Raw genomic sequence first — 144,179 nt, forward strand, 5'->3', positions numbered from 1 at the left:
TTTGCTTTTTTTTTAAAAACCTCTGTTTTGCAGTTTGGCTCTCTTTTTTTCATTTAATGGACTCATGCTTGGATTTTCTTGTCTCTTTTGCTGTTGTTGGAGTGCTGGAGTTTGGCAAGGTGACCCGGGGCTGTAGATGGTGCTTTATTACATATGAAAAGAATAAAATTACATAAAATTTGTACATGAAATGGAAAAACCCTGTTTTCACCTCAAAACAGAGTTATGAGGTAAAAACCCTTTATGGAGCAAATCATCAGTAGAATTTGTGATTTTATGAATTTAGTAAACATCCTCATGGTGCCTTCTGACCGTTTATTGAGCTTTTGAAGACCATGGTGGCAAACCCTAGACCTAATGAGACCTTAAAACCCTAAAATGACTTCTGCAAGTGTAATGAAATAAAAATGACAGCAGAAGACCTAAATTTGTGAAAATAGGCCAGCAGGTAAAAATCATGAGGGAAATTTGATAATGAACCACTACCATCAGATGATCCATGACCTAATGGAATGCAGCTGATTGGATCAAACACCTAAAATGCATGCAAAAAGAGAAATTTGATCACTGATGGAGGGATGAAGATAACGACACTAACAGGGGTACTGAGAGCAGTGAGGGTAGTTGTTGCCTCCCTCTCAGTAGCCTCTGGAGACATTGTAGGTGACTCCTCTTTATTTTCTTCCCTTTTTGTTTCAATGCCTTCTTCCTCTCTATTTTTCTTATCTTCTTCCTCTTGTTGTTCTTCCTCATCTCCATCAATTTCTTCCGTAGTTTCCTCCTCTATTCTATCATCATCCTCCTTCTCTTCTCTCTCTTCTTCTTCTGCTTCATCATGTTCCTCTGTATTAGTTTCTTCTTCATCCATCTCATCCTTATCTAGCTTTGTGTCTTCTTCTTCTTGTTTTGCCTCCTCCTCACTGATAAAGGGACTAACATCATAAGTGAGGGTTTTGATGTCATCCTCTACTGGCAAGTCTCTGAAGACTGACCACGTCATAGGGATTCTGAGGTTTTGGAGGGAATTCTCAATGAGGATCTTGATCAACCCATGGTGAGCCAATTGTTGGGAATTCCCTTCCTTTACTTTGTTGTTGGAGTCTATGAGTGATTGCATCAAGAAATAGGGTATGCTGAGTCTTTGGTGAACTGTTGGTTCTACCCCAAATCTTAATTCTTCAAGGATCCTAAAATGATAGCCATAAACAACACTATATCTACCCTCACATGAGATATATTTGATGAGTTGGTAGCCTACCTCACTCCATGGGTATGGTAGACTATCCCTCCTTACTCCATTTTTTTCCTCTGTGGGTTCTTCACCTTCTAAAAAGAATTTCCTTTTTGCCACCTGATTGTCTCCTTTGTCTTCTTTTCTCCATGGAATTCCTAGGAGAAGTGTGGTGACCCTACTGATGGGATATGGGGTGAGATCTATAGTCAGGACTCTAACTAAAACAGTGGCATGGATTCTGCTGTGTGGAGTGAGGGAATGAGCCAATTATTAAGCCACCTCATCATCATACCCTGTGAATTTTTTGAAAATCCCCATCTAGTTGTGTCAAAATTCAAATCTCATTGGGAGTTCATTTGCCCTGTCAAAAGTCAAATCTCCCAAGACTGGTCAAAATGTGTAAAATGAGGCTGCCTAAAGGTAGAGTGCTATTGCAGTCAACCTTTGGAGGTCTTCCTCAACTCTAAATTGAGCTCATGATAGCTCATTGGAAAGCTATTTGTGTCTAGTTATCATTTGACTCATCAAGCAAGTCATTTGGCCAACCACGCTAGGAGAAATCTTGATTTTCCCAAGGTCACTTCAGAGGTGCATCAATTCTCCTGAGGCAACTGTATTTTTGACATTTCTCTAAAACCATGACACATGTGTAAAAAGTGAACAAGGTATTTCTTCCTTGGCCTATTATGGACAAAACCTCTCTAACTATTTCCAAATTCATTTTTTCTTTCTTAGAAACATCATTTGAGTAAAACCTATCCCGATGTGTGGAACAGGGGATCTGTCGAAATGAAGTGAAATGAAAGGGATAAGGGGCTTGTAAATTCTTGAGAACATTTTTGGAAGTAGGGAGGGATGTTAGGAAGTAGGGGAAAGTGGAATTTCAAATATTGAGTGAGGGGAAGGGGTCCAAAAGGGCAAAACATAGGCCTAGCCTAGAAAATTGCCAAATTGTAGCAAGAAAATAGGGTTTGTGCGAAAATGAGGAATTTGAGGGATATCAATGATGGGAAGTGTTTAATAAGGTACATTAAGGATAGGAGAAGGTGTATTAACATTAGGATACAAGTTGTGTTGATGATTTGACCGTCCAAGAGAAAATACCTTCAAAACCCTAAGAGAGGGAAATGAATCTTACCTAGGCACAACTGAAGCATGAACAAGGTGTAAAATGACCCATTGGAACCTGACATGATGATGAAAACCCTCTGAATGATGGTACACTCAGCTAAATGGTGACATGAACCTCTTGGGAAGAATCACTGACAGTTTCATCATCCCTCTCATATGTTGAATCTGTTTCCATGCTTGCAAATGTGGAGTGTGGAATGATGAGTATGAAGATATTTTCTCAAGAATAGGTGACTGCTATTTTCTTCTTGAGGATTTGATGGTTTGACTGATAGTATAAGTGGAAAGGAGGGTTTTGATGCTGGCTGTAGGGTTATTAGGGAATGATAGGGTTTGGGAAATGAAGATTAGGGTTTGGGGAATAGTGGGAATTAGGTGTAGGGTTTTAGGGTTTGGGAATAGGGGGTAGGATAAGTGTCAATGAGAGAGGGAAAGGGGAAGAAAATTAAGGAGATTTAGTGAAGAGGGATGGGATATGGGAAAATTATGCAAAGGAGTAAAAAACAACAAGAATGACAAAAACTGCAAAACCCTAGACAGTTTTGCAATACAACTGTGAAGCAATTTAGGGTTTGATTTTTTACCATGAAAAACACCATCAAGGATGATAAAATGTCTTGCTATGGCAAATAGGAGGTTTTTCTTACTTGGAAGAATGGTATTTGCAAATTTTGGAGCCTTAGAGAATCGATGGGATGAGTGTTTTGCATGGCAGACTACTGCCATGCGCCAACGCCCAGGGGCGTAGCGCATGGCAGGTGTGCCACACCCATTCAAAACTTTGTGTAAATCCTTCACGAGGTGCATCGTGACAAGAAAAAACTTGAATTTTGCTTCGATTTTATCCTTTCTCTCCTCAAACACGATTTTCTTCTCTCTCTTTCTTTCCTTTGCACAAAATGATTTCTTCTACACAAATGATCTCTTTATATACAAGTGACTTTAATTTTTCATTTAGGAAAGACCCACTTTCTAAAGTTTCCTTTTCACTTTGCTTTTTTTTTTTAAAATCTGTTTTGTAGTTTGGCTCTCTTTTCGTCATTTGATGGACTCATGCTTGGATTTTCTTGTCTCTTTTGTAGTTGTTGGAGTGCTAGAGTTTGGCAAGGTGACCCAAGGTTGCAGACAGTGCTCTATTACATATGAAAACAATAAAATTACATTAAATTTGTACATGAAATGGAAAAACCCTATTTTCACCTCAAAACAGAGTTTTGAGGTAAAAACCCTTTATGGAGCAAATCATCAGTGGAATTTGTGATTTTATGAATTCATCATCCATAACTACACCATTGCAACTTATGCATCTGTGAAGGTATAAAGACAACAACATAAATGTTATGAGTGACACTTATCAAATAATGAGGTTGTATACTCAAGATCTGTTTATCTCCTTGAAATCATGTAAGCAACATAACATATGTGCCATATTCATCATCAAAATAATCTTCCATCATCATAAATATTATCAGTAGCATCATAAAAAATATGTGGCTCAAGTAATATATAAGTAGCATCCATGGTTTCATCATAGGCAACCCATGACCGCTGCATAACATGATGCATCAAAAAAACTTTAACAACATGAGCATCATTATGTAAGAAGATATTCTCAAGCAGTCATAATGTCAACAATGCACTATTAGAAGCATAGAAAATGCTCCTCTGAAACTTGTGCCAACTTTTCTCTATCATGTATGATCACATCAACTCATCCATCAGTAAAGTCATCAAGACAACTTCATCAATCAATAAATCCATGCCATATTACAACAACTCATAAACCATTATCAACCAATACCACTTCTAAGTAGCATCCCTAAATTGTAACGATCAACACTGGAACAAGAAAGCCAAATAATAACTGTCTGAAGCATATCATAGAATTTCCCTGAGCCTTTCCTACTAATTATTCACCATAGGAAAATATGCGCGACTTTTTGTATCATAACTCACATATATATGTGACTGTCCTTCATAATATTTGCATACAGAAAGTAAAATACTGAAATTTCATAACCACAGCTCCCCCTGAGCCTATACTATCTGTACCTATTCATTGTTACTACATCAGATGCACTGTCAATAATGTAAGCAATATGAATATCAAAACAACCATGGGAGTCATCATCAAGACAACATATGTATTACTCCCCCTGAGATTACACATCACTGATCCTGAGGACCTGATAATCATCTTCTGTTCTCATGAGGTCATGTACCTCACATCAAGTTTGCAGTCACAGTTAAAAGTATTCTTTTAAGAATAATGTACGGCAATGGGTATCATATTCTTTTACTCTAAGTCTGAATCCTCCTCATATCTATAAGAATTTAGTTCTTTAAGCACATATAATTTTTTTGGGTTTCTATATCCTCTTTCTATGACCTTTCCAGATTCTTCATCTATAACTTTGCATTTGGTTGATGTAAACACAATTACATTTCCCTTATCTGCCATTTGACCTACACTTAGAATATTATGTTCAATCCCTTGAAATAATAAAATATCAACTGCTTCTCTATGTTTATTAATTCTGGCTCTACCCTTTCCCAAAACTTTTGATGGAGCGTTATTTCCAAAAATAACCTTACCATATTGGTTTTTCTTGATAGACTCCATCTTACTCTTATCTCCAGTCATGTGATGAGAGCATCTACTATCTATGTACCATTCATATTCTTCTTCAAATGAGTAGAGAGAAAGTTACATGTTCTTATTCTTTCTGCTTATTATGAGAAATGTTGGTGGACCCGTCTTTTTTAGGTCTTCTGGCATCAATATTCTTATCTGATTGCTTTCCATGTTGTTTAATGCGATCCATAGATTTTTTCCTGCATTTTTTTTCTACATTCCCAAACTTGTTACAAGAATAACATATTATATGAGCAGAGGAATCATAATATTTCTATTTCATATTCCTTCTATTGCAATCAATAGCTTTCTGACCAAATATATTGCAAGAAAGCAATATCCCTTAAATAAGCCTGAGTACCTGGAAGTTGATGATCTTTCTGTGAAGTGGTTATTTTCTTGTGATTAAAATAGTCTACTTCTACAATTAGTTGCAACATGTCCATAATTATGACATATAAACATTCAACATTATCACTTAAAGAATAGAATCAATTAACATTTCTATATTTAGGTGTAAACGATTTTCTTTGAATATTCACTTTCCTTGGTTGTTGATTAGGTTGACTTCTTACCTCTTTGTTGAACATCTCAGGTTTTGCATTGTTACCCTTTAAATTCCTTGCATCAGCTTGTGAACTAGATTCTCCTTCAACAATTTCATGAAAACCAAGACCAGATTTGATGGTTGGAGACCTTTGACTACTAAGAATATTATCCAAAATCTTAGTAGTATCTTGAAATCTCAAATGTTTATTCTTTCTTCTAATTTACCTTTTATAATGTTTACCTCAACCTCAATTATTTGAAATTTCTTTTCCTTTTCTACATAATGCTTCTTCATATCTTCTTCAACCCTTCTTCCTTCTTCCACTTGCTCCTTTAATTTGAGAATCTCTTTCTTCAACCCATTTTCTTGTTCTTCAAATTCCTGAAGTAGTCCTCCATTCCACTTTTCTGATTTTTCAAGCTCTGCTCTTAGAGAGCCGATCTCAACTTCAAGACCTTCACAATATTGTTTAGATTACATAGAAGAATTTATTGATTTAATATGATAATTGTTATCATATGACTGCAACTTATCTTTAAGATTAACAATATTTTTCAAAGCAAGATCAAGTTTTGTTCTAAGATCAAAAATTTCTTCTAACCTATCTTCTTCTGAATCAACAACTCCATTTGACATAACAAAGGTTGTTTTGTTATCATTTTCATTTTTTGATACATTGTTAGGGATAAGATTACTTGGTAGTTCCCTTGATAAGCAACCTTCCTTTGGGTTTTCTTCATGGATTTCTTGTAGTTTATCCCATACTTTCTTTGCAGTTTCATAATGCATTACCATATTTAATGTTGAATCAGGTATGTTATTAATGATGTCACTTAATACCTTACTGTTCTTTTGCATTTCCTCGTATGATGGATGAATTTTGGTGTAGCCATTGCATACTAAATACCAAACACCATGGTTCATTATATTAGAATTCATCTTTTCTTTCTGTTAGTGATAATTATCATTGCTTAGCATAGATACCCCTTCATTGTCCATTGTTTATGACTTTCCTTATTCTTCTTATTTTAGGACAACCATTTTTGAATTTGTTGTCTCTTTAAAATGATTACTTTCACTTTTACCCATGAATGCAAATTAAAATGTTTCATTGTCATCATCAATATCATTATTACATAGACAAGGAAATGGACCAAAGTTAGAACAAAATCCCATACCTGATAATTCTTTGTCTTCCTCATTCTTGATCAATAGAAAGTGAGGTGCTCCCAAACCAAAATATTTACTGACATCTATAACTATCACTGCATCTGATATATCATTGTCACAATTTTTCAAATCCTTCCTTCGAGCTATCTTCTTCTTTCCCATCATCTTGATGGATCTCCTTCAAGCAATCAAGCTTCTTCTAAAGGACCTGCTCTAATACCAATTGTTGGGAAAAATACTGGGGGGGAGGGTGAATCAGTATTTTAAACTCACTTAAAATTTTCTTTTCATATCCAGATTTGCGTATGTGACTATAATGAATAAAACCTATCTATGTTTGCGACTATTATGTAGACAACTAGCATATATCCAGTTAACTAACTTTTCAATTAATCCATCATTTGTTTAACTTGAACTAGTGTATTAATGCTTCATTATGCATTAATTAAATAGTAACCATGTGTAGTAAGAATAAAATAAACCATCACACATAAGAAACAATACACATGAACACTAGGATTTTTACGTGGAAACCCAATGTGGGACAAAACCACCACTGATGTTGTCTTTGTCTCCATCCTTTATTATAATGAAAAACTTCTTACAATAATGTATTGGCACAGACTCATACCAACACGCAGGCACTCACCTACATAAGGCTACAACCTTCTCTCGTTCTCTAGCACCCACTAGAAGGGAGCTCCAACCCCCTGATCTCGTTTACGAGTGCCCACCTAAAGGGAGCTCCAACCCCTTGATCAGATTTACCAGCTACCAGTGGTACGAAGCTTCAACTTCCTCACTGAAGACTCCAACCCTCAAAACCTTTGGGAACCACATTTCATAATTTTTATACTAGATCCACCTGAACCAAAATTTCAAATTGGTAGGCCATGTTTCATCAAATTTTCATACTGGACCCACTACCATCATTTAACCCCAATACCAAATATCAAAACTGAAATTGATCATTGCAACAAATCGCTCAATCATTGAATCAACCAATCACTGAACCAATTGACACCCAAATCAATCAACTTATTCTTAAACAACCAAAGATGTTAGATCATTATAACCAAAATACCACTAGTGAACCTAAACACTACATCAACTCACTGAACCAACTAAAAACCCTAATCAGTAAAATATCATAATATATACACTACTTTACTTTAGTAAATCCACTTGTATATGTAACTTCATTGAACCATACCTGCGTACATATCTAAAAACATTGAACCTTAAAAGAAAATCATTGTCATTATGAAAAAAACACTGAGTTACACCCTGAACCACTGAATCATTTTAAAATAATCATAAAACCATCACAAATATTTAATCACATACAAATAGAAGAATCATCAATCCTCAATCAATCAATTCAACTTTAATCATCACTATTAAGCATAGATCATCTAGTAAGACTTCATTCACAGACAATAGAAACATAGCAAGACTGATTAAACTAATCAAACATCTACTCAGGAAAACCCTATCTTATATATGATCTTTCCACAAAATGCTTATGTGTGTATACGCCCTTTTCAGGAGTCAAGTCCACATATAGATCTATCCAAAGTGTGGAATTGACAAGTGAATTATTAGTTGTTGATGGTGTTTGACCCACCAACATGTCAGGGGATCTCTCCCGTAAGAAGTACCAACTAGACCTCAGACTGTTTAGAGTGGGAGTCCCAACAATGGGTAGTAAAGCAATGCCTTAACTGTGGTAGCGTTTAGAGGTAACTGTGATATCTTTGTCAGAAGCAAGTGTGTGACCTTGCAGTGAGTCAAGTGAGATGCATGGGGTTTATAACACATGGAGGGGGGAAATGAAGTGTGCCCCTTAGAATCCTGTAATAGTACGCAGCCTGAAAGGAACACACGAGTGGAATGATATCACGAGATGGAAGCGGAATAGTCCACAATATGAAGTGACAGGTTAAAGAAACAACACGATGGCAACCAAATTCATACAAGTGCATACAAAATAGTTCATACACAAATGCATAAGTTAAACATTGCTAAAGAAACCAGAATATTCCAACTACAATAACAACATATGCATGAAAACGTGTTGGCTTTGTTATATTATATAAAGTCAAAGTTCCATCCATACATACGCCATTCACATCCACTAGCCCCAATAGTTGAACATTACAGTCAACGCTTCCTTATCCTCCAAAGAGATGCACTTGCTCTACATTGTGGAGAAGCCAAGGCTCGTCACAATACTCTCCAAGCCTTCTCTAAGAAATTCCTAGCCAAAAGCTTGGCTCCCAAAATATTGGTCTATGAGTTATGAGGTTCTATATATAGCAAAGAGTGGGGTGACCCTTGACATTCCCCTTTGACTCTTGGACTACCCTCATGACTCTTCAACTTCAATACATATAAATCTTTACATTACATATGATTGTTTTCATTACACTAATGACACTTGGAATTTCAATTTACAACATATTGACAATAATGATACAATTTCCACCTATACCCATGTGGGACAAAAATAGGCTTGAGTCAACTAGACAAGACAATACTAAGACATAGAAAACTGTGGAAAGACCAACTCAGAAACATCCTCTTGGTGATCTTTGGTGACAAACTGATGTCAAGCTTGGTAGTGTGCAATGGTGTCCACATACTATTTAGTGATGTCTTTTTGGGAACAAAAACTTGCGTCCATCGCTTTCCAGTATACTGATCTAGAACCTGTGTCCAACTCGTCATGTAACATGTGAAGCATAGTCCTAAGTGCGGCCAAATGGACGACATACCTCTGCATGTTCTCTATGTTGATTTGCAAGTCTATGCTGGCTATTGTGCGCATCAATTGCTCGAAGTACATGTCAATATTCAGTCGAACTTGGTTCTTCTCTCTTGCCTCGGTGAGTTTTGATGGATGGGATTTTGTGCATCCGCACGATGACATCCAAACTCCTGAACAACCATGCAAATGAAGCCTCAACACTGGTGATGAGCAGCAGGAGTTCCTCATAGTTTCGGATCTGACTCCAGATGTGTTCTTTGTCCAACTCTTCATGTGGCTTCATCATCTTGTGTAAGTAAAGTGGGGCTCCTTTGTACCTCATTGTTCATGTTTGTACGTGATCAACAACGAAATGTATGTCTGTAAGCGTGCGCGCAATATTGATGGAACGCTTCTAAAAGCCATGTAAATGGTAAATTGCCTTGTGCACAGTGACGAGCCTGTCATACAGTCTTCGCATGACTATCTCAAGGGTTGATACTTCAGCAAGTATCACTTTCTTCATTTCCGCTCTAAAAGATCCCGTTGATTGTTCTTCCCTCTGCTTGGTCGCTTGCAAGTCCTTAGCCATGCGCTCATTTTTTACTATCAAGAACTTCACACTTGAGCTTGTGGCTTCGGCATAAGCCTTCGTAGCATCGGCCAAGGCAGCTAGATGTCTTCGCACATCAGACAAAATCACTCGTTCTTCAAAGTGCACAGGAGATGTATGATCATTTAGGGTGTGCACTCTGCATGCCTGTACAACCTTGTATTGTGACTCGTCAAAGGTTATGTTGTACACATTTCTTCCTGGATCATCCTCAAGGAGAACAATCTCTCCTTGTTCATTTAGGACTTGCTCTACTGTCGGAGCTGGCGAAGCCCGTGGAGTGACCTTGGTTGCTTTTGTCATGAGATTTGTGTCCCAATCCTATTCTGTCTGTACCATCTCTGTGTCCATTTGTTCATCCTGCTTAGCAAGTTCTTGCTCTTGCGATTGCCCTGTTCATCATCTGCTACTAGTGGATCTGAGTCTTTAACCTGTATCGACACAGTTTGCTCTGTCTGTGCGTCGTGCACTTCCTCTTGTTCTTGTTCATGTTCTTGCTACTCTTCCTTCTCTCTTCTACGCAACTCCTATTCTTCTTTGAGAATTTTCTCTACTCCTGCAAATTTCTCTCTGCTTCTTCCAGTCTTTTCTTCTCCCTCTTTCTTTGTGCTACTCTCCTTTTGCACTGTCACCTCTTCGCCTCAATCTCCAAAGCTACTTTCTCCACAAGTGGATCTTCCTTAAACTTGTAGATTTTCTCTGCCTTTGCACTCTTGGCAATCTTCCTCTTGCCTTTGCCTTGTGCAGGTCTACTGCTCACTATTGTTGTTGTTGTTGTTCCCTGTGGTGCTTGGAGATAAAGAGACACTCATGGAAAGAAAATGTCAGCTGAAAAACACAAAGAAACTCAAGAATCGGTCATGCAAAAAATTGGGTGACTGTTGGGCAAGATTGCACAGTTATGAATCTTAGAGACAGAGAGACTGTCAGCTAGAACTACACATTGCACAGTCCTAGATACCAATGAGTGGACTAATGGCTGACACTGCACATTGCACAGTTCAATCTGTCTTGATTGCTGGCTGGGACTGCGCATTGCACAATCCGAAGGGCAAGACTGGGCAATGTCTCCCAGAACTGCACAGAGCACAACCACAAAGCCAGTGACAGGCAACCTCTGCGGATTCCTAGAGCCAAGGAAGAGCCTTGAGTCCCAGGAATGAGCAGTGCATGCCGAGCAAGGCAAGATCTGGGCCAAGGTAGCCCAAATTTTCCCAAGGACAACTTGAAAACAAGTAGGATTGAATGCATGTGCAAATATGGTACACATCTAAGTGAATGGACATGCATGCAATTAGAGCAATTCCAAAATTTAGTCAAACAGAAGAACAAGGAAGCTCATGAAGCGAGTCGCCATAATGACAACCATTAGTGCAGAAACAGGGTCATGCATGTGACACTAAGGAAATGCAATGAAAAACTTGAAACAACACTTCTACAAGTTAAAATGCATTAAAACACTAGCGTTCATTGAATAAAACAAGGAAAACAACACTCACATAAGTCAAGGAAAGAAAAGCGACAAAAAAGCAGTGAAAGACATGAAAATAAAAACTTACCTAGAAAAGCCATGAAGATCTTGCTAAATATTCCTAGATGCCTTGGGAATTCCAGAGCTTTAAGATAGAATGTGAAGAATGAGCTCTGGGGTGTCCATTAAATAGATTGGTAGATTTAGGGTTTATGATGCGCATGCCACAAATCTAGGAGAAAGCGACACTTGGCGGGAAGTTTCTAAAATCAAATCAAGTGTAACTCCTCCTTGCTAAAAATAGACCCCTATTTTCTAGGGATGATTTTTCACTTTTTGCTATTTTCCTTTTCGGTAAAGGCTGCCATGCATGCAAGGAAGAATTGCGCAGTTCTGGAGGGAACTGGGCAACCTACCGACACATGCAGTGGGCAACAACTGAACGAATGCTTCTACAAAATTCTTGGGTTCAGTGGCTCTAGTTGCCTCTCATGCTCTACACAGTTTCCCAGCTGAAGCCAATGCTGCCAGCTAGGACTACACAATTCCTGAACCAAATCCCAGTGTCGGGATGTTCTACACAATTTTTCTAGGCAAGGTAGTCTGTTCGGCTACTCTACGCAATTCTGGAGAGCAATGATAACTATTGGCCTGCTCTGTGCAATTCCTGAGAGAAAGGTTGGCTACCCTCTAGGACTGTGCAGTTTTCCAAGGCAATGCAAGAACCGGGATCAAACCAAGTCATGGGAGGTTAGCTTGTGGTTGGAAAGCAAGGAAAGTTATTAAACAAAAGCTGTAAACCCAAAGATAAACTCAATTGAAAACATAGGTACCCAGGAAATGCTACTAGGATTTTGGTAGGGAGGCTCCAAAATGAAGTTAAGGAAAAATATTGAAGGGTGGTTTTAGCTGCTACAACACCAGCATTAAAACCCGCATGTGTATGTTCCCGTCAGGTTATCAAACCTGCATATAGATCTGCAACCATTGACTTATAGCTTTGTTGCACATCAGACCTCCAGAACGAACCCATCTCTCGGCATACATAACAAAACATGCGTCACACATAAATATTACAGATCAAATCAATCCATTAACAATATATTCATTTCAGATCTATTGAATCTAATCCATCATCAAATTTCCGGGTGCATACTTAGTTTCATATCAAACTATTCATTAATATCCTATTACATGCACACTTGATTTACATCTAACTATGAAATATTCATTACTTACACACACAAGTACTTTGATCTTCATCTCCTTATATAGCTTAGCCCTTATCCAATACCACAGGTAAAAACCACACTAATGCAGATGGTATTCTTTGACAGGATCAAATATCCATTGTTGGGCTCAACACTATGGGTCAATACCATAGTGCAGAAACTGTACACGCCTTTTCTTCTTCATACCCGAGTGTGTATGCGACTTTGCTTCATAGAACCCGCATGTACCTATCAAAACATCCCCTTCATCATTTCTATGTCTTTGAACTGCTATTCCTTTGTCCAAACACTCTGTCATATGTAGACACATCCTGTTGACATCTTCATCAAGTAGGTTTCCATCAAAAGACAACTCATCAAGTAGGTTGTCATCAAGGACACCACAATCACAATGCCAACATAACTACTGTCTAAAAATATAACTTTATATTCATTACCTTCAATGAAAATTTAAGCAATGGTGTTTTCAAGCAGGGGTCTCTCAAAATCTGGAATAAAGGCTTGAAGTAGAACTACCTCATATACGACTACCCAAACTTGAAGTATGTTAAGAACTAAACACACATATTTTTACTAAAAATACTAATGACAACTGGCCCAATGACAGGGTGTTGGCCAGATTTCACCAAGGGTAGGGTTCAAATCCTGACAAGCTTGGCTCACATCCATGCTCGAATCATTGTAATTGTGTGCATAAAATCACAGAGTAATAATTGAAATCCTCAAGGTCTTTTTTTAAATTTTATATATATATAAACTTGACCGAAATATAAACCTCTCTTAGAATGTTATTATATCATCATTATTTTATTTTTACAAATAGACAACTTTCACTGAGGGCGGGGTTCAAATCCCGAAAAGCTCGGCTCGCGTCCATGCTCGAATCATTATAATTGTGTGCATAAAACCAGAGAGTAATAATTGAAATCCTCAAGGTCTTTTTTTTTAATTATATATATATATATATATAAACTTGACCAAAATATAAACCTCTCTTAGAATGTTATTATATCATTAATATTTTATTCTTACAAATAGACAACTTTTATATTATTAATAATTATGTATGTCATAACAAATTAACTAGAACTTCTCTTTAAGTTTTGGGTTTTGGTTTCTAGTTTGAGATATAACTTTAGTTATCTATAACTAGTTTACAATTTAGAATATAAATTTTAATTATTTATAATTGGCTTTTATTTTAGCTATTTCCAAAAGATTTTTTAATTCAAAAATAAGTCATAAATTTTATGATAACAATCAAATAGTTTTTGGGCTTGCACTATGCCCCAAAACTTTTTTTGTTTGGCTATGAGCTCGTCTTCATCGGACTTAAAGAAACAGGTTAATGACCCAAGACCCAAAGGCATCTAGCAAGAGTGAAACTCTGCCCCCTTAGTGACCACCAACTAGTTATTCTTCGTGGTGCGATTTTCCTTATAAGGGTGTTGAGTCAGCAGGCATTCAAGGATAAAAGCTAGAGATGGTTGTCCTCACTGCTAGTTGTCAACGAGTTATTCTAAGTGGTTTGGTTTTCCTTGAATAACGGTGTTCAACCAGCATGAATTTGCCGATAAAAGCTAGAGATGGTTGTCTTCACTGCTGGTTTGCCAACTGAGTTATGATAGATTTTCCCATGTGTGAAAACAAAAAACAATCAAATAACTTTTAGTTATTTATGACAAGTAATATATAACTAACTTAAGAAAACTTTTTAATTTAAATAAATAATAATTAGAATACTTTTTACTTCAAAATAAAATAGCTAATTTAATTTTTTATATATTATTATTGTTTTTATCTCATACTTTCATTTTAATATATTTATTTTATTTATTTTTATAGTTTACACCAAAGTAATAAACAATATATTTAAGCATAAAAATTCAATATTGATTTATTTAAAAAATTACAGTTAGTAAAGTCTATTATCTTTATCAGTGTCAACATGCAACTTCTCAGTAAATTTATATAGACACTACTTCATTTTTAACAATGTTATTATTAATGAATATGATATTCCATATATAATTATTTATAAAAATAATTTAATTTTCACCTATCTCAACATACTTATTATTCATACTCCATATTATCAACATGTTAATGTATTGCAGAGTATATATTTTTCGGGATCAAGAAATTATATTATAGAGTATATAGGTGCAAAGAAGCGTCCAAAATCAAAACAATTTTTTCATCTATTTTCTAAGAAAAAAAATGATATGAAGTGGTATTCATTCAGTGTATTGTATAACAATTATTTTATTTTAAAATTATTTATTTTTACAAAATCAATATATATAATTATATATATTTTTATATATTATTTTGATTGTATTTAATGCTAAAAAAAATTGTGTTTACTTTTTAATTTCTATGACTAAATTCCTTTTTGTCATTAGAAGCAAAATCATTGAAACTCGTGTTTAAATATTTTTTTTCCTTTCAAATTTGTATTTAGAGGTTACATAGAAAATTTTAAGCAGTTGAAAGAATTATGAAGTCACGGATGGATGATAAAACTCTGGAGAGTATTTCAAACTTGTATTTAGAGGTTACATAGAAAATTTTAAGCAGTTGAAAGAATTATGAAGTCGTGGATGGATGATAAAACTCTGGAGAGTATTCTCTTATATAGAAGGATTATGAAGATGACGCTGGATGATAAAATTCTAGAGAGTATTCTTTTATGGAAGGAGTAATTGGAAATTCTGTAAATAATCAAAGTTTTCTACATTAAAATGCCCATAGGCCTTAAGGGTTAGCCTAGGCTTTAATACCATATATAACAACCTCTATTTAAAATATACAAATAACTACATAAATTTATGTGATTAATAATTAACACATAATTATTCAACTGTTTAACATAAAAAATTTAAAAAACACGAAACTTACCTATATCGACAATATTTCTTACTTGTGCTTTTAGAGTTGAATGTTCTTTGAATTCCACGACAATATATATTCCTTACTTGTGCTTTTAGAGTTGAATGTTTTTTAAATGCCGTTAACGGCAACAAATTTTTTTGGGATGACTCTCTACCCAACTGAATGCTCATTGCACATAATCTTTCTATAAATGGCTATCCCGAACCCTCAATCAACATACTACTGCTATGAAATCTTTTGTCTCACAACACTTTTCTCCCAAGAGAATGGATGAAATGAATCTCATCTTTCTCATCGTCCATTAAATAGACCAATAAAATGAAAGGGGTCTGCATGAACACATTTCATGTGTCAACATGCAACTTTTATTTTTTAATTTTAAATTTTGCTTTGTTTAATATTTCTCTTAATTTAAAATTTTCTTATTTTATTCCTTTTTACTTGTTAACTTTACTTATTTTTACTATTTTTATAGTTTACTTTTATATATAATTATTTAGAATTACAATTTATTATTCACTCTTTTATTTATTTATTATTATTATATTTTTTTCATTATTTATTATTACTATCTTTTCTTTATTATTTACTATTATTATTATTATTTTTTGTTGTTTACTATTTATTTACTTATATTATTATTATTATTATTATTATTATTAAGGGACAAGGATTAATGACAAGTTGTCTCTATAATGATAAAAGAGACAATATTTCTTTAATTGCAAGTATTATCTTTGGAGAGACAAAAATGAAATTGTTAAGTAAAATAATCCTTGAAATATATATTATTTTTATAGAGATAATTTTTTAAGATAATAATTTGAGACATTCAAGCTTATCCTTGAGTTATATATTTTGAAACATTCCCTTGAGAACAATATTTAATAGAATTATATCCATTATGGTCTTAAAAACCCCTTTATATAATCATGGATATTTAAAAACCCCTGAGGGATATTTACCCATTTATCTAAACATTTAGAACAACAAATTGATTGTGAAATTTTTTTTTAGCTTCAGCTACAACACAAAATATTTACTCTGAAAATTAGATCTTAATTCCAATTTACATTAAAAATGAAGCTACGAATTATACACGAAAGTAGTTGGAGAAAGAACTTGTGTGTCGCTTTGTTCCATAGCTTTTGATTGAGCCTATGACTGAAGAAGGGTCAAAGTGACTCGTGCTCAAAGTTTTTTAATAAGAAAAAATAAAATAAAAGATAAAGCGGAAATGGAGATTTCTAGCGACTTGCACTTCCGAAATAAGCGGAATATTGTCACAGCTTTACTAAGCGTCATAAAATAAATTCGTAATTCGACTTTGACCAGGTTCGCCTGGATATGAAAATTCATCGTCGACAACGACAATTAACTAAAAATTTATCATGGACAAACACAATGAATGAAAAGAGTGAAAAGAGTGGACGATAGGTAGTGGAAACAGGTTGAGTGGGCCTAATGGTTAAGAGCATGTGTTTCCTCCTAAGAGGTCACAGGTTCAAAACCAGAGGGGGTAGAGTATGTATGCCTTCGTAGACTTAGCAGTCAAATCGCTGCCCGGAGGTGGGTCCCTTGTCCCACAAACAAGGGGGTCTCATACACCAATTTGGTGTCTGGATTGGCTGTGACATTAAAAATAGATATTATTATTATTATTATTAATAACGGGGACTTTGATAGCAGTCACAGTTAGAAGGTATATCATGAGAACAGTTAACTGAAGCTTCTTGAAGCTGAGAACAGTGGACAAACCCTGTTTACCAGGGTCGTGGATCATTACTGAGCGACTCAATCAATCAAAGGAACAGTGGACAAATTCGTAACTAGTTGGACCCTACTTTACTGAGCGACTCAATCAAAGGATATGAAGCAATCCGCAGTTTATGCAATTCTTCCAAACCAAGGATAAGATTGTTCTTATTGCCATACCATTCGGTTACTTAACAGAATACAACACGCAATTTCGATGATGGAGTCGGTCCGAAACCGGCTCCATGTCAAAGGACTTTAGCATAAATTCTTACATTTTTATTTAATTGAGTTGCAACTGGAAGCTAATTTTTAAAATAGATTCTTTGGGTTGCAGCTTAAAACCAAAGAAGAATCAAAATCGGTTTATATGTATATAAAAGCTTTTGTTCTCAAATCTTCTACATACGGTATCTGATCAGCTGTACAGTATCAATATAGTTCAATACACAAACCTAATAAGCGGCTATTCATCGTCCTGATAAACACTGGTGTTCATAGAAACTGGAGTTTCCCAAACATCAAACACATCTTCTTCATCAGACAAAACAAACAGACGGTCTCCGCCAACAGCAATATCGGCGATACCGCCTCCATATGGTCCGACTTTGTTCTGTATCTGCGATGTGAGCACCCAATGAGGAGCACAGAATACGTGCACCTTCTCCTTCTTTGTCGAGAAAAGCTGCAGTCCGCAGGCTGCCAATTTAGAATACAATCTTTCTTCCCCCTCTTCAAGTGATTGAGATACCATTTTTCCGGGCCGATTCCGGTGACACCACTTCACATGGTTCATGGACCTCGTATCAAGAAATCCGAGATTATCATATTGATTCACCACACATACGCTACTGCAATCTTCCATGGCCACGGTGTCGACCACCACCTTGTCGTCCAAAAGATGGCAGTCTGTCCACGACAAGACTGCGCTGTTCTTTTCCCTGAAATCCATCAAGCTGATGTAACCATGATCACTTCGAGGATACAGAGTCGCCGCCAGGACGAGATTGCTCTCGGGAAGCCACTCTAGCTTCCCTGCATCTCCGAGGGGCCAATCGTATACGAAACCCACTTGCTCACCTGTAGTCTGATCCCACACCCCTACTCCGTATTCGGCTTTTAACCCTCTGCAACTGGCGTACACGTGACCGTGGCTGCTGCTGGCGAGCGCTCCGGCGGTGAAATTTTTGGGTTTGTCGCCCTGATGGTACACTTGGAATCTATGCTGCAGCTTTCCCGTTCTGGTATTGAAGCTCGCCATGCCGCCGTGGTTTGGCTTGTCCACGCTGGCGCAAGTGCCGATGACGAGGCGTTGGGGATTCAGAAAACCCACATCGTTAACGAGATGGTAATCAAGATTGAGGGGTTGTAGCTCCTCCATGGTCCAATCGTAGACATGAACCATGCTGCCGTGTGCCACGCAGCATCCTCCGTCCTGCGCTGCTCTGATAGCCGTGGCGTCTCCCGTGGCTTTTCCATGAATGGAAGCGGCAAGTCGAATTCGGTTTCCATCCAAGTTGTGAGCCCATGTGGCGCTATGGACTCTGTCCATGAGACCATAGTAGAGCGCCTCTCTGTACAGGGCTTTCTGGGACATGTGTGGAGGGACGTGAAGTTCCCCTGTTCGCAGGAAGTCGAGGAGAAGGGAGAAATAGGCTGGATTTCTGTCGATGAAATACTCGTGGCCATTTGGTCTCTCAGACGCCCAATCGTGGCTGATCATGGCTCCCAGCATCGATTCCCGCCCTGCGTTTGCCAGAGTACTTGGGCTCGTAACAAATCGTTTTCCCCCAACGTTCAGCTTAACTTTATGACCATCATCCTGCTCTCTTCTCATCGCCATCACCACACGGCTGTAAAACTATTCCCTATAATAAAAAAGGTCTCTCCCGTGAACCCTGGGCGCTGTATGAAGTTGAAACCAAAACCTACAGCTCCTCGCCTCCTCGCAGGTAAACACGGAGGAGAAGCCGGCAAAGAAGTGAGTAGTATTGGTCAACACCTACCGGGCAGTTTGTATGATGCGGTTGCTCTCGTCGGGGGTTGTTTGTGTGGCCACTATGTTATGATGAAATAGAGGAGAAATATCCTTTTCATTGACAGAGTGGATTACGCGTCATCTCCATTGACCGCACCATGTACATGAACCTGAATTGCTTCGTGTGAACATGAAGTTCGTTCACATAGCCGTAGTATAAAAATCTACCTAGGTTAAGGATGGGTGTGACTCATGTCAATTGTGATCCCAAATGATTATCATTAATTTATCGAAATAGTTAATTGAAATGATATAAACATATGTATTATCATGAAACACACTCTCATCAATATAAACAATGGTATTTAAAAAACCGTCGTAACAATGAGGAATTAAATGATATCAATATAAAACATAGAAAAATGTCCAAACAATACATGTCTATTTCTTAAATTGTTCTATGATAAAGTCCAATTTATTTAGATTTCAATAGTTTTCTTATTTCTTGAGACAGGTTTTCTTATTCTTGTAATTTACAAAAGTGGAGTATTAAATTTAGATTAATAACATTATTATTATTTTATTTATTTTAGGTTAAATGGTAAATTTACCTAATTTTAATTATATGAGTAATTTATAACATCATATTAATGATCAAATATATTTAAAATAAATGAAATTTAAAGCTTTAATTTTATTAAAAGTATATAAATTTTGGTGTTTTTTTAATTTATCATGTTTTAACTTATTAGTTTCCTAAAATAATTAGGATGTGATATTTTCAAATTTATCAATAAATTTATTTATTTGCAATTTACAAAAAAAAATTAAACTTAAATTAATAATGTCATTATATTGATTTTAGTTAACGTTTGTGATATATAGTTTTACTTGTATAAATAGCTTGTTATATTGCGTTGACAAGTATATTTAAGATAATGAAACTTTCACAAAATCTTTTATTACGTACATTATTTTGATTATACGAAACCAAAATATTTACTGTAATATTATATATAATAATGTTTTTGGAGATTTGTTAGTCTAAATCAAATTAAAAAATATTTAATTACAAAATATACTAAAAACTAGTTTGACGGGATGTTCCGCAACAATAATGAAGTAAGTGGAGTATGCCCATACTTTCACTTAATAAAATATTCTCAAAAACAAATGTATGAAAGGGCCGTGGACATCATTTTAAATCCCAAAAATCAATCCCCGAAAAAATAATTCTATTGGTAATCGTTGAGATAAATGTAGTCAATAAAGAAAAAGTATATATGAGATTGCACCAATAATTATCACAAAGTATTGAGTCATAGTGAATTTAGAAACAATTCATTAATTTTAATAAACATAACTAAGATAAATATCGATGGTCAAATTGACTTGATAGTATTTATTTATTGTTATTGTTAATTGATTATTGGTGGCCATTTTAATGAATTGATTTGATGTAAGTATTTATTGTTAGTGTTAATTATTGGCGGCCGTTTTAATTAATTGTATAGAAATTTGGTGTTATTATATTTATATATTTATATATTTTGAAATCCCATGAAATTAGCTACATTTTATATATTAACTAATAGAAAACAGAAATTTAAATTTAAAAATTGATTTTTAATTTTCAAAATATTTTATTTAATACTATAATTTAAAAGAAATTTTAATGAACTTTATAGATTTTTTTTAAAATTTGAGAGGTCAAAGCAAATTGACCATAAACTACTTACAACATTTCAGTAGGTATAACAAGATAGCTGATAAGCAGCGAGGCCCTTGTAAGACCCCCGACCAAGAAGTTGCGCACCTAATCACTAGAACACCAACGTATGATGTTGGGCTATGGAAGTTAGAGTTGCGAGCGCGAGGGATGATCGGTTAAAGCGCCCCTGGTAGATAGAGAAACAATGTATTTATCATGTGAGTAGGAGCGCCTTAGGCGTGCGACGCATCAAGGGAACTTACAAACTCACACCATGACCTAGCTAAGACAAAGAATGTCTGGGTGGTAGGGAGATAAAGTGAGAGGGGATGCAGAATGTCATGGAGTTTAATTCAGAAAGTTGGAGATCAGGAGATGGTGATGTTTTTGGATTGTAACATGCTCGAGGTTTGCATTGAAGGGTTCCACTTTGCCCTTGAGGCCCTTGAAGCCCTGTACAACGATGTTAGATGTCCATGCAACGAAAATGATTGGGATACGGTCGGTTGGGAGGTGTTTTTCGTTTGGTTTACAGACTGCAGGATCACCTTTATCATAGCAACCAAGGTCAATCATCTAAAAGGAAAAGGCTCTGCAATGATTCAAATACACTTGATGAAGTCATCCGTAATCATAGATCCACCCTGCAAACAGCTGGCTCTGGAAATCCTCACATCTATGAGAGATTTTTTGAGTTGGTTTGGTTTCATAGTTGTAATTTCAAGTTTCCATGCTTGCATGGCCTCGAATCTGTGCTTATTGATAGCAACCCATGGCCCAAATAAGAGGCGAGGGAGCTTGCTTTTCATGATTCTTTGGAGACAAAGCTTGGATCAACCTCCCATTGACAAGAAAGGTAAAGTCTGTGAGTCAGGTTTGTTTAAGAAGATTTTTTTACAATAGATCTAGAAAGTGTCATTAAGGGAATTTTGAGGTCTAAAATGGGCCTCCTAATGAAATTATAAAATAATCTAGTGGAAATAATAAAACAATATTATATTACATCGTCAAATTTTAGAGGGAAAAAAAGGAAAAACTATTTTTTCAACTCGCATTTTCAACTCATCTCCTTATGGGTTTACTCAAATTTCGAGTGATGACACTTGTTGGATGCAAAATTTGATTCCTCATCCAAGGAGCACCCTTGTTGCATACTTTTGATGAGGGTTAATCTGAGCCCTTGGATGAAATAAGGTTATATTTAGTTAGATTTCCATTGTAAAGAAAAGAAAAATGTTTGATAAGGGTTTGCTAGCTTAAATGCACCCTAATAAAGAGAAGTAAAAATAGTAGGATGAGTAGATGGGTAAGTAGAAGAAAGGTTGCAGAATTGTGATGATTGTTAGACGAAAGCATATTTATCACCCTCATCATGAAATTTCTAAGTATGAATGAGAAATTAGATTGGCATAAAATTCACAAAGTCAAATTAATTAATTTCCCCTCACTCATTTCACCCTTTACTTAACTAATTTCCCACAATAAGTTTGAAGTGCCCAAAATCTTAAGTCAAAGGGACTTAGAGCATCTCTCTGACTTCTGGAGGGATCGAACCCTCGGCCCAATGACTTATAGATCTTAAGTACTAAAATCCCCTCATAAAACATTTACCTCCCTTCAGTTCATTCATTTTCCCCTAATAAATCCTTTTTCCTAAGGTTAAAACACCATTTTCCTAAGGAAAAGCAATTACCCCCATGGATACCTCTTTTTATGAAAAACCCACAAAAGGGCACTTAGCCAAAGTTGTAATGTTTCTATGTAAAAAGTGAAGGAATTACAAAAACACATTATGCCTAGGGCACTTCAATTATCTCTTGCAATTTTCATATTAACTTTTAACATTATTTATATGTTAATTCTTGAAAAAAACCCCTTTTCCCATATATTTTATTAAACCCCTTAATATTAATATCCCTATCCTGTAGTTTGAAATATAAACTTTATAATATCCAAACTCCGACAAAAGACATAATTAATCGATTTGCGATTAATTAAAGTTAAACCATCCACCAATCATATCTTGCCCAATACCTTAATCCCCGCCTTAACCCCTCATTAAGTTTAAACCATCGCGCTTAAATGCCCGTCGAGCCCCTCCATTACCTTCTATGCAACTTCTGCACCCAATCACCGCACGATCTCTCCCCTTCCCATCCGACGACCCATGTTGATTTCAGAAGGGCCCAAAATCTGAATGATACCCGCCCGAAATGGGCTGTTTTCCACTGGACCCCTGAGGCGACATGGCGCTCGAAGAATAGAATCGGGCGGTCTCCCCCGAATACCGCCAAGTGCCCAAAGGCTGTGCGAAGTAAACCATTTACTGCCAGTCCACTACTCGCCAAAACAGTCACTGTTCATCCCGCTACCCGACAAACGATCACTGTTCACCCGTACCCGCCAAATTGAATTTTTGTGCACAAATCCAAAAAAGCCCCAAATCATTGTTTTTATCATTGTTAACTGTAATTTTCCATGCACGCACCTATGAACGTTGAAAGTCATCAACCCATGTACACTTGCACTCTTAAGACGCCAAAAGCTCCCAGATTACCTTCCAGGTTGATTGAAGCCTTTTCAATCGTTTAGAATTGCTAGTTACCTGGTTCACATCCCGTCTTCTCCAATTCCAGGTATTTAAGCTAGAATCCATTGAATGCCCTGTTAAATTTCCAAACCAATCTCTAAGTTTTCTTAATTAAAATTAAAGGGAACTTTAGCAACATAAAACCCACCTAGAATTGAACCTCCATTGCCTCAAAGACTGAAAGTTTACTTTCCCCATTCTTAAATCCACCAGAACTAAGAATGGCTACCCCAAATGCCATGGATGTCAGGCCAATTTCCACTCCTCACCTGGACTTGGACCACCTTCCTCTTGCTGATAAAGATTTCCAAATCAAGGACACCTCTGTCCTTGAGTCCCTTTTCAAACTGTACTGCCGATACAAAGACCAATACCTCAACCAAGATGATAAAATAAGTCTGTGGGAATCTACTTTTCCCAAGTATCAATTCCCTGAGGTGCACATTTTTCCCGAAATTGTCCATTATTTCCATGCAAACTACATTCCCAGTCAAAGAGTAGTGATGTCTCCTGACCACACCATACTTTTCACCATCATTGTTGAGTCAATCAATGAAATGCTGCAGCTACAACCAGAGCAGAACTTAACCCCTATTTCAATTGGAGACCTACTAGACAGATTTCCCAAGATTACCACTACTAAACTTGCTAAAATGCTCCAAACCTTCATCAGGGAGGAAAAGCACATCCCAAAGGACCCTCCCCCATATGTGGCTACCATATTTTCCCCATTTGGTCAAGATATAGTAGCAATGATCTCTTGTGTTTTAGGCTATACCACCAGTGAGTACATAGATGAAATCATTTTAGCCTTCATGTCCATTTTCTCTCCTGGACAACCCCCTGCTGTCATGTATGATTATGCCAAGTACATAGTTGATAGGATGCATGAACAATTTCTGAGAATGAGTAATGAAAGAGTATTTAAGTATTCTTTAGTTTTGTACCACCTTTTCTTATATTACCAAGCTGACAAGTTCCCCTTCACTCTCCAAAATCTTGACGCTAAAAGTCATCCTAGGTAAGTGATTTTTTGGACTCCTTTGTTACATAAGTATGATTCCCCATATCCATACACAGAATTCATTGAGCTTTTTGTACATCCAGTAGTGACCATGTTGCTAGGAAAGTCCTCCTATAAGAATTAGTTCAGATATCAGGAGGATCCTGCAACTGTCAAAACAACACAAAGTGGGAGATTGGTACTTGTACCAAAATCACACAGAAATTAGGATCTATGGCTGTGAGTTGGCCCCATATAAACTGCCAAGATACCTCCCAATGAGGTTATTTTCTCTGGAGGACTACAGGCAAATAATCAACTCAGATGAGGTACATTTTGTTAAAGCCAAAAAGATGGCTGAGCTCAGAATCAAAGATCAATTAGGCCCCTTTGTATGTAATAGCAGAGAAGTTGGAAGAGAAGCAGAGGAAATCCTTTAGATACTTAAACTAAAACAAAGCTTCATGTGGAGATATGACCCTTGTGACTTTATATGCAACAGAAGACAGAAAAACAAAATGGCTCCCTACATTCATCACTGAATCCCTGAGATAGAGAAATATGCAAATCAATTGGAATGGGTGGAGAATACCTTAGTGGACAGGGATAGCACTGAAGTAGCAGTTGAAAATGCTCTAATTGATTTAGAGAAAAGACTTGATGAAGGTTCTTTCCTGCAGGTGCCAGGAGAATCTCAAGTCCAAGGACAATCCCAAATCCAAGAAGAATCATAGGCATGGGGAGAATCTCAAGCACCAAATGAATCACAAATAGAAAAAGAATCCCAAGTGCAAGAAGAGTCAGAGCAGCCAGACCTATCAAAGGAATTATATCAAACAGGTATAAAATAGCCCACTATGAGTACTCCCCCTAACTTTCAAACTCCTCTAAATGAGGAGAAAAGCCTCAAAAGGAATAGGGAAGAGGCCACTACATCAGGCAGAGCAACCACACAAACATATGCAGAGATCAGCTTGGTCAAAAGGCAGAGGTTATATCCTGTTTTAGAATAGGAATTCACAGAAGAAACTGTTGGGGCCACCAACACTAAAAGAGAAAGAAGCAGGCCTGCCACTCCTTCTAAGGGCACATTAGAACCTTCCACATCAAATACTCAGATGTTGGAAAGGCAACAAAGCGTTGAAGTGTCCTCCTTTAGGATGCCAGCTGCCAAGGATCAAGACATCAGAGAAATGTACAAGGATATAAAGGCCAAGAATGAGAGGCTAAAAGCCCAGAATTATGCTCAATACCTAAAAATGGCACCTACAAATCAGACAAGGATTATGTCAGCCTATGATGTTAAAGAAGGCAAGATGCAGATGACATTTGTCAAACCTACCACTCAGCAACCAAGAACAGCAACTGACTTCAAGAAGATATATTTCGAAGTACTGGAAAAGGACATACATCCCATTGACCAAATTGAGCTGCACAAATAGACAGGGGAGATGATTTACTCCACCTTGATAGGGAAAGCCATTGCAGCTTACCAATTGCAAAATTCCCTAAATAACATATCAGCTCAATCCCAATTGGAAAAGGCCTCTTCACATGCAAAAGACACAAGAATCAAGTCCTTAGAGGACTTAATCATTGAGTTGGGACATGATCCCAAAGATGTGAAAGCACTAAAAGACTGATCAAGAAGAAAAACGATGGCATAACTGCTTTGAAAAAGCAACTTAAGATTCCACAACTACATCACCCACAGATAGCAGAAGTCCTAGAGACCCAAAAAGGACAAGAAGAGCTTATGTACTTGGTCCTAAAGCGAAATAACTAGTTGAAAGAAACAGAGAAAGAATTGGAGACATTGATTCAGTCCAAACAAAGTGCACTGGCCACCACTTCTACAACTGCCATTCCCACAGTAACAACTGTAGTTCCCTCAACACTGGTAGCATCTTTGGCACCAACAGCTCCACCTGCCACAGCACTGCCAATCACAACTAAGTCTACAATAGCAGGTGCTTCAACAGAAAAGACATCAGAATTGGTGAAAGCCATGGAAGAGATGTCCATCCAGGCAACAGAACCTAAAAGGCTTAAGGAGAAAGTGGCAAGCTTAGAGACCGACTGCAAGCTTGCCCAGATACAATAGAGGAAAGAAACACAGAAAGCCCTAAGAATGGGTGAGAAGATTAAGGTCCTAGAAAAATATCTAACTCTATAAAGCCATTAGGACAAACCAAAGAGATGCTCTGGGCCAATATCATTGACTCTGTCAATGATATTTGGTCATCAATTCAAGTAATATCTGAGCAAATAGAGTTGGTGAAAGTGGCCACCGAAGCAATTCAAAAGGTAAAGGAAGACTTAGGAGACCAGCTTGAGGATGCCAATCGACTCATCCACTTCTTGAACAACAAGAACATGCATGAACTAAATGAGTTTTGCGTGGAAGACAGAACTGAAGCCATCATAGAAGTCAAAAAGGTTCTTTCTAAAAGAAACCATATGCTTAACCTGGAGGAAAAAATCCATAACATGCAGGTGGGCATTGACAGATTCATGGCAAAGTTTCAAATTTTGAGAGATAAAGGCCTTCCAAGTCCTATGGTCATCCATGACAAACTTATGACCCAATTGGACTACACTGACAGATTAAGGAAGTTGGCTAAGGATCAAGCAAGCACTTCAGATATCAAGGTCTTGCCAACAGGGAAAGTATTGTATGATACTTTAGAGGATCTATTCTTTCTGGAGCATGAGGTGAAACACTTGTTTGTCACCAAGACTAATTTTTCCAAGTACATAGAGGCAAACGAGATTTACAAAAGAATTCTCAAAGTAAAGTTACCTAACGATGAATGGTGGGTAAAGATGACAAATTTACTATAAGTTACCACAGTAAATCTGAAGGCAGGTAAGATACAGGTAAATAGGGTCAAAGAGTAGCAGGTTAAAGAGTATCAGTGAAAGATGAAAGACAAAGATGATTCCAGCGTACAAATATCAACCAGCTTAAAGGGCTAAAACTCAACTACAATAGCCAACACTACCATAATAAGAGGGACAACATGATGTAGTTTTTCATCTGTCTCTATCTTCATGCTTGAATATATTTTTATTTCCTTAATTAAATCTCAAACTGTTATGAGATATTTTGTAATATTTTTTGTATAAATACTTCACATTTCGAAGTATTTAGGGTGGATTCAAAGACATTTCTGTAGACTTGTATCTAAAATCAAAGTGCTAGTGTATCAAGGCTGGATGGCTTGCTGGATCATGGAATAAAGTTCAGAAATTTTACAGGATTCTTGTGTAAAGCAAAAATCAAATAAGTATTCTCTCATGTGTATTATTGTTTTTCCTTATTTTTATTAATAATCATATGTGTTTCTATGAAATTTGAATGTTAAACTAGGAATGATATTTCAGAACTTGTTGTAATGCACTCTGTTTTGACTGTTTACCTTCTTAATGTTTTTTGCTAAACTATCTTAGTTAGGGAATTCTTAAATGCTCCCTTACTTCTATAGTTTCTCTTTGTGGTCTATGTAGCAAAGGATTCTTAATTACTCTTTGTTGATGATCACCCTTTGTTCCTTATTCTGATCTCGGTCTAAGGATTCTTCATTGCCCTTTTACCCTGGTTAGAATCATTCCATCCATCAGCCCTTTGAAGATTTGCCTTTTGCTTTGCTAGCCTACCCTGTGACCAATCCCTTTAATGATCTGAACCAGATAAGCTATCCTTTGATTAACTCCATAGCCCAATGGCTTAAAGACCTAGTTCTATCCATCTGTTCCAAGAATTCCACCATCCAACTTTCAATCAAAATCAAAATCCCCATGAACACTAAGAACTAGCCTAAAATATAATAGAAACAAAGTTAAATTATAAAGAGAGAGCCCTTTCTAGACTTAGGTTGGCTAGAACCTGAGTCTAAAAAATTTGGTTTGTGGTTACCTTGGATTATTCCTTCTTTTGATAACTTCTAGGGAAAACTTTTGAGGGATAACAAAGCAAAAGTGTGATGGAAAAATAAGAACAAACATTAGTTTTGAAATTTGGAGCATCAAATTGTGGGTTGCTTTGTTACATAGCTTTTGATTCAGCCTATGACTACATAAGCGTCAAAGTGACTGGTACTCAAGTTTTTTAACAAAAAAAACTAAAGCGGAAATGGAGATTTCTTGCAAATTGCACTTTCGAAATAAGCAGAAGATTGTAGAGCTGAAAATAACCCGATTGCAAATGGGTTAGCAGATAAATTTGTAATTCAATTTTGATAGCTGAAAATAACTAATTTTACAATGGGTCATAAATATAAATGTAGAGCTTTATATATTTATTTTTGGATTTTTTAGATTTTGGTAAGCCAATAATCTAATAACACGTATATATAATCCCGTGCATTTATGACCCATAAACAAATTGATTATTTGTTGTCAACTTTAACTACATTCACGTGGACATGAAAATATTCATCATCGACAAGGACAATCAACTAAAATTTCATCCTCCAAAAACATAATTAACGAAAAGACTGGACAACAAATAAATCTATACTATCCAGCTTTAATTGAGCGTACCGACTGTAGGCATATACAACCACCGCTAAATACAGCGCAATAGCGTATGATTTATTTCTTGCCAAAAAACTGTGGACGATAGGTAGTGGAAACTTCGATGTTGAGAAATAATGCAGACTTCGATAACAATTACAGTTAGAACCAATTACACTTAGAAGATATATGCCTACCGTTAACAGAAGACAACCCCTATTTACGAGGGTTGTGGATCATCAAACAGGGAAAAAACTACGAATTTATGGGGTGGGTCATTATTTTTATTATGAATTTTTTTTATTTATTTATTTTAAATCGGAAAAGATATTATAATATTTTGATGTCGTTATTCAAGATATTATAATATTTTGATGTGGTTATTCATAATTGTAAATTCAAATTCATGAAAATCTCAATAGGAGACTGTTTTCGAGGATGGGTTACACTCGGTTAATTTTGAAGAAATTAGTATTTTGCTCGAAAATATATACTCGAAAAGCAAATAAAATTGGTCTGTCCATCCCCATGATCATCCCCCATGATCGATATATGTATTTCAATATACCTGTTAATTGAATTAAAACACAATTAAAATAAGACTCATAATAAATAGTGATGTGACTTTTTTATTTGGGTTAATTTTGTTAAAATAAAATTGATTTAGAAGGCTGGAACTCTAGAGCAAAGAATCTTAAAATACATGTTTTAGTGAATCTTTATATACATATAGTGATTTAGAGGATTGGAACTTTAGAGCATAGAATATTAAAATAGTGATTCACTATTGGTTAAAATACATGTATTAGTGATTCGCTATTGGATATATTTTTTAATCACCACATTGTTTTAGATTCCACCAGTATTGAATTTGCTTTAGGTTATGAAACAAGTGCGTTACAGTCAATTCCTCTCCACATTAGAAAGCCTCAAGGCACCATTTGTTTCACTCATACTTTCTTGTAATCCGTGTTGTCATATACAATTATTAGGGGTCATTTACAATTTTTCCCTACATTAAAGTAGTTGCTGTCCAAGAGCAACAAGGCCTGGGCACTTAACACAAACCCTAGCCAGCAACCAAGCCTGGGCACTTTAAGACTAAGTATAGTCTCAAGACATTAAATCTTAGCAATTGCTGTAAAAAATCAACTATCCTTCATCCCCTGAAATAGAAAGCCTTTGGCTAACTAAAAGATCAGATTTGATGTAAAATGTCAACCAACCTTCATCCTTCATCCCATGAAATAGAAAGCCTTTGGCTAACTTAAAAAACATCAGATTTAATTTTAATGTATTTTGTTTTTACATAAAACTAATAGAATTATATCACATATAACTACTCCCACCTTTTGGTTTTCCAGGTGGCTTTGCAGCAGAAACGAGAAACTCAACTTCTGTGGAGAGTAAAACAATTTCGACAACAATGGCAATCCCCGGGAAGCAGTGCTCGTCAACTGTTCGCAGTTCCAAAAAGATTCGGTCAATTGTACGCATGCATCCTAACCATAGTCAAAGTTCAAAGTACGGATTCTTTCTCAACGTCGAAGTTTCCACCATCTTTCATATCCGCAAAGTCGTTTAGTTGTATTCGTCGACATTGAATTACGAAATTTTCGCATTTTGTAGGAATACGTTGTCAAAATCGTAGTGCTAGCCGTCATGTACTGCACAGGAAGCTTTCGCATCATACGAGCTCTGATCATAATTCATACATAAACATTTAATTCCACTCACGTCTGCCGTGGCAATGTACGTCTATTGACAATAAATCTCCAGTCCCGGGTTTATTCTTTATGATTTAAAATCTTCAGAACTCGTAAGTTGTTGGACCCTTCTTTACTGAGAGACTCAATCAAAGGATATGAAGCAATCCACAATTTATGCAATTCTTCCAAACCGAGGATAAGATTGTTCTTATTGCCATACCATTCGGTTACGTAACAGAATACCACACGCAATCTCGATGATGGAGTCGGTTCGAAACCGGCTCAAGTACTTTCGCATAAATTCTTACATTTAATTAAATAAGTAGCAATAGGAAGATAATCATCAAAATAGATTCTTTGTGTTGCAGCTTAAGGGCAGAGAGGAATCAAAATCGGCTTATATTTATAAAAGATTTTGTTCTAAAAACTTATACATACTGTATTTGATCAGCTGTACAGTATGAATATAGTACAAATATAATGTATGAAAACCTAAAGGCGGCTACTCATCCTCCTGATAAACACTGGTGTTCATAGAAACTGGAGTTTCCCAAACGTCAAACACATCTTCTTCATCATACAAAACAAACAAACGGTCTCCACCAACAGCAATATCGGCGATACCGCCTCCAGTACATGGTCCGCGTTCGTTCTCTATCTGCGATGTGAGCACCCAATCAGGAGCACAGAATACGTGCACCTTCTCCTTCTTTGTCGAGAAAAGCTGCAGTCCGCAGGCTGCCAATTTAGAATACAATCTTTCTTCCTCTTCAACTGATTGAGATACCATCTTTCCAAGCCGATTCCGGTGACACCACTTGACATGGTTCATGGACCTCATATCCAGAAATCCCAGATTATCATATTGATTCACCACGCATACGCTTCTGCAATCTTCCATGCCCACGGTGTCGACCACCACATTGTCGTCCAAAAGATGGCAGTCTGTCCACGACAAGACTGTGCTGTTCTTTTCCCGGAAATCCATCAAGCCGATGTAACCATGATCACTTCGAGGATACAGAGTCGCCGCCAGGAGGAGATTGCTCTCGGGAAGCCACTGTAGCTTCCCTGCATCTCCGAGGGGCCAATCGTATACGAAACTCACTTGTTCACCTGTAGTCTGATCCCACACCCCTACTCCGTATTCGGCTTTTAACCCTCTGCAGCTGGCGTACACGTGACCGTGGCTGCTGCTGCCGAGCGCTCCGGTGGTGAAATTTTTGTGTTTGTCGCCCTGATGGCACACCTGGAATCTATGCTGTAGCTTTCCCGTTCTGGTATTGAAGCTCGCCATGCCGCCGTGGTTTGGCTTGTCCACGCTGGCGCAAGTGCCGATGACGAGGCGTTGGGGATTCAGAAAACCCACATCGTTAACGAGATGGTAATCAAGATTGAGGGGTTGTAGCTCCTCCATGGTCCAATCGTAGACATGAACCATGCTGCCGTGCGCCACGCAGCATCCTCCGTCCTGCGCTGCTCTGATAGCCGTGGCGTCTCCCGTGGCTGTTCCATGAATGGAAGCGGCAAGTCGAATTCGGTTTCCATCCAAACTGTGAGCCCATGTGGCGCTATGGACTCTGTCCATGAGACCATAGTAGAGCGCCTCTCTGTACAGGGCTTTCTGGCACATGTGTGGAGGGACGTGAAGTTCCCCTGTTCGCAGGAAGTCGAGGAGAAGGGAGAAATAGTCTGGATTTCTGTCGATGAAATACTCGTGTGAGTTTGGTTTCTCAGGCGCCCAATCGTGGCTGATCATGGCTCCCAGCATGGATTCCCGCCCTGCGTTTTCCAGAGTACTTGGGCTCGTCACAAATCGTTTTCCACCAACGTTCAGTTTAACTTTGTGACCATCATCCTGCTCTCTTCTCATCGCCATCACCACACGGCTGTAAAACTAATCCCTATAATAAAAAAGGTCTCTCCCGTGAACCCTGGGCGCTTTATGAAGTTGAAACCAAAACCTACAGCTACTCTCCTCCTCCCGGGTAAACACGGAGGAGAAGTGAGTAGTATTGGTCAACACCTACCGGGCAGTTTGTATGATGCGGTTGTTGTGGTTGGGGTTTGTTTGTGAGGCCACTATGTTGTGAAATAGAGGAGATATATCCTTTTCATTGATAGAGTGGATTACGCGTCATCTCCATTGACCGCACCATATACATGAACATGAATTGCTTCGTATGTCAGAAGTTCGTTCACATAGCCGTAGCATAATACAATAAAGGTTTTTTGTTTTGTTTTTTTAGGATAATCAATTTAGAATGCACTGCCAATAATGAAAAGATATGGGGCATATTCGTCTTTCGCCGCCTTGTTTGTCATCGTCGGCGAAGTCCGTCGGCGGTCTCAATCCATCCTCATTTTTCCGGTTCCGGTGGGGCAGACTTGTGGATTTGTTCAGGGAAAGTGCATCTCCTGTGAAGAAGTAACATGTTTACACATATTAGAGCAGATACAACACATATCGTCAAAACGAGCAGATATACAAATTACAAAGCAGCGTTAGTCGAACCCAGGCGGGGAGGCTATGAACGGCCGTCCCTAACCACTCGGGGCAGCCATGTGGATTTGGACATACGAATTCTCCTCATTTTCTCTCTTGCCGCCGGGCATACCTCGTCAAAGTCCAGTTACGAATTTTTCTCAGGAAGACTTTCACATCATACATGATGTGTCACTATTCATTTAAAAAATTCGCCGCCGATTGCCACCTCCAGTTCTAATTTTGATTTTCAACTCGGTTCATCGTTCGGGGACCCAGTGAAAGCGTACGGATCAATGATCAATTTTATACTTTCAAAAGTTTCAAACAAATCTGTTATTATGATTTCCCTCAGTTTCATTAGCAAAATCTAAACACGTAAACTTGAAAGAAAATTGATTCATAACTTCCCATTAAAAACCCCTCCTATTAGAAAAATGCGTTTAAACTAACACTCAGTCTAGCCACAAACAATTTTCGTCGTATTTTCCTATAAACATTCTTTCTGTTGGTACACGGAGAAGTTTTTCACAATCACAATACACTAAATTTTTCTAAATAATTTCTCTGAACAGTACTGTAGTATATAAAAACAAAATTAAGTAATATTTTTAGCTGTATGATACACTATACCATATAATTATAATATATTAAAAATAAAACAGTGTAATATGTACCATTTTTGTTTAGTTTCTGTATTTTATGTAAAAAATAATGGATAGCAAAATAATTTTCTTGAGAATAATTATAGAGTAGTATAGTATAGAGTTGTTGTATTAAAAAAGTGTGGAACATTTAATTAATTAATGATGGGACCAGCACAACACTTTACATTCTGTTGTAATTAAAATGATTATGTGATGTTTATATGCTTGATTGAATAATTCGGTTGTGATTACACGTGGAAGGAATGCGCCATCAGATATTTTGGGTTTGTATTATGTGGCATTCAATTACACAATAATGAATGGGTACTTGCCTCGGATTTCGTATTCCCGCTCATTCCTATGCATGAAACCTTTGTTCGTCGTTCATTTTGGTCATTTGCTGTTGGCTTGTCGAGGGTTTGCTCTGCTGTGCTCTGCAAGTTTTGGTGGGTAACTTTGCTGCGAGTCTTGGGCGCGCCTCTAGTTGTTTTTGTAACAGCTCTTTGCTGTGAATGTGATTGTTCTTAAACCTTGGTTCGTTGGCAGTTGTGGTTTGCCTTGTAACCGCTTGGGTAAGTGATATTTCGGTTGTGGTTTGTTTTCCTTCTGCTGTTGGTTCAACAGGCCGCCGTATTTCAAGTTTTGTGCTGGTATTTCTCGTTCTGGTTGGCAACTTAGTGATTGGCTTGTCTCCAGGCTCAATTTGATGGCATTCTTTCATCCTCGGCTTAAAACGCAGGTAGTCTTCCTTCTCTGTTTCAATTTGTGATTCTCTTTCCACAGCTTCTGACCTGGTTTGCTCCTTCGTCTCCGCAGTTAGTCGAAACTTTGGGTGGAATGTCTGTCTTTGGCTCTCACTGCAAATTCTCAGGTAAAGTGGATGCAATTTCCATTGGTTGTTCTCTCTAGGCTCTGTACTTTCACTTTGGCAACAATATATTTTCTAACACCTGTGTGTCATTCACTATGCAGGTATTGAGGGTTTGCGGTTGGAGGTCTCGGCGCTGTATGCCTCGGTCTTGTCCGGTAGGCTCTGCTTCTTTGTATTTTCTTTAGTCCTCGGTCTGGTTTCAATTTAGGTTGTCTGGTCGTATGGCTCAATGCTTGTCAATTGACTCATGCTGTGAGTGATGCTCTATCGTTTTAAGGTCTGGACTTCCACTATTTCGTTAACTGCCATCTTCTGTATACGGATGCAATTTTCTTTCGAAACCATCACCTAGGGTTTGTCGTTCCAGGGTCTGCGTGTCTATAGTTGTGTATGAGTAGGTGGTCGAAACCCTCACCTAGGGTTTGTCGTTCACTATTTAAGCGTTTACGGCTTTATTTTTGCAGTACTGCTATTTAACTGTTATACACTGGACGTTGCCATTTCGAAAGAAAATCATTCAGGAAAAATATAATAACATTTGGTTTGGTTTACCTGAATGACATTTGCTTTTGGTTTACTCTGAATTCGTAGCCTGAACTACAGTTATGATTCTTCAATATGCTTGTGATGTGGTGTATGAACGTGCACGAACGCTGTAGATACGCTGGTAATTTTATATGACTGTCAATTTATATGTATGGTGGAAGTTTTCGTCTGGCCGTGTGTGCTTGGCCTGTACCGAAACTGTTTGTATCACTCTTGGTCTATCTTCACTGTTTGCTTCAAATGAATTATAAACCCTCGTATTGTATCTGTTCTTCTATCTCGTTATGAGAACTGGTTCTTTCTCTCAGGAAACAAGAAAAAGGAATTAAACTCAATAATCTGTATACAGTAGGTTGTTTGTTCAGATATTTTTCAATTGGAAAACACAATAGAATACAATAGAACACACAGATGGACAGAACTTAGTTTCTCTATTATTGTTATTATTCGAGTGCGAGAGGTACTGAACAACATACATGACTTTTCCTGTTACATTTATATGTTTATGGTTCCAGTTAATGAAACTATACAGTTGCTTTTCAGTTATAGACTTTACAGTTACATGGTTATTAGTCATTCAGTTCTGTCCTTATGACAAGATTTTCCTTTTAAACACATTTGTATTTTTCTTTTTAAAATAACATGACAATTATTAATCCATGACTTATTAGCAACAAACAAACAAATAACCCTAACCGATCAAACCTACCCTTGACTAATTTAGAGATTAAAATAAAAATAAAAATCCTACCTCCTATTTTGTCAACTAACATAAAGACAAATAAAAAGTTAACTCAACTCTTCGACCTAGCAAGGATCGACACTCGGTCATGGTGCCTGAGCTAGATGCTCCTACATCAGGCTCCCGGGCAAAAGAAAATCACGACTCGGGCCCATGACCTCCTCAACTAAAGAACCTGTCTGCTCAATCTGCCTGGCATCAAGCCACGAATTGTCCTCGATAGGATGGTTCTTCCACTTGACTAGGTATTTCAGATGCTCCTTCCGCCGAGTTCATTTGGCCACCTGAGTATTGAGAAAGCGCTCGATCTCGGGAGGCTGAACGTAAGGCATCTGTCTCATCCAAGCTTCTCCTCCATCCTGGGTATTCCGTGTAGGCCGCGTGGTTCTGTCTTCTTCCTTCTCTTCTGGGTCAGCCATGTAGGGAAATAGATTTGCTACATTAAAGATAGGTGAAATGCCTATTCCGGGTGGCAACTGTATCTCATAGGCATTTGCCGAAAATTTCTGAAGGACTTTGCAGGGTCCTATCTTTTTATACTTTAACTTATTGTATGTACCCCTAGGGAAGCGTTCCTTGCACAAATGCGCGAGGACTTCATCTCCCACATTAAACTGTACTTCCCTTCTCTTCAAATCTGCTTGCTGTTTATACTTTAGGCTGCTGTCCTATAATTTGATTTTTACCTGCTCATGCAAATCTCTCATCGCGTTAGCAAAATCTTCCCCATCTGCACTTTTCCTTTCTTGCAGTCCAAGATCCCGCAACTCATGCACTCTGCGAGGATGCATGCCATACAGGATTTGAAATGGACTAAAGCCTGTGCTGTGGTTAGGTGAGTCGTTATAAGCGAACTCTGCCTATGCTAGCACTCAATCCCACATCCATGAATTCTCTCCAACCAGGCTTCGTAGCAGGTTTCCTAGACTCCTTTTTACAACTTCTGTTTGTCTGTTGGTTTGCGGATGATACGCAGAACTGTAACTCAACTGTGTATCCATTTTCTTCCACAGGGTATGCCAAAAGTGTCCTGTAAACTTCACATCCCTATCTGACAGAATAGACTTAGGCAACCCATGTAACTTGACAATCTCTATGAAAAACAAGTGGGCCACGTGAGTGGCATCACTCGTTTTTCTGCAAGGGATGAAATGCGCCATTTTCGAGAATTTGTCCACTACTACCATCACCGAGTCGTAACCTCGTTGTGTCTTAGGTAGACCTAAGACAAAGTCCAAGCTGACTGAGTCCCACGGTCTGCCTAGAATAGGTAACGGTGTGTACAGTCCCGTGTTTTGACTGTGACCCTTCGCCAACTGGCACACTTTACATCTGGCCACAAATCGCTGCACATCCCTTCGCATCTTTGGCCAAAAGTAGAAATGACTGAGCTGCTCGAGTGTCTTGTCCATGCCGAAATGTCTGGCCAGACCTCCACTATGCTTCTCCCAAATAATATTCTCCCTCATCGAGCAGTCAGGTATGCATAGCTGTCCTCCCTTAAACAACAGTTTCTCCTGTAGGTTGTAATCCAACCATGGATTGTTATCTCTCACCAAGGGATTCTGACATGCCTCATAGGCCCCCTTAAAATCTGTATCAGTTTGGTATAAGTCTTTTAAGTGCTCAAAACCCAGCACTTGCACAATGCTTTCCTGTAGAACTAGAGCTCTCCTACTTAGTGCATCTGCCACCTTGTTGGCCTGCCCGCTAATATGCTTCAATACGAAGTTGAAACTCTGCAAATATTCCACCCATTTGGCATGTTTGTGGTTCAACTTGTGCTATTGCATTACATACTGTAGTGTAGAATTATCTGAAAACAGCACAAATTCGTTTCCAAATAGATAATGCCTCCAGTGTTTTAATGCCTGTATAATAGCATAAAACTCCTTATCATATGATGAATATTTGTATTGACTTTCATTTAGCTTCTTGCTGAAGAACGCTATAGGCTTATCCTCCTGGCTGAGTACAGCTCCAATAGCCATACCACTAGCATCACAGCGAACCTGAAAAAGCTTCTTGAAATGTGGCAATCTTAGGATCGACCTCTCAGTGATCTTTCTCTTTAATAACTGGAAACTTCTCTCCGCTGAATCTGTCCATCTAAAAGGCTGACTGGCCTTTTTAATGGTGTCCAACATAGGTGCACAAATTTTGCTAAAATTCCTTATGAATTTATGGTAAAAACTCACTAGTCCATGAAAGCTACATACCTCGAATAAATTTTTCGAAGATGGCCAATTAACTATCGCCGCAACCTTCTCCGGATCCATCTTCAGTTCATTTTCTGCTATTACAAAGCCCAAATAAATCAATTCCTTTTGTAGAAAGGTACATTTCTTCAAGTTTATTAGCAGTTTATTCTGCTGTAATTTTTCCAGCACCTTCCGTACATGTTGAAGGTGTTCTTCCCTTGTCCTGCTGAAAATTAGTATGTCATCCAGGTACACTATCACAAATTTCCCGATGTACTCCTTCAGCATCTCATTCATCAACCTCATAAATGTACTAGGCACATTTCTCAGTCCAAATGGCATGACCAGCCATTCGTACAGTCCCTCATTCGTCTTAAAGGCTATCTTCCATTCGTCCCCCTCTCGTATCTGAATCTGATGGTACCCGCTCTTCAAGTCTATCTTAGAGAAATATGCTGCCCCGCTTAAACAATCCATCATGTCATCCATCCGTGGCAATGGGAACCTGTACCGGATGGTGATTTTGTTGATGGCCCTTGAGTCTGTGCACATCCGCCACTCTCCTCCCTTCTTGGGAGCGAGAACCGTTGGGACTGTGCAAGGGCTCAAACTTTCCCTTATCAATCCCTTGTCTAGCAATTCTTGCACCTGCTTCCTAATCTCTTCATTGTCCTTGGGGCTCATTCGATATGTTTCTTTGTTCGGCAAACTGGCTCCGAGTATGAAGTCAATATGATGACTTATACTCCTTTTGGGGGGTAATTTGTCTGGCAAGTCATCCACCACTATATCCATGAATTCCTGCAACATCTTCTTCTGTAGGTAAATCTGATACCTCTGTATGCAACAACACTGTCCTTGCTTTCTTTACAACTGCATAACCCCTCTCACTATCCTCAACTTGTTTCAGAAACTGTTTTCCACTAACCAACAATGCTCTTGGTTCACTTGTCTCTGTTGTCCCTTCTTCTTTCATGGGCACAAGCGTATGCTTGATTCCATCCTTGAAAAACTTATAACAGTTCATCAATCCATCGTGTACCACTTTCTTGTTGTACTGCCAAGGACTGCCTAGCAGTATGTGGCATACATCCATCGGCATGATGTCACAAACGACTTTATCCTTATATTCGCCTATTTGAAACTCCACCTTGCACTGTTCATCCACCAGCAACTAATGGCCTTTTCACAGCCATGAGACTCTGTAAGGGTTGGGATGTTTCAAGTGCTTCAACTCCAACTTTTCTACCATCTCTGTGGACACTAAGTTATCAGTACTACTACTGTTAATAATTAACTTACAACACTTACCTCGTGACTTACAAATTGTTCTAAACAAAGCCTTCCGTTGTGTCTGTTCGGTGACCTCCTTGACTGGTTTTAACAACACCTTGTGCAGCACCAGGGCTTCCCCTGTCTCTGGAGCATTTTCTGCTTCTTGGGGAGATGTCGCTACTTCTTCTGGTTGTGCAACATATGCACCCCGTTGTCCAGCTTGATTTGCCTCTGGACATTCAAATGATCTGTGTCCCCATTTATGACACTTGTAACATTGATAACCAGCCCCTCTTCCTCGGCCATTTCCCTTGCCTTGCTGGGATGACCTACCGCCTCTCGCATTATCACCTCTGTCCACTGATCCGGAAGTTCTGGAACTGCTGCCTTCCTCATTACTACTAGCAGTCCGCCCTCTACCATATGACTGGCCTTTTCCCCTGTCAACTCGTCGTCCTCTCTAGGAATTCTGCCTTCTAGTAATTTTCTCTTCAGCTATCATCACACTCTGATACGCTTCTTTAGTGTTCTTTGGAGATAAAATACTGATTTCATCTAAAATTTCTAATCTTAACCCATTTACATACCTGGCTGTTCTTTCTGCAGTATCCTCTGTATATCCGGCTCGTAAGTTCACTCGATAGAACTCCTCCATGTACTGCCTTACCGTCATTCCTTTCTGTCTCAGATTCTGCACTTGCTTGTGTAGTGAAATTTGATAGTCTTTTGGCAGAAATCGACCCTTCAACTTGGCCACCATCCTTGACCAGGTTTTAATTGGCATCTTGTTCAATCTCTTTCTCTCCGTCTGGACACTATCCCACCACAAGGTTGCGTGTCCCTTCAATTTCGTCACAGCGAACCTAACTCTGCGGTCGTCGCTGACTTCCTCACACTCGAAATACTTATCCATCTCACTGATCCAATCCAATAAAACCTCGATAGATAGGCTGCCGTCATAGGTTGGGAGTTTTGGCTTGGGTTTACTGCTTGCCACTAAAACAAACCTCAACAATCTCACTTCTGCGGTATCACCTTCCAGTCCATCTGTTGCTGCTTCAGTTTCCTCTTCACTGTCATCGCTTGCCTCTGGGTCTCTTCTTCTCCCTACCTCAACTGCCTCCAAACAGGTAGCAAGAATTCTAATCTCCTCTCTCAGTCCTTCCTTTGCTATCCTTTGAACACTTCTGCCATGACCTCGCCTTTCTCTTTCCATGTCTTCAATCAATTTAACCTGCTCTGATACCACTTTGATGGGACCAGCCCAACACTTTACAGTCTGTCGTAATTAAAATGATTATGTGATGTTTATATGTTTGATTGAATAATTTGGTTGTGATTACACGTGGAAGGAATGCACCATCGGATATTTTGGGTTTGTATTATGTGGCATTCAATTACATAATAATGAATGGGCACTTGCCTAAGATTTCGTATTCCCACTCATTCCTATGCCTGAACCCTTTGTTCGTCGTTCATTTTGGTCATTTGTTGTTGGCTTGTCGAGGGTTTGCACCGCTATGCTCTGCAAGTTTTGGTGCACAGCTTTGCTGCGAGTCTTATGCGCTCCTCTGGTTGTGTCTGTAATGGCTCTTTGCTGTGAATGTGGTTGTTCTTAAACCTTGGTTCGTTGGCAGTTGTGGTTTGCCCTGTAGCCGCCTGGGTAAGTGATATTTCTGTTGTGGTTTGTTTTCCTTCTGCTGTTGGTTCAACAGGCCACCGTATTTCAAGTTTTGTGCTGGTATTTCTCGTTCTGGTTGGCAACTTAGTGATTGGCTTGTCTCCAGGCTCAATTCGATGGCATTCTTTCATCCTTAGCTTAAAACACAGGTAGTCTTCCTTCTCTGTTTCAATTTGTGACTCTCTTTCCACAGCTTCTGACTTGGTTTGCTCCTTCGTCTCCACAGTTAGTCAGAACTTTGGGTGGAATGTCTGTCTTCGGCTCTCACTGCAAATTCTCAGGTAAAGTGGATGCAATTTCCATTGGTTGTTCTCTCCAGGCTCTGTACTTTCACTTTGGCAACAATATATTTTCTAACACTTGTGTGTCATTCGTTGTGCAGGTATTGAGGGTTTGCGGTTGGAGGTCTTGGCGCTGTATGCCTCAGTCTTGTCTGGTAGGCTCTGCTTCTTTGTATTTTCTTCAGTGCTCGGTCTGGTTTCACTTTAGGCTGTCTGGTCGTATGGCTCAATGCTTGTCAATTGACTCACGCTGTGAGTGATGCTCTATCGTTTTAAGGTCTGGACTTCCACTGTTTCATTGACTGCCATCTTTTGTATACAGATGCAATTTATTTTGAAACCCTCACCTAAGGTTTGTCGTTCCAGGGTCCGCGTGTCTATAGCTATGTATGAGTAGGTGTTTGAAACCCTCACCTAGGGTTTGTCATTCACTATTTGAGCGTTTACAGCTTTATTTTTGCAGTACTACTATTTAACTGTTATACACTGGACTTTGCCATTTCGAAAGAAAATCCTTCAGGAAAAATATAATAAGATTTGGTTTGGTTTACCTGAATGACATTTGCTTTTGGTTTACTCTGAATTCGTAGCCTGAACTGCAGTTATGATTCTTCAATATGCTTGTGATGTGGTGTATGAACGTGCACGAATGTTGTAGATACACTGCCAATTTTATATGACTGTCAATTTATATGTATGGTGGAAGTTTTCATCCAGCCGTGTGTGCTTGGTCTGTGCCGAAACTGTTTGTATCACTCTTGGTCTGTCTTCACTGTTTGCTCCAAATGAATTATAAACCCTTGTACTGTATCTGTTCTTCTGTCTCGTTATGAGAATTGGTTCTTTCTCTCAGGAAACAAGAAAAAGGAATTAAACTCAATAATCTATATACAGTAGGTTGTCTATTCAGATATTTTTCAATTGGAAAACACAATAGAATACAATAGAACATACAGATGGACAGAACTTAGTTTCTCTGTTATTGTTATTATTCGAGTGCGAGAGGTATTGAACCCCATACATGACTTTTGCTGTTACATTTATATGTTTATGGTTCCAGTTAATGAAACTGTACAATTGCTTTTCAGTTATAGACTTTACAGTTACATGGTTATTAGTCATTTGGTTTTGTCCTTATGACAAGATGTTCCTTTTAAACAAATTTGTCTTTCTCTTTCTAAAATAACAGGACAATTATTAATCCATGACTTATTAGCAACAAACAAACAAATAACCCTAACCGATCAAACCTACCCTTGACTAATTTAGAGATTAAAATAAAAATAAAAATCCTACCTCCTATTCTGTCAACTAACATAAAGACAAATAAAAAGTTAACTCAACTCTTCGACCTGGCAGAGATCGACACCTGGTCATGGTGCCTGAGCTGGATGCTCCTGCATCAATTAAACATGTCACCTACTTGTTCATGGGCTTAGAATAGATAGTGACAAATTGTTCTCTTAAGCTAAAAATCTAGCCATGTTAAGGATTTGTGTGGCCCATGCCAATTGTGACCCCAAGTGATTATCATTAATTTATCAAATAGTTGATTGAAACGATATAAACATATCTATTATCATAAAACACACTCTCATCAATATAAACAATATTATTTGAAAAACCCTCATAACAATGAAGAAAATTAGATGATCTCAATGTAAGCCATAGGAAAAAGTACAAACAATACATGTATATTTCTTAACTAGTTCTAGTTTAAAGGTCCAATGTGTTTAGATTTCAATAGTTTCTTATTCTTGCAATTTACAAAAGTGAAATATTAAACTTAGATTAATAACATTATTATTATTATTTTATTTATTCTAGATTAAATAGTAAATATGCATAGTTTCATAGTTTTAATTAAATGAGTAACTTATTACATTATATTAATAATTAAGTATATTTAAACCAAATCAAATGTGAAGATTTAATTTTATTAAAACTATTTAAATTTTAGTTTTTGTTTCTTTAATTTATTATTTTTGTAAAATAATTAAGATGGGATATCTTCAAATTTATCTATATATATATTTTTGTAATTTACCAAAAAAATGAAATATTAAACTTAAATTTTTAATATCATTATATTGATTTTAGTTCATCTTTGTTATATATAGTTTTATCTATATAAATAACTTGTTATATTATGTTGATAAATATATCTAAGCCAAATAAAACTTTTATTAAAATATTATATGGTTGATTTTTTGAAAGCATTTAAATTTTGGTTACTTTTAAATTTACGTAATTTTATAAAATAATTAAAATATAATATATTTAAATTTATTTATATATTTATTATGTAATAATAATTTATAATTTATAATTTATAAAAATAGTGATTTTTAAATTATTCATTATATATAAAAATATTTTAGGAATTAATTTATATTTATATATCTATATTTATATATTTATATATTTATATATATATAAAACTGATTTTACCATAACAAAATCTTTTATTATGTAATTAAATAGAACATTATTTTGGTTATGCCCAATCAAAACATTTAGATCAAATGTAATATTAAATATATATGATAATGTTTTTACGTATATGTGTTAAAAAAAGCTGGTTTTGATGATTTGTTACCCCAAGTCAAATTAAAAGGTATTTACTTACAAAATATACTAAAAACTAGTTTGACAGCGGGATCTATGATCAGTACTTGGCAACAATAATGAAGTAAGTACGTGGAGTATGCTTATGGTTTCACTTAATAAAATATTTTTCAAAATAAAAAATATATATGACATTGCATCTATAATTATCATGAACGGGCCTGGAGTATGCCCTAAAACTGCTTCTGCTTGGCTAAGAGCTCGTCTTCCTCGGACGTAAGGAAACAGGTTAACGGCCCAAGACCCAGAGGCATCTGGCAGGAGTGAAAGCCTGCTCCCTTACGGACCACCAGCGGGTTATTTCAGGTGGCGTGGTTTTCCTTGATAACAGTGATGTGTCAACTGACATTTGCGGATAGCAGCCAGAGATGGCTGTCCTCACTGTTGGTTTGACAAACTGAGTTTGATAGGTTTTTCCACCTTTTGAAAAAAAAAAAAAAAAAAAAATTATCATGAAGGATGGAGTCATAGTGAATTTAAAAATAGTTTATTAATTTTAACAAATATAATTAATATAAATATTGACAATAATATTGACAATATTGAAGTATTTATTAATTGATTTGATTTTGATGTAAATATTTATTGTTAGTATTAATTGATTATTGGTGACAATTTTAATTAATTGTATAGACATTGGGGAGATATTATATATTTTTTAATTTTTAATTTTTATAAATATTTTTTTTTCCTTCTTCTGATATATGTTTGAAATCTCATGAAGTTATTCACATCTTACATATTAACCAATAGAAAAACAGAAATTTAAATTTTAAAATTTTTAAAATTGTTTTTTAATTTTCAAAATATTTGATTTAATGTTAGAATTTTGAAAAACTTTAATGAACTTTATAGATTTTTTCAAAAATTTCAGAGTTCAAAGCATTTTGACCATAAAATGATTACAATATAACTAGCTTTTTAGTAGGTATAACAAGATAGTTGACGAGAAGCGAGGCCCTTGTAAGATGCTCAACCAAGAAGGTGTGCACCTGATCACCAGAATGCCAAGATATGATGTTGGGTTATGGAAGTTAGAGTTGTGAGTGCGAGGGAACGCTCATTTAAAGCATGCATGGTAGACAAAGAGATGATATATTTATCATGTGAGTAGGAGTTCCTTAGGTGTGAGATACATCAAGGGAACTTACAAACTCACACCATGACTTAGCCGAGACAAAGAAAGTCTAGGTGGTAGGGAGATAGAGTGAGAGGGGATGCAAAATTTCGTGGAGTATAACTGGGAAAGCTAGGATTGGGAGATGGTGAGGGTTTCGGACTGCAACAGGCTCTAGGTTTGTGTTGAGGGGTTCCAGTAAGCCCTTGAGGCCATTAGAGCCCTTTATGATAATGTTTGGCATCCATGCAACGCAAATTACTGTGATGCGGTTTGTTGACATGTGTTTTTCGTTTGGTTTGCAGATTGCAGATCACCTTTATCATAGCAGCCAAGGTCAATCGTCTAAAAGGAAAAGGCTCTACAATGATTGGAATACACTTGATGAAGTCATCTACAATCATAGATTCGCCCTCCAAATGGTTGGATCTAGACATCTTCACATTTATATGATATTTTTTGAGTCGGTTTGGTTTCATAGCTATAATTTCAAGTTCCATGCTTGCATGGCCTCACATCTGTGCTTATTGACAACAACTTGTGGCTCGGATCGGAGGCGAGGGAGCTTTCTTTTCATGATTCTTTGGAGGTAAAGCTTGGATCAACCTCCCATTGATAAGAAAGCTAAGGTCTGTGAGTCAAGTTTGTTTGGGAAGATATTTTTACAACAGATCTAGAAAGTGTCAGACAGCCGAAATCTAGATTTGGATGTGAGAGATCTTTTTCAAATCTTTGTGAAACCCTTTGATGAGATAGTCCAACAATTTGTTTTGGGCAAGGGAGACTTTTTCCAATTTTTTGCAAAAATCGCACATGGATGTTTGATCCTCATTAGGGTTTGGAAGGTCTTTCTAGTGCAAGATTTGAAAAGGGAGATGCATAGAAGATCAGGCATTTCAATGGAGATTCAAAGCTTGATAATTATGGTAGATCTATTCAACATGAATTGATGCTACACGATTATGCAGTTGAATGGAATTCATCCATGATCATCAACCTGCAATTGTGAGGGTTGCACCTAGATCTAGTTTCCTTAAGGGATTTGTTTCGGTTCAGGGACAATGCCATGGATCCACTTCTTTCAATGACGCTCTCAAAGGGAAGATTGAAGCGTTTGTCAAACCTGAACAGGCTCTAAACATTCTTAATCCCTATATGGTGGAACAGATGAATAAAGTCTCGGAAATGATAGTAGATCTATCAGATATTAATGATCTATGAATATCCTTCCAATCCCAGGGAATCATTTGTAGATTCAACGATTTCTAGCCAAAACTAGTGGACCTTTTTTATGGATTTACGCAACATGGATAGTAAATTGTGACATTCACCTATGCTCTAGAGGTTTCTTCTTCATAAAATTTGAATCTTTAGAGATCAAAGAGTATGTTTTATGAGAGTGATGTAGAACCAGCTTAAAAGACCACTACAACCTACAAAATTCTATTCACAAACACCTAAAACAAAGCTTAGACAAACCATAACCAGATTGAAACTATAGGTCGATCATGGGGAGGACAATCCGCATCAACAGTTTCTCCTTTTGCAAAGTATTTAAAACTAGTTTAAGATGTTCCAGATGCTCTTCCTTACTCCGACTGAAAATTAAAATGTCATCAAGATAAACTATCATTAATTTTCCAACATACTCCTTTAAGACTTCATTCGTTAGTCCCATAAAGGTACTCCGTACATTTGTGAGCCCAAAAGGCATCACTAACCATTCATACAACCCACTATTGGTCTTAAACATAGTCTTCCATTCATCCCCCTCTCTAATCCTTATTTGGTGGTATCCACTCTTCAAATCTATTTTAGAAAAATATTTTGACCCACTCAAACAATCCATCAAATCATTCATACATGGTAAGGAAATTTATACCTAATAGTGATCTTATTTATTGCTCTGGAGTCGGTACACATGTGCCATTCACCACCTTTCTTTGGACTAAGTACTGCTGGTACTGCACATGGACTTAAGCTCTCCCTTATCAGCCTTTTATCCAACAATTCCTGTACCTAGCTTCCAACTTCTTCATTCTCCCGAGGAGTTAACCTATATAATGCTTTGTTTGGAAAACTCACACCAGGTGTTAGATCTATGTGATGGTTGACACTTCTAATTGGTGGCAATGCATTTGGTCATTCATCAACAATAATAACAACATAATCATTCAACATATTTTTAATTTCCACTAGTAGATTGTCTAAATTAGTAGAAGTCAAAATTACCTTGGGTTTTCCCACAACAACAAACTTCATTCCTTCCTCCTTTCTGACTTCCCGCAACAATTATTTTCCACTTATGAACAAAACATTATCTCCAATTGCTCCTTTATTTGGTTCAGCAATGTGTGCTTCTTCCCATCCTTCTCTAAGGTATATGTGTTCCTCATGGCATCATGAATGGCTTTCCTATCAAACTTCCACAGTCTTCCCAGTAATATATGGCACACATCCATAGGCATCACATCACACAATATGCCATCTTTATAGTTACCAATTTGTATCTCCAGTTTGCATTATTCTGTCACTAGAAGTTGATGTCCTTTATGTAGCCATGACACCTTGTAAGGAGTAGGGTGTACCATCCTAACCAACCCTAATTTCTCAACCATCTCTATGGAGACCAGATTATTAGTACTCCCACTATCAATCACAAGCTTGCAACATTTATCTTTAGACTTGCATATAGTCCTTCATAGAATTTTCCTCTGAGATGGTTCATTTGCTTCCTTCTTAGCCTTAAGCAACACCATTTTTAACAATAAGGACTCTCCTATCTCAAGTGACTCTTCTTTCCCCATGACCTAAGGGTTTTGTTCTTTTGTCTCCACTATATTCACATTCCTTTGGTTTTTTGTTTTATTTTGAGGGCAATCCCATGATCCATGTCCTAATTCTCCACATATGTAACACCAAATTTCTCTTCCTCGGCCTCTACCTCTGGGTACAAATCTCCCTCTACCAAAGTCTCCTCTCTATGGTGGTCGACTACTAGAACCTCCTGCTTCATTCTAAGAGTGTTGGAACCTTGGTCTGGAAGCTCCTCTTCCTGTTGCTGGACTTTTACCCCTACTCCTCTAATTTTTTTTCCTTGATATCTTCTCCTCTGCCTTCAAAGCTGCTTGATAGGCATCTTCAATTGTCTTCAGACTCAGTAAACTAATTTCATCTTGTACGTCATATCTTAAGCCATTGATATATCTGGCTACCTTTTCTGTATCATCCTCAGCATGTCCTGCTCTAATGCTCAGCTTGTAAAACTCCTCTGTGTACTCCTTGACAGTCATTCCTTTCTGCCTCAAGTTTTGCAACTGTCTAAAAAGGTTCAACTGGTAATCCTTTGGCATGAATTTACTTTTTAATTTACTCACCATTTTATCCCACTACTTGATCTTTGATTTTCTCTTTCTTTCTTTGGATAGTTGTAGCTCATCCCAACAGATGGCTGCATGGCCCTTCAATCTGGTAGCTGCAAATTTCACCTTCTTTTTGTCTTCGACCTCCTCATAGTCGAAATACTTGTCTAATGAACTGATCCAATCCATCATCTCTTCCACATTAAGGCCTCCTTCATACATAGGTATTTCTATCTTTGGTCTTCCACTAACTTTTTCCAACATCTTGAGGACTTTAGCTGTTTCATTTTTTTCGTCTTCTTCTTCCTCAAAAGATTCCTCTGTAGCGCTGACATCCCCTTCATCAGGTGTTCTCCTCTGAGCAGTTTCCATTGTCTCCATTCTTTTGCGAAGATGTCGAATCTCATCTAGTAAAACTACATTGGCTACAAGCCTTCCTTGACCTATGCCAGCTCCTCTCCTAGGTGGCATGTTTGCTGAAGTTCTAAGAGCAGAACTCAGTTCCTATCGGCTCCAATACAAATGATGTAGAACCAGCTTAAAAGACCACTAAAACCTACAAAATTCTATTCACAAACACCTAAAACGAATCTCAGACAAACCATAACCAGATTGAAACTAAAGGTCTATCATGGGGAGGACAATCCACATCAATGGAGTCGATTTGAGGGCTCTCTGGCTTGAGGAAAATAGATTAGTAGGTCCCTAAAAAAAGCACAACGTTTTACACAAAAACGCAACAATTTTTGGCAAAAGGTAGCGCCAAGATGGGAAGCACAACGCTAACTGACAAAAACGTAGTGCCAGAAAGAAAAAGGCAGCACCAAGCTTAGGAATACGATTTAACTAAATTTTCTTCTGGATTTTCTTTTATAGGGTTTCCTCCTTTGTCGAATTGCTGAGGCATGATCTACAGGATTGGAAATAAAATTGTGAAGGTTACCATCGGATCAATGCTCAACCAATTTGTGGTTGTGCAGAGGAATAGCTTCTACGACTATGATCAAGCCAGATCTTGATCCTGTGCGTATGGTTTCACTATGTCACAACGTTTGACTATCATCAACAACCCAACAAAACTACTCCATGATCAAAATCAACAGAAAGCCTCTGATACCCAAAAAAAATAGAGTTTTATTCATGAAAGTGGGTCTTATCCCATCTGGCCCTCGATGGCTTGATTTTTCACTCTCCCTACTCTGTCTCTTTGTCTCCCCTCACTCGAGATTACAATCAGAAAACCATATCACTAACTAACAACCTCCTTCCACAAATGAAGGAGTTTACTATTTTTTTAGAAACCAAATCCTATCCTAACTTAATGATCTAATCTACTTGGCTTGATCTCCTCGCAGGGAGGATCAACTTGCCATTTATTCCTATTTTATCCAGCATTTGAAAACAAACTAACTACTACACAATTAACAATTAATAAGAAAATTAATAATCAATTTTTCTCCCCAATCCTTGTTAGCCACAACATGTGAACACACAATCACATTGCTAGCTAAGTCTATATGCTCATGCATTAGAGAGGGTCCATTGTTATGGGGAAATGCAGGAGTTTTTATCACCCCATGGTTCTCAAAATTCGATGCAAATTAAATGGTGGTCTCCAAAATGTAAGTTTGTGCAAGTTTGCACAATCTTACCCTTCATTTCTGTCATAAATAAGTACTAGAAGGAATTGGTAACATACTGGGGATATTCATCAAAATGGATACACAAACAATTGAAGAATAAATCTACACTATTTCTAGAATTTGCATAGAAGTAGACCTCACCAAAGGACTACCTCACTATATTCTTCTAACACAACAATCAGTGTTGGACCCAACTTTTAGATTTTGACAATACAACTTTCAGGTGTCACCTCTGTCTACAAACTTGACATTTACAAAACACTTGTTCTATGGAAAAGAAAGATCCATGGAAGAAAAAAACTAACTAAAAATCCCAAGGGATGGAAATTTCCATAGCAGCAACCAAAAGAAGAAGAGGAAGAGTAGGACTTGGGAAATCCCATAAATACGAAAAACTAGAATCCACGAGAGCCTTTAGTAAATGGAAAAATTAATCAAGATGGTACCATGCTAACAAGCTCGCATACAAGTATAGTAGGAAATTCAATACAAGCAATGTAGACAGACAAGGAGATATGAGGATTCACATTCCCCCATTCATCAGAAATCGTAGACTCAGACAAGGAAAATCAAAGGAAGATAGAAGAGAACTAGCTAGTTATTATAAAAACCATTCTCGATCATGGAGGATGGAGAAAAGTAGATAAGAAGAAAGGGATAAAAGGGTAACTAATTATTTTTACTTAGTCCCAAATTAATTTTTTGTTTTTTTTGTCTTTCTGGGCACTAGCTTCTTTTGGTTTTGCGAGATGCATTTGGAGATCCTACAACATGTAATTTTGTTTTCTTAAATAAAATTACAATTTTTCTTTGGGGTAGAAAAAAGAGTGAGAAGGGATGCTATTTAAGTAAGAGAGATAGGGGAGAGAGGGAGCATGAGATTGAGTGGTAGAGAGATAAGGTGGGAAGTAGAGAGGGAAGAGAAAGGGGGCAGGGAGAGGGGAGTGAGCCAAGGAGAGAGATAGAGCAAGCGGTTTGCTGTGAAGGAGGCACTGAGGGAGGGAGGGAGCAAGGGAGAAAGAGAGGAGGGGGTAGGGGGGAAAGCAGAGAAAGAGGGGGGAAGAGGGTGGAAGGGAGTGAAAGGTAGATGTGATGTGAGATCCTACCAACCTGCGAAATGATTAATGGTTGGAGTGTGCAAACAACATTAACTCATTTACAATTTCGAATTGCATTTCCCATTCACAAAATCTCCAACAAATTTCTTATATAAATTTTTTTATCTTCTTCTGAATTTCAAAAAGTGAGTACATACATTGATAGAGAATCATATATATAATTCCTCTTATATCATTACTAAAATTTGGATGAGTTGGAATTTTCCAAAAAGGAATCCAAACTCCCTGTTTTTTTCCACAAAGTCTTAGATTTCTTCGTATTTTTTCCTCCTACAAATCTAATCTATTTTACTAAACTTAATAAAAAAACTAATTCCATCTATATCCACAAAATTAGACAAGATTTCTTATTTTTTCTAACATAATTCATATCCAAACTTTATTATCTTTAAAATAAAACAAAAATAATTTACTAATAAAATAAAGGAATTTAATTCCTTTCATATTTCATTTGTTTTTTTTTCCAATTTTAAGAGTAAGATGCTCCACATCAGACTCCCGGTGAAAGAAATTTTCCACGAACTTTTGAACATCTGTGCGATGCTTGGACATCTCTGGAATAGTCATCCAAGTAGCACCCTCCAATGACTAATTTATCCACTTCACCAAAGACTGAAAGTATTATTTTCCTCTAGTTTTCTTCACCACTTTTCAATCTAATAGACAATCAATTTCCTTTGGAGTTTTTTTGGGCAGTTGCTACTTCCATTCAACGATATGAACTACTTGACTAGAAGACTCATCATCTGAAACTTTTCATGTTCCTTGAAAGGAATACAAATTAGAAACATTAAAAAATGGGGAAATACCAACATTGCTTGAAAGCTCCACTTCATAAGAAATTGAGGAAAATTTCCTTAAAATTTTACAAGGTCCAATCTTTTTGAGTTTTAACTTATTGTAAGTTCCTGTAGGAAATCTTTCTTTCCTCAAACGTACCATGACTAAATCATCAATCTCAAAGTTTTGATGCATTCTCTTTGAATCAACCCCTTGTTTGTATTTGGTGTTGCTTTCCTATAGTTGTTGTTTAACTATTTCTTGCAATTCTTGCATGCTCACTACAAATTCTTCACCTTCTGCACTTCTTACAATCTTGTTTTCCAAAATTTTTCAATTCATAGAATCCCCTTGGATGCATTCCATACAAGATTTGGAAGGGACTCATACCTGTATTTATGTTGGGTGTATCGTTTTATGCAAATTAAGCACGAGGAATAACTTGATCCCATTGTTTGCGAGTTTGACTTGCCAAGCTTCTTATGATGTTTCCCAAGCTCCTATTCACCACTTTTGCTTTCCCATTAGTTTGTGGGTGATAGGATTAGCTAAAATTAAGGTTAGTACCCAACTTCGTCCATAATTTTCTCCAAAAATTAGCAACAAACCTTGTGTCTCTATCAGATACAATGCTTCAAGGCAATCCATGCAACCTTACCACCTCTTTAAATAACAAATTGACAACATTGGTGGCGTCACTAGTTTTTCTACAAGGCATAAAATGTTCCATTTTAGAGAATATATCAACTACAACATTGATAGAGTCATTACCTCTTTGAGTCCTTCATTATCCTAATATAAAGTCAATTCTCACTAAATCTCATTGCCTAGTAGGAATTGATAATGGTTGATATAGACCTATATTTTGACTTCTTCCCTTCGCATGCTAGAAAATCCTATATTTTGAAACAAACATTTTCACATCATCTTGCATGCCTAGCCAAAAATAAAAATAAAAAAATCATTTGAGAAAAAGTTTTATCTTGCCCAAAATGTCCTGATAATCCTTTGTTATGCTTTTCCCTGATAAGAGTTTCTCTCATAGAACATTTGGGTATGCACAATCTGCTATCTTTAAATAACAATCCTTCCTATAACATAAATCTCAACCATGGAGTTCTATCACCACTAATTGGATTTTTATAAGCAACATATGCATCTTTAAAATCAACATCTTCCTTCTACATCTCCTTCATTTTATCAAATACTAAAGTGTTGATTTGAAACTCATGCAAAATCATATTTATTCTACTTAATGCATCAACAAACTTATTTGATTTACCACATGTATGCGTGATGACAAATGTGAAATTTTGCAAGAACTGCACCCATTTAGCATGCCTCTGATTCAATTTGGTCTGACTATTGATAAACTATAGAGCATCATTTTCAGTATAAAGAACAAACTCTTTCGGCATAAGATAATGCCTCCATTTTTTAAAAGCATGAACTATAGCATATAACTCTTTATCATAGTAGGAATAATTTTGGCTTACTTCATTTACTTTTTCACTGAAATATGCAATTTTCCTTCCTTACTGACTTAGGAAAACTCAAATAGCAGCTCCACTTGCATCTGTCTCATCTTGAAAACATTTGTTAAAATCTTCTAAGGCTAATACAGGTTATTTAGGTATCCTTTCCTTCACAATTTTGAAGTTTCTCTTAGTTGCTATATTCCATTTAAATGGTTGTTTATTCTCCTTGATTGTGTCAACAATGGGTGCACACAAACTACTCAAATTATTTATAAAATTTTGGTCGAAAATTGCATCACTGTGAAAGCTTCTATCATGGTGATCCAAATGCCTAGCTCATATCCACTTTAATAGGCTTGACAGATGTTATGGGAATAAGTACCCTAGGGCTTTGGGTTAGAACCCCAACAAAGTAGAAGAAAACTACAAGAAGAAACACTCATACAGCTTAGGAAAAATGCTTATATAATCAAACTATGTAAGAGTGAACGTACCCAATTTTCCTTCATTCAAGTAGGTCTCGCAGGGTTCAAACCCTCTACAACTCCCAATGTTCTTCAAACCTGAAAATCATTCAATTCAAACATACATAGTAGTATATAGGTGAAGTATATTCACAAAATTGACTTTATATCATATAAACAAATGACTGATCATACATCAAAACAATGTTCATGCATGAATTACAACACAATTTGATGCATAAACAAGGTTAATTTCGGAAACAAGACAACATTTCTTTTATTGCAGTAAACTATAAAAAACATGGAGAGAATTCACCTGAGTCTTCTTTTTCCCGCTCCAAGTAGAATCATCCTCCAGATTCGTCCTATCCTAGCCTTCAACAATCTTCTTCCATAACCAACACCATGATATCTCAAGCAAGAGGGAGAATATCTATAATCAAGGAAACAAGGGTTTCCTAAAGCTTGGGGAAGTGCATGAGGCACAGGAATTCATCAGACACAGTCAGGGATAATCTCAGTTTAATAACTCTATCTCTTCTCCTTAATGCCTTCCCATGGAAGTCTATTCATACTTCTCCCAATTAGTTTTTTGGTTGGGAAATAGTTGGGCCATGGGAAATAGGAGGTAATCAACAGGTAAAACCCGTGAACTCCACCCATAATTAAGGAAATTTAATTTTTTTAAGAGTTTTAACACATATACACGGGTTAGGTATTGACTGACCCGCGTGTACACACTTTTATCTCAGGGAAAAGTAGTGTACAAGGAATAAAACATTGTTTTTAATATATTTGGACCAAGTCTTGAAGGAGAGGTTGCCCTAGGCCATAAACCAAGCATCACAAATACCAAGGGTGGTAAATGGTGCTATAATAACAGACTACCTACAAACCTTTTATTTTTCCATAAGAAAACAAAGGAAAATACTATGGGAAGATATCATGTGAAAATACCATGGTAAATAACATGGGGAGATTCCATCCATTTTTACCATATTAAGAAAAGAAAATATTACAAATCCTTCCCCCAAAGATTATTTTCCCTCAAGAAATATGCATCTATATACTAATATGAAGATTCCATACAAACCATTGTGCTACCCTATGCTTCCTTATTAAGTAGACATGAATGGATCCTCCAATACCTGGATCCCAAACAATGCTCTGACTAATCCTACCATCAATAGATCCACCGAGATCCCAATACCATCTAATTCCTGGGACTTGTGGGCTATGATACCACCTCATCCTTCTATCACTATTTCTACTTAAGAGTCCATGTTGCGATATGCACTTGGCTAAGAGTATTCTCCTTTTGATGGATAGAAAATTTGAACTGCTCTAAAAAGGTGGCCAGGCACAATACTGAGGGCTTTGAAAAAATTAAATAAAACGCCCAACTTTCTTTGCAAAAATCATCACAAAGTTTTCTAATGATCTTCTATGTTTATTTGCAGGGTTTTGATCTACAAAAATGGATTGGAGGGAGCGAGAACACGAAGAACACGATATAGCAACTTTGAATCATCTAGAGACACTACAGGATTTGAGAGATTGTGGCCTATACAAATTGTTCGTCTTCCTAGGCATGAAGGTCCAACTAGATTTGCTGGAATGGATGGTGAGAAAATGGAATGTGTAGGAAGAGAGCTTCTTGATTGGGGATCATAGACTCATGATATATTCTAATGGCATATATTTCCTGACTAGGCTCTCATGCTATGGAGTTCACATTCCTTTGTATGGGCATAGATGAGGCGGTGAAACAACTACCACTTACCTACTACAATATTGTTCTCCAGGGTCCGAACTCAAAGACGAATGAATTGATATCAAAACCATTGATAGGATTCCTTTGAGGACTATCACCTTTACCGTTGCACGATTATGTGGGAGTGAAGCATTCCACTTACTCACCAAGGCTTGGATGCAGATTTTTGTAGAGTGCTCACAACCTATGATATTGAACTGGTGTGAAGGGGTAGTTTCCAACCTTAAAGGGAAACTAACTAGAGTGAAAATAGGAAAACTCCAAAATTTTGGGTATGGTTCCATTGTGATCTTGTTTTCTCTAGAGAGGATCCCCCTTCTTGCCCCACAGGTAGCCATATATGCAGGAGGACCATGAAATCCTCGTATGTTGAAGTGAGTTACATTGATGTCACACCACAGAGGTGGTGATGGCCCAACTGTTCGATATACTCTTGATTTATTTGGATGGTTGGAACGTTAGATCATTATGATCGAGAAATTTCCATATGAAGGCATGGATTACACAGGTGACCCAGATATCCCACTTCTGGTTGGAATGTAGTTGGGTGATCTGGGTAAAAATTTCACATTTTAGTTGTTTTGTATTTTTCAAATTTTTCTTGTTTTTTGACATCAAAAAGTAACTATTAGAAATAATCATGCAGATGTCAGCCTAGTGAGACCAATAGGACTATGCCGATTCAAAAGACGTAGTCAGAAGCCAATAACTCCTACAGTATATTACCTCGATGCAACAGAGGATTTGATTGAGTTGGAACACAACCTAGAAAAGTTGACCCTTTTCTCTCAGACGTCGGGATTGATGATTTGCCTCTCTGTTATCGTAGGCACACAGTGGGGGTTCCTGGACCAATTAGTCTCTTACTACAAGGATTAGCTCGCGATGTTTTCTGCTACCATGATTCTCATGCGTAGCTTCCTGTCATAGGTATAGATTTTTTTTTTTGATGATGTATCAACATGTTTGGATAATAAAGCCCATGGGGCCTCAGGTCTTGATGTCATTTTGTAAAGCCACACTTTTTACAGACATTTTAACTAATGAAAACTACTACTTATTATCTCAGTTTATCTTATATAATATGTGGATAAATATTGTCTTTTATTTTTATAGATGCTACAAATTAGCAATGCATCAGTAATCAAATGTAACACAAGATAAGTATGAGAAGTAGCAAAAAATCATAAAAAGATGCTAAAAAATTTCCATGCACAAAACATAATACAACAATTTACAATGTACCCATGTGTTGTAGCTGCTGCAACACCCTTCAAAATTTTGGCTTACACTCAATTTCAAAGCCTTGGTATTTTACATTGTTGTTGCAAGCACTAGAGCTCATTTCATGAGCTTTCTTGCAGTGCTTTAGTCCCTTTTGCATATTGCGTTAATTGTCGTCTTTTGGCATGTTTGGATGTCATGCAATGTTTGCAAGCCTATTATGATGGTTTCAAATTTTTTTTTTGTGTATATGAGTTTTTCTAACCATGTAAACATCTATCTCAGCCATACACAAAGTCTTCAGCACTGTCACACAAGCGTTGTCATGGTCGTCCTAAAGTCTATCTTAAATGTCGCACTTGTTGTATCTTGTCATAAGGGAGTCACAGGGAGGGAAATTATTTTTTCATGTTTTCAGATGATCTAGGTTGTCATGTTGTTAAAGGATGAAAAGTCTATGATCACAATCAAGGTTCATCACAGTTCATCTCCTATCCCATACTTAGTCATTTTCAAAAAATCTTCCCGCCCAAGCAACTTAGCTTCACCGAGCCCCACCTGAACTACACACTATGTAGTATCATCCCTCTAAGTTATGCCCCTATTGCATGATACTATGCAATGTGCAGTTCCTATTCCCCAGGGTTGTTGCACTGCGTAATTCTTGTGCCCAACTCCCAACCTTGACCCCCAAAATTGTGCAGTTATGTCCCGTAGCCTAACTTGAACTGTGCACTTCACATCTTCAACCCTCAAGGTCTTCCCCTAACTACTGGAGCTATGGAATGCACAAAATCCAAGCCTCCCTTAACATCCAAAACTACACAGTTTCCTTTCCCAGTGTCCATTCCCTTAGCGTGACCACACTGTCTCCAAAAATTGCGTGGTCCTTCAGGCCTCCCTGAGCTGTGTATTACATAGTTTCAGAGATAAATCTCCCCCCCCTGACTACTGGAACTGAATAATGTGCAATCATTGAGCCCCTCTTCCAAGCCTATCACCTTTCCCAGGCTTAGTTGATGGATCAAAATCGATCATCTTAGATTAGGGTTTTTTGAATTGATGTCATCTCATCATGAGTGAATTGCAGGAACATGTACACTATCATGTCATGGAAATATTATGGAGAAGGGGAAGGAGGGAAGCATGCCTAAAGACTCTCTTTTAGTTGAAGTCACAAGTTGATCAACCAAGAGAAAGAAAAGGGGCACAAGTTTGCGACCACCATTCAAGACTAAAGATCATTGAATATTTTGCATCACCAAGCCATGCAGAAGCGAAGAGAAAAAATATTCAAGAAGAGATCCAGAACTTAGCAGCAATGGTGACTTGACATTACCACATAATCAAGCAGTCCATGTCAGTAGTGTCATGTCATGGCATATCATAAGTGGTCATATGTCACATCACTATTATGGACCATGTATATGTAGAAATTATGACTGTAGATTAACCTGATAATGCAATATAACTAAAGCAAAATACTTTAATCTACTTCTACAATCAATTTTGTGGAAGTTTAAAATATTTGAGCAAGATCAAGCTGAACACATATAACCAGAAGCATAATCAATGCACATGAAACAAAGAAGAATACTCAAGGGAAAGCCTCAGCTAAAAACCCCACTATTTGTATTATCATACAAGTGGAAATATATGAGGATTACACAAAGCCTTAGTTCTCATAGCTAGCCAGCTATTAGTACAATCCCTCCCAGATACTTACAGACAAAATAGACTGCTCATAAGCCTTCTTCTCTGCCCTCCAAGCTCCTATTTCCTTGCGTTGTTTCTCCTAGGTGATCCTAATATTACCAAGTGTAACATTGATCACTCACGCTAATATCACACCCTGTAAAACTGCACAATACTCAAGGAATGAATTCCTTCTACATGCATGAGTTTCGTTTATAGGAAAACTCATGCAACTGATAGTACACTGTCCCTGTCTTTAATCTCAACTGGGTCATTCTTAGAATAGACATGCATGAGTTATTGATGAGAGAATCTTCAATTATCTGGAGTACACTAGTTGGATGCATGCATGCATTAACTGACTGAACTCAGAATTAGTTCCTCAGACAGTTTGGAACTAATTTAATTGGACTTAACTCAATAAATTGAGCTAGCTAATTACAACTCAAATATAACTCAATATTATCTCCTTAATTAAGGGATAATCTCCTTAATTTAAGGGATAACTGTTGCATGACTTCAGAAATTCTTCTAGCTTTAATTTCTCCAACTAATTAACTCAAGATGAATTAATTAATTATTTTTCAAGCAGCTAGCAAGACTAAATTCGAATTTTAATTCTCAATTTTAGTTCAATGACAAATTAAAATTGGAATATTCTTGTTGCCACATTTCAACACTCCCTCTTAAGAAGAAAGGGATTATCTGCCACCCCGATCCTGTCTCCATGGAGCTCGAATTTACACTTTGACAATGCCTTTGTCAAAATGTCAGCATCTTGCTCCTCTATCAAAATATATTTTAGCAACATGATCCTCTTCACTACACAGTCTCTGAGATGATGATACCAGATGTCGATGTGCTTGGACCTATCATGAAATACTGGATTCTCAAAGAGTTTGATACAACTCTGATTATCACAATAGATCACAGTTGGATCCATCCTCTGATCAAACAAACCAACTAAGATTTTCCACATCCAGATGGCCTCAAACGCTGCCTGACTTGCAGCCATGTGTTCAACCTCTGCCGAGCTGAGTGCAACCAACCTCTGTTTCCTGCTGTACCAAGAAACTACAGCTGCCCCAAGGTTGAAAATCCCTCCTAATGTGCTCTTCCAATTTGATGGACTCCCTGCCCAGTCTACATCAATGAAGCCTTGTAGCTTCACTCCCTTTGTCTATTTGTACCATAAGCCATACTGAGATGTGCCTTTGAGGTATCTCAATACATTCTTTGCCACCTTCCAAAACATTTTGGTAGGCTGAACCATCGCTTGACTCAGCTGGTTCACCGCATAGCACAAATCTGGTTGTGTGTTCACTAAGTACATTAGTGAACCCACAAGCTACCTGTACATAGTAGCCTCTACTACTTCTCCTGAGGTAGTATCCTCCTTCCTCCAGTTACCTGCTAGAGGAGTCTGCACGGGCTTGCACTTCTCCATGTGGAATCTCCTGAGTATCTCGTTGGCATACTTGCTCTGAGACAAAAACAACTCCCCATCCTTCTACCATACTTCCATACCAAGGAAGTAATGCAGGAGACCCATGTATTTCATCTCAAATTCTCTTGCAAGGTCTTCCTTGCAAGACATGATCAATTGATCATCACCTGTCAATATGAGATCATCAACATAAAGTACAATGATGTGGTATAGGTTCACGTCCGCTTCACTCTTTCTGAAGCCCAACCCGGTGAAGTAGTTTTCTATCCTGGCGTACCAAGCACGAGGTGCTTGCTTCAACCTGTACAAAGCTCTCTTGAGTCGGCACACATGCAACTCATGATCAAAGGTCTCAAAACCTTTTGGTTGCTCTATGTACACCTCTTCCTCAATCTTACCATTGAGGAATGTAGTCTTCACATCCATCTGATGGATCTTCCAACCCATCTATGCTGATAGTGCCAACATCGATCTAATAGCTGAGTACCTTGCTACAGGAGAAAAATTCTCATCATAGTCAATCCCCTCGACCTATGAGAAACCATGGGAAACAAATCTTTCCTTATGTTTCTCCACACTACCATTAGTAGCTTTCTTTACCTTATGAAGCCAACGGGAACTCACAACTGACTTGTTCTCGGGTCTTGGAACCACATACCAAACACTCTTACTAACTATGGAGTCATACTCCTCCACCATATCATCAACCCAAATCGGCTGCTGCACTGCTTCCTCAAAGGAAGACAGCTCAGTCTCAACACATTCTCCAACAAGGGCCATGTATCCAGTGTACCTCTAAGGTGACCTCCTCTGTCTGTGCTGAGAAGATGGTTCTCCCACATTCTCTCTCGCATCTGACAACAATCTATCATCTTCTCTTGTGCGCTTCCATCCATCTCTGGAAGACTCTGCTTGAGTGGATGTCTCCACTCTTGGATCCTTTGCATGCAATTGCTCCACATCAGTGTGAGGCTCCTCCTCCTTAGGAACCAACATTTCCTCCATAGCCTGTAGTTGGAGCTCCCTCTGAAGGGAAATTTGCACAGCCTTCTGCTCAGCAAACTTGAATGGTAGGCAAGTACACTCGATAGTTGTGGGGTGTATCAATGTACCCCACAAGTATCCCCAACTTGGTTGTTAGCTCAAGCTTCTTCCATGCATCCTTTGTCACATGGAAATATACTGATGAGACAAAGATCCTGAAGTGACCCACATCTGGTCTCCTACTTAAGAAAGATTCCTCTGGTTTCTTCATCCCAAGTATGTGATGTGAGCTTCTATTCTACAAAAAGAATGTTGTGTTGCATGCCTCAGCCCACAAATGAAGTTGTAGGCCTTGGTCATGCAGCATCACCCGTGCTGCCCCTACAATAGTTTTGTTCTTCCTCTCAGCCACCCCATTCTGTTGTGGGTTATGAGGTGCTATCAACTCTTGTTTAATTCCTTCCACTGCACAGAATTCCTTAAACTCTTGAGAGACATATTCTCCACTTTCGTCACTTCTCAAGGCCTTGATCTTCTTCCCTGATTCTTTCTCGACCAAAGCTTTGAACTCACAAAACTTTGAGAAGGTTTGGTCCTTTTTCTACATGAAATAAATCCAACATTTACGAGAATAATCATCAATGAAAATCACATAATACCTTTGCTTCACTGTTGATGCCGTCGAGAATGGTCCACATAGATCAGTATGAACTCACTCTAAGGTTGCTTCTGCTCAACTGTCTCGATCATGAAAGGAAGACTTGGCATACTTTCCCAAGGTACAACCTTTGCATTGTCAAATTGCTCAAGTTTACCTTTGGGAAGTCCTGTTGATATCTGCTACATTATCTTCAAGGCCCCATGATGCAAATGGCCCAACCACTTGTGCCATAACTCACTAATGTCTTGTCTTTGCACCAATTCTGCTTTCGAACTCAATGCTGCACAATCATCTACCTCTAGTTTATAGAGATTCTTCACTCGAATCCTGATCCTCTTGGTCTGACCTGTGGCTATGTGTCTTAGAAATGCCTTTCCTTTACTGAATGCAACATTGTAGCCCTTGTTCTCCAACATCGTGATAGATACCAAGTTCTTCTTCAGTCTAGGCACATACTTCACATCTATCAAGGTGAGAGGAGCTCCATGCTCCCTCTGAAAGGCAACTGTGCCGACTCCTGAAACACTGTACTTTCCATCATCACCCATATCTATGCGCATCTTGAGGTATTTCTCCTCCAAGGTACTAAATAAAGTTTTATCGTCGGTCATGTGGAATGAGGCCGGTCATGTGGAATGAGGCCAGTCATGTGGAATGAGGCTCCACTGTCAAGATACCAAACACAACCCACCATCGATGACACCGTGCATGCGATGAGGGTAAATTCCATTTCGAACTGAGAGGTTAATGCCTCACCTTCCGATCCTTTTGAGGATCCCTTCTTGGACTTCTTCGATGGGCAATTAGTCACATAATATCCCATCTCGTGACAATTAAAGCATCTCACTTTAGATTTGTCAACCTTCTTCCCTCCATGAGAAGAATTCAATTTGGAATGGGAAGACTTCCCTTTCCCTTTCCTTGCCTTACTTGCTAAGGCCAAATTTTCTTCATCATCATTCTTTGATGAATAACCATCTCATGTGCTCCTCCTGATCTCCTCCTGCATTAGATCCGACCACAGGTGTTCCCAATCCGACAGTTTCTCCCTTCTATTCATGGAGTCCTGGTATCTATTCCAACTCTTTGGAAGGCTGAGGAAAGCGAGGCTCACCATATCGTCATCGACAGTAGTTATTCCCACACTGCTATGCTCATCTCTCCAGGTGGTGAGCTTGTTCAGATATGTGGAAATAGTATCGCCCTTCTCCATCTTGATTCTTTGAAGCTTATCCTTGAGCACCAATTTCCTCTGGTCGCTACTATTCTGGTAGAGGTCCTTCAATGTCTTCCACATTGAAAATGGAGTATCCTTCCCATGGAGAGTCGAGACAATATTGTCTCAAACTCCCTCAAGGATGATCTGTCTCGCATTCGCCACACACTTCTTCCACTCAGCCAACTCTTGTGCATTAGTTGAAGTTGGCTTTTGGATTTCCTGATCAATGAATTCCTTCAAGCCATTTTCTTCTAATACAGCCTCCATGCGATCTTTCCATGCTATGTAATTCGAGCTATCATCCAAGGCATACTCTAGTCTCAAGCCATTGAACGCCATTGGCCAACCTTGAATTATGATAAGAATTCGATTTTGCACCTGCAACCCTGAACTTCAAACTTCGAATTATCTTCTCAATATATTTTTCATAGCTCTGATAACCTTTGCTTTGGTACCATGTAGAAATTATGACTGTAGATTAACTTGATAATGCAATATAACTAAAGCAAAATACTTTAATCTACTTCTACAATTAATTTTGCGGAAGTTTAAAAGATTTGAGCACGATCAAGCTGAACACATATAACCAGAAGCAGAATCAATGCACATGAAACATAGAATAATACTTAGGGGAAAGCCTTAGCTAAAAACCCCACTATTTGTATTATCATACAAGTGGAAATATGTCAAGATTATAGAAAGCCTTAGCTCTCAAAGCTAGCTAGCTCTCAGTACAATCCCTCATAGATACTCACAGACATAATAGACTGCTCATAAGCCTTCTCCTCTACCCTCCAAGCTCCTATTTCCTTATGTTGTTTCTCTTGGGTGATCGTACTATTACCAAGTGTAACATTGATCACTCACACTGATCTCACACCCTGTAAAACTGCACAATACTCAAGGAATGAATTCCTTCTACATGCATGAGTTTTGTTTATAGGAAAAATCATGCAACTGATAGTACACTGTCCCTATCTTTAATCTCAATTGGGTCTTTCTCAGAATAGACATGCATGAGTTACTGATGAGAGAATCTTCAGTTATCTGGAGTACACTAGTTGGATGCATGCATGCATTAACTGACTGAACTCACAATTAGTTCCTCAAACAATTTGGAACTAATTTAATTGGACATAACTCAGTAAACTGAGCTAACTAATTACAACTCAAATATAACTCAATCTTATCTCCTTATTTAAGGGATAGTATCCTTAATTTAAGGGATAACTGTTGCATGACTTCATAAAGACTTCTAGCTTGAATTTCTCCAACTAATTAACTCAAGATGAATTAATTAATTATTTTTCAAGTAGCTGGTGAGACTAAATTCGAATTTTAATTCTCAATTTTAATTCAATAACAGATTAAAATTGAAATATTCTTGTTGCCACATTTCAACAGTATATTGTATTCAAATGTATTGTAAAGTGGAAGTCTAAAGGACACAAATGGAATGAAAAGAGTCATGTAAGTTGGAAAGTCATAGGAATTCAAACATTCATGAGGGTAGTCAAAGAGTCACCCTTGGTTATATATACTCCCTCATTGTATGAGCAAAGGAATTTTCACCTTGGCTCGTATTGCAAGGCATTAGAGAGATCAACTAGTTCTCTGAGGAGCAAGGAGTGGCTCCATTGTCCCACTATTGGGGCTAGTGATGTACACTATAAACATGTTTATTTGAAATTTTACTTAATAAAAAAAGCCTTCAAGGCCAACATGTTCTTCAGGCATGGACTATGAATGTTTGTAAGACTATTCTGTGGATGTTTGTATTTCATGTTTGCTTTCACACGTGCTAATATAGTTAAACTATTTAGGTTAGTTTAGTACTTATCTTATTGAGAATGTGTTGTAATGGTTGTTACCACTATCCCATCCTTATGGACTATTCCACGAGATATTAGACAGATATTTCTCTATTTGTTGGTTGCAAGGACCGCCGCATCCACTATGGATTGCTCTGTTGGATGTTAGATGGATCTTTATGGTTCATGTGTGTCTCTTCTTGGGTGGTACTATTACCTCTCATTTATAGGCTCACTTTTCTCGCCTCTCCACAGTAGAAGAACCTCAACACAATTGCAACTAAACACTCACTAGACACACTTCCCTTGATTTTCAAAGACACCATTGCATCCCTCTCTCGTGCTGACAGCTAGAGCCAAGGAAAATATTTAAGTATTCGACAACCGAGGCGCGTGTCCCCCAAGCTTTGTTTTATCTACTTAAGTAAATGGTAAATTACTATTAGGCAGATGAAATGAATGTTTATTGATAAAATCAAATAAAAGACTCGGTTTTAAAATGGACTTGTTTCATTTTTTTAACGAGCCTTAAATAGAAGTATGCTTATGAATTTCATGAATTGGTTTCATTTTTATGCGAGCTTGAAATGAAAATAACTATGCTTAGGGTTTGTTTCATTTTTTAGCGATGTTGACATAGTAAAAGAACTATCCTCATAATGAAATGTTTCATTTTTTACACGAGGTGGAGACAGTGAAAGTGTTAGAAAATTATATACTACAAAGAAATGGAAGACATAAAATGCATAAAACAAGAGAGACACAGATATACGCGGTTCACCCAATTTCGGCTATGTCCACAGAGAAATAGCCAGTCCTTCCTTTTATATTATCCAACAAAATGAAGAGATACAACCTATAGTAGATCTGATGTAATTCCCTCTTCGCTCTCACCACTACAAGAAAAAATGTCATTGGTGAGGGTCATGCCTGTGACAAACCTTTAAGGTCCGTCACCAATGTGACATATGGTGACGGTCTTTAAAAAAGAATTGTTGTAAGTGTATATAGTGATGGTCCTTTAAGGTTTGTCACCAAAGCCATTTTCAATGACACTTTTGGTGAGGGTCGTTAAAGGCTTGTCACTAATTCTCTCTTTGGTGAGGGTCATTAAATGCCCATCACTAATTCTCTCTTTGGTGACACTTCTAGTGACAATATTTTATTGACCATCACCAATGATCTTTTTGGTTACTTTTGGTGATGGTCAATAAATGTTCATCATCATTGATCATTCCAATGAGTTTTTTATGACACTTCATGCCTGTGATGGACCTTTAAGGTCCGTCACCAATGTCGCATATGGTGACGGTCTTTAAAAAATCATTGTTGTAAATGTATATAGTGATGGTCCTTTAAGGTTTGTCACCAAATCCATTTTCAATGACACTTTTGGTGAGGGTCGTTAAAGGCCCGTCACTAATTTTCTCTTTGGTGACACTTTTGGTGAGGGTCGTTAAAGGCCCATCACTAATTCTCTTTTTGGTGACACTTCTAGTGATGATATTTTATTGAACCTCACCAATGCTCTTTTTAGTTACTTTTGGTGACAGTCAAAAAATGTTCGTCATCATTGATCATTCCAATGAGTTTTTGATGAAGCTATGTACTTGTTACTATATCTTTTGTCAAAATATAACAATTTAAGACCATTGTTGTGGAGTCTTTTTTATTATGTGTCCAAGGTCATAGTGGTTATAATAGTCAGTCAATTTGTTAAGAATTAATTAGTGTGTATCATTTCCCTCAAGTCATAAGAATATAGTTTTCCTATGAGTCAACACATGATTCATCTCTATTAGGTTTATTATCTAGCAAATTTCCTTTAAATAAAGTTCCACTAGTGTGTGTAGGAACTATATTATTTAATACATAATCAAGCTCTATCAATTTTATTAATGAGAGAGACCTAGCACTCCTCAACACTCATGGCACACCTTAACATGCTTTGGAATAGTACACTAACATTCCTTGGCACCTCACATGTCTTGGAACATCTTTGTACCTAGAACATCTTGCCATGAGTAGGATGCCCAAGCACATGTTGGCATGCCCTAGCATAGCATAACACTCCCCTATCATGTGTTGGCATGCCCTAGAACACCTTGGAAAAATATTGCATTGAAAAACATTAGAACTTGGCACACATTGGCACTTGGCATGTATTGGAACATATTATAAGTGTGCCTAGCATGCCCCTTTTGAAAAATATAAAGTCCTGACTTATTAACCCTCTTATGTGTTCATTTCCTTTCATTTTAGCTTGTTTATTCCTTTTGTTGCCTTGAAACTCCTTGACACATATTGGCATACTATGGCACCATGCACATCCTAGCATGTCTTAGCACCTGGAATGCCTTGGCACTATTTGGCACATGCTAGCACACCCAAAAAATACCTATCACACTCTAGCACTTCTTTACATTCCCTGATATTACTTGGCGTGCCTTACCCGTGCTTAGCATACCTTGTCACTCCCTCCTTGGCATGACAGCTAGCACTCATTAACACACCCTTATATTCATTCACTTCCATGCATTTTGACCTAGTTCTCCCTTGTGTTGTCTTAGTACTCCCTAACACTCCTCAGCATGCATTGGCACTCTATAGCACACCTTAGAACTCTTCGATATGCTCCTCCACTTCATAGCATGCATCACACTCCTTGACGCACATTGGCACTTGGCACATGTTGGCACTTGGCAAGTATTAGCATGTTTGGCATGTGTTGAGATGACTTTGTATGATTTGGCATGGTTCAATATTAAAGTTATTTGAGATCAATTATTGGGAATTAGATGAGAAGAAACAGAGGAATATTTGGCACTTAAAATGCATTGACACTTGGCACTTGGCACCTATTGACACCTAGTGTTGGTTTTCCTAGCATGACCCTAATGGAAAAGGTAAATTGATGACTTATTAACCCTATTATGTGCTCATTTACTTGTATTTTAACTTGTTCCTCCCTTTTGTTCCCTTGACAGTCCCTAGCATGCATTGTCACACCCTTGTACATCTTGGCATGCCTTCGCACTTGGCATGTCTTATCTTGTTTGACATGTCTTCGTACTATCTAGCACATGTTAGCATGCCCTAGCATTCCCTAACACACCTTGGCAGTCATGACCTTACAACTAGCATTACATTTTTCCATGACTTGGGAACATTACATTCACTAGAACACCTTGGCACTCCCTAGTTTTCATGCCCTCTGTTATCCTCCACAATGTCCCAGGCTGATGAGGAGATCGACAAAGGTAATCACAGAACAAGATTTTAGTTTGGTAGCTAGTCCTACCAAACCAGAGAGGTCTCTCTCTATGAAATCTCAACAAAGAGATGACTAGAATGTAGAGGATTTTAGGCTAGATAGCTAGGTTCAAGTGCGTTTTGGAAAATTTAGGGTTTTGCTACTGGATAAGGGAGAAAAACTAGGTAGCTAGGTCAGAGGATCAAAGGGTTACAACAAAAAATACAAAAAGGAGAAAGGTAGCATTACTTTTGTGATGGATCTTAAGGTTTTCCAGTGTAGTGTAGTGATTAGGAGAAGCAAAAGGTATTAGTGAGCATGAAACATGAATTCATTAAGCAAGAAATAAAGTAACACAATGATTTTTCCATCAAAACAGAGCTTTATGCAAAGAATTTTGTTTATAAAATGTAAGGAAAACCATTGAATAATTGATGAATGGAAAGAGAAGATTAATATCTTTCATATAAATCTATAACAGAGAAAAAATAACATCACAAACTTACTGCACATGAATTCCTAGATAATAGTTGCAAATTGTGTCCTTTGATTTCCAGAAAATATCCAAGTACAAGCTTCAATAGTTCTCTCCTTTGAAATCCAACCCGTTCTATCACTGAGAAACTGATACATAAAGCCCAAAAAAACATCTTCCCACTCTTAGGGGTTGAATCAATGACTCTAGGAACTGTTCCATGAGGTGTTCTAACCAAACCCTAATGTCTAGGGAAGTTAAAAACGACTTCTACAATTAACTTTGACTCCAACCTCTCTCATAAATGAGGTCAAATTTACATCAAAACAACTTATAAATACTAATCACCCATTATTTACATTTACTTTTACCCCTCACATTCATCTACTTCACCCTTTTTACTTTTACCAAAGTCAAACTAGGAATTACAAAAAATTACACAGTGAAAATTTTACAAAAATCTCAGAAATTTCCAGGTGTACAACGAGCTGTTGGAGGCCATTTTTGAGTGCCTTTCTGAAGTCCAAATCTAGATCAGAAGCCTTTTCTAGAAATCTGGGAGAGTGTAGATGTCTTTAGAGTATTGTTTCACTCAAAATGACCAATTTTTGGCTGAGATATGGCCATTCTCCCAAGGTGTCTCTAGGTGCGCAACAAAATGGAAAGAGAGGGGCAGAAAGGTGATTTTTGGCCTTTTTTTTGCAAATTTCTCAAAACCTAAGCCCTAGACCAGGAAAGTGGGAAAATGGGGTTTGAGATGGGGTCATAAGCTTTCCAAAAATGCTGATTTTACATCATTTGGAGCCCTGAGGAAGAAGCAAAGCGTGAGCTCGCTGTGCTGCTAGACAAAAAATTGCCAAAAAATTGCAAGTCTGCACCAAAACACAAAATTTTCTCCAAACCCTCCCAAAATTTGTCCAGATATGCCTCCTTATCACACCCAAAACTTGCTAACACTCCCTATCATACACTATTATTCATTCATTTCCATGCAATTGAAACTAGTCCTTCCTTGTGTTTCCCTAACACTACCTAACATACCTAGTCAATGCCTCCTTAGCACACCCAGAACTTGCTAACACTCCCTATCACACACTCTTATTCATTCATTTACATGAAATTGAAACTAGTCCTCCCTTGTGTTTCCCTGGCACTCCTTAGCATGCGTTGGCACCACACCTTAGCACCTGACACCTCTTGGCATGCCTTACCACTTGGTACCCAATACAATCTAACAAGTGTGAATAGATGAGCTGGAGTCGAACACCTGTAAGAATCTATCAATCAGGAGACAATGATGGTTTCCCACTGTCGATAGTGAAGGATTTGCCACTAATGACTGTAAATCCCAAGGTACTGCCAAATGGACTCTAGATCTTTGCCCCAGAGTAATGAGTCGTAGTCAATGGGGAAAGATCTGCTAGAAGGAAGGCATTAAGGCATCCTTCATCAATCTAGCGCGAGTGTAACCCGTAGGCCAATAATGTGGAAGGAATCGGACGAAAAAGATGTAGTAACCTGACTGAAGTATGTTTCTAGTGTACACAAGATGTGACTAGCGCACAACAGAAACCTTCTGAACCAACCAATAATGAAAGTTGACACAGAGGCGAGGTATCCACCAATAGGGTCAAATTGAAACCAAGGTACTGCACGAATCCCAATGTGTGATAATGTAATCTGATGTCGAACACAAGGGAAACCACTCAGTTAAAGACCCATGATACTGATCGATGCTGAGCATAAGGTGACCTATCAATAATGAAAATAGGGCCAGGGTGCAGCTCTAGGCTTGTCCTTAGAGAAAGATGTCGTCATCGATAAGGACAAGACCTGCCAGCAAGAAGTCAATGGAGACCTTCTTAAACCGGCACGAGTAAAGGACCAATATAGCTGATGTGATGATAGACATGATACTGACAACCAAGGATGGCCGACTGAAAAATGAGTCAAGAGACACCGCAGAGAGGCCGACTTAGACTAACTTCCCTTGAACAAAAGCACGATTCAATGTGACTATGTGGCAACATATGATGACTCTGTATAAGTTCGTCATGCAGGAGGCATGAACAAACCCTCCATATGATTGGAAGAGATAACCAATCGGGGGAGAACTGACTCAATAATAAGGTTAAGGCGTACCTAAGTCAAACTAAATCCTGCCAAAACGAAGGAGACAATGCTTTGTTCAAGGGTGACACGACTGACTCTAGCTGCCAATAATAAATGGAAATATTGTCCCGTTCCCGCTCTTTTTTGGAATATATAATTTTTTGTCTTTTTCTATTAAGCTGGAAAAAAATAAAAGAATGCTATAGTACAGTGGAAAGAACGAGTATCGGTGAAGCAGATGATCTAGTTCCTCGGATTGGAACATTCCTATGCTCAATGCAGGGAGGCGAAAACTAGTCAAAGACACTCGAAGGTGTGTTCCTTCCACAGGTCAAGGTGTGTTAAGTTGCAGAAGTTAAAGGTATGCAAGTTTGATTTTCCAGTCGTCATGGTCAAAAGTTGGCTTAAACACGAGTCCAAGTGAAGCCGGCTTAAGGCCAAAAGGTGCAAATGGTCAAAATGCAATGCAGTAGTACAACTCAACACAAAGGAGCCTCTAGGGTATAAGGCCAGAACAAAGCGAAGAAGCAAAGAGGAATGAATCTTCAGTGCATAAGTCATGGCGGGACTATAGAGGACTCCCGAGCCTAGGGACAAAAAATCGGCATGAGTGCCAAGTGACAACAAGGTACTAACTAGGGCACCCATGATAAGGTAGGCTCTACCACACAAGTCATGATACTTCTAAACAATGAGAAGATTCTGCACCATATCTTGGTGGGGTCGATCCTAAGGCCAGTCTGCGAAACTAGAGATTCTGGGTTCGATCCCCAGTGGAGTCGCCAATTCTATTAAGGGATAAATTCCTCTAGGGTCTTGGGTTGATACCCTAGTAGATCAGAGGTTGTCTATACAGAGAAACACACATTCCATACAGCCATAATGCTAATATAAGAAAACTATACGATAAGGGGCGGGGGGTCCTTTGTTTGAGAAGATCCTACCATGGTCCAAACCCTCTTGGAGTTCCTTTTGCTCCTTCAACCTACAAAACAATCAATTCAAGAAAGTACAACAGTATATGGGCTAAACATCATAAAGAAATCATCTTCATAATATATTGAAAGGTAGTTAGTTATGCAATTAAACAACCATTCATATATGAATCATAACATGGATATCATAAACATGAAGAAGATTTATATCAGGAACAAAGACAAGTGTTTCTTTTATTATAGACAAATAAAGTACAGAAAGGAATAATTTCACCTGAATTGTCCTTTCGCAGGCTCCAAGAGGAACCGTCCTCCGGATTCGTCTAGTCTCAAGCCTTAAACAAACTCCTTCCATGACTTACTCCATGATATCTCAAGTAGTAGATAAACATCATCACACAAGGAAACAAGGGTTTCCTGTAAATGGGGGAAGTGCAGGAGGCACTAGGATCTTCAGACCTGGTCAGGGAAATCTCAGCATAGTAACCTTTCTCTCTCTTCTCTCCTCCCTTAGGCCTTCCCATTGAAGCCTTTTCATACTTCTCCCAAAGTAGTTTTTTGGTTGGGAATTCATTGGGAATAGTTGGGCCACGGGAACTAATAGGTAATCAGCAGGTAAAACCCGCGATCTCTACCAGAAATTAAGGAGATTTAATTTTTTGAAGTGTCTTAAGACATATATGCAGGTTGGGTATACACAGACCCGGGTACACACGCGTTTAGCTCAGGGCAATGTCGGGTATAGGGAATAAAACACTATTTTTTTAATTTTGGACCAGGTTTGGAAGGAGGGGTTGCCCTAGGCCATGAGTGCATCATCACAAACATCAAGAGTGAGGTTTGGAGTTCTAACAAAGGAAGAACTATCTACTACAGAAAAGGTCGAAGATCTTTTTCTTGTCCAAGAAGTCGAATCGAGGAAGAATATAGGCAAGGTTACACACTGAATTATAATAAGAGTTCATACCATCCAAGAGAAGAAGATCAAGGTTCAAAAGGTTGGTCAACCACACGTTCTAGGGTTTATGCAAGAGGGACAAGAACTATAGATCTAATCCATGGAATTGGAATTTGAAGGATAATTGAGTTATTGAAGGAAGAAGCCTGATCATCGTTGAATCAAGGAAAAATAAGGAATTTGAATCAAGGAGGCTTGTGACTTGGCCTTCGAGAGGTCATTGAGTCAAGGGTCTAGGCCATGGTCTTGGTATTCTTCAATTGAAGTCTATATAAGAAGAAGATCTAGTTTGGGTTTTCCTCTCATGTTGGAGAGGTTTTGGCCCTGGTTGATCACATATTCTATGTGTCTCTTGTCTCATCATTGTTTATGTAGAAATTTTGAATAATTTAACACATATTCAACAGAGATTATCCTGATCATGTACTATTGCGGAATACATACACAATACATAAGCTCCTCTACGTTGATCATCAATATAGTAGCATCAATAACAATAAAACATCAAGAGCATTCACACATTAATACAGTATGTAACTAGGGGAAAGCATCTCGCTAAAAACCCCACACTATCTGTATATTAATGATTGAGAACATGTAACATTACAAAGTACAATGCTTATCACAAGCAATCTAGTACCAGCTCCACCTATTACACACAATACAGCTCAGATATGATCTCCAAATCTATTCCACTGCTTGCCTGCCTCTCCAGCTCAATACCTGCTCAAGAACTGATGAGAATGGTTTACCAAACTCGTATTTCACCTGCAAAGAATCACTCACACTGTGTTGGACGTGAGCATAGGCTACAATTCTTAATATTGGCCAATTCATTGGCATACTCAATCCCTCTGATTGTGCAAATCATCATGCATAACTATAGTCACAACTGATAGCAATCTGATCCTCTAACACCTGTACCTGCTGAACTGAACATGCACTGACATGCAACTGAGTTAACTGATGTATTCTATAGTTGCATTATGAGTTAATAACTTGTTAATTAATTAATAACTAATTCACCCAACTCATCTCTAGTCTATTTTCCAGTTAGACTAAATACAACCAGTTTAACAAAGCTAAACTGAACACAACTCCATCAACTGCACCTCCAGTCCACTAAACTCAACTCACTTGAGTTCTAACTGAAGTCCTGCATGCAAATATTAGTCATCCCATAGGTAACCACGTATTTCCCTCTGGGATCTGCATGTACCACATCCGTAGCTCATCCTGAAGTGCTCCAAGAGAATAAGATCAAGTTTATAATCCAAATATTATTATGAGACAATAATATTTGACTTTTCTATTTTTGACAGCCAGTCTAAAAATAGACTTTGATCACTCATACTGTGATCACTCACACTGTGGTCACCCACACTGTGATCACTCATACTGTGGTCACCCACACTGTGATCACTCATACTGTGGTCACCCACACTGTGATCATCCCTGCTGGGATCAAAAATAGAACTTGCGCCATAATTTGCCTGCAGGCCCACTTAGTGAAGGCGACTCTTTTCACTAAGCTCCATCATCTTGTTGCAATCTCAACACTCCCTCTCGACAAGATATGGATTATCAGCAACCCCTATCCTGCCTCGGTGGTATTCGAATTTGCTCCTGGTGAGAGCCTTCGTCAGAATATCAGCATCCTGATCCTCCATTGGAATGTATGAAAGCAACATGATCCTCCGCTGCACACAATCTCTGATATGATGGTACTTGATGTCCTTGCTGCCATATACTCGGCCTCTTGAGCTCCCTACCCAATCTGCATCCTCTTGTCTGTACCAAGATCCATATCCCGATGTGCCTCTCAAGTAGCACAATACATGCTTGCCCGCATTCCAGAAGAGCTTGGTAGGCTTAACCATAGCTTGTGAAAGCTGGTTAACTGCATAGCATATATCAGGTCGTGTATTGACCAAATACATCAACGACCCCACCAATTTTCGATAAACAGTGGCATCCACTTCTTCTCCCGAAGTGGCATCCTCCTTCCTCCAACCTCCAGGAAGAGGAGTATCAACAGGCTTGTAGCCATGCATGTTGAACTTCTCCAGTATCTCCCGAGCATACTTGCCTTGAGAAACAAATAGTCCACCATTGCGCTGCCATATTTCCAATCCTAGGAAATAGTGAAGGAGGCCCAAATCCTTCATCTCAAACTCTGTAGCAAGATCCTTCTTGCATGATAGTATCAACAGCTCATCACCCATTAGAATCAAATCATCAACATACAGTACAATGATAAGCAACTTACCCTCCACCACAATCTTGTATAGGTTAGGATCTGCCTCGCTCTTGGAGAATCCAAGTCCTGTGAAATAGCTGTCTATCCGTGTGTACCAAGCATGTGGTGCTTGCTTCAACCCATACAACGCTCTCTTGAGCCTGCACACATGCGACTCGCTGCTGAAGACCTCAAAGCCTTCGGGTTGCTCAATGTACACCTCCTCCTCAATGACTCCGTTGAGGAATGCAGTCTTCACATCCATCTGATGAATGTGCCATCCCATCTGCGCTGAGAGAGCAAGAATCGTCCGTATGGAAGAATACCTTGTGACAGGTGCAAAGGTCTCCTCATAATCGATCCCCTCTATCTGTGAAAAGCCTTGGGCAACAAATCTTGCCTTGTACTTCTCCACACTCCCGTCAGCTGCCTGCTTAACCTTGTAGATCCATCTCGAACCCACCACTGATTTTGCTTCTCGTTTAGGAACAATCTCCCATGCACTGTTTCTGACAATAGAATCATACTCTTCCACCATGGCGTCTACCCATGCGGGATCCTCCACAGCTTCCTCGAAAGAGGATGGCTCAGTCACAACACACTTGCTCATAAGAGCCATGTATCCAGTGTACCGATCAGGTGACTGTCTCTGCCTGCATTGGGCTGTAGGTGGTCCTACAACTTTCTCTGCATCTTGAGCCAGTCGCTCAGCTTCTATCAAGCACTTTCGCCCTTTGATGGTTGGCGCTGCATGAGTGGTCTCTTCCACTCCATGAACCTCATCTTGTGGCTGATCCACGTCCTGAAGCTCATCCTTAGGAACTAATAGCTCCTCATCTGCATGCAAGTGTAGCTCCCTCTCAAGCGAACACTTCATGGCTTTCTCCTCCTGAAATTTTATATGCTGTCGCACGACAGTTTTACCACTGTCTGGCAAATACACACGATAGTTGTGGGGCGTATCAGTGTACCCCACAAATATCCTAACCTCTGCGGTCGGCTCCAACTTCTTCCTGGCATCCTTCGTCACATGCATGTAAACGTTAGCACCAAAAATCCTCAAATGAGAAAGATCAGGCTTCTTACCAGAATAAGCCTCCTCGGGTGTACTCATGCCAAGTATCCTATGAGGACAACGGTTCTGCACATAAACTGTTGTATTGCATGCTTCCACCCACAAGTGAAGGGGTAGGCCCTGATCATGCAACATTGCCCGTGCAGCACCCACAATTGTTCTATTCTTCCACTCAGCTACCCCGTTTTGCTGTGGGTTATGGGGAGCTATGAGATCTCTACGAATCCCTTCTGCCTTGCAAAAATCCTTGAACTAGTCCGAGATGTATTCACCACCATTATCGCTCCTAAGAGCCTTCACCTTCTTCCCCGACTCCTTCTTGACCAGTGCTTTGAATTCATAGAACTTTGAATATGTCTCTCTCTTCTTCTGCATGAAGAAGATCCAGCGCTTACGAGAGAAATCATCAACAAAAATCACATAATACCTGTATTTTGCTATCGAAGCAACTGAGAAAGGTCCACACACGTCTGTGTGAATTCTCTCAAGGATCGTCGTGGCGCGACTATCCTTCTCGTGAAAGGTGGCTTTCACAAACTTCCCCAAAGTACACCCCTTGCACTGATCTGACTGCACAAGTGTGCATTTAGGAAGCCCTGTAGTGATCTGCTGCAGTATCTTCAAGGCTCCATGGTGAAGGTGACCCAATCTCCTATGCCACAACTCGCCATCATCCGGCTCACCAATCCTTCTGCCTTTCCTGCCATTGCTGCGCATCCATCTACATGCAACTGATAGAGGTTCCTCACTCGAACCCCTATCTTCCGGGTCTCACCAGTTGTCTTGCTACGCAGGAAAGCCTTTCCCTCGCTGAAAACAACATCATACCCCTTGTCTTCTAACATCGCCACTGAGATAAGATTCTTCTTCAATCCTTGAACATGCATGACTTCCTTCAATACGAAGGGTTTACCAGACTCCCTCTCAAAGGAAATGGTACCGATACCGGTCGCACTGTATCTACCATCATCGCCCATCTCGATGTGCACTCCAAGATCTTTGTCCTCCAGATCAGAGAATAAATCTCTATCTCCCGTCATGTGAAAAGATGCACCACTGTCCAAGAACCACACTGATCCCATCACACTTGAAACCAAGCATGCGATCAATGAAAAATCAAGCTCAAACTGTGAGGCTAGAGCCTCTCCTGCTGAAGATCCAGCAGCGTGCTTATTCTTCTTCTTCTGTGGACAATTAGTGGCATAGTGTCCGTGCTGGTGACAGTGAAAACACTTCACCTTGGACATATCCTGCTTCTTGCCTTTCGCACCAGACTGAGAAGCTTTCTTGCTCTTCCCTTTCTTTGCTTTGGCAGCCAAAGCGCAATTCTCTTCATCAGCTCCCTTTGACGAAGATTCATCCTTGGTACTCCACCTGATCTCCTCCTGCACAAGATCTGACCATAGTCTTTCCCATCCTGGCAATTTCTCCCGACCATTGACAGAGTCCTGATAGGAATGCCAACTCTTTGGAAGACCAAGGAGAGCCAAGCTCACCAAGTCCTCATCATCGACAGTAACCCCCACACTTCCCAGCTCATCTCGACATTGAGTGAACTTCGTGAGATACTTGGGCATACTGTCACCCTTCTCGCATTTGATGTTTCTGAGTTTATCTTTGAGCGCCAGCTTCCTCTGATCGCTCTTACTTTGGAATAGATCTATTAAAGCCTTCCACATCAGATATGGAGAAGTCTTTCCATGTAGGCTGGACACAATATGATCCTTCACGCCCTCCAACAGAATCCTTCGACATTTTGCGGTCTTCTTTTGCCAAGCATCAGCTTGAGTAGCATCAGTAGGCTTTGGGACATCCGTATCTATGAACTCTTTCAGCCCGTTATCATCCAATACTGCCTCCATCCTGTCCTTCCATGCAATATAGTTTGAGCTGCCCTCAAGAGCATACTCCAATCGCAATCCATTGAAAGACATTGTTGCGTTGCCACCAAGAAAACACTGCTGCAAATTCGAATTTCCACCAGCAACCAACTCAACCGCCTCGGATCTAAGATTCGTGAGAACAGAATATTTCTCGTACAGAGATTGATTGTATGGGCATTCACCGGATGTCTCACCTTCCAAAGGAAGGATGAATCCAGAGGCTACCTGGCCCGATTACAGACTCTGCCTGAAGAAATAGAATGTAAACACTTCCTGAATAGTAGATCTGATGATCGACAGCTCTGATACCATGTAGAAACTTTTTCTACAAATCATCTAGCTCTGATACCATGTAGAAATTTTCAATAATTTAACACATATTCAACAGAGATTATCCTGATCATGTACTATTGCGGAATACATACACAATACATAAGCTCCTCTACGTTTATCATCAATATAGCAGCATCAATAACAATAAAACATCAAGAGCATTCACACATTAATACAGTATGTAACCCGGGGAAAGCATCTCGCTAAAAACCCCACACTATCTGTATATTAATGATTGAGAACATGTAACATTACAAAGTACAATGCTTATCACAAGCAATACAGTACCAGCTCCACCTGTTACACACAATACAGCTCAGATCTGATCTCCAAATCTATTCCACTGCTTGCCTGCCTCTTCGGCTCAATACCTGCTCAAGAACTAATGAGAATGGTTTACCAAACTCGTATTTCACCTGCAAAGAATCACTCACACTGTGTTGGACGTGAGCACAAGCTACAATTCTTGATATTGGCCAATTCATTGGCATACTCAATCCCTCTGATTGTGCAAATCATCATGCACAACTATAGTCACAACTGATAGCAATCTGATCCTCTAACACCTGTCCCTGCTGAACTGAACATGCACTGACATGCAACTGAGTTAAATGATGTATTCTATAGTTGCATTATGAGTTAATAACTTGTGAATTAATTAATAACTAATTCACCCAACTCATCTCTAGTCTATTTGCCAGTTAGACTAAATACAACCAGTTTAACAAAGCTAAACTGAACACAACTCCATTAACTGCACCTCCAGTCCACTAAACTCAACTCACTTGAGTTCTAACTGAAGTCTTGCATGCAAATATTAGTCATCCCATAGGTAACCACGTATTTCCCTCTGGGATCTGCATGTACCACATCTGTAGCTCATCCTGAAGTGCTCCAAGAGAATAAGATCAAGTTTATAGTCCAAATATTATTATGAGACAATAATATTTGACTTTTCTATTTTTGACAGCGAGTCTAAAAATAGACTTTGATCACTCATACTGTGATCACTCACACTGTGGTCACCCACACTGTGATCACTCATACTGTGGTCACCCACACTGTGATCATCCCTGCTGGGATCAAAAATAGAACTTGGCCATAATTTGCCTGCGGGCCCACTTAGTGAAGGCGACTCTTTTCCTTAAGCTCCATCATCTTGTTGCAATCTCAACAGTTTATGCATTGGTAGATGTTTGATGAAGAATATTGTTTTGAGCATTGTTTGTTATTGTGGTTTAGTCTTGAATGTGTTTGTGTATGAAAAATTGGTTGGGTTTGTAAACTATGAGTAGAGCAGTGTTTGATTGACGCATGATTCCTATAATAGAATGTGTCTCTTACTTAAACAATTAATTTAGTGGAAACATGGGTATTTGGACAATTATTTTGGAATTTATGCACCTTACAAGTACATCAACTCATATAATGCATAAATATAATGGAAAGTTGTAACGTGTTGCATCATAGAAAGCATGTTGATAAAATACGATAGCTTAAATGTACGTGATAGTTTGGAAAGGTGGGGAATAACTCTTATTTAGTCATAGGTAGCCTAATCAATTCCTCTTTTAATACTTAAATGTCCATGATGATTTTGAAAGTAGGTGGGTAGCAATTCTTACTCATGTTATAGATAGCCTAATGAGTACTTTTCTCTATCTAGAATGATACTAGATACAAAACTTTTTTTGTATTCTGTGCTTCTTCAAAAGTTTTTATAATATATCATGTTATAAAAACTTTAAAATAATCTTCTCACTTCGGTTCTTGCATTTGTGGTCAAATCTGAACCCAACTTCTGAAAGTAGTGTTATTCTGGAGGATACCAACAATATTTTTCACTCCATAAAGGTTTTAACCTATCTTTAGTCTTTGATGAGTTTTTTTGGATGATTGTACTTTAAAAATAAAGATGCATATGCAGTTTTCTCACTTGCTAATTTAGAATCAATGAAAAAAATCAAAATAATTACTTACATTTATTTGTATATTTTACGTGAAATTGATGGAGCATGGTGATTACATCAAATGAGTGTGAAATTGAATTCTGAAATTTTATTAATGTCCTCAATGCTTGGAAAATGTAAGGGGATCAGATGATAAGTTAACATGTAAGGTATTTAGTGAGACATTCGTTCTCTTCTATGAAAAGTATACCTAAACCAAGTACAATACCAAGGACAGTGTAGTGTGCAAAGCTTAGTTGTGTGGGTTTGGGGCTAAGGCATAGTTGCTCCATTTAACTGAAGTAAAATGAGAGGAAATGAGGCAATGCATACTTTATAAATCTTAGCTATGAGGATTTGTGGTTCAAGGCTTAGTCACTTCACAATTGAAATAAAATGAGATCAAATGAGACAAGGAATTGCAAATTATTACTTATATGTAATGACATTAAAGTGAGTAAACACAAAGTATCAAAATTCGAAGTAGAATCAACCCTTGTGTATGAAAATTCAGTCAAGCATTTTTTTATGGCTGAATTCCCCCTCAAATATACATTTGATTAATGCAAAAGCTTAGAAAACCACATCTATGTAATCAAGGTATCCCTCTTAGATGCACAAACCTTTCCCCTTGGCTTCCCATTGACTTTGAGGTTGTGTTCCCCTACACTCCTATATGCTTACTAGGGATACTACACTCCAACATGACGAATTCTAAGATATATTGTGATAGTGGGGATGAGGGTTTCGGAAATTCTTATTGCCACAGTAAAGTCTTGCCATGCTTAGTTCAAAAATACGGAAGAAAAATGCTCATGTAGAAGGATTTATGGTGCTTTTTCAATTGTGGGAAATAGAAATGCCATACATTATGGTGCTTCTTGGTACAATATTACCGATTCATGGAGAAAGATCAATGGTTCCTTGGGTGGAACTATTCCAATGTGTGGGTGGGACTAGGCACATGAGATTAATTTTTTACTTCCATCACAATGAACTACAACCAAATTGACTCATGAGATTCATTTTTTTACTGCCATAACAATGAACTACATCCAAATTGGTTATAAAAGATTGCATTGTTAAAAGTTAATTTTTAGCTTTAAAGTTTGACATAATAATTATAAAACCAAATCTCATTTGTTTAAATAACATGGAAACCCATAATATTAGTATTAGATAATTAAACATTAATAAAAAATATTTATAGTTTTTTTGTTTAATTATATAAAATCCAAATCTGAATTTGTTTAAAATTACAACTTACAACATGGTTAATTATTTTGTAATTTTGAAAAATAAAAAATATAATTTTTTGAAATGAGTATACAATAAGATAAGAAAATATACATTCCATACATTTTGATATATTCATAAAATATAATGTTTTTAAAATTTATAAAAAAATAAATAATTATAATTAAAAAATTTAACGATCATCCAAATTAAAAATTTAATTTTTGCCACGTTTTCTTTCCCGCCTTAGTGTATTCGAATGAATGTTGAGTAGTTGAAAAAAAAGGAAAGACCATTTTGCCACGTTTTCTTCCTCGCCTTAGTGTATTCGAATGAATGTTGAGTAGTTGAAAAAAGAGGAAAGACCATTATGTCACGTTTTCTTCCCCGCCTTAGTGTATTCGAATGAATATTGAGTAGTTGAAAAAAAAAGGAAAGACTAGAACAAGTTTTCTTCCCTACCTTAGTGTATTCAAATGAATGTTGAGTAGTTGAAAAAGAAGGAAAGACCATGGGCACAATACAATTTTATCTGTGGCTATATGGAAAGGTATAGGTCGCTAGATCAATCTTTAGGGTTTCTAGATCAATGGCCATTCTTAGAATTGATTTGCAAATTTGTTTTATATTTTCACTTGAAATGTATGTTGAGTAGTTGAAAAAAAAAAGGAAAGACCATGGGCATAGTACAATCTGATCTGTCGCTATATGGAAACAGGTATAGGTCATTGGATCAATTTTTAGGGTTTCTAGATTGATGGTCATTCTTAGAATTGATTTGCAAATTTGTTTTATATTTTCACATGAAATGTTGCAGTTATTCGCTGGCAGTCACTGTTTCATGGTTGAATTTCGATGTGTTGAGAAATAAGATTGAGGAGGATCTCTTCAATGGCTTGCTCACAAAACATGGATCTATTTTCGCTAGGCAAATTTGGACCATGATGGAAGGATCAGAGGCCTTCGTCTTCTTTCAAGAACCTAAGAAAATACTTGTAGATACCCTTTCTCTCCTTCAATTCCTTCCTCGATTTTAATTGCTTCAAACAATCTATCAACTTTTTCACCTGAAATTAGGTTATTTGGGTTTTGTTTTTTAAAAATTCAACTTCAAATGAACTAGCCCCACAATTACTATATTGGCAATGAAATTTATATTAAATATACGCTAAACTCTTATAGTAGTTTGAACTCTTATAGTAGTGTGGTAGTATACCACACCAGAAATTACAAAAATAGTAGTTTGGTAGTATACCACACCAGAAAACAGTGTAAAAAACAACAAAGTAGACTTATCAAGGTAACTCCTTGCCCTCCCTCATTTCAACGCAACACGAAAAGATTTTCTTGCTCTCTTTCCATTTCATGGCAGTTATTAATCAAAAATCTAAATTTCAAGCTCTCTTACTAGAAACGAAACGGAAGTCTTCGTTTCTGAAAAAAAAAACCATATAAAAATGGAGCCCTATGGAAAACGGTGTTTTATACAGTAGTTTTCATTTTTTAATGCAAGAAAATGGGTTTTCCAAAAATGGTTCATTTCTTGAAACTATTTTATGGAAAATGTTAATCTCGTTCATTTGTAATACAGATCTCTTCTCAATTGGACGTGGACATGAATCATAAAAAGCATTGGTTTTCTGGATAGTTTTTGAAGGCATTTTCATAGTCTATGGTTAGAAGTCAACCATATATAGCTTAGGTGCTAATGGAACAGGTTTTTTGAAAATAGGTTAGGTGTTGTTATGGAACCAGCACAAGAAAAGATAGAAAAGATAGATCAACGCCTTAGAATTCAGCCTCTTCAAGGGGGCAACCTCCTTTACATTACATAAATGAACAATTCTTGGATGCTTCAAATGACAAAACCTCCTTCTATATATAGGAGTCTAAGGAGTCACAATATAATCCAGCCGACCTAACAATAACAATATAAAGCCACAAAAATAACAATAGAGGGATTCTATGGGGCACAAAAATAACAACATGGGGGTAATAGGGGCACAACAATATAAATAAGGGGTATAACTACAATAGTAATGGGGTAATCACTAGTATTATAGGGACCCAACATGCCCCTCTCCTTCAAAAAAGTGTTGTCCTCAACGCTTGAGTAGTTCTGGATACTTCTGCATAAAATTCTCATCCTCCCATGTGGAATCTTCAGCGGATAAGTTCTTCCACTTGATAAGATACTCTGAAATTGATCGATTTCGTAGCTGTCGAGTTCTTGTTTCTGTGACTGCTTCTGGTTCCAATATAATTTTTCCTTCCTCGTCAAGTTCTGGCAATATTGTTTGAACTGGGAGCTTGTCGCCTATAACCTTCTTTAAACATGAAACATGGAAAACTGGGTGCAATCGAGAAGCTGCAGGAAGCTCCAATTTGTATGCCATAGTACCAATCTTTTGCAACACCTTGTACGGACCATAATACTTTGGTGATAATTTATTATCCTTCTTAGCTTGCTTTAGGGACATTTGCTTATATGGTTGTAGCCGTAGGAATACCCAATCACCTACATCAAAACTTCTTTCACTGCGATGTTGATCTGCCTGTTGTTTCATTCTATTTTGTGCCAACACGAGGTTATCCTTTAAGAGTTGGAGGACTTGTTGTTGATGTTCGATGTGATGTTCCACTGCCTGAACCTTAGAATTTTCTCTTAAATATGATGTGATGGATGGTGGTTGATACCCATAAAGTGCCATAAATGGGGTCATTTTTGTTGCTGTATGGAAGGAAGTGTTATACCACCATTCAGCCAGAGGCAACCATTTGACCCATTGTGTCTGTTTATCAGATACAAAGCAACGAAGATATCCTTCCAAACATTTGTTTACTATCTCAGTTTGCCCATCAGATTGAGGATGATAAGATGAGCTATGAGCTAACTGAGTACCAAGACAAGAAAATAATTCTGTCCAAAAATTTCCAGTGAAAATGGGATCTCTGTCACTTACAATAATCTTTGGGTTTCCATGTAGCTTTTGAATTGTTTCCATAAATGCAGTAGAAACTGTACTGGCTTTAAATGGATGTGATAATGCACAAAAGTGTGCATACTTGGTAAGTCTGTCAACTACCACCATGATGACACTCTTTCCCTCAGACTTGGGTAAACCTGTGATAAAATCCATTGAAACCTCCTCCCAACGTTGGCTTGGAATGGATAAAGGTTGTAATAGACCTGGTGTCTTAATTGTTTCAACTTTATTTTGTTGGCAAACCAAACATTCCGCCACAAACTTTTGAATATCTGATTTAAGGCCATCCCAAAAAAATTCCTTCTTAACCCTGTGGTAAGTTTTTAAAAATCCTGAGTGCCCTCCTAAGGGAGAAGTGTGCAATTCCATAAGAATCTTTTGTTTTAGCTGGGAATTCTTACAGAGGTATAAGCGATCTTTGTACCATAACGAATCATTTTTCCAGCTAAATGTATCAAATGTACTGGAATCTTGTTGTAGCTTTCGAATAAGTGCCCACACTTCTTCATCATTCTTCCATTCCTCCCTTGCTTCGTTTATCCAATCTGGTTGGATAATAGAAATGGCGCACAACAATGCTTCCACATCCTCATCCTTTCTTGAGAGTGCATCTGCCACCACATTTTGCTTCCCTTTTTTGTAGATGATTTCAAAGTCATAACCCAACATCTTTGTGACCCACTTTTGTTGCTCTTCAGAGGATAATCTTTGTTCTAAAAAGTATTTAAGGCTATCATGATCCGTTTTTACCTTGAAGTGTCTTCCCATTAGGTAGGGTCGCCATTTCTTAAGTGCATGGAGTATTGCCAACATTTCCTTCTCATAAATAGCTTTGCTTAAAAACTTTCCCTTGATTGGACGACTTTCAAAAGCAATGGGTCTTTCATCTTGCATTAGAACAACACCAATTCCATTTCCTGAAGCATCACATTCCACAATAAAGGTTTTTGTGAAGTCCGGTGTAGCTAAGACTGGTGCTTGGCACATTGCCTCTTTAAGATGTTCAAAGGCCTTTGTTGCTTCCGGAGTCCATGAAAATGCATCTTTCTTCAATAATGTTGTTAGAGGTGCTGCTATTCTCCCATAATTCTTAACAAACTTGCGATAATACCCTGTCAACCCAAGAAATCCTCGCAGATGCTTTATGGATGTGGGGATTTTCCATTCCTTAATGGCTTTAATTTTGCTAGGGTCTACCTTAACTCCTTCATGAGATACAATATGACCCAAATATTCCACCTCCTGGACTCCAAAGAAACATTTGGATCTTTTTGCATATAATTGTTTCTCCTCCAATAGTTGTAGCACCTTGTCAACATGTTCAACATGATCCTTCCAAGACTTGCTGTAGATTAGTATATCATCAAAAAATACTAACACAAATTTTCTAAGGAATGGTTTGAAAATTGAATTCATCAAACCTTGAAATGTTGAAGGTGCATTGGTAAGGCCAAAAGGCATGACCAAAAATTCATAATGACCCTCATGAGTTCTAAATGCCGTTTTCGGAATGTCTTCAATCTTCATTCTGATTTGATGATATCCCGAACGAAGATCCAACTTGGTGAAGTAAATTGATCCATGCAATTCATCCAGTAATTCATCAATGACAGGAATGGGGAACTTATCTTTAATAGTGAGCTTGTTGAGCTCCCTATAATCCGGACACATGCGCCATGATCCATCCTTCTTGTGCACCAATACTACTGGAGCAGAGAAAGAACTTTGACTTGGTTGAATTATACCAGCCTCTAGCATTTCTGCAACCATACGTTCAATTTCACTTTTTTGGACATAGGGATATCTGTACGGCCTGATGTTTGGAGGAACACTTCCTGGAATCAGATGAATAGCATGATCATGATCACGCATAGGTGGGAGACCTTTGGGAGTCTCAAATACCTTGGAATGATTGTCCAGGACTTTTTGGAGATCTGGAGAAATAGATGATTCCAATGTGGAAACATCTAGCGAACATAATTGTGCAATTACACCTCTTTGCTCCTTTTTTAGAAGCTTTGTCATACCATTAGAGCTGATTATCTTTCCTGGTTTCCCTGCAATACCCCTTAATTCAACTTCCTTTCCTTCCGTAGAAAATTTGATGAAAAGTTCTTGAAAATTAAAAGCTATTGTACCCAAGGATTGTAGCCATTGGACTCCTAGTACAACATCAGCACCTCCCATTGGAATGGAAAGCATTGGGCTAGTCAATACATATTCTCCCATGGATAGCTTGATATTATGGCACTTTCCAGAGCAATTTATTGTTCCTCCATTTGCAATCATCACTTGACACTCTGGTGCTGGATATAGGAAGCAATTCAATTCTTTTGCTACCCTACAATGAATAAAATTGTGGGTGCTTCCTGAATCAATCAACACTATTACCTTTTTCTTCTTGATTTGTCCTTCTATCTTGATGGTTTGAGGAGTGGTAATTCCCACCAATGCATTACAAGATATGGTCGGATTTATTTGTTCTTCATCTAGGCTTTGTTCCTGGAGTATATCTTCTTCTTTTGACCTTTCTTGCTCCTTTTCTTCTTCCTCTTCACAATCTATGTAGAATAATTTCTTCTCAGCACACTTATGACCTTTAGTGTATTTGCTATCACAACTGTAACAAAGCCCTTTTGCTCTTTTTTCTTCCAATTGTTGTGGTGTCAACCTTATAGGTTGTGGAAGACTAGGGGCAACAACACTTCCGTCTTTATAGTTGTGAGTGGTATGCTTCCTGGTTGCCATAATTTTGCTTTCCATTTTTCTTGCTAACCTGAATGCCTTCTCTAATGAATCAGGTTCCCAAAGGCGAACATCATGTTGGATATTATCCTTTAAAGACCCTATGAACACATCAATCCTATGCTCCTCTGGAATATCTTTTACCCTTATGTTCAATTTTTGGAACTCCTCAATGTGCTCCATTATTGAACCCTTTTGTTTGAGACTTATCAATTGGCTAAAAAAAGTGTTGCTTTTTGTATCTTCATAATGTGCTATCAATTCTTCCGTAAAAATTGCCCAAGTGATAAATTGTTTACGAGAGCAAAGCCATTGATACCATACAAACTGATTTGGTTCCAAATATACAGTTTCCATACGTACCTTTTGTGTGTTTTGCACATTATTGAGATCGAAGAATTGCTCCATCTGTAATATCCATGTGGCGGGATCCTTGCCATCAAACTTCCTCATATCGATTTTTGGAATATGGTGGGTCTTCGATCCAACATTAGAGTCTATGGAATCATGATTAACATTTCTTTTGTTCACATCATGAGTTTCCTTTACAACCTTTTCACCATTAGTAAGTATTTCTTGTAGAAAATTTGTCAAATCTGTCTTCAAATCTGCCATGTCTCTCTTCAAATCTGTCTTCAAATCATCCATCTTAGATTCCATGCCCTTTATCTTAGATTCCACACCATTTATCTTAGATTCCACGCCATTTATCTTAGATTCCACGCCATTTATCTTAGCTTCTATTAGCTTTTGTGAGCGTGACATTTGTTGCACTTGTTCTTGTAATTTTGATATATCATGTAGCATTTCTTCCTCTTCTTCATGAGTCATGCTAGAGCTTTCAGGTTCCTTACTAGGTGTTTGCATTTTCTTTCCTCGGGGCATCAGTTACCGATAATAATGCTTTACTATGCCCTTTGAATTCCGTTAAACCAAGCTTACGCAAAAATTTAAAAAAAACTACACACCTTTTTTCACTTTGTAGAAGCCTGATATTGAATCTGATGTATCTCTGTAATTTCGGATCATCCAATTCTGAAATTGTGACCTATAGTAGCCTTCTGCATCCTCTTTCCAATGCCACAAGTCTGACCCAAATTGGATTCTCCAAGGAAGAGTTATGTGAAATCTCCCACAGTGACTTGCTTCTAGACTAGTTCAGTAGAGTGAACTTGTACGACGTGCCACGAGTCACTGTTTCAAGCTTTGGATATGAAACATGCTTACAAGAACTACAGTCCATCCTCTTTCTATACCATCTTATGAAATTTCAATCCGATCCCTAGAGAGAAAGTTATGACGAGTTTCCCCAGGTCACCTGTTTTGAATGTAATTCAGGAGTCTGCAAAAAGACCAACTTCCTCAGATCATATCTCCGCAAATATCGCACGAACAACTTTTAAATTCGGACCCAAGGTTCAGCGCGATTTGTTTTCAAATGGGTTTTTTTTGCGACTTCTGAAACGTCAGAGAAAAAAGTTATAGCGAAAATGCCACGATGACCTGTTTGGAGCAGCGAAACCCTAGAATCCAAAGCTCTGATACCAAATGTTATGGAACCAGCTCAAGAAAAGATAGAAAAGATAGATCAACGCCTCAGAATTCAGCCTCTTCGAGGGGGACAACCTCCTTTACATTACATAAATGAACAATTCTTGGATGCTTCAAATGACAAAACCTCCATTCTATATATAGGAGTCTAAGGGGTCACAATATAATCCAGCCGACCTAACAAGAATAATATAAAGCCACAAAAATAACAATAGAGGGATTCCATGGGGCACAGGAATAACAACATGGGGGTAATAGGGGCACAACAATATAAATAAGGGGTATAACTACAACAATAATGGGGTAATCACTAGTATTATAGGGACCCAACAGGTGTTCTCCCTAGTGACAACACCTTGCAATAGTGCTTAATATATATTTAACAACGTTGACTATTTAGGGATTTTATTATTTAAAGTTATGTTATTTTTTTAATTGTAGCCATTGATATGTAGCAGTGTATGGTTAAGTTTTAACAAAATTTTTTTGTTACTTTTGTGTTTCTTTTATTTAAAAGTGGATTTAGTGATTGTATCTAATATTTAAAATGTGTATTTTTATATAAAATTGTTAAACACACACATGGGCAGCAACAAAATATGAAAGATAAAACATGAGAGTACACTTATTATTAACAAATGATATACATTTATAGTACATGGTGTGACCCTTGGATTCATATTCCAAGTGGTATCTTGGACTCCTTTAGTCTATTCGGCTTCCACACTAACCCATATAGGATTAGGTGTCCAACATTCCCCCCTTAATCCGAAGGGTTATGTATGAGTCCAAGAAGAGAGCTATAATACAAAATGTGCAAAAATGTATGGTAGTGCTAGGCTGAATGTGCTCTCTGAAATGTTGGTATAAAGGGCAGTGGTTTAAGGATGACCACCAACACTAGAATGCTTAGTGCAATTCCTAGAACTCTTCCAAAACTGGCAAGAAGCTGAAGTCTTCTGTTAGAGGAAGTGCTCCTATTGTTTTGAAGAGGGAAACCTTCAATCATGAAAGAGAGGTCTCACCTCACATAAAAGGGAGAACTTCAACCTGAAAAGGGAAGTCTCAACCTGTGATGGTTTAAGGATGACCAACAACTCTGGAATGCTTAATGCAATTCCTGGAACTCTTCCAAAATTGGCAAGAAAATGAAGTCTTCTGCTAGAGGAAGTGTCCCCAATTCTATTCCTGGAACTCTTCCGAAACTGGAAAGAAGCTGAAGTCTTTTGCTAGAGGAAGTGTCCCAAATTACCAATTGAAGGCATGCTCAGGGGCATCTTTGTCTCTGGCTACAACTCTAAATCTGGTATGGTAGGTTGTGGCTAAGGCTCACTTGATGTGGCTTTGAAGCTTGTAAATGACCATCATTTCCCCCCCTGTCAGATACAAGGTGAGATGATGGAGAAAACTCAACTGCAAGACTATTCAATACTCTAGAACAAGTTCTGACATGTGACTGGAATATCTTCTTGGTTGTTGATGCCCATTGCCAAGAATCGATCCATCCAAGATGAATCTTTGTTCTTGCAAGAGGTTTGTTTATGAAGCATCTGTTTGAAGAATGACTAGTTTTATGATAGTGCTTACATGGATGAAGATCAAAACAATGATCTTTCAGATGGCCAACTCGGTCACAGTGTTGGCATTTCACAATCTATTGTTGTTGTTGCTGTTGTGGAAGAGGGGCGGAATCTAGAACAGCTGAAGGTGAACTATCATGAATGAATCCAACACTCTGAAACTGAATGGGCTTTGAGTAGTCTGGAATATGAAAGGACACGTCCTTGTCATATCCAAGACTAGTTCTTTGCTTGTTGTGGACAAGCTGTTCCCAAGGTCTAATGTTGGGCTTGGGAAGTGCAAACTGAACTTCTGCATCTTCATGTACAACTGCTGCTTTATGGGAGTCTATTTCAATCTTCTGAATAGAAACAATTTCAGAATGATGATTCCTCTGTTTTAATTCTTCTTGCTATAGCTGAGATTCGAGCTGCAAAAAATCAATTTTCTCTTGTGCATTTTGTAGACAGACCTGAATGTTTGTGAGAGAAGCTTTGTTGACTTTTAATGTATCATGAGTAGTAGACCATATCAGAGTTTTTAGGAACTCTAATACTTCATTGATTCTGGCCATTTTTTTTCTTCAATGTCAAAATTACACCTTAAAAACAGATCACAACTACTACTCAATGCAGAAAATTAATACCCACTCACAGTATACAACAATATCCTTTATAAATGTGCAGCAAATGATTAGTGTGCAACCAGCAAGCACTAATTACAATCCATTACATAAAAATAAGAGTTTACTCATCACCAGCACTATGTTCTCACAATACAACTAACTAAACTTTCCTCCACAAAAGACTACTTTTAATTGTCAAAACAATGATTGCCTTTATAGAGCCCAGGTCTCCATGGAAATGATTGAACTCTCCTCCATAAAACACTGCTTTTATTTTTCAACTTTCTACCTTCAATCTAAGCATATAAGCTACTACTCATCATTACTCATCATATATTGTATATCATGACAATGTTATCATATACCATACATATGCACTTCATAAAGAGAATTCAACGTGTACATTCCCATCACAATGTATAGAACCATATATAATAAGAGGAATTCAACACGTATGGGGCTCCCTTTAGTGTATAGCTTCAACCAACGATTAGTTTTAAATGCCTCACATGCACCATACAAGCAAAACACACCAACACATTCTTACGCATATCAGATCAGCTTACTAGACCAACGTACTCACCAAAAGGATTAACACACTCACATTTTAGGATAGATGTAAAGAAAATTCATGGCACAAAAATAAAACGTCCAACATATAATAATATAGCTCGCCAACTTTTCTAAGGACTTGCCTCACAAGCCTGTCAGCCCGTGTCAGCATGGGATCTATTGTGGTACGCACACCAATAAGGCTGCCAGGAACAACAAACTGTAACTCATTTTGCTCAGTATAAAGTGAAATTATTCTTGAAAAGATAGGCGTACACTTGTTGTTGTCACCCTCGTCCTTGACAACGATTCCTGGATGAACTTCTTTTTTTTATTTTTTTTATTCACCTTCAAACCGCCCTTCAGTTTACCTCTTCTTGACTATCATTGCCAACGTCCTGAACCATCGCATTCGCCAACTTATACATGTATTGTTCATAATAGTTTTAAACATTCAACTCCAGTATGTGTTTGCTGGACTAAATATTAACTGTTCCCAATTTTTTGTTTCAAACTGAAGCCTCCAATATGGTGGAGTTGGTTCGTCACCATTCACTGGAAGTGGAGGATGATTTCAATATTGGAGACATGGATCACACAGCACAAAATTACACATCATCATCTTTAGCATCCATTTCCCTAGCACTCATCACTAGCGCCACCTGTGCTTATATCCACGCAAGTGCCACTGCCATCGCTAGCGGGTCGTGCCAGAATTGCTTCAGTAGATCCACATCAGAAGGCAATTGCAATGAACTCACACAACACTTTTCTTCTACTTCTTCTGTATCCACAGTTATAAGAAGAGCAGAGGTCGTAAATGTGAAGGTAAAGACACAACCACATGAAGAGTAGAGTGGAGAGATGAAGCCTGTATTTCTTTGTGTCCAGTTTCAAGCATATACACACTAAATGGGACTAGCACTAAATATATAAGATAGATGCGTTTCTTTTCATTCAAGGAAACTAGTGTAGGGCTTAAAAAATTAAATGCAATGCTTCAATCAATCTCTTAACGAGTATTGAAAGACCAACACATACATGATGATTCATCATCATTTTAGACTATTCCAAACCATAGAATTAACACAGAGCTTTGAAAAATATACGCCAGCTTGCAAATACACTAATTCCTTACTCAACACATCATACGTTGGAGTCTTCAACGAACTCGATCGTTTCAGAATATGTCAACTAATCAACTTCAAATTCGGCTTTGGCTTTGACTTCATAGTCTTCCTCATTATGTCAATCCTGAACAACCTTTGAGTGGTGTGCATCCCTTCAACCCCATGGCCTTTCACATTCAAACATTAGTGGCGTGTAGCAGAGTCATTTGGTATTCAATACAACATGCATGGTCTACGTCCCAACAGTCACACCATGCAGAGTTTCAGTCCATGCTCATTGCACCATGGTTATGCATCATTCATGCTCTTCCACAAAACAATGTTCAACATTTAACGCAGTATGCAATTAGTTCAATTGGCATAATAAAGTTTGCTCAAACGCAGAGGGTTCAATGCTTCTCTCACGGTCTCAACATTCAACAAATGCAGAGGGTTCATGGTCCCAGCATTCAATAAACACAGATATTCAATGTACAGGAGATAGAGTTTAATTAATAAATCAACCAGAGGGATAGTGAATCGACAGAGAATTTAGTCTTTAACATTTGTATATGGTCAGTGCTGAAACATCAAATGGCTCTATGCATTCTTAGATGGTTATTCTCAAACTGTAAATGTTATAATCCAAATCACCATGCTGCATAGGCCACCATATGGAGCATTTCAAGAACTGACATTTCAATAATGTATGGGAGAGAGCAGCGTTTTGTATGTAGGTGGAGTAGCTACAGGAGCAGCGTAGCAGAAGGAATAGGCCAGTGGAATAATAGTGAGTCACAAGGCAATAATGATGCTTTCAGGTCAGTGGAAGCGTCAGAGCTGCCAGGATTTTCTATTTGGGTTAGTGTGGGTAGAGAATGCAACTAAAATATGGTTGATAGGATTTCCAAATAGAGAATTTAAGTCGCAGAGAGCCAGAATTACTCACAGCAGAGGAATGGCAGCGCTGATAAAAGGTAACAACCTCTATTCTAAGTGATATGATAATCACCCTATGAGTGACCTCAGTTAAAGATTTATTGAATAAAGGTATTACAGACTCATATGCTAGTGTGTGTGTCTATGTTATTTAAGCAACGGATCAATCATATTGCTAATACACAGACAATTGAAATGGAAAGACAATAGAGAAATACAGTAAGCAATACAAGAACACAAGAAATTAATAAGGAGTTCACCCTATTCTCCATGGCTACATCTCCGGTCCAGCTTTCAATGGTGGTCTTATTTTATTGTGTCTTAAGTAGAGAATTACAATGCAGGGACTCAATGTGAGTTCTCCTGAAGCAGGTTTTGCTTGGCAGGGTGGTTCTTGGATTCCCCAAGCCACTGGAGTACACAGACTCTGTTGCCTACCAGCTCTGTGACCTTCTAGTCTACAATGGAGAGAGCCCAATGTGGTGCTCAGTCCAGACAGATCCTCTCTAGGATGGCTTGGATCTCTCAAGCTCTCTAGTGCTCGATGCTGCCTTTGGTCAGCTCGGCCCTCTGTCCTCTTTCTGCTTTTGCTTCACTGTCTTCTTTTCTCTATCTTTCGTCCTCCTCTCGGGATTCTGGTCTCTTTGTCTCTCGTCCTCCTCTCGAGATTCTCTTTCTGTCTGGCTGACTATGTATTCTGTCTCTGTTCATGGCTTTGAAGCCATTTGTTCCCATGTCTGTTCGGTTCCTCTTCCGCCTCCGTCAAATCGCCTTCTGCAGCTGCGCTTGGAGTTCCATGGCTCGATGTCATCATCAAGCTCACAGGGATTGGCCACATGTCCTCTTGTAAATGGTGCCAGCCTGCTTCGTCAGTTCATTTCTTTAGTTATGTCGTGGATGAAGTCTTCCTCCACCGTGGTGGTCAAAGGAACCTTAAATCCTTCTGAATCACAGCTTAATCCTTCATCTATTCTACTTCCCCACTGGGCGCGATCTTAGCTGTTAGATCTGGGGCCTCCAGATCCGATGCCATATGCACGTTTTGTGTGGGTGACTTGCTGGACCGTTAGCGCACGATCAACGGTGATTTTCTCTCTCCTCCACCTGCCACACGTTGATCATTGAGTGGGATCGCTCCGCTTCCATCCAAAATTGCTTACTGTTTGAGGGTGCCCTGATCAATACCTCTAGTTTTTCGGAGCACGGGTCCCACCATGTCCTTTGGCATTTTTTTACCTTTCGCCCTGCGGTTCTTTGGCTCCCCACGCGACCGAGTGCTCGAGGCTACCCCATTTCGAGCCTTTTCGCCCAGTGATGCATTAATCGTGCATCAAAGTCCACCTCCTTTTCCCGATCCAGGCCTCCTAGGGGTTAATTTGACCTTCTGCGCAGTCTCCATGGGCCTCGGTTAGCATGCTTTGACCGAGGTCCTCATTGTTCCACGCTAGCTACCATTACCACTAGTTTAGGGGTGTTTTTGATCACTGTTCTGGTTTCTTGGATGTTCATCCCAACCTGATATATTCATGGTTCCTTTGACAATTCTTTATGGATTGAATTCGAATCACGACCTTCTCATTGAAAAAGCTTTTGGACCACCAAAAGTTGGTTTTCAAGCATCGACTATGTGAGGGTATTGCTTTCCCACTTGTCCAATGTCAATCCACTTTGCACTGCTTGGCTTTGAACCTTTGAGCCCAATTCTGAGGTACTCCACATCTCCCCTGTGCGTTGTCCTCACCTTCCTGTCCAACACTGTGTCTTCCTGCAACTCATTAAGATACTTAGGTAGCAGGTCATCAATAGAAGGCAATTGACTCTACTCTTCAGGGTCCTCAATCATTGAAGGTTCAAACAATCTCAAGAAATCTGCATTTACGACTGAGTAGATGTGCATGTAAGCTGGTAAATCAAGGTGAAAAGCATTTTCACCAATCTTCTCAAGTATCCTAAAGGGTCCATACCTGATAGGCTTTAGCTTTTTACCTTCACCTTGCATTCTGTCCTTATTGATATACAGCTAGACTTGGTCACCAACTTGAAAACTATGCTCCATCTGATGCTTATCATGCCTAGCCTTGTACTTGGATTGGCTCTTTTCTAGCTATTCCTGTACTGCCTGGTGGATCTCCTGGATCTATTCAATGAACCTAGTAGCCCTATCCACATCATTGTGTTCATCAACCATGGTATCTTTACCAAAGACAAAATCCAAAGGAGTCCTTGGTGTGAAACCAAAACCAGTCTCAAAAGGAGATCTCTGTGTAGAAGAATGCTTTGCTCTATTGTAAGCATGCTGGACATAACACAAATGTTCATCCCAAAGCTTAGGATGTTTGTTGCAATATCCTCTCAGTAACTGGATCACTATCTTGTTAACTACTTCTGTCTGGCCATCTGTTTGTGGATGAAAAGCTATGCTTTTCTTCAGTTTGGTGTCCATGAGTTCCCACAGACTCGACCAAAACTTCCCCGCAAATCGGGTGTCTCAGTCAGATACAATGGAAGTGGGTAATCCAAAATGAAACCATACATGTTCAAAGAACAATTTTTCAGTCTATTCAACTGTAATTTGTTTATTACAAGGTATCAAAATACACATTTTGCTGACCTTTCCTAGATTTAGGTAGTCCTCCAACAAAATCCATGGAAACACTTTCCTAAGGGTGAGAAGGAACTAGCAATGGAGTGTACAAGCCTAGTTTTCTATTGTTGGGCTTGCTTTTAGCACACATAGCACACCCTCTTACATATCTAGAAACTGTCTCATTCATTTTCTGCCAATAGCAGAACCTTTGCAGCTGTACAACTATTTTACTTACCCCAAAGTGACCTGATATCAGAGAAGTGTGTGCTTCCCTAATTATCTTTATCCTTTTAGTTTGTGGAATGCAGAGTTTCCCACAATGATATAAGAGTCGGTCCTTCACATGATAGTCCAATTATTCTACACTTTTTCCTTAACTCAAAGTTGCATATACATATTTAAAGCCCATATCTTGAGCATATTGTTCAATGTAGCTCTCATGTAGTACAGAATTATGCTTAAGTATGGTAGATGCATTTATAATGGGTCTAGATAACATGTTTGCAACCTTGTTATGTATGCCCTTTTTATATCTGATGACTAAATGAAACTGTTGTAGAAAACCCATCCATCTGTAATTTCTTGATTGCTACAACTTAGTTTGGGAGTGCAAATATTGAAGTGGTTGATGATCAGTATGTATTACTGTCTCTTTGCCCATTAAGTAATGTTTCCACTTTTTCACACTCTGAACTAATGCATACAATTCTTTATCATATGTAGGATAGTTAACTACTGCAAGATTAAAAGTATCAGAATGATAACATATGGGTTTACCATGCTGTGTCAACACTGCTCCCATGGCATAGTCACTGGCATCAGTTTGGATCTCAAATGGTCTTTGTAGATTAGGAAGTTCTAGTACAGGTGTTGTACTAATCTTTTCTTTCAAGGTGTCGAAGGCTTTCTGATGTTTGCCTCCCCATTGAAACACCTTATTCAATCCTGTTAAAGCATGTAAGGGAGCTGCAATTGAGGAAAAGTTAGAAATGAACTTCCTCCAATATTGTGTTGCTCCTAAGAAGCTTCTCACTTCTGTAGCAGAATTGGGTTTAGGCCAGTTCACGATGATTGCCACTTTAGAGGGATTTTTTTTCAATTCACCTCCCCTTACTATATGACATAAGTAATTTAGAGATGTTTTGCCAAATTCACATTTTGAGAGTTTAACATAAAGTTTTTCTCTTTTCAAAACATCTGGTATCTGCTTAACATGCTTTAAATGTTCTTCCCACATTTTACTAAAAATCAGAATGTCATCCAGATACACAATAACAAAATCATCAAGAAAAGGTCTGAGTACATCATTCATTAATCTCATGAAAGTGGAACGAGCATTAGTTAAGACAAAAGGCATAACCAGCGATTCATACAATCCCTACTTTGTTTTGAAAGCAGTCTTCCATGCATCTTGCTCTACAACCCTAACCTGATGGCATCCATTGTGCAAATTCAGCTTGGTGAAATAAACAACTTCCTTCAATTGATATAGAAGGTCATCTATGCGAGGAAGGGGATAATGATTTTTGATTGTTATCTTATTCAGTGCTCGGTAGTGAATGTACATTCTCCACGAGCCATCTTTCTTTCTCACCAAAATGATTAGTGACCCACATGGTGATGTGCTAGGCCTGATGAACCCTTTCTCGAGCAACTCCTGCACCTGCTTCTTGATTTCATCATTTTCTAAAGCAGACAACCTTTTATACCTGTGGCTGCAATAATTGTTTCATCTCCTGAGTCTGACCCCAAATATTTCTGAATAGCTGCAGCAATCTTCTTCTTCTTTCCCTCAGACTTCTTAGGTCTCAGCTCTGGATGCAGAATCCAACAATGCTCATCATCATGCCCATCCTTTTTATAGTGAGTGCATGAAGCTTTGCTTTTCTGTGCAGTGTTAGCCTTCCTTGCTTTCCACTTCTGCTTTCTTTTCTCCTTGCTCTTGCTTGCAATGGGTTGGAATGGTCCCCCAACTTTTGTATTTCCATTCTTTCCTCTAGCTTCTAGATGAGTAGCTTGTACATATACCTCATCTATACTAGTGGGATTAAACATGAGGATGGTATGCCTCATGTAGTTGTGTAGACCACCAATGTACTTCAAAAGAGTCTCTGGTGAGTCTAATGAGATACCCAACATCAATGCTCTCTTTCTAAATTATTGAGTGTACCCTTGCACACTTTTCCCTTTCAACTGTTGAAGAGTTTACCAACTCATCATGGCTTGTTGCATGTAGGCCAATGGATAGAACTGCTTTTTGATTGCAGAAAAAAATTCACTCCAGACAGAGATAGTCTTACCATGTATTTTCATATCAGCTTGGGTTCTGCCTTCCCACCAAACCAAGGCAGTGCCTCCTAGGTGTAGACCTGCCAGCTGAATCTTGCTCTTGTCTGAGTCTATGTTTTGTACCCTGCAATACACATCAATTTGTCTAATCCAATTCTCCAACTTTTCAGCATTTAGCTCTCCATCAAATATAGGCAAATCAAAATTTTCATCTAACTTGATCAAATATGCTTTCTTATTATGCACAGGGCTATTAGGAGGTGTGAGAAAGCTTTCCTCTTTCCATTTTCCTTTGGAGTGGTCATGGAAGTGAGACTCATCCTCTTCTTTATCTTGTTTGGAACCTGATGAATCTTACACCTTATGCTTTCTAAAGTCTCTATACATTTCTTCTACCATAGACTTTATCGCTAGGAAACTTTCTATGAATTGAGGGTCTAGCCCCACTTAACCTTCCTTTGACATTGTCTTCTGAGGATAGACTCTCCCATTCTTAGGATTAGTTTCCACCAACTCTCCTTCTCCTAATTTTAGCTTTGATCTAGTGATCATTCAACAACTAAACCAATGCAAGCTTGTCTAACCTTACAACCTAAAGCTCCGATACCACTTGATCTGATAATCACCTTATTAGTGACCTCAGTTAAAGATTTATTGAATAAAGGTATTACAGACTCATATGTTGGTGTGTGTGTCTATGTTATTTAAGCAACGGATCGATCAGATTGCCAATACACAAACAATTGAAATGGAAAGGCAACAGAGAAATACAGTAAGCAATACAAGAACACAAGAAATTAATAAGGAGTTCACCCTATTCTCCAGGGCTACATCTCTAGTCCAGCTTTCAGTGGTGGCCTTATTTTATTGTGTCTTAAGCAGAGAATTACAATGCAGGGACTCAATGTGGGTTCTCCTGAAGCAGGGTTTGCTTGGCAGGGTGGTTCTTGGATTCTCCAAGCCACTGGAGTACACAGACTTTGTTGCTTACCAGCTTTGTGACCTTCTGGTCTACAATGGAGAGAGCCCAATGTGGTGCTCAGTCTAGACAAATCATCTATGGGATGGCTTGGATCTCTCAAGCTCTCTGGTGCTCAACGCTGCCTTTGGTCAGCTTGACCCTCTGTCCTCTTTCTGCTTTTGCTTCACTGTCTTGTCTTCTCTGTCTTCTGTCCTCTTCCTGGGATTCTGGTCTCTCTGTCTCTCGTCCTCCTCTCGGGATTCTCTTTCTGTCTGACTGACTGTGTATTCTATCTTTGTTCATGGCTGTGAAGCCATTCGTTCCCATGTCTGTTTGTTTCCTCTTCTGCCTTTGTCGAATCACCTTCTGCAGCTGCTCTTGGAGTTCCTTGGCTCGACGTCATTATCAAGCTCACAGGGAGTGGCCACATGTCCTCCTGTAAAAGCCGCCTGCTTTGTCGGTTCATTTCTTTGGTTACGTCGTGGACGAAGTCTTCATCCACCGTGGCGGTCAAACGGACCTCAAATCCTTCTGAATCACAGCTTAATCCTTCGTTGATTCCGCTTCCCCATCGGGCGCGATCTTAGCCATTAGATCTGGGGCCTCCAGATCTGATGTCATACGCACGTTTCGTGCAGTTGACTTGCTCGACCATTAGCACGTGATCAACGATGATTTTCTCTCTCCTCCACCTGCCACGCGTTGATCGTTGAGTGGGATCGCTCCACTTCCATCCAAAACTGCTTACTGTTTGAGGGTGCCCCGATCAATACCATCGATTTTTCGGAGCACAGGTCCCGCCTTGTCCTTTAGTGCTTTTTCGCTTTTCGCCCTGCAATTCTCCAGCTCCCCACACGACCGAGTGCTCGGGGCTTCCCCATTTTGAGCCCTTTCGCCCAGCGATGCGTGATTAGCGCTAAGCGCTAAGCGCTAATCATGCATCAAAATCCACCTCCTTTTCCCGATCCGGGCCTCCCAGGGGCTAATTTGGCCTTTCGTGCAGTCTACATGGGCGTCGGTCATCGGCCTTTGACCGAGGTCCTCGTCGTTCCACACTGGCTGCCATTGCCACTGGTTCAGGGGTGTTTTTGATCGTTGTTCTGGTTTCTTGGATGTTCATCCCGGCTTGATACAATCATGGTTCCTTTGACAGTTCTTTATGGATCCAATTCAGATCACTAAGAAATGCTCAGAAGAGTATAATAAGGAGGAGAGAATTGGCTTACAAAGGCCACAGAAATAGGTGGCTCACACTTGATCAGGGTAGGAGATCGCATGCTTTGATACCATGTTAAACACACACATGGGCAACAACAAAATATGAAAGATAAAACATGAGAGTACACTTATTATTAACAAACGATATACATTTATAGTACATGGTGTGACCCTTGGATTCATATTCCAAGTGGTTTCTTGGACTCCTTTAGTCTATTCGGCTTCCACACTAACCCATAGAGGATTAGGTGTCCAACAAAAATAATAAATTTAAATGTATAAGGTTTTTTTTATATATTTTTATAAATTAGTAGTTAAATAATTTAGTTAATTTTTCTAGTTAATTAATTATTTTATATAAACATTAGGACTCAATATTTTTTTTGCCATTGGTCTCGGTTATTACCTCTCAAATGATTGGAAAAGGATTTTGATAAAACCATCGTGTAGAAACTTTTATCAACTATTAGACTATCTATAATATTAAATATCATCAAACAAAGACATTAATTTAATATATAAAAAATAATAATTATCTATTATCCATCCCATTAATAGTTTTATCCCATAAATACTTTTTTCATCGGTGATAAGAGAGATAACGTTAGGTAATTTGCAATAATAAAGCTTAAGAGCAACAAGCTATTGATTAATATGTCTATAATACAAACATAATTTCAACTTTGATAAATATGGAAAGTTTCATAATTAAATAAAAATAGTGATAGAAATAATTGTAAATTTATAAAAATAAACAAGTCTCAAAAATAAAAATACAAAATAGAAATCCATCATTTAATAAATTTTAAATACAAAACAAATAGGAGTACTACTACAAGAAAATACTCCTCTTCATTTATAAATAACGAGTGTAGATCTATCTCTCTCGAGCATCAAGAGAGATCAAATCTCTCTCTCTCTTTGTCTCTCTCTCGAGCTACAAACCTCTTTAAGTGAAGAGATTTGATCCTCTCAATGCTTTAAAATGGATCTAGCTTGCTTTAGTTATTAGCCTTTGAATAGGCTATATTGCAGAAAAATACCATGGACAAAAATCATGGGTCAGGAGTACCATGGGAAAAAACCATGGGCAAGAAAAAACTATGCACTGGATAATTTTATGTTTTTTAATTTTTTCTCTCTCTCCAGCCACAAACTTCTTTAAGTGAAGAGATTTGATCCTCTCAACGCTTTAAAAAGGATCTAGGTTTCTTTAGTTATTAGCCTTTGAATATGCTACATTGCAAAAAAATACCATGGACAAAAACCATGGGTTAGGAGTACCATGGGAAAAAACCATGGGCAAGAAAAAACTATGCACTTGAGATTTATTTATTTATTTTTATTTTTTATTTGATTTTGTTTTATTTTGACTGAGTTAAAATGCCAAATATTATAACATATTCCCCAGGTGGAAAGGGTCTCTTGGCACAAAAATCTAACAACCAAAAATATATTAAGAGGGGCCTAGAATAAAATACCTAGATTATGACATTTCTTTTCAAGACTTCAAGGTCTCTCTCACTTGTTTTAATTTATGAAAGAAAATTGATGAGAAAAAACTAATAAATTAAATAAATATTAAATACAGAACCATGGAATCTAACAAAACCATGTGCAAAAACTAGCAAATTAAATGAATATAAAGTACAAAACCATGGAATATAACAAAACTATTGGCCATAACATTTTTTCAAAAGTTATTTTAACATAAACAAATCTAGGGACTAAAAATGAATGGTTTGGTATGTTATAACCACAAGTGATATATATACATATATATATTTGTTACCAATTAACAAGTGTGGTTAATCAATATAAATAAGTGAAATAAATTATTAAATTGTGATTTTTTTTAATTTCTACTTAGTTAAATATTTTATCTCTATATATATATATATATATATATATATGATGCATTAAAATAATTAATATAAAACATGACTACATATAATAATCATTTAATCAATGGAAATACCAATATTAGATAGCCATTATACAATTTAACAATAATTATGGTAAATAATATATACTCTGCTAGATCCATCTTAATTTCAGATATACCAACACCCTAAAGGGATCAAATCTCTTTTATAAATTAGTAATGTGTATAGATATTTAGGCCGATAGGCCTTCCTATGCATCAACAATAGTCAACACTTTTACCCTGCTCCGTTGGATCAAGGGAGACACTTTCAACTGTTGATTTGAAGTGTGACTACTTTTCCCAAATATGCACATGGCAAGATATTTTTATTGCTTTTTCCCATTCTTTTATGTCACTTTTGAAGATATTTTCACTGTTTTTTCTCATTCTTTTATGTCACTCTTGGCCTGTTCCTCTTCCCTCGCTTTTGGCAAGCACTAATTAATATTAAGCATTCTAAAACACAGAAATGTCAGTTTGAAGCTCTGTAAAGAGCTTTTTGAAATTTGAAATTTGACTTCCATTCTCTAACTTTCCTCGAGAGGCTGGGCTTGCAGAGGAGACAATCGAGGCAATGCTAAAGAGTTATCCTTCCATAAGAGGCATCAACTACGACCTCCCTCATGTCGTGGCCACTGCTCCCCATATCCCAGGTTACTAACAACACCTTTGCTTCATCAATGGTATATATGTATAACAATCTTATACATATAAATGTATGTAAATAGGTGTGGAGCACATGGGCGGAGACATGTTTGAAACCGTGCCCTCTGCAGACGCCATATTCATGAAGGTAAGTCTTGAACTTGCTGACCTGTCATGTAATTCAATTAGAATGAGCTGAGAGCACGTTTTGACTATACAATTTTGTTTTATATTGATTAAGTTAAATACATTAAGTTTTTCTTAGTTGGATTGCTCTGCTAATTAGTTTTTCTCTCCTCAGGATTTGCAGGACAGGCAGGGCTAGCGTTATGGAGATTAACGCTACCTACGAAGCCATCAGGAATGGACGAAATAGAACACAGGCCAATTTTTCTTGGATCCCTCAGTTATGTCTTCAAGCAAGGTATTTCAAACAGATGCGTTCAATGCAAATTAATACACTTACGGCAAAGAGGTATGCCTCCGTAGTGAATTTTTTCTCTTAAATTGTGTTTTTAAATGAAAAAACACCTGATTTTAAAAGTCATCGCTTAAGTTGCAGAATGGCCGGGAGGTTTTTTCAGAAGACGGGTTTCCAATAAAAAATTCCATAAGTTAGTTTATAACTGCACGCATGAATTTCTCTACAAAATTAACTGCTCTTTCTGCTCGGAGAGGGCATATACGAACCCTCGATTTGTTATTAGAGTCTCTTTTGCATTCTTTTCTTTTCTTTAGAGTTTTGGGATTGTCATGTTAGTTATTTTCATGGGCGAATCTGCTTCCCTATGGCGATTTTGTTTTGTATCAATTTCCCACGTTTATATTCTATTTGGAAACATTATTTATTTCATGTATTTTGGCATGGTTGCTCTGCAATACGTTTATGTTTATATGCAATCATGATTTCTTTTTCATTTATTTTACAATGGTTTGTTGAAATATGTAAACCGAATTTGAATGTTTACTTTATGAAAAGGAAATTAGTTCAATTTGTTTGTGTGATGTCATCAGTGGATCATGCATCACTGGGGCGATGAGGAGGAAGGCGATATTGGAGACGGGGAATCTCATTATTGTTGACATAGTGGCGTAAGACTCTAATTACAGAAGCGGTGATAATAATAATGGTGGCCTGAAAGAGAAGCCGGTTCTGAATCCTAATTTAGTTCTAGTATTTGATCTGGTAATAGTGGCGCACTGCTCTGGTGGGAAGGGAAGAATAGAGAAAGAATGGAAGAAGATTTTATTAGAAGGTGGATTCGGTCGCTATAAAATAATCACCATTCTTGATTTCCAGTATGTGATTGAAGCGTTTCCTTCTTGATTATTTGCTCTTTATGGGCTCATTTTTAGTATCTACAGTGTTAAAATGCAATCAAATTATTGTATTTACAAAATAAATGAAGATTTATCAAAGCCTTATGGAGACATAAAACATCCGTAGCTAGTGATTTTATTTAGTCTTACCTCACACTGTTGAGAAGACAATGCATTAATGGATCACGGAATGCTCCTCATCTCCTTCGGAGACATGGAAGATCTGTAGACAATGTTGTCCTTTCGTCTTACCTCTCTCTGAGTAGATAATGTATTAACGAGTTAGGGGATTTTGTTTTTTGTAGTTCTATTATGGCTTATGAATGGATGTGTTTATGGATTGAAATTTAAGGAAAATATGGGTTTACTGTAGCATATAAATGGGATGCATCCAAGCATTGAAATTTCAGAAGTTGGGTTTATTGTGCATATAAAATGGCATGTGTTCATGCTTTTGAAATTTTACTCAGAGAAAATAAAAGATGGATTTGGTATTTCATATGAATGACATGTATTCTTCATATATGCTTGGCCATCTATAGAGGTTTCTTTATTTTGGGTAATTAACTTAACTTCTTTATTTTGGGTAATTAACTTACTCTAAATTGAAAGAAGACATTCAATGTGTTCCTTGTAATATAGTTATAAACAAAACATCTAAAGAAAGGTAATTGCACAATAATCCAATCCAAGAAAACAAGATTTTCCACAAACCAACTAACTCTAGAAAAATTAAACAATTCCAATTTCATAATCCTATCGGCCTCTCTTTGTACCTTTTGGGACAATTTCTAGTTTATATATATTTTTATAAATTAGTAGTTAAATAATTTAGTTAATTCTTTTTTCTCGCAAACTAGCAATTTAAAATCTAGTTCAACTATACTTTTAAAATATATTATTTTTATTATTATAAAGATTAGTTTTCTATTATAATGGATTAAAGATAAATTTTTGAAAGTTTTCTCTTTAGATTTTGTCTTCAAACACATGTTGTAATATTTATGGTTCTGCAAGTGGCAATAGTTCGAGACAACCCTCTATTTTTGGCTCTATAGCTAATGGAGATCAACTCAATCTCCACCATCTTGTTACCCAACCATGAAAACAATAACCCAATAACTGTGTGGAAAATGATACAATATTTTGAGGTCCACTCATGTCACATCCAAGAATATATACAATGTATTTGGTATCATGTACTCATCTGGAAAATGCAAAGGCTAAATCAAACTTGAATTCGGTGCCAAGTGTTTCTTCACTATTGTATTTTCCAGCCTAGAGGATCAAACATGGGTATTCAAGAATGGCTTATGTGAGAAATGGAAGCCTTGCTGATCGCTATACGTATTAAGAAATGGCCAATGTGAGCAGCTAAAGCCTATGAGAAACTACCTATGAACCATAGTATTTGAGAATGGTAATGATGAATGCTTGGTTTTATGTTTCATATTTTTCTTGTTTTTTCTCTCTCCTCATTTCTTGAATGTGAAACAAATGCTTGGTTGTATGTTTCATATTTGTCTTGTTTTTCTCTCTCCTCATTTCTTGAATGTGAAATCTCCAAACACTGTTTCTTGTCTTGTTGTCATTTCTCATTTCGTTTCCCCTTTTTGGTTTCTAGTAACATAGATTTCAAGCCCTTCTAGCTTTGGTTGAATTTTTGCATTGCTCTCAACTACAAAAGAAGGTGATAGAAGGGATGGTTAAAAATCTTGGTACCCGAGATAGAGTTAAAGAGGAAGAAACATTGAGTCAGACACTGTAAGATTCCTCTCGGGGGGTAAAAGGATCACAACAACGCCACAGTAAGCCCCCGAGAGAGAACGAATATGCTACTGAATGCAGTGGTAACAATCAGAGTATGGTGCAGCGCCATATATTAAGGTCCACCAATGACATCATATTAGCAAAAATCTAAGCATGAAAATAGATTGAAACAAAAACAAAAGGGAAACCCTCACTAACTCGTCAGGCCCTTGCTTAATAATCGGGAAACATTTGGGTATGAAAAATCAGGGATCCCTTCTTCAAAGTCCCTGTTTGCTTTTATAGATCTCTTCATATTGATGGATGGCTTCGACCCTCCTCGAATGGCCATTGGATGAGTGCTGGGCAGTTGCATTCATTAAACTTCCTGGCAACTGTTTGAATTTTTTTTAATTTAAAACTTTTATACAGAACTTTGACTTTCACATTTTGTAATTTGGTGCATATGTTTTCCGCTCATGCCACATTTGTTTAAATAAACTACATATTTATTTTCTTTTGATTACGTTTCTCAACTATCACCGTGGATTTATCCTAGAAAGGTAATGAAAATCATATATGTTCCAGGGAATTGAACATATGTTTTTTCATCACTTGTATCGATATACTTTGACAGCACAGGCATGAAAACCCAAACCCATTGCTTCATTGTAATATGACCGATAGAGACTTTCCTAGCTATTGAGCACAACACATAGCCCATATCATTTGAAGATATACTGGTGTTATTCTTTCACCTTGAGATGGATATATATTTGTTTTATTACAGCAAGGAAACAACCGCTACATTACAATACATCAACTATACTCAAAGGCAAAAACTATTTTTCCTGTACAACCACACTAAGAGTAATAAGTATCTTCCCATGTGTCATCATAGCAATAGATTCCATTTTGCTAATTCATTGTGTTTCTCATTCTAGTGGCCGCCATTATTGTGCAAGTTTCTCTTGTCACTTTTTGCCTCCATGAAAGTTGATAAGAAAATGCTAAGACAATGCTAAATGTCAAATTTTAGCAGACATTCTAAAAACCTTTTTGATCCATTTTCTAACATGGTCCACAATCTTCTTTGATAGTACTATGATGTATCTCTTCCAAAACTTGATTGTCTTTCATAGCTGGACAACTAATTTGATTAATCGTCTCTTTAAATCTGTCTTGGACTCGATCGTTATTGGATGTTCTTCAAGATGGGCCAAGTGTTCACCCAAAACGTCCAAACATATCAATAACAACACATAGTGTAACATAAATATTCATCCTCATCCAATTATTAAATGCAGAAATATTCCTCTAAAAGCCTGGATTTCCCATACACTGGGGCTATTACTTATATAACCCCTGGTTTTAGTTTCTCTTGCATGTTTGGCGATTTAGTTGGAATATGTCAAAATATAGAGTTCCTTGATGTCTTCACTCCAACTTCTTGGATGCCATCTCAAAGAAAGGCTCAAAGGATATTCCAAATATTATCTTTAGAGGTGGCCATTTCGACCCGAAAGGTCAAGTATTCATGCCATCAGTTACACTCTTCTATGCATGTGTACATTACCAAGCAATTTATCATCAATAAATATTGTTGCAAGACAATAATGGTTCAAATAAATTTATGAGACATTCTGGATATCTAAAGAGATTTCCTTATAAAGCTCAAGTTTAGCAAAGCATCCAACATATGGATCATGAAACAGTGGATCCTCACACTAATATATTCACCATGGGACTGAGACAAAGATATACAAATTGTAAACTCCCTCATGTAGATGAGAAAGTGGTGTTGGAAACTCTCCACGTTAGAATTGACATTCTTACCATATTCAAATGGTGTCCTTCCTCAATGTAAACAATTCTTCAATAATATGGCCACTCTCCCACATGTGTCACTTCTCCCAATCCTCACACTTAATTGGCACACTGCACCTACACATTTCATTCGACAATGCGTATGTCTTGGGACTTTATATCCATTGTAGTGGGCCTTCATCCCTCTTCTATTACAAAGCAGACTTCTCAGGGTAGGGGAAATCACAACTCCCTGCCCTCCCTCATTTCAATGCAACACGAAAATCTTTTCTTGCTCTCTTTCCATTTCACGGTAGTTCTTCAATTAGAAATCTCAATTTCAAGCCCTTCCTTCCAGCTTTGGTTGAATATTTTCATTTCTATCAACTCCAAAATAAGGTGATAGAAAGGATGGGTAGAAGGCTTGGTACCCAAGCTAGAGTTAAAGAGGAAGAAACATTGAGTCAGACACTGGAAGATTCCTCTTGTGGGGTAAAAGGATCACAACAAGGCCACAGTAAGCCCCTGAGAGAGAAAGAAGATGCTACTGCATGTAGTGGTAACAATCAGAGTATGGTGCAACACTGTATATTAAGGTACCATTATCATCCCCTCAAGACTTCGATTGTTGAGGAGAGAGAAAATATTTTAAAAGTAGAATCTGGCAAATTTGAGGCTATAATTAGCAAAGTGGAAAGCTTGCACAATTTTGTTTAGAGACCTCGTGAGCAAGTTACAGATGCTGATACACTCTTTGATCTCACGTCCACACTCGCTATTGTTAACAAATCACAAAATAATGATGGTGATACTCCAGTTGATTTTATTAGTAGTGATATTCTAGGAAACTATAGTGACCAGGCATATGGAAGCAAGTCTTTGGAAGGAAATGACGATCAAACCCAAATATCATGGAGAAATATTGGGCTTTTAGCTGCTTCTATTTTCCAGCATGTGGTAGGAATTTGCATTATGCTTGGACCAATGGATAATGAACCCAAGCAAAGGAAAGCTATAGTACAGAGAAAACAGACTAAGCTGACAGAAAGCACTCGACCTGAAGTAGTGAAAGAGTCCCCGGAAGATGAAAAATCAGAAACAAACAAGAATATGGTAAGCATATTTAACATTTTGTGAAAACAGAAGCAAGCCAGATTAGAGAATTTGGTTCTAAATAGAATATCATTTTCCCAGACAATAGAAAACATCTTTGCATTATCATTTCTAGTAAAGGATGGTAGAGTTGAAATAAATGTCGATGAAAATGGAAAACATTTTGTTGTCCCCAAAAATGCTCCCAGAGCTACAGAAATGGCATCTGGAGAAGCTTCTTACAACCAATTTGTTTTTTGGTTTGATTTTAAAGACTGGAAGTTGATGATGGAAGCTGTTGAAAGTGGTGAGGAGTTGATGCCTCACAAAACCAATCCACTTATGATTCCTTGTTTTGAGAAGGCTGCAGAGACTCCTATCAGAGAGATTTCAAGAAACAGGGGCAGAGTGGTACCTGCAACTCTTGAGGTGTAGGAGGATGAATGTGGAAGTGATGATGGTGGTGGAGGTCTTCAAAGACCAACACCAAAGAAGCAAAATAAGTGTCTCCTATGACTTTTGCTGCTTTTTTAGGTGTTTTTTTTTTAAACTATCTCTGTTTCTATCAGTGCACTGTAATTCATACAGGAAGCTAATATTTAATTTAAGCAATTTGGTATATAAACAATGCTATCTTGTTCTCATAATTAGTTATAATTAAGTTTACTGGCAATGCAAACCCTAGTCATGTAGTACACCCATTTAGGCATGGTTCCAAGGCTTGGGCAGAAGACTGACATCACATAAAAGGAAATTGTTAATGTAAGATGTCAAGTTTGACCTGTTAAACCATGATTAGTCCTCTTGCGATAGTATGTTGTAATTCTATGTTTGAAAAGTATTTTGAGATACCACACAAGAACAATGTTTCCAATTGTGTAGTTAGTTTAGTTTGAGAATACATAGAGATGAAAGTAGGGTAAGGCCAGGTGAAAATAGATGTAAATACAAAGGTTCAAAAAACTAGCTAGCAGCCCTTACCATACCCAAACCCTTTTATTGGCAGTACAGGGATAGAGATATACACACAGAGGCATGTGGAGAATAATTAGGGATATGCATGCTCTGGATTGACTTATTTCTTGAGCATAGCTCAAGCAGGTGAAACTAGTAGATGGCAAGAGATTGGGAATATATATATCTATTAAGTATGTGTATATGAAATTCATTATGTCCCCTTTTGATTTTCAAGGTGGGAGGAATGCAATGGAGAAAGGGAGATCATATTTGTCCTCTATATCCCACCTATCAAGACACTAGGATAAGTCTCAATAATAAGAGCTAGGTTCACTCATAAGTATATGATTGTAAAAGGCCATCATGAACTTTATTAAGCTAAGTCACCCTTTAGTTGAGTTTCATCCTTTAGTTGAAGCTTCAAGAAAGATACTCGGCCTCTTCTCAACCCTTCACTCTTCCTGGAATAACTACAGAACAACCCTATTTAACCCATGTTGAATGCCTCTTCTTGCTGTGATCTTAAACTTCAAACTGCGACCCTTATCCCTACAAGAGCACCCAAGAACAACACGCAAAACAACTTCTCTTTCACACGTTGTACCTCCAACAAAACATAAGACTTCCACATTGCTTCTAGGGCTTCTTTCTGGTTGTCTTATGGATCCTTCTTGTAGTAGCTAGGGCCTCCCTTTGACTGCGTCTAGGGCCTCTCTGAGTGTTGCTTTAGACCTTCCTTGACTGCATCTATACGCTTCTTCTTGATGGCTGATAAGGGCCTCCCTATTGCTACGGATTAAGGCCTCCTCTGCTGTGGATAAGAGCCTTCGCTTTGCTGCATATCTGGCCTCTCTTGACTGCGTCTTTATGCCTCTTGTGACTGTATATTAGGCCTCTCTCTAGACTGTGTCTTAGGCCTCTCTCTTGTTGTGGCTAAGCCTCCTTTTGACTGTGGTTAGGGTTGCCTTTTACTGCAGCTAGGGGTTCCTTTTTTACTATGGCTAGAGCTTCTTCAAGACCGTGTCTAGGTCTCCCTTCATGACTACAGCTAGGGCTCCTTTTTGACCGCAACTAGGGCTCACACTATTGTAGCATGCTAGCCTTGCACTGCCTAGGGACTCCTGCACTGTAGCACTCTCTGCTGCTTCATTCGCATCCGTCTCTACCCACATCCGCCAGTCCTACTACTCTCTCTTCAAGGCTCCCATAGAAAGGTATAATCCAAGAGGTTGGGTACCTCAAGTATCTGCCCCTCATTGCTTGTAGTCCTCCTGACTATAGCTCAATGTCTCCCCACCTCTTCTCTAGATGTACATGAGCACTCCCTGTAGTCCCTAGCATGCCCTGGGACACTACGACATGAGAAATAGTGCATTAACTATGCTAAAAGGTCACTTTCTTGTTAATTTGACCACGAATATATATCTTCTACAAAGCAATATTTCTTAGCTTTGTTTACGTTAGTGGTTTGATAAGAACATTTCTATAGTTTTTTCACTGAACTTTTTAAAGTTTTTACATTTATTCTTTTTGACAAAAAAGGGCTAACATTTTAGTCATCTAAGCTTGGAAAAGTTTCATGAATTTACATTGAACAATGTAAGAATCTGGTCTTCTCCAGAAACAATCAAACCAACTCTTTCATTTTGCAAATTACCTACTAGTTCTGGACATATTCTTTGAAATTTCTATGCTGAAAGTGTTGGATTTAGGTAAGTGATACAGAATGCACACCTACAGTTCTATTGTTCACCTATTAGACCATTGAAAATTATAGGCAAAATTGGAAGGGTTGGACATACTCTTATTGGCCTGCAATACATATATTCATAACACATGCCTACAATACTATTGTTCACCTATTCTTCTAGTGCATATTGTAGGCAAACTGTTAATGTTGGACTTCGTTGTCTCAAGTTCACACACCAAAGCTAAAGATGCAACGTATTGTGTGCATCCTTAGACATGTTTGACATTGCAAGCTAACTGTTTAAATAAATGCATGTATAAAACTTCTATATTAGCAAAATAACCATCAATATTTTTTTCTAGCATTTTGGGTTGAATTCACAACAATATGCTAAAAAGTGTCATTTCAATGTCTGGAAATTAGGATATATAAAAGTGAGATATATACTCTACATCTTTGGGTTATCTTCTTTTCAAATCTGAGTTTTTTTAGGCTACATCTTAATTGTTTGAACTTTGAACTTCGAATAAATTCTTGAATGGACTTCATAAATACTCGAATGAATGGACTTCATAAGGCAGTGGTACCATAAATTGTGTTATTTCAAAGATTTGACTTCCATATTTCCACAAAATACAATGTCCTCAATAAATACTTGTATGTATAGATACTTATGTGTAGGATTATATATGTGTTGGAGTAGTTCCTTTATGTTTTACTATAATCCTGATGCTGACAAGCTTTAATTGACTTTTTCATCAATTGTTCATAGAATATGCAAAAGATTTCATTGTCAAAATGTGGAAAAAATTACATTTCTCCTGATTTATTTTTTTATTTTTCATGACAAGATAATCATGTTGCAGGAATGAGGTATCCTACAGTCTGTTTCAATTTGTGGATATTTTTTTTCCTCCCATTTTTTTACAAGGATGTAGATTTGATTTTCATGTTGATGGTTTTTGCATGTATCTTATCTAGCCCCAAATGCTGGTAATGGAGCGGATCATGATAAGTAGTCGTGGAAACAGACTATCAAAGGTTAATGTTACAATACCACTTCCACCTGGTATCAAAAAAAGTTTAATGGTAAGTGACATAAAGAAGAGTTATTTAACGACAGGGTTGAAAGGGAAACCTCATGTCTTAGTTCTAAGTCATTTATTTGCGTTTCTTAGCTCTAAGTCATTTGTTTTTTAGCTTTACCAGATCAATTATTTCACTAATCCAATATGCATGGATTGTATTTCTCACCCAATGTTAGTTACTTGACATGGTTGATATAACATTCAATTCTAGGCCACTTTTATTTTAAGTTAGATATTTTATTGATTAAAAGGATGTTCATATTTTGATTGGTTTACTTGGAGCTTGATTTAAAAAAAATTCTAAATTCCACGTGGATGTTATTTTTTCAGGGTGAGCTCTTTGCACCAATAAGGTCAGATGAGTCCTAGAACATAGGTATACAACAAGAACATCTTTGGCCTTTGTTGTGTATCTATTATTCTTTATATCACTGATGGATGGTAATTGATTATGTAAAATAGATGATGGGAAAGTCCTGCCAATTCTCTTGACAAAACAAAATAAAATGGAGTGGTAGAATTGTGTTTTAAAGGGTGAGCCAGAAATTAGTACTTGAAAGGTAGAACTTGAGAATGGCAAGCTATCTGATCTAGATCTAGAGACACAACAGACCGTGGAAAAAAAATGATGGTATTGACGAGTCTTCCCAGAAAATAAACTCTAATTGTTATACCACTGCCTAAATTTTAGTTATCTGCAATGGAAATAGTGACTCTAGCTTTATATGTATGAATAATGACTTTGGCCATTGTCCTATTCATTTCCTATGAATGATTTTGATTTTCAAACTCCAACTAGTTTGTTGTTAAATTAAGTAAAGCTTTGATGACAAACTTATAGTTTTCAAATCTCTTTTCTAAATCTATTTTCTTGAGAAAATTTGTCTTTTTACTTTAGGTATTGTAGATTGCTACTGTGTGACATATGCTATGATATAATTTCTTGGATAAATAGACAGAAGTGTTGTACAACATAGTCTTTTTTAAATCTAAAGAAACAGTATTTCCAAATACAAAGTTTATTAATTAAGAACATCTTTTAGACTTCTTTGCTAAGTTATGATTATATTTCGGTAGGGGATTTTGTGTACACTGATATTGTGTTGTCTCTTTGGTTTTTGTCAAGTAACAATGGTTAATAAGGAATGTGTTCTTGAGTAGCAGGCACACATCTTATTCTACTATCAACAGGAAACTCCATGGTTTTCAGGCATGGCAACAAAAACACAGATGTTAGTGGGATATCCAAAGTCTGTGTTGGATGAATTTAATACTAGTGATGATTTTGATTCCTTGTCAGATAAAGAATGTCATGAGTCAAATTCAAATAAACAGAAGCAACTCAAGAATGAAGGTGAAGCTATTTCTTTCTGTCCAAGTCAATTTCTTTTATTTGTTGGTTGCTGTCATGTTTTTATTGTGGACTTGTGAAATTCCAAATTGCATGTTGGTTTATGCAAAGGGGATATATATATATATATATATATATATATATATATATATATATATATATATATATCTATATATATATATATATATATATATATATATATATATATATATATATATATATATATAATTTTATTTTTTTATCATATGTCGTTCATGGTTTCTGGAGATCCGTGTTACATTTGCACAGAAGTTTAGATATCATTCAGATATCTAAACACCAAACAACAACAACATTGAGATTTTTCTTTCACTCAACCTATAACATATTGCATCTGTCTTCATCAATGTTCTTCTTCCATATGTTATCAACTTATGACATTTCCTTTGTAATATTTGGTGCATTTTCTAGTTATAGGTCATTTATAGATTATAAATGTCTTCAGACTTTCACTTCTAATTAAGTATTCAACTGAACATATTGATTCTCTTATACATAATTATTTTTCCCTCCATCCACTTTTCATAACTTCCATAACCATTAGTAAGGAACCTGCAGCTATGATGTTGCTTTTCTTGTTTAGTAAAATATTGTCGAGACTTTAGTTTATTGAAAGTTGTAGAATTTACAATTTATGGAGTTTCAAGGTCTAATTTTAAAAATCTAATTCTTTAAAGGGTGTTAGCTCAATAGAAGAGCACCTTCTTTACAAGCAGGAGGTTGGTGGTTCGATTCCATCGTGCCCTGACATGATCCATATGGAATGAGCTTTTGAACGTCACCAATGAGCTTTGGTGACATTTTTCAACTATCACCAAAATATGAAATGGTGACAGTCAACGAACACTAACATATATATGCATCAATAGTGATGAACCTCAAAGATCCGTAACCATAAATTGTTGTTGTTGATATGAAATGGTGACGGTCGATGTCCGTCATTATAGTCATTATTCGTGATTGACTTTGAATGTCACCACGACACTTATACTTATGGAAATGTGGCTTTTGGTGAGGGTCAATGAACGTCACCATATATATGCACAAATAGTGACGACCATGAAAGATCCATCACAATAAATCATTGTTGTTCATATGAAATGGTGACAGTCACTATCCATCATTATAATCAATATTCGCGACAGACCTTTAATGTCACCATAACACCTATACTTTTGGTGACGTTTAGTTTTTTGTGACGGAGACTATGGTCCATCACCATTGCTCATATGAAATGGTGATGGTCGCTATCTGTCATTATAAATCATTATTGATGACGGACTTTGAATGTCACTACAACAACTATACTTTTGGTGATGCCACCTTTGGTAATATTCAGTTTTTTGTGATGGAGGCTATGGTCCGTCACCATTGCTCGTATGAAATGGTGACGGTCACTATCCATCATTATAAATCATTATTGGTGATGGACTTTGAATGTCACTACAACACCTATACTTTTGACGACGCCACTCTTGGTCACATTCAGTTTTTGGTGACGAAGGCTCTTTTGACCGTCACCGATGAGCTTATGGTGACATTTTTCGCCCCTCACCAATGTCCTTTTTTCTTGTAATGCACAAAATCTCCTCTCTTTTTCACGCTCATAATACACATCTACATAGCCGCAATACAATTCCCTCATATATAGTGAGGGGTTTCCTCCTAGGGAAAAAAAAACTAAATTAAACATAACTTCTACTATCAGATTTCCACCTAATGAATGGCCTAGATTGACTATGAATTTACAACAATTTACAAGGCAATTTTACATATATTTTTAGCTCCAGGGATGCTGCCCCCAATCCCCCACCAAGGGGGGGCTCCTAAAGATTACTGCCCCACCCTGGACCCCCCTTGCGGTGCAAATAACGAGCAGCGTTGCCACCACATTACGAATTGGGGTCCAATGCAGTGATACTTTTGAATAAAGAAGATAATCAGGCTCCACACCCAATAATCTCCCACTTGGAGACTAATTATAAAAACTCCACCACTGCTTCATTTGCTAGACAGTGACTCCACTTTGAACCTGGTTGTTTCTCATCTTCATCATCATACTTGAAGACCAATTGAAACCGAGTAGAATAGGTAACATATCTGTAGGATTCTGGCTGGTGTGTATTTTTTCCAGCTTCAACTGTCCATCTTCCAACATTGACTATATGAAATGGTACTTGAGTTGTATATGTTTAGTCTTGGAATGAAGTGCTGAGTTCTTTGCAAGATGTATGACACTCTGGCTATCACTGTATAACCTACCCAACTCCTGCTTCTTACCCAATTCATCCAGAAACCTTTGTAACCAAATCATTTCTTCACTAGCCTCTGTAGCAGCAACATACTCTGCTTCCATTGTTGAGAGTGCAACGACATTTTGCAGTTTTGAAACCCAACTGGCAGCTGTTCCACATATAGCAAACACATAACCTATGGTGCTCCTCTTGTTATCTCTATCACCCGCCATATTTGCATCAACATATCCCTATAGAGCAATGTGTTAACCACCAAAGCATAATGCTTGATTTGTGGTACCTCTCAAATACCTGAGAATCCACTTCACCACTATCCAATGTTATTTTCCTGGATTGTTCATGTACCTACTTACAACTCCCACTGCATGTGCAATATTAGGCCTTGTGCAGACCATTGCATACATTAAGCTTCCAACTGCTGATGCATATGGAACTTTAGGCATATAAGCCATTTTTTCCTGAGTCTTGGGACAAACCTCCTTACTTATTTTGAAATGGCTAGCCAAAGGTATACTAGCTGGTTTTGTGTTCTGCATATTAAATCTTTTTATCACCTCTTGTATGTAATCACTCTTAGACAACATTAATTTTTTATTTTTCAAGTCTCTAGTTATTCTAATACCAAGGATTTATTTTGCAGCACCCAAATCCCTCATTGCAAATGAGTTTTCCAATTTTCTTTTTAGAACATTTATTTCATGCATGTTAGAACCTGCAACAAGCATGTCATCTACATACAATAATAATATAATATATCTTCCATCATTTTTCCTTTTGAGATAAACACAATGATCAAAGTGACATCTAGGATAAACTTGTTCAAACATAAACCTGTCAAATTTTAGATACCACTACCTTGGAGCCTGTTTTAAGCCATACAAGCTCTTCTTCAACCTGAACACTAGTTTCTCCTTCCCTTTTACCTCCTATCCTTGTGCCTGTTGCATATATATCTCTTCCTCCAAATCCCCATGGAGAAAAGTTGTATTTACATATAGCTACTCAAGATGTAAATATTCCGCTGCTACTAGACTTAAAATAGTTCCGATTGAAGTCATTTTAACAACAGGATAAAATATCTCATCAAAGTCTATACCCTTTTTCTATGCAAACCCCTTCACCACAAGTCTAGATTTATACCTTTTTCTACCTCCATATTCCTCCTTCAACCTGTAAACCCATTTGTTCTGCAATTTTGTTTTACCCATAGACAACTTGACTAAGTCCCAAGTTTGGTTATGTACTAAGGAGTCCATCTCTTCTTTCATTGCTTACTCCCACTTCTTCCTGGTTTCTACCTGCACTGCTTCCTCATAACATTATAGTTTACCAGAATCAGTCAACAATAAAATATAATGAAGGAGAATATCGTTCAGGGGGTCTACTTATCCTGGTAGATCTTCTAACACCACTTTCAAGTTTTTGAGGTGCTTGTTGTTGTTGTGGTTGTTGTTGTTGTTCTGACTGTTGATTATGATTTTCATTCACCTTCACTTTTTTTGTGATCTCATCAAGTAATGTGTATTCTCTGTTTTATTTTTCTTGCTTCTTTTCCTGCATCTGATCCTTATACAAAACCTTTTCATTGATATGACATCTCTGCTCCTAATGATTTTGTGTTTTTCATAATCATAAAAGCGATAAGAAAAATCATTAACATCATATCCAATAAAGGTACATGTATTTGATTTTCCTCAAGATTTCTTCTATATTCTTTATTAATGTGGACAAAGGTTTCACAACCAAAAGTCTCTAAAAATGAGTAGTTTACCTTTTTACCCATCCATGCCTCCTCTGGAATACCACCATCCAAGGAACTTGAAGGCCCTCTGTTTATTAAATAAAAAAAGTATCTACAACATCTACCCAAAATTTTAAAGGCAATCCTGCATGAAATCTCATGCACCTTGCACGCTCCATGATTGTCCTATTCATCCTTTTTGACACACCAATTTCTTGTGGTGTTCTCGGAACTGTCTTCTTTGTTGGTTGTGTTATATTCTTTCCACGTAGTTAACAGGGGGTTTGAGGTGTACCCGTAACCCCACTTTATGGGCTCCAGGGCAGCGCCTTGGAAAATTTTGGCTTTGGACCCTATGTTAGGTTGGGCGGACCCACCTATGGTTTTGTGCATGATTTTCGCACATGTTTTTGGACGCGATGGTTTTCGGTCGATGGTTTTGGATGCGATGGCTTTCGGTCAATGGTATTGGATGCTTTGGCATGTATAAATATGTATTGTAACATTGAAAGGAACATAATGAAAAATCAAGCTGGTACTCTCGGTTTTGGGATCTAGGGGAAAGTCTCTGTGTATATGTGTTTTATGTGTTATGCTCTCGCATTGTTTATTTTATGTGTTTTAGAATTCGTATGCAGGTAATTTATGTACGGGGTTAAAACCTACATTCTCTCTGTGAATTCCATTATCTTAATAGTACCTATCAAAATTTTTGCTGGAATATTCACCTCCATTGTCTGATCTGAGACACTTCAACCTTTTTCCTGTCTCATTTTCAACCAAAGCTTTCCATTTCTTAAAAGTACCAAATACATCAGATTTATTTCAAATACAATAAATCCAGTTTTTTTTGGTTGCATCATCAATAAAAGTAACATAATAATGAGAGCCACTAAGATATGATATCTGAGCAGGTCCCCATACATCTGTATGCACAAGCTCTAATTTTTCGCTTTTCTTTTCTTTCCCAATTGTGAGGAATCTGAATCTCTTATGTTTTCCATAAACACAATTCTCACAAAATTCCAAATCAACATGCTTCAAACTTGACAACAAATTTCTTGAGTGAAGAATCTGCATCCCTTTCTCACTCATGTGCCCAAGCCTATGATGCCACAATATCATATTTTCTCCTATAGAGGTTAAAGGATTAACAGAAATAGAAATACCATTGCATAGATACAATGTACCAACCTTTTCTCCTTTTGCTATTACCAGAGCTCCTTTAGTGACCTTCCAGGTTCTATCTGTAAAAGTAGTTACACAACCTTCACCTCCCAATTGCCTTGTTGAAATTAGATTTTTCTTTAGATCTGGAACATGCCTTACCTCCTTCAACAATGATTTATTCCCATTTTCTCTTTTTGTGAAAATTGTACCCATTCCAATGTTTTTACAGGTTTTATCATTACCCAATTGAACCTGTCCAAAATCTCCTTGAACATAATCATGAAAATGTTTCCTATTAGGTGTGGCATGGAATGAGGCCCTTGAATCTACCACATAGGCATCAATAATATTTTTTAATGAAAGAATAAAATCATATTGCAACACATCACCTGTCACATTCACTTCATGGTTGTTTTCTTGTTGCGTGTCTCCTTCTTTTCCCTTTCCAGACTTGCAGTCTTTCTTCATGTGTCATTTCTTCCCGCATTTTCAATACACTATCCCCGATCTGGACTTGAATCTACCTTTCCTTGACTTACTGCGGTATCCTAGGCTCCTTCCTCTTTCCATTTTTCTTTCCTTAGTCTCTGCAGTCAAATCATTACATGATGTCTCATGGGAGCTTTTACGTCGCATTTCCTCACTAAGGATTGCACCAACAACATCATCAAACTTTAAAGCACTAGATCCAGAGACAGAGCCACTAATGGCCATAACTAAACCATTCTAACTTTCTAGAAATGAGAATATAAATAACAGAGCCTTAACATCATCATCAAAAGTTACCCCTAGAAAACTTCACTAGCTGGTAACTATATTAAATTCATTTAATTGATCAGCAACAGATCCACCTTCTGACATCATATTAAATACATGCTTCATAAGAAATACCTTATTTGAGGCTCAGGGTTTTTCATATAGTTTGGCCAATGCCGACATTAACCCCTCTTTTGTTGTTTCCTTTGAAATATTAAAGGCTACTGACACCGCTAGGCACAACTGTATTGTTCCAAGTTCCTTTATGTCGAGAATATCCCATTCTATGTCTGTCATACTCGTTGACTTGCTTTCCTTTCTGCTCAATGGTAGGTACAAATATTTATGATACAATTACTCTTCCATATACATCTTCTACAACTGGTAGTTTTGGCCATTAAATTTTTTGACCCTAAACCTACCATCTTCTACCATTGCTCCCACTCAAACCAGGAACCCTTCTCTCCTGCGAGTTTATTAGCCAAATAGACCCTCGGCTCTGATACCAATTGTTAGAAAAATATATATTACAGATCAATGGAACACATAAAATATATTGCATAAATATAAACAAAGAAAATGCATAAAACAAGAGAGACACAGATATATGTGGTTCATCCAATTTGGGCTACGTCCACAGAGAAAAAGCCAGTCCTTCCTTTTATATTATCTAGCAAAATGAAGAGATACAACCTACAACAGATTCATTGTAATTCCCTCTTATCTCTCACACAATCTCCTCTCTCTTTCACACTTAGAATACACATCTACATAGCCGCAATACAAGTCCCTCATATATAGTGAGGGGTTTTCTTCTAGGGAAAAAAATCCTAAATTAAACATAACTTCTACCGTCAGATTTCCGCCTAGTGAATGGCCTAGATTGACTACGAAATTACAACATTTTCCAAGGCAATTTTACATCTATTTTTAACTTCGGGGGTGTTGTCCCCGATCCCCCACTAGGGGTCGGCTCCTAAATATTGCCGGCCCCCCTAGACCCCCCTTGTAGTGCAAATAACAGGCGGCGTTGCCACCCCATTACGAACTGGGGTCCAATGTGGACCTTTGAATAAAGAAGATAATCAGGCTCCACACCAAACAGAAAGAACCATCCTCTTAAGAACTTGTTCATTTTTTAATGAGGTTGACACAATAAAAGAACCATCCTCACAGTCACTGATTTCATTTTTTAACGAGGTTGAAAAAGTAAAAGAACTATCCTCATAAGAAATTGTTTCATTTTTAACGAGATTGACATAGTAAAAGAACTATCCTCATAACAGCTTGTTTAATTTTTTTTTTAAATGAGATTGACACAAGACAAGGAGTTATTCTCAGGGGTTGTTTCATGTTTATGTGAACTTGAAACAAAAATAACTATGCTCATAAGAACCTGTTTCATTTTTTAACAAGGTTGACACATTAAAAGAATTATGCTCTCACTTGTCCTAGATCATGGCTTCCATTTGGAAGAAACAAATGCCAAGGGATAGTTCCTGACCACGACTTCCAAGAGATATTCATCAAAGGGAAGAATAGCTCTCTAAAAAGAGTACATGTGAAGAGAATCAAAAGGGGTAAGAAAGTTGCTTTCAAACTCCCCCGTAGGGTTCCCTATGTCGATTACTGGATCTAAGTCAAAAGAAGTCAAGAAAATAGTAATAGGCTTGCTTACATCAGTAAATGAAAACATGGGACTGGTTTCCACATAATCAACCTGTGGTGGGGTGGGTACCACTTGCATATATGGAACATTCAGGGATGTCGGATGACTGGTAGTCAAATCAATATAAATGAATGAAAATTGGTCAATAGTCATGCTTCCATTGTGAGGGAAAGATATCACACAAAAGGTGTCAATACGACAGCTTTCATGGCATAGACATAGTCTTAGCCAAGGATAAAATTAAAATCCAAGGGGCCTTGGACTACCATAAAAACAATATAGACAATTTCACCTTCCAAAGTAATATGTAACTTAGGAATAATCCCTAAAGGTTCATCGATGGTTCTGTTAAAAGCCAAAAGATTCTATGTAATAGGCACAAGCTGAGGGGAACCCAAATCTTGCTAAGTGGATGAGGATAAAATACTAACATAAGCACCTTCATCTACATTTGTGCAATGCGCATGCTTATCACACACTTTCACAATGATTTGGAAAGGTGTAGAAGAAGGAAGATGAGGTGTTGTTAGTCTACTACAATAAAAGGAAATAGCCTCATTACATGGAGGAGGATCAATGGGAATACATGAAATGCACCCATCTGTAGAAGAATTTGAAGTAACAAGAAGAACCTTAGTGGTATTAATTTCACTCTCTAAAGGCAGAGTGGAATAGACCGAAGATGGAGTCAATTCGATCACTTGATCAACCAATGGCTCATAAACCAGAGTGATATGTGTTTTAATCTCCAATTGAAGAGTGGGATTCACTGTACTTGGAATTACACCAATCACTTCATCAATTAACGATGGGTTGGGAGAAATTTTAAGATAACGAGTTGGAAGTTTTTGTTGTGAAATAGTAAGTTTTTCCAACAATTTTGAGGCTTCTTCCATATGATGGAAAATGTGACTATGATGAATCCCTTTGCATAACCTAAAAGAAAACCTAACTTTACCCTTTTTCTAAGGAACCTCAAAATCAATGGTCGATGAATCAATAGTAAGTTGATAAGAATTTTCTTACCATTCTTCCAAGACCTTAGTAATACTAGGGAAATTAATAAGGAATTAGTCACCCTTACAAAGCTTGTAAGGATATTTGGGCTTGCAATGCATATTGGAAGTTTCCTCAACATTACCAATACCTACATCCATTTTTGGTTTGTTGACATATTTCTTATCTTGGTTCTTCTTCTTCTTAGTCACATGGTTACTAGCATCAAGGCTTTTACCAAGCGAAGAAGAAGAAAGAGAGGAGGACATGTTGGGCGAAGAAGGTAAAGGGTCAACATGAGTTTGGTGATGTTGAGGTGGTGAAATCAGTTAAGGTGAGAAACTTGGTTTAGGTGAAATAGTTTTGGTATTTGGGATTAAAGAACTTGAAAACAACCACACCAGTGAACCTATTATGAATCTAGGAAGTGACAACGTAGCCATATAAGGAGGACCGACATTTGCAAAGTTTAGAAGAGGAATAGGATTCTCATTAAAAGGGGTTTCTTTATCGGTAACTTTTGGCATTGTTGCCATTGGATTCAATGTTGGGCTTTACTTTCTAAGGTAAGTTAAGCTTTAATACCTTTTTTTCAACCTGAGTAGGTACACTTAGAGGCACTTATCTAATGTATATAGATCTAGAAATATCTAGTGTACTAATGATAGCCTAGTGAAGTGAAATTAACAATGCTCTCTTACAAGAGGTGTCTCCTTGTATTTTTCAAACACTTAAGCATTGATTTAGATGAAAACAAATCTGATTGAAATTTGATTTCCTAGTTAACAAAACAAAGTATTAATTACTTTTTGAAGATTCTACCATTCCCTTACAAGAACTTTACTCTATAGAATCCCTTCCAATCCTAACTCATAACAATTCAAAACAAATGCTAAATCTCAACTAGTCAAAGCAATGAATGAGATAAGTAACTTTGGAAATAAATAATAGTTGATCCTCTTACAAGGTTCATTCATCTAACTATAGATTGAATTCTACAATTACAAATCTTAATCAATGGAAATTGAACTATGAACTAACTCTAAAATTGAAATCATAAAATAGCAAACACTTTTGTCAATTTCAAGATGAATATTGGTTGAGACTTCTTACAAAGATATTTCACAACAAATACAAATCTCTTCAATTAAAATTTTTTCAATTGCATGAACTTGTAACACATGAATTAAATAACAAATTCTAAATATCAAATCTTTCTATGCAATTTATAAAGAAAACTTTGAGTGTACCAGCTCCATAGTGGGGGCCCTTCCATACTTTGCAAGCACACTGTAGGCTAACTTAAATGAAGAAAATTATTGGATCTGAAAGCATAAGATGAACTCAATACTATAGCTCTATATTTAAGTCTGAGAGTCAAAAGTACAACAACTATGTTTCCAAGTATTTCATATATGCAAACTAACTAATAACATAGTTCTCCCTTTGAGTTATTTATCATAAATCTCCATAACAAAAAGAAGCTATTCATACTCCTTATTATCCTAATAATATCCTATCAATTACATCAAAGGAGGTCGAATTGGATCAGATCCTCCATTTAGGCAAAAATATCAAAAATAGAAAATTTTGTTCATAAAATCTAGAATTTCTCCTAAAGTAGCTGGGTTTGACCAGAATTAACCGTCCACCTATATTCTTCAAATCCTGAAGTGGATAGGTAATCCACCATATTTGTAAATTTAGGTTCATGCCCATAATCTTCGAATTTTCCATCCTGTTATGCAACATGTCAAACCATGGAGTGATTACAGGAAGTTACAACATCTTGTAATTTTCTAGAAATTTCAATTTTAACACAACAACTTCAAAAATTAATTTCAAGATAAAAATAATGACAATGAAATTATACCATTCATTTTCTAAAGGTTATGGAGGAAATATAAAGGTTAAATGGTAAGAAATGATGAGCAAAAGAGGATTTTTAAGTGAAATGGTTAGTCATAAATTGATACCAACATTCCCCCAAACTCAAGATTTTGCATGCCGTCATGCAAATAGATTCTAACCTATTAAATGCCTCTTTCTGCTTCTACTTTTGCCTCAGTTGTCTGGAGTAGAGCATTGATGTTCATTTGGGCCTTGTACTCTGTCTTCAAAATTTGGTATTTAGTTTTGATTGCCTTCTTCTGCTTGTACAGTTTAGAGGCCCTCTTACCCATCTGAACCTTGTAGGGTTGGAGTTTCCTGACCTTCTTATTCAAATTTTCATTTTCATCTTGGAATTTCTTGCTCTAAGTTCTAAGAGTTTCATTTTCTCTCTTCACCACCCTTTCCAAAACTTCAGACTCCATAAGTTGTTGCTGCAATTTCTCAACTTTCCTTTCCAACTTCCTTTTCTTCTTACCTGAATGTTTTTGTTCTTGTGGCTCCTTCTCTTTATATCCTGTTTCTAATCCTTGTATATAATCATACTGAGGCTGTTGTAAAATATCATATTCTTCCACTGTTTTCCCTCTTTTCCCAAATTTTGTCTTTCTGGACTTCCTTCTGTAGGTGGTAAAATTTTTATCCTGCTCAGGTTTCTCAGTTTCCTCTCCTACAATTTTTCTTGTCTTTATACTGCTACTGGATGGAGCAGAGACACTAGGTCTGTGCTCTAAAAATTCTTCTTCTATGTCATCCACATTAATCAATAACTCTGGATGTTGCTGCCATTCTTATGGATTTTGCTGCCCTTCCTGCTCTTCATTTGCTATAAATTCATTAGTCACCAAATTTTTTTCCCATGACACATCTATCTTTTTCAATTCAAACTCAATTAAGATTTTCACCAAACCAAATGATATAGGCTCCTATCCTTGTTTATTCTTTATTTTTGTATAGTTTTAGACATCTTAGTTAAGCTTTGCAAAAGAAAATAAGGCAAGCTTATAACACAGTCTCCCCTTAGATGCATTAGTAGTTTGATATGATAAAGGAACATTATACTGTATCTGCCCTCACATGTTATGAATTTCTGAATCACATAGACTATTTCATCCCATGGATGAATGATCCAACTCCTAGGAATCCCTGATTTCCAATTAACTGTTTATACCCTTGTTCTAGATACAAAATGTGTCCAGGTTTTCTCATTAAATTGCTTTGTTTTGAAATACTTCTCTCCCTCTGGACTTATGCCTATAGCCTGAGCAATTGTATCCTCTGAGACCCTAAAAGATAGGTTCCCTACAGTGGCTCTTGTTGGAAATAATACTGAGAGGGGGGGGGGAGGTGAATCAGTATTATCAGATCAATAAAACTTTTTCAATGCTCAGAAACATATACGCTACTTCAGTTAAGTGAACCAGCGTGTACACGCTACTGTGTCTAAAGAAAACAACGTATAACCAAAAAACTTATAATTCAGTTAGTTTATCTTCAGTTAAGTGCATCAGGTCATTATTCACCATATTAAGAGTAAACAGATGCAGTATAACAGAACAGATCATCACACAAAAACCACACACATGAACACCATGATATAAGGTGGAAACGCAATGTGGGTGAAAACCACCTGCTGCAAGTCGTCTCTATCTTTCTTTAATATGAAACTTCAGTTTACAATCTTTTGTACTGGTGCAGCCTTATACCAGTACGCAGGCTACAACCTGCTGAAGGCTTCAACCTTCTCTCGTTCTCCAAACTTTCTTGGAAGGGAGCTCCAACCCCCTTTGCTCTTGTACTAGCTAAGATACTAGTACGTAGGTGCTGGCCTACAATCTTCTTTCCTTCAGGTACCACCTTTCATACATTTTCAGACTGGATATTCCTGAAGCACAACATTACAATCTGAAGACCACAATTTATTCAACTTTCATAGCAGATTACAAAACAACCAATACTCGCATCAACAATCTTTGAATCACTAAACCACTGAAAACCTGTCAAACCTAGTCACCAGAACACAATGCAGACTACAGAACTCTGCAATAACAGTCAGACCCAGCCGCAACCCAAAAATCAAGCTCCAAAAGATACACGCTACTTTAATGAAGGAAACCCGCGTATACACGCGATTTTACTGAAGACAACCTGCGTACAGATCTAAAAATAATTTTTCATAACTTGCAGCTGTACCAGATATCAGTTATACCCAGAACATAACATTGCGTCAGTATGCAGATCTAGAAATACACATAATCAACCATATAAAGATAGTTCATTTCAAACCATTTGATCCCGATCTCTCCTTAGATCTTGTTCTCCATCAACCGATGAGATCTCTCCTTAGCACAGATCAAGCAATACATCATCAACCAATAACCTGCATACTGGATCTAATACTTCATCAGATATTCAAGCCTTTTCAGATGCACTTGCCTAATGATTTCCTTCTCCTTATATAGCCTTAGGCCTTGTTCAATACCAAGGGCCAAAACCATAGAAATCCAATACCATCATCTTCAAAACTAGGGATCAACACGTCCGTCGAGACACCAAGGTCCAAAACCATAGGCACAACTTCCAAGGAATAACCGCCGTGGACCAAAGATAAGTTTTCCACATACACGCGCTTTTACTGAAGCCAACCAACGTGTACACGCGACTTGGTATATAGCGAACCTGCGTATACGCGACTTGGTATATAGTGAACTAGCATGTATACGCGACTTGGGCTTAATGAACCTGCGTGTATGAACTTCCTCTTCTTCTTATAGTCTGATCATCAATCCCTTGCTGCTGTCCTTCTACACTATGATTTCTCATCAGTGTGGTTTGCCATCAAGGACAACACTTGTCTCATAATGCCAACAATCTCCCCCTTTGGACTTGATGGCAACAACACCAAATTAAATCACTCTCCCCCTTTGTCATCAAGGGCAAAGGGCTGTGCTCCCCCTGAGTACATGCTGATATCTTTGCTTGGCTGTGCTGAAACATGCTCCCTCTGACTGTAGGCAAGACCTGCAAAAGATGTTCTTCAAAAGAACCAAGACTTGTACATCATAAAGGACCTTCCTATCACCAAAAGACTCAATACATACATCCATACTCCCAACCAAGAGGGGATACATCAGAAACAACCAATTATATTACATCATTCATCCCAGGCATAGTGGGGAAACTAACATAGGCCGTTACATGACCTTGACACCATAAAAGAGATATCACAGAAGAGATACATGACATAGAGACAACAAATCTTAGACCAAGACTTATGAAAGTCACAAGCAGCATCTGATACACATCTTTTAGATCAGCAACCAAGATTTCCTTCTGAGCTCCTTCTCCTGAAACCAACAACAGTTGTGTACTAGAACCAAAAGCATCTAAATGCCAACAATGCTTTATGAGACTTTAAGCTGCTCCCCTTGAACCTGTGCCTGCTGCTCCCCCTGAACCTGTGCCTGCTGCACCCCTGAAACTGTGCCTGAAGAATTCTGGCATACCCATCTCAGATCTTCTCCAACCGGAGTCTGCCCTTGCTGTTCAGAACTCCATATACGCGACTTCTCCTGCAGAAAACAGCGTATGCACGCGGATATGCTTTCTGCAACACGCGTACACCATACACGCGACTTTCCCAGCATAAATCGGCGTATATACGCGGATATCCCTTACGTAACTTGCGTATACCAAATTTTCTGTAGAACAGACAAGCTTCAACAACAGGATGAAGCATCAACAACTCCCAGCTTTTGTCTGAGATATTCAAAAGTTTCCCTGGGCAGTGGTTTTGTGAGAATATCAGCAACTTGTTCCTTAGAAGGAACATACTCCAACTTGACCTTCCACTCAAGCACTTGTTCCCGAAGAAAATGGTACTTGATTGGTATGTTCTTGGTCTTTGAGTGCATGATTGGATTCTTTGAAATGCTGATTGCACTTGTATTATCACATAAGATAGAGACTGGTGAAGTGCAAGTGATTTGAAAATCCTGCAAGGTCTGCATCATCCAAAGAAGTTGTGTGCAACAAGATGCCGCAGCCACATATTCTGCTTCAGCTGTAGATAAGGCAATCGAACTCTGTTTCTTGCTGAACCAAGATACTAATCTGGAACCCATAAAGAATGCACCACCACTTGTGCTCTTCCTGTCATCCACGCTTCCGGCCCAATCTGCATCTGTATAAGCATGAAGTGTGAGATCTGTATCTCTAGGATACCATAATCCATAATTTTGTGTCCCTTGAAGATATTTGAAAATTCTCTTCACTGCCTGAAGACGAGTCTCCTTTGGATTTGCCTGAAATCTCCCAACTATTCCGACTGCATGCATGATGTCTGGTCGGGTACCTGTCAAATAAAGCAAACTCCCAATCATGGCTCTATAAGTTGGTTGATGAACTGCTGCTGATTCATCAATTGCACTGAGGCTGCATCCTGTAACCATGGGTGTACATACTGGCTTTGAATCTTCCATGCCATACTTCTTCAAGATCTGCTTGAGGTACTTGGTTTGAGACAAGAAGATGCCTCCTTCATTTTGTTGGATTTGCAATCCAGGAAAGTATGTCAATTCTCCAAGTAGTGACATTTCGAATTCTTTCTGCATAACCAAGGCAAAGTTTTGTCTCATAGTCTCTTCATTGCTGCCAAAGATAATATCATCTACATAAACAACAAGTATTAGCAATTTGTTATTTTCAACTTTTATATAGAGATTGCTATCTGCTGATCCTTTTGAAAAGCCTTGTTGGTGAAGATATTTGTCCAATCGATAGTACCAAGCCCTTGGAGCTTGTTTGAGACCATAGAGAGCCTTTTTCAATCTGCATACAAGGTTTGGATCATTCCCAAGAATGAAACCATCTGGCTGCTCAATATATACTTCTTCTTCTAAGTCTCCATTCAGAAAGGCTGATTTCACGTCCATTTGAAATACCTTGAAGTTTTGAAAGCTTGAGAGAGCAAGGAACATTCGGATGGCCTCAAGTCTTGCAACAGGAGCAAAGGTCTCTTCAAAATCTATTACTTCTTGCTGTGCATACCCTTTACAAACAAGTCTGGCCTTGTTTCTAATTACTTCTCCATTTTCATTCAATTTATTTTTGAAGACCCATTTTGTCCCTATGACATTCTTATCTTTTGGTCTAGGAACCAATTCCCAAGTGTTTTTCTTTTCGATCTGCTCAAGTTCTTCATCCATTGCTTTGACCCAGCATTCATCTTTGCATGCCTCTTTCACACTTTGTGGTTCAGTGGAAGAGAGTAATGCCAAATAGCTTGAAGCTTCTGCAATTCTTCTTCTTGTTTGTATTCCTGCTTCTTTCTGCCCCACAATATGAGATTCTGGATGATTCTTTTGAACATATCTGGATGGAGTCTTGTCTTCTATTCTTGTCTGCTCCTCTGGTTCTTCTTGAGGTTCTTCTTCTTCTTGAGGTTCTTCTTCTTCATCATTCTGCCTTTGAGAATAGCCTTCATCTTCTTCAATGTCTTCATGATGAACTTGCCTAGGAATATATCCCTTCTCATCAACCACTACATCAATGCTGTCAACAATTCTGCCAAGTCTTTTATTGTAGCACTTGTATGCTTTGCTATGTGGAGAATAACCAAGAAGAATGCCTTCATCTGCTCTTGGTTCAAGCTTGCCAAGTTGCTCATCAGTATTCTTAATATAACATTTGCTCCCAAAGATTTTGAAGTGGTTCACCGAAGGAGTCTTACCACACTAGAGCTCATGAGGAGTTTGAGTGCTATTTACTCGGACATTTGTTTTGTTGAGAATAATAACTGCAGCATGTGCAGCTTCACCCCAGAAAGTTGCAGGAGTACCTGACTCATCAAGCATAGCACGAGCCATTTGTTGGATTGTTCTGTTCATTCTTTCCACAACTCCATTTTGCTGAGGAGTTCTAGCTGTAGAGAATTCTCTTCTTATCCCATGTTCTTCACAGAAATCGAAGAATTCATTTGAGGTAAACTCCCCACCTCTGTCAGATCTGAGGCACTTAATTTTGTGTCCTGATTCATTTTCTGCCAAGGCTTTGAAGGATTTGAATTTTTCGAATGCTTCATCTTTGTGCTTCATAAGCCCTAACCAGACAAACCTGGAGAAATCGTCAATGAATAATATCAAATATTCTTCTCCTCGAGGTGTCCTTTTCCTAAATGGACCACATACATCTGTATGGACTAGCTCAAGAGGTATGCTGGCTGATCCTTCCTTCTCTGGAAAGTTAGTTCTGGTTTGCTTTCCAAACTGACAAGATTTGCATATAGTGTTGTCTGGAATTTTGATATCTGGAAGACCGCGAACTGCCTGATATTTGCATGCTTTCCTTATTTGTGAAAAACTTAGATGCCCCAACCTCCTATGCCATAGCCAGTGTTCATCATCCTTGCTCAAATAGCATTTTTGTGGTCTTTCTTCAAATATGTATAGATTATTTGGAGTCCTTCTTCCTTTGATCACTGTTTTGCCTGTATCAAGATCACGAACACAACATCCATTTGATCTAAATATTACCTCTGTTCCTTGAACGCACATCTGACTGACACTCAGAAGATTATGCTTCAATCCATCAACATACAAAACATTTCCAGCTTTGACCTTCTCTTTCAATGGAGCAACACCTTTTCCTTTTATGGCTGCAGAGATATCGTTTCCAAAAGAAACTTTCTTCCCTTTTTCTAATGCGGTATATGACTCAAGCTTTTCTTTGTCCCCCGTCATATGCTTCGAACATCCGCTGTCAATGTACCATAGACTTTCTTGACCTTCTGCATAAAAGGCTATCCCACATCTTTCTGGTTGTGGTTCCTTTATTCTCCATGTTCTGACATTAGAGTTTTGCTCCTTCTGAATTGTCTTCTGGAACCTGCTCCTGCATTCAGAGTCTTCATGACCAAAGTTATTACAAATAGAGCATTCAACTTCATTTTCAAGAACCGAAAAGTTGTTATAAGTCCTTTTCATGGTTTTAGTCATTCTCCTTGCTTTTGAGCTTCTCTAGTCATGATTGTCTTGTAGGCAACACATTGAGCTGCTTTGTGACCGAAGTTATGGCAAGAAAAGCATTGGCCATTAAAGAAACTTCTGCGATAATCAGATCTATCATCCAACCGATTGTAGCTTCTATTTATTCTTGGAGCAAATTGGGAAGATTTTACCTGTGGCTGATTGTAGCTTCTGTTTGTTCTTAAGGCAGTTTGTCCCCAAATTTCTTGATGGTCTTTATTTGTTCTTGAGGTAAATTGTCCCTGATTCACCTGATTACTTTTATTTGGCCTTTGCTCGCTTCTCCTTGCTGCATCAAGATAACTTTTAGAGGTAGAGGCTTGAGATGTTTCTCCATTGTATCCAAGACCTGTCTTGATCAGAGGAGATCACTGCACATTGATAATCTCATCCAAGGTTTCAGATCCTTTAACAAATTTAAGATTAATAGCTTTTGTTTTCTCAATCTCTTTTCTAAGACCAACAATTTCACCTTCTAGTTTTTCAAGATGTTTTTCCTTTTCATCAATTTGAAATTGTAGAGTATCAATGATCATATTCTTTTCTTCTATACATCTCTTGAGTCTAGCAATTTCATCATAAAGGTTATCCACATCTATAGCATCCATATAATCATCATCTTCAAATGCCATTAACAACTTATATTCATTACCTCGTTCATCTTCATCACTATTCGATAGACCATCACTATCTTCATGAGTGTAGTAGCTTTTCTTATTTGCACTCTGTTTCTTGTTCCATCTAGCAGGTTCCTTTCCTTTATCCTTATAAGGACATTTTGCAGCATAATGACCTACTCTTCCACAAGCAAAGCATTTAAAAGGTAACTTACCTCTGAACCTTCGAGAACCCCTTTGAAGATTTCTGACAAAATTTGATTCTTCTTCCTCTTCTTCTGGGACGTGGCTTGCTTCATAATAATCTTCTTTGCCTGATGCCTTGAAAGCAGCTTCTCTTCTGTCTGATGGACCTCCCTTTCTCATTTCATAAGCAGTTAGAATTCCATGTAGCTGAGACATAGTAAGAATTCGTAGATTTTCCTTTTCTTCTATTGCAGATACTTTATATTCAAACTTGGGGGACAATGATCTTAGAACCTTTTCAACCACTATAGCCTCTTTTATTTCTTCACCCAAATTTTTCATACAATTAACAATCTCATCTACCCGAAGAAAATAGTTAGCCACACTTTCATCATTATACATCTTGAGAGTCTCATACTGAATCCTGAGAGTTTGAAGTTTAGCACGCTTTACCTGTTCATCTCCTTCATAGCTCGTGACAATTTTGTCCCATATCTCTTTTGCAGATTTGTAGTGCATTACCTTCATGAATTCCGTTTGGGATATACATCCTAATAGGGTACTGACTGCTTTCGCATTTGTTTCATACTTCTTTTTCTTAGCTGCATTTGTAGGAGTAGCTGAAGGAAAAGCGTAGCCTGTTTCTACGATGTCCCAAACTTCTGTACCAAGAGATTGAAGATAGGCAGTAACTCTTACCTTCCAATAATTGAAGTTTGTCCCATCAAAAACCGGTGGCCTGATTGATGCTTCTCTCTCGTAGTTGCTCATGATGAACGATCTACCTTCAAGCGATCAAGCTACTCTGAAGGACCTGCTCTGATACCAATTGTTGGAAATAATACTGAGAGGGGGGGGGGTGAATCAGTATTATCAGATCAATAAAACTTTTTCAATGCTCAGAAACATATACGCTACTTCAGTTAAGTGAACCAGCGTGTACACGCTACTGTGTCTAAAGAAAACAGTGTATAACCAGAAAACTTATAATTCAGTTAGTTTATCTTCAGTTAAGTGCATTAGGTCATTATTCACCATATTAAGAGTAAACAGATGCAGTATAACAGAACAGATCATCACACAAAAACCACACACATGAACACCATGATATAAGGTGGAAACCCAATGTGGGTGAAAACCACTTGCTGCAAGTCGTCTCTATCTTTCTTTAATATGAAACTTCAGTTTACAATCTTTTGTACTGGTGCAGCCTTATACCAGTATGCAGGCTACAACCTGCTGAAGGCTTCAACCTTCTCTCGTTCTCCAAACTTTCTTGGAAGGGAGCTCCAACCCCCTTTGCTCTTGTACTAGCTAAGATACTAGTACGTAGGTGCTGGCCTACAATCTTCTTTCCTTCAGGTACCACCTTTCATACATTTTCAGACTGGATATTCCTGAAGCACAACATTACAATCTGAAGACCACAATTCATTCAACTTTCATAGCAGATTACAAAACAACCAATACTCGCATCAACAATCTTTGAATCACTGAACCACTGAAAACCTGTCAAACCCAGTCACCAGAACACAATGCAGACTACAGAACTCTGCAATAACAGTCAGACCCAGCTGCAACCCAAAAATCAAGCTCCAAAAGATACACGCTACTTTAATGAAGGAAACCCGCGTATACACGCGGAATAACAGTCAGACCCAGCTGCAACCCAAAAATCAAGCTCCAAAAGATACACGCTACTTTAATGAAGGAAACCCGCGTATACACGCGGTTTTACTGAAGACAACCTGCGTACAGATCTAAAAATAATTTTTCATAACTTGCAGCTGTACCAGATATCCGTTATACCCAGAACATAACATTGCGTCAGTATGCAGATCTAGAAATACGCATAATCAACCATATAAAGATAGTTCATTTCAAACCATTTGATCCCGATCTCTCCTTAGATCTTGTTCTCCATCAACCGATGAGATCTCTCCTTAGCACAGATCAAGCAATACATCATCAACCAATAACCTGCATAATGGATCTAATACTTCATCAGATATTCAAGCCTTTTCAGATGCACTTGCCTAATGATTTCCTTCTCCTTATATAGCCTTAGGCCTTGTTCAATACCAAGGGCCAAAACCATAGAAATCCAATACCATCATCTTCAAAACTAGGGATCAACACGTCCGTCGAGACACCAAGGTCCAAAACCATAGGCACAACTTCCAAGGAATAACCGCCGTGGACCAAAGATAAGTTTTCCACATACACGCGCTTTTACTGAAGCCAACCAACGTGTACACGCGACTTGGTATATAGCGAACCTGCGTATATGTGACTTGGTATATAGTGAACTAGCGTGTATACGCGACTTGGGCTTAATGAACCTGTGTGTATGGACTTCCTCTTCTTCTTATAGTCTGATCATCAATCCCTTGTTGCTGTCCTTCTGCACTATGATTTCTCATCAGTGTGGTTTGCCATCAAGGACAACACTTGTCTCATAATGCCAACAGCTCTTTCTCTAGTGAATGAAGAGGCAAATTCCATGGATGTTAACTCATTATGCCCATTGAATTTTTCTAAGAGTGTTAACCACTATTTTTCCCTAAAGATTTATATGCAGTCTCTATGTACTTTGGAAGGGTCGAATTATTCTGGCTCTATTCTTTTTGCCATGAGAAAATTTTTTTTACCTCTTTTTACCCTGTGTTGTAAGAAATAATTTACCAAAATTTTGTGAGAAAACTACCTGGGCCTATCCTGAGTGCTATTTGTATGCTTTTTTATGTTTGTTTAAGTGGAAGACACTGCTATTTTTGGATTGGAAACTCCCTTCTGACCATCATGTAGAGTTATCTTGGGTGTTGTGGCCTTTATTACTCATATGTTGACATTTTCATTGTCAACATACTCGTAACATCATACGCATACCTCAGAGAGGGTTCTTAGGCATTCAAAAAAAAAAAAAAACACTTCCTATGTGTTCGGGCTCTTACCAATACTCCACAATAAACACAACGTTCCTGTTTTTCTCTTTCAACACGGCGTTTGCCTTAATGATGAACCTTACTATCTTCATATGTAATTAACCCTTGGTTCCTTCACACAACATTTAATGATGAACCTTTGGTTCCTTACATATTGATTTCTTAATAATAGGCCTGATAGCTATGAGCAGCAGTCATGTTTAATTTAAATGATGAAATTGGGTATGATGGTATGGTATGAACCCTAACTAAGACTTTGAAGGCTACGAATCATTATAGTCTCTTCCTATGAATCATTAAGGTTCCTTCTAACTAGTCGTTGATCTCTATTATGATGACATTTTGTCATAATCTTACTGCACTTACCCGTTTCGATCATCATAACATATGTACTTTGATTTTTTTTTTAATATTTTTTTTCTATTTTTTTTTAGGTTAAAAACTATAATTTTTTTAATATAACTTCATAACTATACAAATTATTCATAAATATACAAATAATTGGACCTAGACCTGTACCTCAAAAATTCTGATCTGTAGCTTCTGATCTGTGGCTTTTAATTGTTTAATTAGATCTTGAATATGATTGTTTTGGTGGATCTGTTGGTACATATGATTAATCGATTGAAGTGGTTGAAGTGGAATGGTATGTACAAGATAAGAGTATAGGCTTTAAGGATCAGGTTTAAGGATTTATGTACATAATGGAAAATAGAATATATAGGTTATGATACCTAAATTTTAAGAGTAGGAATAAATAGGACAAAAAAATGAGTATGTATGATATAGGATAGGCTGGATAATAGAAACTGAAATCAATAAACATCATGAACCATTATTTAAAAATTGGAATTAATAAAATAAATTAAAGTATTAAAATTAAAATTCTTACATAGCAGAATGTGATGGTGCAGTCCTTTTCTCTCTTAAGTGCAGTCTTATTCTTCTTAACAGGTCCCCTTGCTGATGCGTTCTTCTTAACAAGTCCCATATTGAAAAATAATGCTCTGTTGAAAAGTTTACTAAAAATGAAAGTAAAACAAATTCCTTCCTCTGCTGTAATAAAATTCTGAAAATAAGGAGATGAAAAAGTATGAAAAGGTTCAAACTTTTCTCCTTCCCTACTGATCATATGACTTGTCCTCAAGTCATCACTGTGAAATGTAAATAACAAAGGATTTTATTTGGAAATACAAATGAAAAAGAAAATGAATTCTTACTGGCCAATTTCTTGGTTTTCCTGTAAGAATTCGTGTTTAGAGTGTGCCAGAGTCTGGTTTTCACATCTAAACTGTTATTTTTTATTTTTATTTATTTATAATTATTTTTGAAAATTCTAAAGTAGAATGATAACTTAAGGCATAGATATTATATCAGACTACTGTACTATCTGAATCTCATTTTGTTGTGTCACTGTCTTCATTCTCATTTTGTTGTGTCACTGTCTTCATGAAATCTTCTTTGTTGACAAGCTTATGATAAATCTTCAGCATGTGTCCATTTACTAGAAATGTTCATCCTTCTTGGTCAATTGTAGTGAGTTTGACTGATCCATTCTCAAAGACTTCAATGATTTCATAAGGGCCCATCCAATGGGTTGTAAATTTGGCTTTGTAGTCTTTGAATTTTGAGTCAAAGAGTAATGCCCAGTCACCAACTTGAAACTCTTTCTTCTTGATTAACTTATCATGCCACTGTCTCCTTTGCTATTGTATCATTGTTTTCCTTTCCAATGCTTGTTGTCTCATCTCATCCAACTGATTCAATTGCATGATTATTTCTTGTTGTGCTTTAGAGAGATCTATTCCTAAGTCTACAACCAATTTGTAAGTATGTATTTGAAATTATATTGGCAACATGACTTCTTTGCCATCCACTAGCTGATAAGGTGTAAACCTTGTTATGTTTTTCTAGGTGATTATATATGCCTAGAGTGCCTTATTGAGCTTATCTACCCAATATTTCATGTTTGTTGCCACTATCTTGGTCATGATCCCTTCCAGTGTCTTGTTTGTATATTCCACTTGGCCATTGGCCCGTGGATGGTAGAGTGTACTCCTTCTATGTTTGATTTTGTACTTGTCAGTGATTTCTTGAACCAATCTAGAAGTGAATTGAGTCCCTTGGTCTGTTACAAATATTTCTTCAAACAGGAAATTGACTACTGTTTGTTCAGTTTCTCTTACAAGTGCCTTTGCTTCAGCCCATTTAGTCACATAATATGTACATACAAGGATGTAATTCTTACCTTTGGATGGTGGATTAATGGGTCTAACAAATTCTAGAGCCCATTTTTCAAATGGCTCTATATGTATTTACGGCTGTAGTGGCATCTTATCGGAGGTGGTTGGTCTGCCCATGCTTTGGCAGTTGTCACAACTTCTCACATACTTCTTTGAATCTTTGAAAATTAATGGCCAATAGTATCCAAGGCTAAGAATTTTGTGTGTTGTCCTCTTGGCTACAAAATGGCCACCAAAAGGTTGATCATGACATGATTTTAGTATGTCGATAATTTCATCCTCTCTAATGCAACTTCTAATAATCATATCATAACCAGTATAAAACAAATCGCCATTAAACCATGAATATCTTGCACTTTCCTTGATTAGTATTTTCTTCTCCTTTGAGTTGAAAGATGGAGGTACTTTTCCTGTGGTCAAGTAATTAGCTAAATCAACATACCATGGGGTTAACACTGAAATTTCAAACAAGTGTTCATTAGGAAATGAATCTTCAACTAGAATAGCTTTACCTGGATTTTTTAGTCTATAAAAGTAATCTGCTACTTGGTTCACTTTCCCTGGTCTATCTAGTATAGTGAGATTAAATTCCTGCAATAAGAGTAACCATCTGGTGATCCTGCCATTAGTAATAGGTTTGTTAATTAAGTATCTAATGGCTGAGTGGTCAGTGTGAAAAAGAACTTCATACCCAGTTATGTAGTGACAAAATTTGCTCACCCCATGTATGATTGCAAGCATTTCCTTTTCAATTACTGTGTAGCTGAGTTCAGCTGGTGTCAAATTTTTACTGATAAAGTAAATGACATAAGTTAAAGCATCTTCTTTTTGCCCTTATGAAGCCTGTACTGCTGTATCGGATGCATCCGTTGAGATGTGAAAAGGTAAAGTCCAATTGGGTCCCCTCAAAATTGGAGCAGTGGATAATTTTTCTTTGAGTTTCTCAAAAGTAGTTTGACAAATACCATTCCAATTGAAAGATACATCTTTTGCAACAAGCTTAAACAAAGGCAAATCTATCTTATTAAAGTTTTCAATAAATATCCCATAATAGCTTGCATAACCAAGAAAGCTTCTTATATCTTTTTGATTTGTTGGAATTGGAAATTTGACAATAATTTGAATTTTGGTTTGATCTACCTTGATTCCCTCGGAAGAAACATGATGTCCTAAGACTATTCCCTCATTCATCATCATATAAAATTTTTCATTTCTTAAAGACAAGTTGGTTTCTATACATCATTGTAAAACTTTCTCAAGGTTTTGCAAATAATGGTCAAAGGAATCACCATATACTGAAAAATCATCCATATGTACCTCAACACATTCATGGCCCAGATCAACAAAAATTGCTAATACTGCTCTTTGAAATGTTGTTGGAGCATTGCACAAGCCAAATGGTAGCACATTGTAAGCATAAGTGCCCCAGGTATAGGTAAATGTTGTTTTGTCTTGGCCTTTTGAGGCTATGTTTATCTGATTGTAATCGCTAAAACCATCCAGGAAGGAAAATGACATTTTTCTAGCTAATGTATCCAAAACTTGGTCAATAAATGACAATGGAAAATAGTCTTTAAGGGTGCCTTTATTCAGTTCTCTGTAGTCAACACAAACTCGTCAATTACCATTTTTATTGGGGGCTATCACTAGTGGAGATACCCACTGCTGTCAGAAATGGGGTAAATGAACTTTACTCTCAACAACTTTTGCAATTCATTTCTTACAATCTCTTTAAGCATGGGGTTCATCCTTCTCTGTGGCTACCTCATTGGTTGAATACTAGTGTCTGTATAGATATGGTGAGTGCAAGTTTCCGGGTGAATTCCCTGCATGTCAGTGTAGTCCCAAGCAAATTCCTTTTGGTATTTTGTCAACAAGTCAAGCAATTTCTATTATTGAGATATTTCTAGAAATGCCCCAATGTTCAGTGTTTTTCCTGGGATGATTTCTACAGTCTTGCTTTGTGTGTTTGTAATGGAGTTGATTGGAAAGGTATCTTCAAATAATGTTTTCAAAGAATACATGGTACAAGTCTCCTAAAAGCTTTGTGCCAATATTTGATTTGTAGCGGTGTATTGTTCATTTCTCAACTCCTCTAAAACATTAGGTTGAGAGATAAACATTTCCACTAAATATTCATTATTGTCTTCCCTGAAATCATACATTTGATTGAACTTAAAACATAGTATATTTCTCCCCTATCATTGTATTTATCATCAAGCCATGGTTTTTGTGTTACTATTGGAGCTTGGGCTGATAGGTACAAGGTAAGTTGTTTTCACTCCGTGCCTCTAGAAATAATCATGTTACCTGATCTACACCCAATGAATGCATCAACAGTTGCCAACCATGGTCTGCCAAGTATGAGTGGGTGTCCTCCTAAGTTTGATTTTGGTTGGAGTACTAAGAAATCAACTGGATACTCCCAAGAGTCCAGTGAAACAATTATATCTTCTAGTATCCCTTCAGGAATGACTTTAGAGCGATCTGCTAATTCCAAAACAATCGGTGTTGACTGTAAATTTGTTAGCTGTAAAATTTTCATTGTGTCCAATGTCATAACATTTATTGCAGCTCCTAAGTCAATCAGAGTGTTTGGAATTGAAATTTTTTTGATAATTGTTGTGACTCTAGGTATGCCTGGGTCAACATATTTTTCCATGGAAATGACATTTGACATTAAGCCAGCTAAATTGCCAATAACATGTATTGTTTGCAGGCTTTTTGAGACATAGTTCTTTAATGGCTTTGGTATAAATTGGAATATCCTTGATTTCCTGGAGTAATGGCATTTTGACATACACATTTCTCAATTCATCAAGAACATCAAATTGTGGCAATGGTATGGCTAATTTTGGTTGAAGTAACTGCTCTGGAAATGGAGTTGACTATACTGTTTTGATTTGTTGACCCTGTTCTAGATAGTTTTGTTTGCTATGTGTTGGATCATTTTGTTTGTTGTGTATTGCTATTTCTTGTTCATCAATTTGACTCTCATTTTGTGATTGCGTTGTTATAGGTGGAGGTTCCATTTGCAGAATTCGTCTTGACCTTAGTTCAATGTTTTGCAGTGGAAGAATTGGGTACGATGGTCCCTCATCCATGCTGTAAGCTGGTCTATCTATTCAATTATTTGGGTTAGCTATGGGTTGACCTGGTAACTGCGTAGGTTTAGGAGGATGATCGGATGGTAATTGTAGCTATGGTGAATTTATTTGTGGAGGAGAAGGTAAGGTTTACTGAGGATTTTGTTGTTGATAAGAAATTGGTTGCTGAGGGTATTGTTGTGGATATGGCTGAGGCAATTGTTGTTGATATTGCTGAGGTGGTTGTTGAGAAAATTGTTGTGGATAGGAATATCCTCTCCATCCCTATTGTGGATAAGTTTGCTGCTGTTGATTAAACCAATTTTGGTAAGGCATAGGAACATTCCAAGAATTTTGAACAGGCATGTTATAATTTGTTGGATTTGGATTTTGAAACATACTTGGAGGTCTTGGATGCCATGGCCTTCGAGCTCCCATGAAATATATTTTCTCCATCTCTGCATTGGCTTCCAAATTATAGTTCTACAAAACTTTCATCTTTGTAAAATCCTTAGTGTCATGATTTTCTGTACAAAACCCACAAATCTGCACATTATCTAAAGGACATTCTTTCAAGGCATGTTTTCATGTGCATTTGGGACAGAATATAGATAACTCTTATTCTTGTTCATCTTGTATTTTCTTTGTTTTCAGAGTATCTATTTTATTTCCTAAAGTGCTTAAAAGGTATGTTTTGAAATCTTCAAATAGATTGCCTAGTTCAGCTCTAGTGATATTTCCTGTGGCAGATTTAGTGATCTTAGATGTCATAGCTCTTCTTCCATTTCTTGCCCTACTTCTGGAGTAATATTGACGCAAGTCAACAATCTCATCAAAAGGTAAATTATAAATTTCCCCTTTACCCATGAGATTGAGGTCATCTAGATATTCGTCCCGGATGCCCTTAAGAAATATTGTTTGTATAAGATCAACAAACATGGCTCTATGTTTTGATTTTTGTAGATTATATGAAAATCTTTCCAAGTATTCTTCTAAGGTCTCATCTTTGTGTTGATTCATTCTAAAGATGTCATCTTTATAATCTTTTGATCGACCATACGGTTGATACTTTTTCAAAACTATTTTTCTCATGTTATCCCAATCAGTGACTAAGTGTTCACCTAATCCCATGAACCACCTAAGTGTTACTGCTTTTAATGTAGCAAGAAAAAGTCGAAGTATGTGAGCATCATTTGTATATCCATAGGTTCGACATACTATATCAAATTCAAACAAGAATGAATATGGGTCTTCAGATGCCATTCCATAAAAGTTTGGATATTTTTCATTTTAATTTCCTCATCCATGTACTCTCCTATATCTTGAATGTTGATTCCTCTTCTTCTGGTGGATTTTGATTCCCTCTAAACAGAGTATCATTGCCTTATTTTTCTTCATTCTCTCTTTGTTTTCTCCTTTCTTCCATTTGTCTCTCATATTCTCTGAGTTGTTCTGCAGTAGGTCCTTTGGATCCTTCGTCTTTAGCCATTATGATATGTGACTTGTCTAAAGTTTCTATCTCTTCTTCCTATTTTGATTTTTGAGGAACAATCTGTTCAAGGATAGGCTGTTGGATTTTTGTACTACTCTCTTTTAGGTTACCTACTATAGAAGGCTCAGGTATATGTCTTTTATTTATCTCATGAGCTAGTAGGATTTTTCTTTCAACGAGAGTAAGTCTCTCGCCTGATCTTTGTTTTTCCTCAGGGTTTTCCACAATAACTTTTCCAGTTGGTGTTGTACTCAATCCTCTCTAAAGTTTCTTCTCCCAATGGAGGGTTAGTTGTTTGGAGGGGGATTTTTATGAATCTTCCTTTTTCATCCCTAGATATAGGCATAAAGAATCATTGTTTAAAGAATAAAACTAAATTTGTGTTTTTGTTGTTTTGTTTATTTAAGATTTTTAGTTTTTTTTCTAAATCTTCCTAGTTTGCACCTCCCTAGCAATGGTGCAAAAATGTTGGGCTTTACTTGCTAAGGTAACTTAAGCTTTAATTCCTTTTTGTCAACCTGAGTAGGTACACTTAGAGGCACTTATCTAATGTATATAGATCTAGAAAGATCTAGTGTTCTAATGATAGCAAGTGAAGTGAAATTAACAATGCTCTCTTACAAGAGGTGTCTCCTTGTCTTTTTCAAACACTTAAGCATTGATTTAGATGAAAACAAATCTGATTGAAATATAATTTCCTATTTAACAAAATAGAGTATTAATTACTTGTTGAATATTCTACCATTCCCTTACAATAACTTTACTCTATAGAATCCCTTCCATTCCTAAGTCATAACAATTCAAAACAATTGCTAAATCTCAACTAGTCAAAGCAATGAATGAGATAAGTAACTTTGGAAATCAATAATAGTTGATCCTCTTACAAGGTTCATTCATATAACTATAGATTGAATTCTGCAATTACAAATATTAATCAATGGAAATTGAAGTATGAACTAACTCTAAATTGAAATCATAAAATATCAAATGTTTTTGTCAATTTTAAGATGAATATTGGTTGAGACTTTTTACAAAGCTCTTTCTAAACAAATACAAATCTCTTCAATTAAATTTTTTTCAATTGCATGAACTTGTAACACATGAATTAAATGACAAATTCTAAATATCAAATCTATCTATGCAATCTATAAAGAAAACTTTAAGGAGTGTACCAACTCTGTAGTGGGGGCCCTTCCACACTTTGCAAGCACAATGTAGGCTAACTCAATTGAAGAAAATTATTGGATCTGAAAGCATAAGATGAAATCAATACTGTAGCTATGTATTTAAGTTTGAGAATCAAAAGTACATCAATTGTGTTTCCAAGTTTTTCATATATCCAAACCAACTAATAACATAGTTCTCCCTTTCAGTTATTTGTCATAAATCTCCATAACAAGAATAAGTTATTCATACTCCTTATTATCCTAATAAGATCCTATCAATTACATCAAAGGAGGTCGAATTGGATCAGATCCTCCATCTAGGAAAAAATCTCAAAAATAGAAAATTATGTTCACAAAATCTGGAATTTTTGCTTAAGTCGTTGGGTTTGACCAGTGTTGACCGTCCACCTATATTCCTCAAATCTTGAAGTGGATAGGTAATCCACCATAGTTGTACATTTAGGTTCATACCCACAATCTTCGAATTTGCCATCCTGTTATGCAACATGTCAAACCATGGAGTGATTACAGGAAGATACAACATCTTGTAATTTTCTAGAAAATTTCAATTTTAACACAACAATTTCAAAAATTAATTTCAAGATAAAAATAATGACAATGACATTATA

The 144,179-nt window shown here is 37.5% G+C and overlaps 3 pseudogenes; 1 reads left to right on the top strand and 2 right to left on the bottom strand.

The window, feature by feature from the left end:
• Positions 1–17,638: 17,638 nt before the first annotated feature.
• LOC149184829 (BTB/POZ domain-containing protein At2g24240 pseudogene) lies at positions 17,639–19,456 on the bottom strand (annotated as a pseudogene).
• An 11,895-nt stretch (positions 19,457–31,351) lies between these two features.
• Positions 31,352–33,062, bottom strand: LOC149184830 (BTB/POZ domain-containing protein At2g24240 pseudogene; annotated as a pseudogene).
• An 8,252-nt stretch (positions 33,063–41,314) lies between these two features.
• On the top strand, positions 41,315–109,623 carry LOC149184831 (non-structural maintenance of chromosomes element 4 homolog A-like; annotated as a pseudogene).
• The last annotated feature ends 34,556 nt before the right edge of the window (positions 109,624–144,179 follow it).

The sequence above is a fragment of the Pinus tabuliformis genome, chromosome 3_2 (assembly GCF_031772625.1).
Source record: "Pinus tabuliformis cultivar Carrire ecotype Pingquan chromosome 3_2, CPIR1, whole genome shotgun sequence".
NCBI lineage: Eukaryota > Viridiplantae > Streptophyta > Pinopsida > Pinales > Pinaceae > Pinus > Pinus tabuliformis.